This window comes from Prinia subflava, chromosome 1, assembly GCF_021018805.1.
Source record: "Prinia subflava isolate CZ2003 ecotype Zambia chromosome 1, Cam_Psub_1.2, whole genome shotgun sequence".
In the NCBI taxonomy this organism is placed as follows: Eukaryota; Metazoa; Chordata; class Aves; order Passeriformes; family Cisticolidae; genus Prinia; species Prinia subflava.
In genome coordinates this window covers 112,906,791-113,050,969 of record NC_086247.1, presented here as the reverse complement: position 1 = coordinate 113,050,969, position 144,179 = coordinate 112,906,791, and the positions used below count along the sequence as shown (strand labels likewise).

The window sequence follows — 144,179 nt, the reverse complement described above, 5'->3', positions numbered from 1 at the left end:
TGTATATTCAGTATGATTTGAAATCCTGTGGTATGCTCAGCATGGTAGGGGAGAAGTATGCTTCCAGCCTTGTGCTTCACCATGATTTTGAAGAGAGGAAAGTCAAAATTGTCAATGGCTCTGTTTTAATTTTGCAGTCACCTGGCTGCAACTGCTCAGCCCCAGTGTTTTTCTCATTTCCATGGGGTTTTAACTTGGAAAATGTTCTACAGTTCTGTTGTAGAATCCTGATTCTACGAGCACTGAAGTCCTCCTGCCTGAGCTGGCAATGGGAAGTGCTAAGGGGTAGTTTTCTTTTTTTTTCTCTGTGCACTTTTGGTCACTTGGGATTACACGGAAGGCATTGACCTAATCATCAAAGACCCAGTCTTCAAGCCGTTCCTTAATTTCTGCTCATTACTTACTCAGGCAAGGATCCAGTTGACTTCCTTGAGTTTAGCCACAGCAAAAAAACAAATTAAGGACTTGGCCTCAGGTCTGATGTCATACTCCATTTCCTTTCACTTTAACTCTTCCCTTTACCAGGTAGGGAAACTGAACTAGAGAAGGCAGAGAAGGATTGTTTTGATCACAGATTCTTCAAGTTGCCAAGCATTCCTGGTGGGGTTTTTTTTCCAAAACACAAAGTAGATTTCGGGTCTTGAGATGTCTCTGAGAAAATGCCAGTGGTGTTACTGGCATGTAAGAAACAAGTGGGGAAATTAGTACGAGTTTCTCTGAATACACAGAATATAAGCAGTTGTTTGAACAACTGCTTTCTCATAAAGGCTCTGATTACTCATAAAGACCCTGCAGCCCTCTTTAGAGCTCTTTATCTTATCTGCTGCAGGTCATGATGGCATTTCCTGGCTCAAAGAGGACCCCAAAATGTCACAGGATAAGATAAGTGCTGTTTCCTGCCCTGGCACACCCAATACTGCCTGCCATGCCCCCAAGGGCAAGCAGACTTTGTCTCTCCATTCCACAGAGATATGTATAGAGATAGATATATATACATATAAACACACACACATACACATATGTATATGTTTTTTGTAGTAGACAAGAGATCACTTCTTTACCACTCTTTGTTGATTCAGTTTATTCCCCATTTGAGAATGAAATTGTAATGCAAATAAATTAATAATGTGTAGTGCCAATTCCATTTCCCCCCCCTTTGTTGTCAGGGAGACTTAGCTGACTCCAGGTTTTCAATTTTGAGGTCAGGCTTAGGCATGAGCAAAGCCTCCCTCAGGGAGTTCTTGCACATTTAGGCTCCAAAGAACAAGACAGAATAAAACCAAGGTCTTCTAGCTCTCCTGCTCCCAACTGCTTCATGAGTGCTCTGAAATGGCCTTGCCCTTTCCAATTCAAGTTAGCATTTCAGATTCAAAAGGCCAGACAAATGCATTATTGTTCCATAGATATGTCTGCCTCAGTTGAATGTCATTACTGGAATTCTGTCAGAGTAGATATCCTGTAGTTTCTTTGAGACAGATGCATTCTGTCTGTGCCAAATATATTGGCAAACACACAGACACACACAAGTGCACACGCACGCCAATACATTTGTGGAGGGTTCCCAAGCAGCATAGCTGCATGCAAATATGAAAGATAGCTAGGGAAGCAGGGCACTCAGTAGTCCTGGGCAACCCCACCAGATGATGTTATGTAGATCCTGACAAAGAGTGAAATCCTCTGGGTCCCTCCACAGAAGTGGGGCTGGCCTCTGACAAAATAGCTTACAGTTGTGGAGCTCAGCGAGTGAGGTTTGGAGCAATGTGAAAATTGCACCTTCCCTTCTGCTAATGGGTTTCAGAGGGTTTTCAAGCTGAGTAAAATATTCACAGTCACAGACCTTTCAAGTTTCTTTTGTGCAAAAAAGCACTTTGGTAATTTCCAGTAGAAGTAAACCAAAATTTATGAAGAACAACCATGTGCTCTTAAATGAGTTGCTGCAGCTCTATTTTTGCATGCGTTTGAATTTTGATAGGAAGTGCTCTAAATGGCCTTGGTTGCCTCATTGGTATTTGCCACGTGTTGTTCTTTGCATCCTCTTTCATATCTTTCAACCTTTAATTAACTTTACTGAGGGCCCAAACATCATGGGCCTGCTCCCACCCCAACTGCCCCATATGTTACTTTATTATAACTCAATTTTTCACAGCTCTTTCTTCCTTCAGCAAAATCATCCATTTGGCTATTGGCTTCTCTTCTTTTCTCTTTTAGCACTTTCCCCTGAGTACCTGAATGTTCCCTGGGTACAAAGAAAAAGCAGCTCAAAGATTCTGAGCCTGCTCTGTGGTATATGGGCTCTTCCTGTCCCTCCAGTTTACAAGAAATGGCTCAGCAGAGGAGCTTCAGCTGCTCTGGACTGTTAAAACTCCTTCAGTGGAGCTGCAATGACGTATACCAGCAGAAGACCTGGTGGCCTTTAGTTTCTGCTTGTTTCTTCAGCTACTACATGATCAGGAGACACGCCCTAGGACACAGAGGAAACAAGGAGCACTGTCTGCTCAGCAAAAATTTCAGGATCCATTTTAGTGAAACAGACTGAAACATCACTGTGTTATTGTCATTAATCACACTGTCAATTTGGAGCTCGGTTCCACTCTTCCCCAGGTCAGTCAGAGAAGTCTCCTTTAAACCAGGATCAGACCTTTTCTGAGAATGGGAATAAATACCAGTCTAATTCTTTAGTCAGTCTTCAGTTCATGAATTCTTAGTTTCGGTGATGTCAGTAGTAATGATTGTACAGCCAAGAACTCCATCTGCAATGAGCACAGCTCCCACTAGGTATGGGGGATTCACTGAAAAGCAATTAATCTTCCTCATCAGAATTTTGCCTTTAAGTAGATGAGTCAGCTTTTTAACAGAATTTAAGAACCAGTTGTACTACTGTACAAATAATAACTTTCATTTGTATTCAAAGGAAAACTCATACCTACTTAATCCAGGGGGGGTTTATAACCTACCTTGTTCCTTAGGAAACCCTAACGAGGAAACAAATAGGCTACATAAATCATTTTTATGATACTTATGTCGCTAACTGGGGATAGGTCTATTTATAAATCTATATATATTTAGTTATATGTATCTATTTATGTTTATGCATTGTGCATATGCACCACCCCACAGGGAAAGGAAATGGATGGATCACAGAAAAGGAAGGCACAATTTCCATCAACAATATAATGTAGGTTTAAAATCTGTGGACTTCAGAGTGCTTCAGGAAAAGAAGTACAGGCCAGAACTTTTTGAATGCGTGTGTTTAGAGAAAGTTAAAATTGTTATTTATTGCAAATAATTCGCAGCCCATAAGGAATTACTGTATATTCCTTCTTTAGTTCCAACAAAGGCAAGAATGGTGTAACCTAATTCCAGAGAGAAGGAAAGGAACAGTTTATTGAAACAACTAAAGTGTCAGACCTCTGGGCATAACCTACTTTGAATGGTACATACAGACCGGATCCTTCTTGCTGTTACCTTTAATACTTCGTTGACTCTGACCATGCTTGGGCATAAAAATTAGGAGGACATGGTTGTAGAGAAGCTGGTTCTGTTCTGCATGCTGATCACCACTGTATGTGAACATCTATCTCTGCTCTTTAGCAAAGTGACTGACACAAGTGGCTGCAGCACCAACTTAGTCAAAAATCACAGGTTCTGTTGCCTTACCACAGGCAGTGACAGACAGGGACAAATGCATTTTAAAATAACATCAGGAATGCACAGTCTTGTTATTTTGTTTTATTTTCTGTGCAAAAGAATAACTTTTTTCTTAATTACTTGGCCACAATTGAAACTAAACTTCTCTGCTAAGCTTTTTGCAAAGTATGTCTCATGAATAGTGCAGCATAGAGGCAGGATCAAGTGCTTTATCTCTGGGAATACTTTTAGAAACAAAAAAAAACAAAACAAAAAAAAAAAAAAGGCACAAAAGTTTTGTGGGTTCTTCAACTTGCTAGCAGCATCCTGTAGAGCTATATTGCACTACCTTGTTTGCAGCAAACAATAGAACATGAGAAACACTCTGAGAAGGAAAGAGTTTTTACTTTCTCAAACATCAACGTTGCTTTGACTAAGTGGAGTCAGGGCTCCTTTCAGTGGTTCTGTGCTGGAGTTCGTATGTTATAGATTTACATTTAACATAAGCATTTTAGCCATGTTGCAAAGGGAATTTTATACCACACATAGGTGGCTTTGTTTCTTTAAGAAGTGTTTGCTTACCTAAAGAATACCATGTTCAGTGCTTACCTTCCACTCCACATTCCTGGCTCTTAGTTGTACAAACTTCACAGCTGAGCATCCCTGGCTTATCTTCAAGAGGTGTTTTTCAGTGGGAAGAGTATACCAGAGTGACTATGTTCTTGTCTGAGGGCAAATACTTAAGTCCTTCTTAACTTTCACTTGTTCTCTGCCTTACAGTCAACACTTGGAAAAGAACAAGTGTTTCAGAATGTTAACTTCGACATAATTCAGAAAAAAATATTTTGATATCTGAGGTTTGGAGATTGCAGAGAGCAGTAGCTAAGAGTTGCCAATAGCCCAGACCACTTAGTATGTATGTTTTAGACCAAAAAAAGGCAAAACTTCAATTAGGAAAACAAGGCTCGAATTTCCCAAGTTAGTCTAAATAACTGTAGAAACTAGAGTGCTCAACCTTAGTGAATATGGCAAATCAGTTTCCACAAACCTCTGCTTTTACAGACAGTCCTAGTTACTACATCCAAACCCACAAGATCGTTGTTATTTAAATCATAACTATCAAATTGTATTTCACTTTTTTTGATAAAACCACAACAAAATACATGATCCTAACAAAGGGAAAAGCAGGTGAAGAATGAAGATAGAGCTAATTTTTACCACCTGTAATCACAGAACTCTTTCCTTATGAGATTTTTATGAGTCAGGGCCACTGAAGAAATAACAGTCCATAAAACTGAATCAACACTCATTAAATCCAGAAGGTGAAGTTAGTTTACATGTAAAATAATCTACAAAATCAATGACCTACACAGTTTTCTATGGCTGTTTATGTTAACTGCATTCATGGTTCGAGGAAAAATTATCTCTGGGTAGGTCAATATAATTTCCTAGAAGTTAACTGAGCTACTCACATGCTGAAATTGGTCCTTTATGTTTTGAATGTTAGTGGTTCAAACTATAGTTTGGAAAGTAGTGCTAGCTAACCATTTGCATGTTGCTGCTGTATCTCCTGGCTTACACAATTGATAAGAATAGCATCTGATAAGGCCTGTCTGTGGCTCTGAGGTCGGAGCTTGGTGAGGAGTTGGAGTGCAGGAAAAGCCCCGGGGAGAGTTCTGGCTGACTCAGTCAGGAAACCAGCAGTGTGTGCTGCGGTGTTAGCTCTGCATCCAGCACGTACGCTGTGGACACCATCCTTCCCCCCTGCCAGCCAGGAGCTCCATCCACTGCACTGCAAGGCAGGGAAATCCCAAAGATGTCCTCAGCTCATAGAGAAAATCCTCACAAGCTGGCAGAGTCTATTCAGCAGCTCGACCTTGAACTTTCACAGAAATTATCTGTAAAATCAGAGGATGAAATGGACTGTTTTGTGATAGTATGGCAAACCAATATGTTTTAGAATATTATGCATTTATACTGGCATTTTTCAGATGTGGATTGCAGAAGAAAAAGATATTAAACTGATGATATGAAAGCTTCTTCAGTGACATATCTCTACATTTCCATTGTCACCACTGTGTAATTTGGTGAGCTTCTAAATGCTTTCTGTGCCCTCTTTTCTTTTATCACTCCTTAGGTGATCCAAAGAGTGTCTGGGAGATAGTCTGTAGTGACCTGTGGTGAGAGGGAAGTATGTATATCTGTAATTTCATGATCTCTTCTTAAAGCAGAAATTGCTACAAACCACTCCACACCAATGGTTTAGATGTCAGTATGGAACAAAAAGACGTGGGTTGAATTTTCCTTTACTTGTCAGTGTGAAGATTGTCTATAAAAAAGAAAGCCCTTTGAAGGAAATGAGCAAAATCATCAGCACTAGTGAATCTAGAGGACACAAGCACATTCTCTCATGAAAATTTATGTTTAAAGATGAAATGCCCAGCATTCATCAAAGCTGATGTCAATTAATCTAATCACAGCCTACAAAATACCTCAGTTGTTAACTGTATTGGCACATATGATTATGTGTGATTATTTTCTGCTGCTTCAGCACTGTGGCATAGGGGTTTTATGCATTCTTTCCCAAATTCCTTCTTTTTCCCTTGCTACTTACAAATTGTTTTAAACTAACTATTTCACCAGGTACCTCCCCTCCATAGGAATTAATGTGCAATTGGAGCAGCTGAGGCAATAGAACGGAAGTAGAGCTCAACAAAGAGAATACTTTGCAACCAACAAGAAACCTGTATTGACAGGTTGCTCAGGGCTTTGGCCTACCAAGTATGCTCCTTCTCTACTGCTTAGTTATCCTCATGAAAATTTACTCTTTTTATATTGAAGAAAAATCATTCTGATCTATGGTTGCTGTCTCTTGCTCTGCCACTACTCACCTCAGCAAAGAGCCTGAGCCTTTGTGGGTCCTGAGGGCAGCAGGTTCCTGAAGCAATCCCATCTCCAGGCTGAATCAGCCCCACTCCCTCAGCCTCTGCCCACAAGTGCCTTAGCCTCAGCCACTGCAGGGATTCTCTGCTGAGCTGCAGTTTATTGGCAACCTTCACCTACTGAGTGGCCCAGAGATGAACCCAGTATTCCAGAGACAACCAAACAAATACCAAGCAAAAAGGAATAACTGCTTCCCCCATTTTCTGGCTCTGTTCTTGCTGACACAGCCTGGGGCACTCAGCCTTCATCCCTGCCGGGATCCTGCTGGCTCAGGCTCAACCAGGTGTGCCCCAGGACCTCAGTCCCTGCTCCACAGAGCTGCTCTCCAGCCAGGCAATCCCAACCTGTTTCCTGTTGGATGTTAGTCTGTCCCAGAAACAGGGCAGGTGTCCTGAGTGAATTTCATGAAGTTTATTGTCAGTTTGTTTCTCCCATCGAGCTCCCCCTGAATGCAGCCCTGCCCTTGAGCATATCAGCTGCATCCCCCCATATGCCTTTCCCCTACAGGACGTTGCAAACTTGATGATAATTCTGTCTCCTTCTCCAGACCCAGGCCAGGGCCCCTGTGCAAGGCCTCCTGTAACCATTTACAAACACTTACATGCAACTTTTTTCCATCCATTCTTAATTACTTAAGCTAAAATTGTTGCAAGTATTGCACAAAAAAAACTTGGGCAGTAAATCTGTCCAACCATGATGTTTCCATCAAACTTGCTGCAAGATGGTCTAAAGAGAATAAAATTAGCCTGCCAAGATATTTTGTAAGGCAACAGGAATTGATGGAGTAATTTTACACATTATTTTGGCATTTTCCTATCTGACAAATTTATGGGGCTGGTGAGAAGTGACTTAGACTTCACTTATGGCTTTGCTCTAAAGTACCCCCAGAAACAAATATGGAGAGTGTAAGCATGCCCAAAACTGAACTGAAGACAATAAGGATAACATGTAAGTGGCAGGACACTGTTTGGGGAGAAAAAAATCACTCTGGTCTAATTGTATTTTTGTTTATCTTTGAGCCCACTCTCTGATGCTCATGTGGCCCTGACTTCAGAGATTGTTACCAGGGTATTTAATTGGAAAAAAGCAATATAAGAGGTTCTTTAAAGTTGGGATCTCTTTACACTACTTCAACACACACACACAAAGAGGCAAAATGCCAGAAATGTCATATTTAAAGCACAAAAGATGCAGAGCCAGAAATTCCCTGGCTTCGTTAGAGGTGTGAATATTGCTATGTAGTTTTTACTCAGAGTTTTGGCTTGGTTCTCCGTTGTCATCTTTGTTCATAAGCTCAGAAATTCCGCTGAGTGTGTCAACAGCCTCTTTGCTGTTGTGGCCAAATGTGTTTTCTTCTGGTTTTGAATATTTTTTGCACAACTTCTCTCTGACAATACTTTCTTGTTCATTTGTTGGCTTGATTTTGCTAAAAGGATGGGACAGGTAGGCTTGAGAAAGTAAAGAAACCTCCTTTTAACCCTTCCATAGTTTTGCATTTGCCATCTTGCATGTACGATGAACAGCCTAGCTAATACGAGAGTTTTCTTTTTTTTTTTAATAGATCCAGAGAGAATTTTGTGATTTTGTCCAACTATTCCCACTGGGGTGTCTGTTACCTTCAGTACAGCTCTCTGGGTTTGTATTCCATGAGATAAAATGCTGTGCTAGAGATACCTGGCTACTCTGAGTGGCTTGCTTTGTGCACATAACACAGCTCAAATTCCAGCAGACACCAGCTTCAGAAATGGAAGCAACAGAGCTGCATTGACCCAGCACAAAACCCAGGCTAATTAACCTCCCTGCAAAGCTCACCACACTACCTAAATCTTTACATAATCTTAGGTTACACCTTGTTTTTTCTTCCTCTTGAATACATGGTGTGGCTGCTTGATGTCCGAGCAGCATTCTTGAGCATCATTCCAGTGTGTTCCCACTAATTGTATGGACCTGGGAATTAATTTGTGTCTATTGTAATAAAGCTTCCCATTCCTAAGGCCCCTTTCCTTTTCTCTCAAATGAGCCAGTGCACTTATCCAGCAGGATAGAGACACACTGCAGCAGTTTGCAAAAGCAGAACAGCTCTGTTATCTGTAGACTTGAAAGGGCAAAGTACAACACCCCTTAGAGAGAGAGGTACTACACAGCATGGCAAAACTGCCTTTGGAGATGCAACCAGAACAAGTTCTTCAGCTTGTACACTCTGTCTACAAGCATAATAATGATGGTTGAGCCCAGAGAACTTTTAAAGCCCACCTGCAAAGATGGCTTATACTGCTGCCTTTGTTCTGCTGTTTTGAAGATTGTTGTTGAATTTTGATATCCACCAGGGCAGAGGAGCTCCAGGTCACAGCACCCAGACAGGGTCCAAGAGGCCTCCCTTGCTCTGGACACAACAGGTTTGTCTCCCAAACCACCCATGTGAGCCCATGGTATCCAAGCTGCTGTCAGTCCTGTTCCGGTGGTTCTTCCATGTCGAAAAAACCATGTGTATTTGGCTGTCATAAAATATTAAGTGATTAGGCTTAGCCAATGTCAATAAATTCTGGTTAATGTATATTTTTCCAGTTGTAGAGCAAAACGTAACCATATACAACTAAGCCATTTTTATTGTTTACCTAAAAAGGCTCAGCTTTGAGACAAAATCTTGGTCCCACATTCATCCATCTTTCTATATAAAGCACGTGAGGTCCCAAGAAGCCTTGAGATTTTTTTGAAGACAAAGACATGGCTGGTGTAGATTTATATTGTTCATTTAAATCAGTGGAGCTAGTGTAATATTTGCCAGCTCAGGATCAAGCCTCCAGACTCAGTGGAGAATTTTACTAGAATAAGAAACACCAGGTGTGTTGCTGATGTATATCCAAGTTGCTTGTAAATAGGTGGCAGAAGTTAAAACATTCATGATTTACAGTGTCTGAGCTTGGGGTCCAGATATCCACCATGATGTCAAAAGTAGGATGGGAGGAGAACAAAACTGGGGCATCAATTGTGCTTATTGAAAATGAAAATATTACCAAGGACTCAGGAAAAAATGCAAAAGTGAAACACAGAAACGGCATAGGAATTTTGTGACCTTTGATGTGAGAGAGACTTATCTTTGAAACAAGGCATTTAGCTCACTTAGCAAGTACAATGCTGCAGTGGCAGAAGCAGCCTCCAGTTTTAGCTCATTGTCACCTCTTTAAAATGTTTAGGGTGAGCAGACACAGTACTTCCTTAAATACTGCATAAGGTACCATTTATCAAAAAGAAATAGGTGCCATTTGGCACCTGCTGTAATTGCTGTGATGGAAATAGTAATACATAAGTACCAGAAGAACGGGTGCCACATTTTTTAACAGCTCACAGCTATTTTATGTATTTCTAATGGCCAATGAATAAGTGATGCAACATACATTTTACATATCTGTGAAGTAATGAATCTGTGATTAATTCTCACATAATGATTTTTAGGTGCTAGATGCATTTAATATACTGAAAGAAAAAATTATTTGATGTGAAGCGTGAATATAATTACAAGTATGTTGGAGGGTTTGTGAGAGTTCTTTCTATACCTGTAGAAAATTTTGTGGCTCTAGCAGTAGACCCACCATAATACATGAAGAGCAGACCCACAGACCTCACCCCAGCTGCTTAGGTCATCTTCTAAACCTCCAGCCTTTAAAATCAAGTGCTAAATATTCTTGTTTTAACTGATCCTGCCCCTGCTTGCTATTATAATTTTCAAAATGAGCCCCTAAAAGACATATGAACACTGCTGAGCATAAAATGAGTGGTGAGGAATTTAAAAATTAATAATAATGAAAAAATTACATGACCTTCTTCCTGCAAAAGAACTCCCCTCTCTTAATCAGTTAAAAGTGTTTTTCAAATAGTATGAAAAAAAATTATTTTTTCTTCCGAATAAAACGTCTGATTTTTTTTACTCACTAGAAGGAAATGAGATAATCTTTAAATAATGGAATTTTTTAGTCATTTTTTTGGCTCTTAAGGAAAAAATAAATTGTCTGCCAGGCAGACGAATCTTTCATCAAAGAATTTCAGATGTGATTTCTTTTTTTTCTTAATGTAATAAGACACTATGCATTTTGTCCTCAGTTCTCTGGAAGAGATCTCAAAGAAGCAATTAATATCAAACTGAATGACTGACCAACCATCTGCCAATTCCAGCACATTTAATACAACTGATGCTTTATTCAAATACAGAGTACAGACTCTGCCACCAGAAGAAATGATTTAGGTCAGATGGGAAGGGAAGAATAATATGTAATTATACATACAGTGAGACCTGCTCATATAAGACTTTGCTATAGTAAAAGTGTTTTTCTGCTACAGTAAAGGAGAAAAGATAACAGGAAAATTTCAGTATATTGCAACATGCAAGATTCAAGGCAAGTCATACTGAACCTTTACTTGTCCTGAAGATGTCTGGTGAAAGGGAGGAGTTGCCTCATTACAGAAAGTTTTGCTATTGAAACCCACATATTCAGAGATGTTAAAAGGATTAAATGCTCAAATCTGATTTATTTTGGTGGACTTGGGCAACATAATCCTCAGGCACCACTTAACTCTCATGTTTTGACATCACAGAAGGCAGCTGCAGGAACAGGAAGCCATCCAACAAAGGGAGAGGAAATCCTGGGTTGTTTGGTTCAATAGAATTTAAATGAAGAAGAGATTATACTGAATAAGGAGTCAAAGCTTGCAGAAGACATTTTGTGTCAGCTTCTGACCACTGATTTGGTGACAGCCTATAAATCAACTCCAAAGTCAGCTGCAAAGGCATGTGAGGTTTTCTACAACCTTGGGATCTCTGGGTCTGCACTATATTTTTCCTCAGTTGATTTGCCTGGCTGCGGAGGGATGTGTTAGAATCTTTTCTGGAAACAAGGAGACAAAACCCTCACATGTGTTAGCATTTCTGTATTTACTCAAAAAATATCCTCAAATCACTCCACAGGATGCGAGGGGAAGTTAGAGGAAACGTGATTTCTCAAAGCAGGATTTGAGATTGGCTGGTTGTACAGATCCTAGGTTTTCGTAGAGAAAAAAAATCATAACAGTGATCAAAATTAAAAAGGTAACAGTGATCAAAATTAAAAAGAATAGTTCAGAGAATACCTATCTTTTCCTTTCTTTTAAAAATTTTTTCTCTGTTGAAATAATGCTACTCTGCTACGTGACATGGACAGAAATCAGGAAGCGTCATATCAACCAGGCTTATCTATACAGCATGGAGTTCTGAAAACAGGCAAAAAGCACTCAGACTTTCACAGAAGTGAAAGTGCTAGTTTATTTATTCTTGAGACTCTTAGAACCTCTGCTTTGATGTTGCACAGGGTCAGTCATTCAGAAGAAGTGGATTGTGAGTCACCAACAGCTCCATGATATCAGTAAGTGGCAGCTCAGGACATTTATGAGAAATCTTTGAAAACAGAACTTGCTTCTTGACTCAAACACTTGGGTCTTAGGACTAGCTAAGTACTTTCCTTGTTCACCTATTGATTCCTATATATTCCTATATAAAACACACAATCTGCACAGTTCAGATATCATAGTGAGTGCTTTCTCCTGAAAACTGCTTCTGAACTCAGCTATTCACACAGTGAATTCTTTGCCTTTAATAAAAACTGGTACTAATTAGCAGCATGTGAAAACAATTGCTAACAGTTAAATCCCTGTTCATATAGCCAGGCCCATTGTAAAGACAGCATAGTAGGTTTCCTGTGGTTGCCTATAGAAAACTTCTGCATTTATTTTAAATTACCTAGTAGTACTTAAATCAGCCCTTCGCCTGTTATGCTTTGTATTTCACAGGTCAGTGGGGATTTACTTGTTTGTTTAAAATAAGGAAAATTAATTTACTTTAATTTTCAGTCTCATTGAGTTAATTTGGTGTGAAGGAAGGAAACTTTCTGCTTCTAAGGAAACATTAACTGCTTTTATGTAATCTGACACTCTTGCTCTCTATCTGCCATCTCTTAAAATACTGCTGCTGACATTTGTCACCCTAGTGAGTGCAAGGAAGTGAAATTTAGTGAACTTAAAATAATTCAGATTCTTTAGCAAAAATTATGCCTGCTGATATTTTCTGCCAAGGGTGGAAGACCTTTAGCCTGGAGTCAAGCTTGTCTGCAGGCAAACTCTTCTTGTTAGAGGTTCTCCCTCCGTGCATTCTGTCAAGCTGCACCTCCAAACTGGCCTGCAGATCAGGACACCGTGGGAAACCTGGCTGGAGTTCCTGACCTTAAACTTTGCTAACCCTTGTGTGCAGCTGCTAGAGAGGGGAGCTCTGCCTTGCCTTCCTCAGCACCTTCCAGGTGCCTGTGCCTGTGCTGTGCTGTGCTGGCAGAGCCATGGCTGCTTACAGGGGGTGAGGCAATCCTGCTCCCCTGCACTTCTAGATACCATTTCCTTCTTCCTGTTGTTGAGCATTTTATCTCAACAAAATAGAGCATAAAAACAAGACCAGGTTTTAGCCCAGTGTGCTGGTTCTGTAGGCCGCCTTGCTTGGTTCTGCTCTGATACTGAGACCTGTCTTGGCTGAGGGACGGCCCCTGTCCGCACCAATCCACAGCATTTTCATCCTGTCACCCCAGAAGGATTGGCTGTCTTGGAAGGAAACAAGAGCACAGGCATGTCTTCTGGCTATTTTCATTCATATTAAGAAGTGAGCTGAAATACAAACAGATTCCTCTGCAGCAGTTTCTTTCCAGCAGCAGAGAGTTCTATGCATCCTTACTCATTCTGGCTGACTGCTGAGAGCCTGCCACTGATATATGCCACTATCTCCCAAGACATTTCTGCCCTAAAAAGTATTTTTCCCATTTCCTTCTTTTCACTGTTATGCCACCTAACTTGAAAGTAGAAAGGACAGAAGTAATTCTTTTTAAAGACATTTCTTACTGCAGATGTGAAACTCTTAGTGGCCCTTTTAAGTGACTTCGCATTAAAATACATGATGGGACCATCAGACCCTGAGTATCCAGGAGCAGATGGTGTATTGACTGCCAAGGGCTAATCTTCATTTAAGGTACTCTGATTGCAACTGAATCTAATGAAAAGGTATAATTCTCCAACCTCCTGCTGCTTAAAATACTCTGTTTTATTCCTGCTACTATACTTCTTTTTCTTTTTTTCAATACTGGGAAAATTAAAAGATGAATGAGATCTCAAAATTGAAAGACAACGTGTAGCCTCATGAAAATTAGATTTTTTTATTTCTTCCTGGTAGCTCAAAAGTTAAAAATTATTAACCTTGTATTCCAATTCCCTTCTCTGGGTTTCCAAATCTGTGTTATTTCTTATGAATCTTTGTTTAATAAAATATGAAAATCCTGTAACTCCTTCATCTATAGTGATGCTTAGTATTTTCTCATAATAAAAAAATAGAAACATATTTTACAAGATGAATAACTAAATACCTCTGTATTAATACAAACCAAATTGCATTATATATTTCTTAGAGCTGTGAGATCAAAATTTTGACTTTAAAAATATACAATTTATTTTTAAAAACATGGTCATTAACAATGGTATTTATTTTATACTTAACAATTGTGTTTAAGTAACCTCCTGACTATTACTTCCTTTTATGGACTTTTTTCCTCAGGATGCATTCTTATGTATTTCTCATGCCCATGGGGTAGGTCTGTAAATGTTTTTAATGTTTTTTAATCCCCTTTTAGTCCTTAGCGTTACTTTTTTCTCTAATTTTCTCTAATTTTTAACTAAGTAATTTAAATGGAGTTTTATATTTTTGATGCTTCTGCAAGGATTTGACCAAATGTTTTTTGCCAAGCTTTGTGACTAGTAGACTAGTTTCAGTAATGCCTTTGCTAATTTTCTTTGATAAATTAATTTTTCAGAAGAAATAAAAATTATGTCATTCTTGGGGCTCTCCTGTGCAGGGCCAGAAGCTGGACTTTGGTGATTGTTGTAGGTCCCTTCCAACTCAAGATATTCTATGATTCTATGATAAAAAAGATGTTTCCTACTTCTTTACAGACTTCTTTGTATTTAATACAACAGAAATGCAGTAAATGACTTGGGTGAACTTGGTGATCTTGAATGTTCACTAACAAGGGAACATAAAACCCAGAATTGTTTCTATGGTTTATATGTAAAATGGATCTCTAGGTTACAGTGAGAAAATAATAGCAATATTTTTTCATCACAAGAGGAAATACCACTATAGGAAATGAGAAACCATGCAGAAAAATGATAAAGTCAGTGCAGTTCTGCTGTAATGGAATTGTGAAGTTGAATACGTTTTGAAACATTACTTTTTTTATTTAATTTAATATTGTCATTACTGTTTCACAGTCTATACCGCAGCAATGACTGTACAGGCTGTATATGATTTGAAAATGCAAATATTCACCACTTTTCAGGCTTGAAAAAAAATTCAGGTGTCTTCTAAAGAAATATGTAAACATAAAAAATGTAATGCAACCTCTTTTCTGGTTCAGACTAAATGTAAATTTAAAAAAAGTAATAATTATGGATGCACCTTCCTGTAAAGTATGTGTGTTTAGTCTCTTCTGTACTTAGATCAATAGCATCTGAGAAATGGGAGAGAGAATAAAAGGCAAGCCATTGCCCTTCAGTCTTACCTCAGAACCCCTAGTCCTTGTCTGAAACACAGTCTGCTGCTCTAGCAGTGCTTTCAGGACTTCATGCAGTACTGGGCACTGGAGCAGCCAGGTTTGGAGTGCAGTTTTCAGGAGTTTGCTGTAACAGTTGTGAACAGCAATGCTTGGACTCGTCTGTCTCAGAGGTCTTTTCCAGCCGTAATGGTTCTATGATTCTGCAAAAGATCCCTGTTGACAGCCCTGGACAGTGAACTCTCCTGTTAATTGCTCCACAGAAAATGTGCAGCAGCTGATTCGAGGTCTCTGCACTCCAGAACCACCAACCTGCAGAGCTGCCTGGGGGAGCAGGAGGAAGAACCTCATTTCTCTGCCTGTGCCACCACTGGGATTAAAGGTATTGACAACCACCCTTGTGAAAAAGCCTTCTGTGTGTATAAAAGGAGAGCAAAGTGCTGAAGCAAAGGCACCACAGATGATGCCTTGGCAAAGGTGCTTTTTAATAGAAAGCAATTTGGCATCAGTGTGAACAGTAGTAAATTACGGCACAACACCCTGCAGGAATGTTATAGTTAGCAGAAAGGTATTTATGTGTGGATTTTTTAAAGCCCAGGGAATTCAGAGTTAAGATCAAATTCACAAGCCATCAAACACCTGAAAGTTTTCAAATTCATAGTTAGGGTCCATAAATTTACATGGCTTTCTCCCACAGATGGTAGCTGTCTTCCCAAATTCTCTCTTATCTCTCTTGTGGTAAATAGCATTTTTTTGATTAAGAATTTTTAAAATACTTTAAAAAGTCGGCAAATTTGAAAACATTTTACTGTTATTACACAGAAAATTCAGGGAGGGATCAAAGTGTGTGTATGATTTTGGTTTTTGCTGTCCCTTCTCTGTCCCTGAGTTGCTGATGAGCTAATATTAGAACATCAGGATGGATTGCTGGGAAATCTTTCATAAACTCTGGATGTCTGAGCTTAACTCTCACTAATATATCCATTGAATCATGATATATCTTGCTCTTTTTTTGTCATGTTTTTGCCATGAGAGGGCAAAAAAAGAGGAAGTATTGTGGGGGGGTGGTTTTGTCTCAAAAATGATGAAAAATCTGCAAAAAAATTCTAGAATTCCTGGAAGGTTCAGAATATCGTAATGACTATTACATTCTCTTTTCTACAAAACAAAGCTGAGGGGAAATTGTATTTTAGTCCTCTCTAGGATAGTTTACTTGTGGATGTGAGGGCGGGGGGGGGGCAAATTTTAGAATCAGTATAAAATACTGATATTTGTGGAATCCATGGATGATGCATCATTAATCATGATGTTGAGGAGTATATAGGAATGAGGAATCTATTGAGTGTGTTGCAAACAAAACTGTTCCCCTTGCATAAATATTTCACGCAGTTTAGTGGCGAGATTTTCCGTTCCAATACCCGTGCATTGTAGGAGAGTTACTAAGCCTGTATCTTTTGTACAAATCCCAGAGTAACAGAGGCGCAGCAGAGTTCAGAGCAGAGCTTCCAGAGGCTTAACCAATGTCAGACTTCACTGATGCCCTTTCCAGTCATGTGTATCCTGCTAGCTGTGCTTCTGTATACAAGTCAAATATAGCTGTCTGGAGAAGTAATGCAGAAATACATTACCAGTGTTGGTTTTTAATTCTCCTTGTGACCTGGACAGCTTATGAACAAATTTGGAAGCCTAATTAGAACAATGCATTGAAAGCTGTCACTGGGTTTGAACAGAGTGAAGAAGTAGTGAACTCTTTTTAATTTAAAAACAAAGCAAGTTTGGAATCGGAGAGAAAACCAAAACCCTCTTTATTTGATGGCTCTCAGGGATTAAAATGAGCAAACAGTGGAGATGTTTGGAGAAGTCTCAGTTTTTCCATTCCTTGTCCTTGTGTATTGCAAATACTGTTACAAGAGAACCACAGGTAATATTGGCTCCATGAAACAAATGGCTGGCAGTTCTTCAGGCTAGCAGCAGAGAGTCACTTGCTCTGCTCTTGGCTGGCTAAGTGTTCTCAGTAGCTCACAGAGATAGCACTGTTTTGCTTTAGAATCAGCACAGAGTATGCCATTCCCTGCTTATCTACAACAAGCATCTGTTTAAAGATTGCAGTACGTTTTGTAGAGCTGCAAAAATGTGTTGACACGTTGTAAGTTAAAGGGAGATGGAGCTTGCGGTGTAATCGCACGGGATATGCTCCCACTGGAGCCAAAAGCAAAGCTTGCTGTGGCTTCATACAGGTCAAGGATTCAGTCCCAGCTTCTGAAACAAATATAGCGAAAAGAAAAGGCAGAGAATGAAAGGGCTGTGTACTGAGTCAAGTACTTAAAACAGGCTGTCAACCTCTGACTCTGGCCAGCCAGCAGTTCTTAAGTGGGTTAAGGCCAACAGGTTTCCACCCCTTCTAAGGAAAAGGAGACATGAATGTCAGAGTTTGGCTCTGTAGTCTCCATAGTGACATGAAAGCAGGTACATCGTGATGCAGTTTGTTTGGCTGTGAGAGGACCTCTGCAAACTATGACATCCCACACCACCAGCCTCTTGTCATTTTCTCACAGATGTGGCTATGTACTCAGACTTCATTTTTTCTGAAACAGGGATTTCTTATTTAACATCATCAAAATAATGGGCAGAAACATGCATACACACAAATATGCCGAGGAAGGAAATGTTCAGTGTGTGTTCTGTAACATCCAAGATTAACTATTGTCTTCTACTTGAGTCATAAACACCAATTAAGGTTTTCCATTGTCTGATACTAGGATCTCCCATGCTTATCTTTCTACTGACATATTGCAATGCAATTTGTGTTTCTCTTGTGATACTTTAATAGAATTAAGGTTTTGGATTGACTAAAAGTAATCTTGAAGAAAAATTTAATAGCCACTTTTTTTCTTAAAGCACCAAGTTAAAATCAATGATAATTAAGAGCTTAGTGTTCCATATGTGTTACTGTGTTAATGTAATCATGTGTTATTCCTTTATAAATATCTGTTGTCTTATACTTCCTTATTTCATCAGCTCAATATTCTACATTTCTTTTGTTTTTTGTAAACTTGCTTACCAAGAAGATAACTGGAGATGCAGGGAAAGTTTCTCAGAAAAACTGTATTCATGTCTTTTGGGGCATTGTGGGAAAGTTAGACAGGTTTAGTCATGCCTTTCAATCAATGCAGACATAATCTTCATAGCATGATCCAATTTGATTATGTGCATTTGTATTCTTGTGTGCTTTTAGAATACCTGTAGAGGTGCTTCTGTAGGAGGTAAAGGTGAGCAGCAATGAGCCCTTTGTGAAGAGCCCATGTAATTTACATGGATTAGTTTAAATAGGGAGCTCCTACCAGATGCTGCATCTCACTTGTAGTTTGTTTCATAAATATTCATAGGACAGAGATAATAGAAATGAAATCTCCCATATTTTTCTTTCTTTAGTCTTTATGACTAAAGACATTGAAAATAAAATCTATAAAAAATTGCACTGTACCCTTTTTCCAATTCACAACTAAATAATTTTTCTTCTTCCAGCCAGGCCTAGACAAGCTCCCTAGTCATGTGTTATCTCTTGAATTGAATTCCATGTGAGCAGTAAGACTTTCTTGTCATTTTCCTCTTGTGTCCGAGGGTCTGTGAAGGCTGATGCAACTTAAGGAGGAGAGCTAACAGAGTAGTACCTGCTGGTAGTTTTGTAGGGTGCTGCTGGGCACCTCCCTGCCTCAGACATCAGTGTCCCACCCAGGGATTCCCTTCCCTTGTAATTCCCCTCTTGCTGGAGGGACATTGGAGGTAATGGCTGCTCCTCAGGATTCAGTGCCTCCAGCGTGGCATATGTGGCCTGATGAGTGTGGAGAGAGCGAGCTGTGGTTGATGGCAGTCACGGGTGAAGTTGTTTCCCTGGTGATCCTGATCCCAGTCATGGGTTCTGAAAGGCCTGACACAAATTAAGTATCCTTGTTATTTTCCTCTACAGCAAAGCAAGACATTTTTCCACCGTGCTTGATAGAGAGGAACATAATTGAGACATTAGCATATTTATTGACTGAAGTAACAGAAATTTGGGGGGTGGGGGGGAAATGTTGTGAATAACAGTCAATTATTACTTTCTTGACTGAAAATCGATGTAAGAATATACCTTGACTTTGTTAAAGCTTGTAAAATAGCAGATGCTCTTACTGAGGTTGCCACAAATGTTTTTGAGACTTGCTTGTTCTGATCAAGCAGTACAGATGTGAGGAAAGCAGGCCCTGTCCATCAGAAAGACAAAAGAAAAAGAAAAGGGGCTTTCCCACTATTAAGTTCACCATATTTGGTTCCTTGAGGCTTGTTTCATATCTGTTTGGGGGTTCCACTCCTAATGTGTCTGTCATGACTAATCACGTAATTTAAGGTTTTAGGCCACTTAGGATGAGGAATGGCAAAGCTCTTACAAAAGGATGACCAGCAATATATTAAACCCATCTTAATTACATTGTTTGAATCAAAACCTCTTGCATGGATAACACAGCAAATTGCTGCTCTCTGCAAGTGTTAAACCAACCCTAGGAAATTTTGCACTGTTATGAAATTTCGTGATTTATATCAGCTATTAAGAAATCTTAAAAGTCTTCAGCTATGCAGAAGTGCACTATAGCTCGGGGGGATCTGGAGATGCTTGTATTGTGAAGTGATCCCTTGTGAGAAAAGCTCTTCTTTACTTGACAGCTGCATTGTTCACCCCATGATATGCTTCCAAAATATTTCAAGTTGTGGATTAGCTCTGCTGTTTTAATTACAAAATACAGGCTTTTTAAATCAACCAAGCTTCTAATGCCTGAAGAATTTGCCCGATCCTCTGGTAAATGTTAAGTCTTTGTTAGCAAGAGGCATTTGAAGAATAGCTCAGTAGTCTGAAGGCTAAAGAAAATCCATATAAAACAAAGATATATTTTCATTTTTCTGGTCCTGTATATGAAAAAAATGCTGATATGCTATAAAATATGTAGCCTTCTGCTATTTTCCTAACCCTTGGGGAATGCAGTGCAGAATGGACACTTGTTCACTAACTAAAATCTCTTTTCAGCCTCACAAAGACTTGTCCTCCCAGCTTGATGAAAACATTCTTAGGAGTTTATATATAGCACTGACTCTTTGAGCAGTATTGTTTAGTGACAATAATAACATTATTGTTTTAGTTTCTCAAAAGCTCCCTTCACAGCAGTAGTTGAATTGTAGCAGACTAAATGCCACAGTGTGCTCCTGTGTGTTATACCATTTTCTTCTGTACCCACAATCATAGAAGATGCAGGTGTTTTCTTCTCTTACCAAATATTTGATATTGTTTCATAATGTCTATGGGCATAAAATATTACTGCATGAACCACACCTTAATGAAATGTGAATACAGCTCCATGATTTGTAAAATAGAATGAAAACAGTGGTTTTTGGAGCAAGTCCCAGCTGGTATCAGTTTAATCAGTTTTGCTGAAATACGTTCTTTTGGTTTTTTTAATGCCCCTGTATAGTTTAAGGGAAATATTTTGGTGCAGTCATTTTATCCTGGCTTGGGATTTGTCTGCCTAGAGAATTTGACAGCCTTTCCAGTGATATGAAGTCAATACAGAGGTTGAGGACTCTTTTTGCCCATCCTGTCAGGATGCTTTCATTTAGAAGTAGACCTTTTTTCACTGCAGTTTGCACAATAGAATATTTGAAGTGCTTTTAAGGATTTTTTTTTCAACTTCAAACGTTAAACCTAAGCTTCCAGAGCACCTCTAGACAGATAAGAGAAAAAAGTCCTTGACTTGCTCAAGCAGTTTAACTGCATATTGGCTTGGTATATCATTTGTGGTAACGTAACTCATTTGTGTAAAAGTAATTTATAAATCAGGGGATCTCTAGGTTTCTAATTTACTGTTCAGCACCCATTCTTGTAAAGCTGCCGTTTTGCTTAGCCAGAGCTGTGAGCAAACACCATTGTCCCAACCCCAGTTTTACATTATGGTCACAGATGCAGCATAACCTCATGTAATTGAGACAATCTCTTGTGACATGCTAGAATATCGTATAATAGGCCAGCTGGTAAAAGTGGAATAATGAAGAAATGTAAGTAACTGTTGATGTCAAGATAGGGCTGATGGGAATGTTGTGCTCTAGCCAAATCCCAAATTAGAGCAGAAAACAGTCAGCTGAGATAGGTATGGTTTGAAGCAGCATTCAAAATGTTAGAGTGCTGTTGCAGTGTTCAAAAAGCTCACTAACTCACTTTCAGGGGAACAGAGGATCATCAGCACCTCTGAAAGAGGCCCCTTCCTAAAGAATATTTCAGGGTGAAGTCAGAATGCATGACAAAAAGTACTTTGCAGAAATCCCTCAGCAAGAACAGTGGTGCAATTTACATCAGTCATAGCCATACTTTTACTATATATTTGGTAAAACTCAGGCTGCTGAGGGTGCAGGCACATTCTTACAGAACTTCTCCAGAAACATTCAGGCAAATCATATAGATAAAAAATGAGCTGTACTTGTTTGTGCTCAAAGATACAGGATGTGTATTGGCTAAAAAAATCACTGTGAGATGCTTATCACACTTGACTTCTTGGGAACAGAGGTATACTTGTATGTACAGACAGTCAAAATTCCATTTTTTATAAATGTTGACTTGAGCACAAAAATATTGAAGTTTCTTGTCCAGAATATTCCGGAAAGAAGAAAGGGAGAGTTCATTATCTAGAAAAACAAATGTTTTAACAAAACTTTTAAAGAAAGAACCATGTTCCACGAAATGCAGGGGTTCTTTTCCCATTCCTCCCCTCCAGCCCCTATTTGAAAATATTTTTGGTTAATTAAAAATGTACTTTTTATTTTTCTTTTGCGGTTTTTTTTTGATATTCAGGCTTGAAACACACCAAGTTCTTTGTCTGCTGTATTGATAATATTACCAACACTGGAAGTTAGAGCAGCCCCCTGCGGACAGTAATTTCTGCTGGTTTTTCACTCAGTGTTTAGTAACAACCCTGAAACTCAAAATGTTTGGTGTTTTGCAGCTGCTTTGGGCTCACTGCTGTGCTAGTCTTCTAAGGGAGTGGCTTGAGGTTTGACATTCAAGTTTAGCACCAATCTTGCAATATGAAAAATTCTCTAAGAGGCTAGTAAGCTTCTCTCACATTGTTGAATAAGTCCAAAATCCAACCCATGATGTCTGATGGTATTTTGAGTATGAATGAGGTCAGGAATGTTCCTCAGGGTTTAGAATTCTTTTGCTTTGAGTTCAACAAATACAAGCTTTACCTCTTCAACACTGATTTTGTTGAAACTACTGAAGGTTAGATGGTTTCTAATTTGGTACCAAATTGTTCTTGTAAGTGGAAATAACCAAGTGCTTGACATGTTCAAATAGGATCTAGCTGCAAGAGATAAGGCTTTGTAAGCATTGAAAAATTGAAACTCTTATTCAGCTATAATGTATCCAAAGCACAACTTACTGAGATAAATTTGCCAAGTTCCTCTGTTGTGTGGAATGAGATGGCCAGCAAAGGACAGAAATATCTTTAAAGGGGATGTTGGAACACGTAAGTTTTTCAGATGGAAGAGAAGTTATTGGTCAGGCACCCAAAGCTGTGTTTTTGTCTTGGGAAGGGAGAAGACAAAGACACCTTAGAGGAAAGAGCAGTCTCCAATTATTATACTGCTGAACATGAGTCCAGCCTCTGTTCATGTCAGTCATAACCAAGCAAGTTGTTCTTGGTCAGTTCTGTAGAGCAGATAAGGAGAAAGTGGAAGGAGATGTTGCCAATGTATAAAAGTATGAGGATGACTGTGTGTTCTTTTCCCTACCTGCCACATAAAATCAAAAATTTCTGGAAGTCCAGGAGGAGACTGAGATGGGAAGAGGAAAGAAGAATGCAACAGCACATGTATTTTAAAGGAAATCAAGACTTTGAAGACCAGGAAATTTGAGAAAATTCAATTGCAATTGATGTCAAAATCTTGATTTGCATTTTTTTATGGCCATCAAGCAAATGCTTGGTCTTCCTTAGTTGAGAGCTATAAAAGCCATTCAAGTTTATGAGCTGGGACAGAAAAGAATCAAGAAAGAAAATAAAAAACTTCTCCCTCAAATTTTCATATTGTCCACATGCGACCTAGAGTAAATCCTGTGAATACTGGTTTGAAGTACAATGTGGTAGAGAAATGAACAAAACTAAATACTAGAATTCTCTAGCTCCAAACACATGCCTTTATGGGAAAATCACTTAACTTAAACAACTCATTACTTTTTCTGTGTAATTGAAGAAATATTTACCTACCTCAAAGGAATTTATGGATTGGATCCTGACTCTGGTTTTATAATCACATAAATGGAAAATTTAGCAATGAACATTTTGTCTGGTAAAAAGACAGATTTTAAAAGAGTCTTCTTTCAAAAGAGCCTTTTGCAGGTGCAAAGCAATAAACATTAGCATTTTCTTAATAAAATTTGCCACCACATAAAATTGTAAATAGTTGCCCATCTCTTCAGATTCCAAAGCCACTGTTAACAATGATGATACAAATAAAAACTGGTTTATTTTGTGTCATGCTTAGACTGTTAGCTCCATATGGAAATTTTAAGAAAGTATAACCTTAGCGTAGCTGTATTTTCTCTACCTTGACAAGTGTCAGGATTTGAAAAGAAACGCAAAGTAAAGATATCAAAACAAAAGTTTACATTCAAATCAGAATTAATGTGATGAGGTTCTGAAGTTCTTCTGAAATTTGTTGTCAGAAGTACTGCTGACTTGAAGGTGCTTCAAACACCTGTCCGTGCCTGGTAAATTAGAAAAAAATCATAATTTGTCACACCCTCAAGCTTCAGTAGTCCAAACTATCACATCTTTGTCCATTTGCTTCTTCCTCTCTTTCCTGCAAGCCTTTACTCTTCTGGTTCTTTGTCACAGGCCGTCCTTGCTTTGCTGTACTTTTAGACATTTAGGACAGGATAAACAGAGACAGCCGCTTGGAGCAGATAGTTGTGTGCCTTGAAATTGTTGTCTTCAGGTATATGGAATCACAGAATCAAGAATGGTTTGGGTTGGAAAGGACTTTAAAGATCATCTAGCTCTAAGCTCTCTGCCATAGGCAGGGACACCTCCCCCTAGATCAGACTGCTCAAATCTCCATCCAGCCTGACCTTGAACAATAGTCACTGCCCTGCCTCAAAGATTACTTTTTGCTGTTTTATTAGTTGCTTTTTCCCTGGTGTCTTGGTGTATTCCCTTTGCATGAAAAAGTTAAAATTTGAAATTTAAAGTGCTTCCTTGCCCCAGACTTCTGCTACTGGCAAAGGAGGGAAGACTGTGTCAGTAACCTTAATGATGTTCTCAGTCAGACTTTTTGAGCAAATCCAAACAAAATCACATAGGTCTCAACATAAAAAGTTTTACGATATTGCAAATTCCCTCACAGGCCTGGTGCTGAATTAAATTGCTTGATTGCTTTGCACATGATAAATTATTGGGAAGGATATTTACAAGAGTTCCTAATTTCTGATGTATTTAGTAGCACCAATCATGACCATAGCTCCCTTCCCTACATTTATCCCCTAAAATGTAATCTAGTTCTACTAGACTGTTCTGTGCCAGCTTGTGGTACAACCAGATCTGCTGTGACTTCAAGGAGGCCCAGAAGCAGCTCTAAAAATTTTCTTAATTGAGAAATCCAAAATGCAGATGAACATAGCAGAATCCCTAGCTCATATAAGTACTGCAAATGCAGCTGAGGGATGCTTCACTTTCTGAGTTTTTAATCTTTTACACCAATGCACTTGATTGGAGATGTGAAAGCTTCAGCACCTTTGAAACAGCTGCAGTTGGTCCTTACGTCAACAGATAAAAATATTCTGCTCTAAATGTCTAATTCTGTTCAGTTACAGTAAAACTGGTGCCAAATATAGGAATTCTGGCTTTCAGGTTACTTAAAATAAAAAAATCTGATAAAGTTACATCAGCTATAACTTTTCTAGAGTCAAAGTAAACATACTTGAATGGCAGAAAGTGACACATTTTCCTTTAAAAGGTTTTTCTGGAATTCACCTTCTGTTCACACAGTCTGCCACACAGCATATACATTTCTTCCTGTTCGTGATTTCTGTGGTTTGCATGTGCATTGGTAAAAGAAGTATCTTAAATAGCTTTTTATTTGTGTACTGAACTCCATGTGGGACCATATGTAGCAAATCGTAAATGAAGTAATGGCAAAATTTGTATACATTTTCCTCTCTGCCTTTCTGTCTCTGTTATAAAACAGCTCATTTTTGCTCAGGTTTACACAGCTACCATTAAAATCATCATGTAAAAATCAATTTTCTAATAATTTACAAAATTCTAACCATTTGTAAAATCAGACACTAAGGATTCACTAATTATACTTCTAATTAAAAAGAAATCTCTCTCATGGAGCTGTAAATAATTCATTTTATGTTACATGCCTGGGAAGAGTAGACTCTCCTTTTTAGGGGAAAGGAGTCAGAGTTTTCTTTAAATGTTACTGAGTCAAGGATAGAAAATACAATTAAAAATGACATTTTGATCATAATCCTTCTTTCTGATATGGTATGTAAAAGATATATTTAGTAATGTATCATTTCACACAAAGGCTTAAAATGTCAGTGCTGGTCATATTTTCTACCTTTGCTCTGTGTGTGTCAATAAGCACTTGTTCCTTTTGCCACCTACACACTGATAAAGATTTAAGCCCCCTTTGCAGCGTGAAAGGATAATCCAGTGGTTAGACTGAAATTTGAATTTGATGAGGAGCTTTGCCATGAACCTATATCTGGTCACCTGCCACAAATACCTTATTGCCATATGCAAACAAAAGGCAGGAAATGCTGCAAGTTTAGCTGTTTTCTGGAATTTTCTGGCTTGGCTTAGGCCTAGTTGTGTTGGTGAGACACCTCATCTGGAGAGAGCCACCTTGAAAGGTGGGAACACTCAGTCTGGGGAACCAGGATAATTCAAGTGTGAAGTAAAACACATAAAATTACTTGCACAGGATCCTTTGTGCCACCTTCTTGATCTATCATTCCACTGTGTTCATTAGTGGGACTGACTCCTGACTGTTTCAGCATCTCATCTTCCTGACTGTACAGGACACAGTCTGATTACCAGACCAACCCTGAGAATGGAATAGCTGGAATGGGATAACTAGGTCTCTGTCTGGATAAAATTAGCAGCTAGGTAGGGTCTGAACAAATATCATTCCACTGAGCAGAAGGGCCTTCTGGTACTGGTCCTCCAACCAGTCTGGTCAGTCACCGACTGCCATTCCAGAGTGCAAGAGATGGGCACGTGAGCTCCTGCAGCAGCACACAGACTCACACTTAGAGAAACTTTGAAATGCATTTAGGATGTCTCAGCCCAAAAGATGGACCACAGGTGACCTGGAGGAGAGATGGGATATTTACACCAGTATTCCTAAAGCTATGTCCCACGTCAGGAGAGTTCACGACTATGGTATTGGTCACCTACAGGGATGTGGAGTGCCTTCATCTGGAGGGCTCTTAAAACAGCACTGGAACTGTGGTCTGTACCAAGGTTCAAGGCAGAAAGTGACATACTGAGCACAGGATAGGCAAATGCTCTGCACACAATGAGCCACAGGCTGGAAATGCCTTTGCCAGAGGAAAAATGGAGGGGTGTGGGACTGCTGTGGAGCCAGGATTTGCAGCAAGGGCTGTGTAGTGTGGAATTGACTGGGTGATGCTGGGTATGGATAGGCAAAGCAGTGACAATATGGGCTACTCTGGACACCTGGGCTAAGGCAAAGCTCCCACCCATGGATGGAAACCACACTTGGGTTTCCCCAGTGTCAGAATGAATATTTCACTAACATGTGTTGCAAAATGAATATTTCAGGGACACTTGGACGTTATTAATGAGATTTGTGTAAGCAAGAACTAGATATGCAGTGAATAACTATTGGCCCTTGAGTTAATAAGGTTTATACATTCTGCTAAACCAGGAAGGATTTAAACAACAGCACAAGGTCAGAGTCCCCATTCTGTTACTTTTTCTCTTTGCTTGAGACCTAACAGCATCTACTGCACTGCATCATCCTGCTAAACACATCAAAATAGTCAAGACACTTCTGAAAAAGCTGGTTGTCATTTCACACTAATTTCCTGTCAGGAATGAAGCTAAATTGGTTAGAACTTTTTTTTAAGGACCATCAGCAATTGGCAAATAAGGGTGCATAAAACTGATTGAATACTCTATACATTTCAGTAGAACAGGCTTGAATAGTTCCTGCACTAAATTACATTTGTGGATCCTACTGTTTCATTTGAGATCATCTCAGCGGGGGTGACTATGGAAATGCAAATTTACACTGCTGCGGAGTTCTTGCAGATTTTACACTGTGTATCAATGATTCACTTAAGGATCTTGGCATGGTTTGTATTCTTTCTTAACGTTTAGCAACCCAAACATTCTGCTCTCCAAATTAGATAAAATTATTTCAATAATAATAGTATTTTCAATATATAATCTGGGCCTCTTTTTACTTGATGGAAGAAGTTCTACATTTCCCTATCTTGCCTTTGTACAAGCTATGAGTATATTCACCATTTTATCTAAAATATGGAGGGGACTTTATGATCTTTCATGAAATGACAAAATGTTCATTTTTCTTATAATTTTCTAGTTTCCCAGAACCAGAACATGGTTGACAATTTTGCTGTTCATAAAAAAATCCCACAGTTATTCTGCCATCTATTGTGTTTACAAAGCTTCCTTTAAACTCACTGAAAGCTATGCCAAGGCATGGACTGATGAAGCATTCCCTGTATGGAGGTGTTAGGTATCTTGTTAGACTGACTGATAGAATTTTTAAAAGATAGCCAAGTTCTTGCCTGCACAAGCTGTTTTCACATAGTCTCACACAGAATATCACAGCCAGTCTGACTCCAAGTCTGTAACTATCCAAAACTGGCAAACTCCTAATTGCATTAACCCTTGTACTAAAGAAGAAGCAGTAAATGACCAAGACTGGCTTGCTAAAGTTAGGAAAGAAACTACCCCTTCTAATAACACTATCTTGCTTTTTTTCCATTAGAGAAAATTAGCTGTACTGTAAGCATCAAAAGGAAGAAAACTTACTTTCCTTTGAATGTCTTTGGTCTTTGGCTTCACGGCCTAAGTTGGGAGGTTTTGCTTAAGCCTTACTAACAGTGGAGTCATTAAGAGGGGTTTTTCGATGTTGCAGACTTCCTGGTATCCTGTAAGCACTGCACTTTTTTTCCCTCGTGGGAGGAACTGGTAGCCTGACTCTACCCAGCCCTCATGGAACTGGAAGGAACTTAATGTCTCTGGAACTGCCACGGCTCTGCCACACTCGCTGGAGCATATTGTTGGGAACTGAATGGACAGATAAGCACAACACTTAACAAGTCACAGGAGGGTAGGAACCTCACTAACAAGTGTAGAAAACTTGTAGCTAAGCTAGTCAAACTCGCACTTTGGGATGTACCCGATTGCCAGGGGATTGTTAACCTTCTTCCAGTTTACAGGAAGACTCTGAGACGTGCTCCTCTAAATCTGCTAGAATTCAGTTGTGGGACAAATTTAGAGATGTTCAAAACAAAGGAAACCCCAGTCATTTTGAAAAGAAAACTGCATTTGGAAGAATTCTCCGTATAAACTGGTCTTTCTGTTACCTGTTCTCTTTTGTGCTGTTTCTGAGAGCAAAGACTTTGGCAGACAAAGTGACACATTGTGTGGCAGTGCTGAAGGTGCTTTTAGCATGAAACTACTGATATTCCTTGAAATAAGAGATTTGTGGGAAATGTACTCGGAGGCCTGGAGCATGCTGCTGTGGTCTCCCTAGCTCAAGGGCTGTGTTTTCTTGTAGGTCAAAGAACAGAAGGAAGTCTAGTATGAGGGAGGGAATTTCTAGCCATCCCAAGAACAGAGTGGGTTGAATATTCTCCAGTCAAACCATGCTTTTTCCATTTTTTTTGGTCAGAACATGGAGACCCATCACATCTGGCATTGTGGCAATCTGTCAGTTTAGCAAACTGACAGAGAACTGTAAGAAGGTTTTCATCACTGCATGCTGTTTCCTAGCAGGAGGTTGTAGAGCCCAGCAACAGTCATTCCTTCAGCACCACAGGGCTTCTCTGGGTTTTTATGGCTGTCAGGATCGCTCACAGGCATTTGGGGGCCAGAAGCCCAAGGAGCCTGTGGTCCACTTGGAATTTGGCCCACTGTTGTGCAGCAGCTGAGAGATCATGCTGGGAACCGCTCTCAGGGCTTTCATGCAGACAGTGTTGAAATTTTCTAGAAATAAACCCCTTTTTTTTAATGAAAAAATAGCTTTTTATGTCCATACAAGAAACTTACAGATAATTTCGGTGAAAAAGAAAGTCAACACATTTCTTTCTCAAAATGACCTAAAATTGCATTTTAAAAAGACCAAAACCCACCAGAAATCCTTAAAATACAGTATTTTGTTCTGCCCAGAACAATCTTGCTTTTGTGTTTGGAAGAAAGAAGGGCTGAGACATTGTTTTCTAGTTTTTGATTGTGGTTCATGTAGAAAGCAGGACTAAAATAAGCCGACTTAAAATCCCACTCTGTGTGAGAACCTTGCTCTGGGCATCTTAGCCGATGAGCTGGAATGCTGATTCCCATATCCCTCATCTGCTGCCTCACTTGTGGAGTCTCAGGGCCTTGACTCCCTGTTGCTACACTAGGGGCTGGGCATTAAACAAGAGTCTGTCACAGTCTCCAGTTTCAGCGTCATTTTAGCTATTTGGAAACAAAATATTTGGGAGTTTCTCACTTCCATAGGAAACTCTTGAAATGACTGTATTTTTTGTTCCAAAGGGGAAAAAAAAGAAGTCTAGAATTTCCTACAGAGAAGAAATGCCAGGTCTTAATGTGTTCTCCTCAGGAATATCTTCGCTAGAAGCTACAGTACTGCAGTTTTAGGAGCAATAGAAGCTGGGTAAAATAGCTGGAGGCAGTCTGAAGTGTCCATTTTCTGTGATGTCATTTTATTTATATTCAGGAACAGCAGAGTGCTAATGCTTTGACAGCCAAAATCACAATAAACTCTAGCTCTAATGAGTGCAGCTTGCCTGCAAGTCATAGGAGGTGTGAGTTTTGGATGCAGTCATCTGCACTGCCAAACCTTACCCACATGTTGTTCTGTTCTCTCATTGGGATTTTTCTACTGTTACTTCTATTAAGAAATAGCATTGCTCTCAGAAACTGCAGAAAGTGACGCCTGCCGCCCCCTCCCCAACATCCCATTGTCACCTTTTCCTTCCATAAATGGCTTGGAATAATTAGACCTTTTTAACAAATCTATTTATCAGTGAGTGACACTAGAGCCCTTCAACAGCAATTATTAGCAGGGGGACATTGATTAGCCATTCACCCACAGATTCTTTCCTTTCTTGAGCTTGGAAGATAATCATGGTGAGATTAAAATTACATTGAATATGCTGTTTCCTAAAGAACAGCCTTTCAGCTCCATGGAATGTGAGTTGCCTCTCTCACTGTGCTGTCAAAGCTTGTCCTCTACACTCCCAAATTAGTATCAGTCATTTCTGAGAGCACTGAACATTTATCTGCTGGTGAGGCTGCAGGTGTTGGGTGTCATTCCCAAGGTCCTCTTCACATTCCATGCTTGCTGTTGTGTTCACCAGCACTGCCCTTCACTCTTGGTTTGTTTGACTGAAAGAGGCATTCGTCCCTTGCTTGGCCTTTGTTGCAGGGAAGCATTGATCATGTCTTTTACAGGAACTTCTGACGATAGAGGTGTCTGCATGCTCTTTTTGAAAGCAACCACAAACTTGGTTTGGGAGAGGCTGTTGTGTGCATTAGACCAGCTGAAACACTCGGAGAACAGAGGCAAGTCCTCACGCAGGCAAACCTTTCCTCTGGCCTGAAGGAAAAGCATCAGGCAGACTCAAACTAAATAGTATTGCTCATGGCTAAAAAACCACCACTATTATCATATTGTAGTGTTGTTTGTAAAGATGCCAAAGAAAGAGAAAATTGAAAGCTGGGGAGTGGTACTTTAATTTTTTTAGTGTTCTGCATGAGAAACAATTCCCCAAACTGAAATAATTTTGTTTGGCATTTTTCCTAGATTTGTACTTGCACAAATCTGACTCTAGAGTGAATATGATTGCTTACAAGAGTCACAAAAATATTTATCATCTTTAGGATGGCATCTTTAAGATTGTCTTCCTCTCTTTTGCTTTCTTTCAGTCATAAGGACACTCCCTCAGCCCTGCAGTGCTTCATTTTCCTTCCAGTCTGAAGGATGGTTCTCAGATGTTTATTCACATGCATTATAATGTCTTATGTCTCAAAATATCAGCACCAACCATGAGACTTTTCAGTCTGTAAATAAGAGCAAAATCTCTATAGGAACACAAGGAAGCAAGAATTCAACACTTAAACAATGGATTAGAAACAGTGGGTACAAAAAGATGCTTGAAACTGTATCCTGCATTAAAAGGAAAATAGACCCTGTCATTTACTCACCAGAATTTACTCTTTTTTTTTTGTCTCTCATGCAAGCAGTGGGCTTCAGCACAAGGATCATATTAATTACATCTTAAACTCATCTATCTTAATCTACATGAATTATCCTAGTTCTCTCTGGAGATGGAGGAACAGAGACAGGCAGCTCCTGAGACTCATTCAACCCAGCTCCCTTAAGAGAGAATGAGTGACTGGCTTGGATTGCCTGTCTTCAACGTAGCTAAAGTTAGCTGAGAAGAGCCCTATTTCCCAAAATGAAACCCTAGATATATCCCCATCCCCTCATTTTAGTAATTGATATGTTTTTCTCAGAAGAGCTAAAGCAAAAAAGAGTAGAGATCAAGTCAGTTGGCAGGACCCCCACAGGATGATGCTTCTCTTCTAATCATATATATATATTTAAAAAAAAAAAAGCTCCAGTTAATATCGTAAAATCTATAAAGGGTTCTCTTCATCTGGTAGAAATAAAATGTAAAAAAATTATCCCCATATTGAAAAGGCCCCTGGAGCTGCAGCAATCAACACTTATAACAGCTAAAGTGATGTTGTAGGAGATGTGCTGTAAAGCAGAGCCAGACTGTGGCTATGAATTCCCATGTCTGTGGTGACTGCGATAAAGAAGGAGAAGCGGAGATCATTGTTTCACAAGGGTTTTGGATAGCTTAATCCTGGGAATCCTAGTAGCAAATGCAATGTGGTTGGAGACATTTATAGTTGTATTAAAGCCTGGAGAGCATTATCCGTGCTGATAGAACTAGTGGGACACAAGGAGGCTTGCATTTTGCAGAACCAATCCCTTATTTATTGTTCTTCTTTGTAAAGAAAATGTTATGGGAGAAAAATCATTTTCAATACCAGTGAAAATGACCAGAACAGCCCACTTTGAGGGGAGTTTTTACGTTCCCAAAAGCATTTACCACAGTGTGGCCTGACTGCAAAGTGACCTGGGGAACAGTGGCCCCTCAAACTCTGTGGAGATCCTCCATGCAGAGGTCCCGTGTGATGTCTCCCAGTGGAGCTCATTGCCACGCATCCATGGGACTCTGTGAAAGTGTTTCCGCTCAATACACAGTAACATTTATTGGAGAGAGGTGCGGTTTTCCAGATTCCATCAGAAGACTCTTTTCTTCAGCCTTTATCAAAACTGGGGATTGACTCATTTCAGTACTCGAGTGGAGCCTACTCTGCCATCTCACAGGTATTTAACCACTTTCCAGGAGCCTCAAAACCCACAAAAGTGATTTCTGGGTAAACCTTAATCTAGATGTTTTGAAGCAGATGAGCTTTTTCCAAAAAAATGAAAGAACTGGTTATTCTACTCTACCTTTACATTTCTCTTTTCCTTATGTGATAAACGCCAATCACTCGTTTTTTGAAATTTATGAATATTTAATAAAGAATAAAAATTGGTTACAATAATATTAATACAATAATAAAAGTTTAAAAAAAGTTTTCAGAGACAGGACAAATAATGAGACAACAAGAGCAAAGAAGGTAGCCCGGGCTTTTGTCCCCCCTCCCTCCCAGACAAAGGCTAGGAAGGAGAAGGGCCCAGAACAAAGAGAAGTCTTCTTTTTTAAGCCTTCAGTTTATGACTATTCATATCTTACGTAAAACAAGTAATTTTCAGCTGTTTCTTGTCACAAAAGCTTTCTGTTAATTAAAAGAACACATGAGAGCATACGTCCTTGAGAAAGTTAGGTTCTGTGGATAAGAGGCCATAAATTCTTCTTCACTAGAAGGTTTAGAGGCCTCTGTAAGGTTTAGGGGCCTCTGTGAATGTTATCTCTCTGCTGAGGAATTTTTCTTCTTGAGCAAAAAAATATAACACACATACACAGCTTCTATTGTACTATAACTTATTGTTAATTACAAAACTACATTCACTACATTATTCTAATGTTAATATAGTATAACTTTTCTATCTATCAGATTACATATAGTAAATATCTGCGTAGAGCCACATATACAATATGCCTTTTTCACACTTAGAAAAGTCTCTAACTTCAACAACTAAACTTTTAAGGCTGAGGCTTTTAAGAATAAATTTACCTAAGGCCACTTCTACAAATAGGAAGTAATTAGACAATGGCCTTTGTTTCAGACTTTCAGGAAGACACTTCTTAGAGTCATCTCCATGCAGGCAATCCCAAAACTGTCGTACAGACATGTTCTGCAGCTGGATGGAGTGTGTGAACCATTTATGTGGTTTGGGCCAAATCTCATGTTCAGTGGTTACCCCATGTCCCTCTTTTCACTCTAATGAATGTGATGAGGAAAGAAATGGAATTGATAGAAGCTCAAACCATGCTTTCAAGCCAAGACTGCAGGCAACTAATCCAAAGCACATTGATTTAATGTACACTGATAAAGCAAATGTCTTGGTCCCAAAAAATAAATAGTGCTCTTAAATGAACAAGACTAATAGGCTAATGAGTCTGTGTGGCTCATTACAAACAATTGCACCTTATGGTGACAAAGCATGACTTGGAGGAATAAGAAATCCAATTCTGATAAGTAGACACTAATTTTATACTCATGCAGCAACAGAAAAGAAAGAAAAATGCTATCCCCTGAGATGTTCAGCACTAATCCTGCTAAATTTAAAGCACTCTTGAAAGATCTCACAGAATGGACAAACTTATTTGCAAGTCTGTGAGTAGTCACATGGAATTAATTACCTCCATTACATTTCTTTCAAATGGATAATCAAATCTAAACTTTTCTGGCTGACACATTGCACCTCCATAAGGGTCTGTCTGTGTAAGTGCTTAAGGTCTTCCAGAAGGCAAATCACCTAATACAGGTAGTGAATATGCTTCTAATTCTGTGTCTTCACTTAGATGCCTGGATTTGGGTGGAAATAAAGCCAACTATAGCCTTTTCAGGAGGATATCAAAAGCCAACTGCATATGTATATATTCAAGAGGTAAATCTCATGGTGTCCAGAGTAGGTGTAGAAAGCAGTGACAGATCATGAGTGTGTGTGACATGCCCTTGAAATTTCTCATCCAGAAACACGATCTGTTTCTGGAGACTGGGCAGCAAGGCTGCAAAACTGCATGGTCAAAAGAAGCAGTTAAGCTGCTGTGCTGACTGAAAGGCATTTGGGAAAGAATGAAATGGGGGTGCCTGAGTGTTAAGTGTGAAGTTTTCAATTGCAAGAGGAAGGAAGATAGACTCTGTAAATCTCTCCACTATGATGGAAGCACATGTAAGAAGGGGTCAGTTTTCTGGAAGATGGTAATTTGAAACTCATTCTCTTCTCATCTGAACTTTACTTCCCCTTTGCTCCCTGAAATGAGTGGTTAGTTTCCAAAACAGAACATGGGAAAAAAAGCTCTGAAAATCTCAAGTCACTTGAGTCTTTTCACTGGTAGACCTATTGTTATATAATCAGTATACGAATAGAGAAAAAAATCAAAAGGGAAAGAGACCCTTGGAAGTATGCTGATTAAACTATTGCTCATAAAAGGGCAGTGAAAAATTTCAGAAATTCTAACTTCAAAATCTTTGTTGGCAGTACCATAAACTGTTTCTTTGATTTTGGTCACTGTGGTTAGTGTAGAAACTGAAGAAAAAAGATATTTAAAAAAAAACATTTTCCTTTATTTTTTGTGCTCTTAGGTCCGACTGGCTCCCACTGTAAATTGAGACCTCTCTAAAGTGTGTTTTGTTAATAGGCCATGAGAAAGAAAATACAGATTTAGCACTCCCTCCTCTTCCTATGTCTTTTGTTCCCATTTTAGAGGACTGCCATTTCAGAGGGCACTGAGAGAAGAGCTGTAACAGGGTCATTCCCACAACTTGTGCTGATGGGAGAGGCTCCTTCTCCTGGTCCCGCAGTACCTTTCATGCTGAAAGATAAAATATAAGCCTTTTTTACATCTTTTGCTGTACTCCGTGAGACAGTACAAAGGATCAATACATTCAGGTTTCAAACAACTGTGTTTGCTAATGCACGGGGCCCAGCTGCATACAAACCTCTGATGTTTGGGGAGAGCTGGAATACACCCACTTCTGCTGAATTTCAAACTGGCACTTCATGTATCTCTCAGAAAAGCAATAAGAGGAACATAAAGAAATGAGATGTATGTTCCAGATCAGAATTTCCCTGTAATTAGGAATATTTCAAGTCCTCTTTTTCTATAGTAGTTATATAAAGTGGAAAAACTCATCATAAGCAAAAGGCAAGAGATTTTCTACCTGCATGTGAGACCTCATTTATCATTAGGAGCTATGAGAGCATGACCATTAATTTTTTTCTCGAGTCTTTCATACCTTGTGATTTCTAACTCAGTTTTGTATTATGTTTTTGAGTGATAGGATTCAACTCACTACTTAGGGATTGTTCTCAAACTTTTTAATATAATACACATCCATACAATATTGAAGGATCTGACTTAAATCTATAGAAGAAGGGAGATTCAAAATTTTCTATTTTTGAATGTATCATTTATCTTCATCTGTCACATCAGTGTTGCTCTCTGCTGTAAGACTGCACTAGTCTTGTCCATTCTAAATTACTTACATATCCTTGAAAAGCCAGAAGAAAAGATTAGAAACAGTGTTTTCTCATCAACTTCATAGAACCCAGAATTCATCTTTTTCATTTCATTTTTAAAAAAACGAGTCCTACTTTAGGGAAGTCTCTGCTCAGTCACCAAAGAAAATAAGTATCACTTGTGAGAAGCTATGGAACTGATGCCTTCATTAGTTACACAAATGTTGATTAAAACTATTTTGATTTAACGGATGACTTAACTCCATGGAGTTAAATGGAGGTGCAGCAAGGTCGACCAGATGCCAGACAAGAACCAGGTTCATTAACTCTTAAAGGTGTCACTTCCACCAGCTTTCCAGACACTGCATTCTCCCGTATCATGGCAGAGTGAATGAAGAGCTATAAGCAGCAATAAATAATAGAAGAGAATACGGTAAAGTAGAGGGAAGGTTAAAGGTAACCTTCCTGTGAGTTGTTTTCCTGATATGCATTGCTTTACCCTGCAGTTGGTTTGCCAGCTCACAGAACGTCAAGGTGTGGCAAGGCTGTTTCAGGCACTTCTGTCAATTCTGCACCCAGTGTTAGCTCGATGCACTGTGCATGTGCAACCTGGCTCACACGTACTGCCTAAGAAGGCACCACTGCATGTGAACCTGAAATGTTGTTCCTAGGGACCTTCAGTGGTCTGGCACCCTTGGGAACACAGTAAATAATCTGATATCCTTGCACCACATGTAGGAATTTGCTTCTGAGAACTCTTTTGGTACTGGAGTTTCAGTTTTAAAATTTATCCCTGATCAGAAGTAGGTTGTACAGTGTCTGCTACTTAGAGCAATTGTGCACTGTATATGCTTCAGAGAACATTTTTATGGGTTTGGTGTTGTTTAAAAGCAGATTTACAGAAAAAAAATACAACTGCTACCCAGCAGTAGCAACCTGGTTAATCTTTAGAGCTCAAACACTTATTCCATTTCTTAAAGTGAAAAGGCTTGACTCGCTTCACTACGCCTGCTCTAGTGGAGAAATGCTACCATACATAGGTGATGATGTCTCTTAAGAGCTCTTTTAAACTAATTTATTACTATTTATTGTAGGCACTGTAATTATTAGAGCATTTTATTGAGCATTTTTGGCTCTTTATTAATTTAAATAAGAAGACAGGTTTTTTCTTGCTTGTGCTGCTGTAGCTCCATTGTTTTTAGTGTTTCAAGAGTTACTACAATTTTGAGAGTAATTGGACTTTTTAAAATATATCAGTTCATCATGAAATAAATATAAAATTTTTTTTCCATTTCCCTTACTCCCAAAAAAGCTGACATAAGAAAATGCACTTCAGAGGAGTACCATTTGGTCATGGCATATCTTAGTCATTCAAAATCTTGGATTTAAAGTGAAAAATAGTGACTGGAGGTGAGGTTTTTTACTCTTCCCCAGTATGTCTCTGTTTTGCACTGTACACGTGGGTTTTTAACATTCTAGCCTGGACACTTGCAGCTGTTTTCTCAGTTAACAACTTTCAAGGCTCCAAACCCTCAGCAAGCAGAAATACCTGACTGCAGAGCTGTGTCCTTGCTGCCCAGCTGGGAAAAGCCCTGCTTGGCTTTACCATCTGCCTCCCTCCAGCCCTTGTGAGAACACCGTGCAGTGGGGTGGAGCACTCTTCTGGGAAGAGTTAGCACAAAGTACAAGGAACCTGAAAAGAATGAACTCACTGTGTGGCTGGGGGGAGCGTGTGTGCATGAAATTCAAACCAAATGTCTTACAGAATTAAGACTGGTTTGCAGAGAGGCCTCCTGTGTTAAGATTGTAAGCTGAACGTGTTTTCCCAAAAGAAAGAGATGAAAAATGAATGTCATGGACTCTGCAGATTTGCAGTCACCTGGGAACTTGGGCATGTGTGAAGCTTCTGACACATAAGCAGCCAAGTTGAAGTGCCCACAATTAAACTTCTTCCTGATCTGAGACCTGGTTATGAATTATTGGGTTACTTCTAATCTTGCCACACAGGACTGCTTTTAATTCTAAATTCATTCACTAATGTTAATACTGTGCACTGAGATCTTCCAGTGTGTATTGCACTATTGAAATGTTAAGGCATTGTTACCACTCATGCTTGCAAAAGCAGCTGAAGATGAATTTACTTTACATGGCAGTCGGTAATGGCTCACTTGGAACAGTTACACATTCTATTGGGTAAATAACAGGACTGTTATAAATTGTAGCAGTGTTATGTTTACATAATGGACAGTAACCACTCCAGAGGTACCATAACAGTCAGCTTGACAATAGGCATTTTGAAAATTATGTAAATATATCTGTATGTGAGGCAGTGAAATGGCTGTAGGAGATAGGAAGCTGACAGTTACTTGTAAATATTGCGTGCTTTCAACGTTTTCAGCATTTTAACCTTTCTCTGCAAACACGTCCATCCATTAACCTAACATGATGGCAGAGCAGAAAAGGGGTTGAGGTTCCCAAGCTGCCATTAATGTATACACCAGTGCTGTTAGATGCACTGTAGATGGACTAAAGAGTGCACTGCTGAGTTTGCAAGTCAGGCAGCACGGCTAAAAGTTTTCAGGCACATTTGTTCCCCGGGACACTTCATCTTCTCATCCCCCTTCTGGCTTTGTACCTTCACGTAAACTTCCTCCCACACTTTAAAAAATGCAGCCACTTCATTTCTGCCAAGCACGTTGCCTGTCCTCCAACTGCTCTGTGCACCAGGGCGAAAAGTCCTCCCAGCTTTGTTCTCTGTCTCTACAGCAGCTACCTGGTTTGTTCTCCCTTGTCTTGCCTTAGTCTCCAATATTCTGGGTAGTAAAGTGTGAAACCGTGTCTGCCATACCTCATAACCATGCTGTTAAAATGGTTGTACTCACCATGTGTGAGGGGAAACAACACCCAAGTATCAACTGTGAAAATGAAACCCTGTTCTTGACCAGAATTGTTCTGTGGGTGTTTGCAAAACCCATTTTCAACAAACGCATTGGAAAAGAATATTTTGATAAAAATCATTCATTTTAGAAAAGGAAAAGAAAGACCATATCAAAAAGGCATAATTTCAATTTTAAAAAAATATTGGGACAAGTATTATATAACTTTTTTTTTTCCCAAAATATACTCTTCAAAATGGTCGTATATATCTGTGTTATTCTATAGCCTTAATGATAAACCTACCATCACATATTTCACAGCAGATATTTCCCCATAATTCTCCCACCATTTTAAGAAAAATCACCCTGTATCACTCTCTTTGGTTTCCCTGTCTGTTAAAAAAAATAATTCACTAACAAATTTTTAAGGATTAAGTATTAAGGATAAGCTAAATACATTTAAAAACTTTTTTTGGCATCCAAAAATAGCAAGGCTAAAGGCAGGAAAATTTGTCAGCAAGGAGTTCTGTTAATCCTGTGCTGCAATGGCTGTATGACAGTCCAGGAGAACCGTGTTCTTCGTAAGAATCATTCTGGTCTTTCCCTATTTATATGGCTTCTGTTTCTTTGTAAGTCTGTGCAATTTGGACCCTCATGACAAGTTTCCAGTGGGGCAAGCCACACGAGGTGCAGAAATCAAGCTGCCTTTTCAAATCTAAGTAGAACTCTGCAGGGGCACAGCCTGCTTTTGCAGCTGCTGAGCTGCACAGGTCGCTTGGTGTGTGCCAACCCTTCAGCCAAGCTCATGCTGTGGGGCACAGCAGAAAACCCTGTCACCGGTGAAGGAGTCCTCTGGTCCTGCCTGCCCTGACTGACACAGACAACGTGATTCCTCCCACTAGGCCATCTGGGGTGACTCTTGAGGAGAAAGAAGTCTGGTGCAGATGGACTAAGGCACTTTGGAGGTGTAGCCCAGCCCATTGACAAACTGGGATAAGTGTATCAATTTTTATTTTTTTTAGCAGTAAAAAATGAAACGTTTTCTTAGGGCGATTGAGCTGGGGAAATGCTTCACTCCACCAGAGCTCTTACGTATCCAGTTTATTCATTAGGTGTCTCCCTTAATCAGAGGATGAACCTGGACTGCAATTTTAATACTCTCTTGCAACTCAGTCTCAGGGTGTGCTCCTTGTTCCCTCCCTGTGCTGCAAAGCTCTCAAGACTCTTCTACTGCATCTAGCAGCCAGAAAAGCTCTGGAACAAGACGGTGTGGGAGTTAGCCCAGTGTCAAAGCTGAGCAAGTGGAGCAACTTTGAAGATGATATGGCTTTCCATGTTCCTAATAAGGATTATTAAGATTTAGACTAAAACTTACTGTAGGGATTTGTTTTTTAACTTATTGTCCTTCAATAGTTTCTATGAGCTAAAAAATTTCTACTATTACCTAACTCATTTGACTGTTTTAAAATCTGAGATAATACTTTGACCCAGATTTATCCGTGGTTTTGTAAATATTTTACTTCCTTGAGAATTCTGTTACAAATTTACAAGTAATATCTCAGCGTTGGAGTACATGGCAGATCCAGAGGTTTACAGTCAATAAGATGAAGCCCAGGGGAGGTGGGGAGTCTGGATTTCATTCTTATCTGTGTGTGCAGAAACTGGGTTAAGATGAGGACATGCTCATAAGATTGATTTTCTTTTCCTGTAAATACAATGGAGGGATGAGTCTTTACAACTACAGAGAAACACACCCTGCCATAACAGGATCCCCACCCTGTCTCTGCTCAGTCCTTTTGATAAAAGCCCCATGCTGTGGGCAGTACAGAATAGTTTTAGATGAAGCAAATTGGAAGGGTTAAGGGGGGTGGGAATGTGTGTGTCCCCTGACTTACAATGCTGTCTATTCTGGTTTTCTAGGAAAATGCCTAGGACCCACATCTCATCTTCCCCTAGCAATTGCTAAAATCTGTCTTATCAATATTCAGTCCAGCTGTGGGACTGGGGCAGTTTCACTTTTCATTTGGAATGGTCCTATCTCTTCTCAGAAACATGATTTTCACTAAAATGTGGTCTTTACGGTATATCCTTTTCTCATTTATTTTGCAACATCAACTGTCATTTAAAAAAGACATTTACAGGAAATATTAGGGGAAAAGGCAAAAGTACAAGAATTTCCCTCAGCAAGACACTCAGTGGGAAAGTGAGAGACACACAGGCCAAAAAGGAAAAGAGATATTACCAAGCAAACCTAGGGGCTGACATTATTCTTTCTAAAGTCAAAATGTCATGACAGTAGAAAGGAATGATACGTATAGCATGATATTTTAACTGGGCTGATTTACAGTTGACTCACAAGAGTTGCACAGAAACAACCCTAGTGACAAATAAATTTTAATCAAGATATAGGTCTTTCTCTTTCACTCTTTATCCTTAAGACGTACCATTAGCCTAAAGAGTCACTTTTGCTTTCTTTTTCTTGTTCAAGCAGTAAGAGAAGCTGGATAGGAGAAAAAAAATTCCAATCTGTAGAACAGGCTAAATTCTTAAAGTTTAGGTTTTGGACAACATATTTGTGAGTGCTAATTGGGGGACAAAGTGTTGAGTTTTTTCTTGCAAGTCCTTTAAGGTCAAGTCCAGCAGCTCTAATCAGGTTGTTCCGAAGAACAGTGTCTCATAACCAGAGAGTCTCAGTATCCAGTGAGGAGTGGGATTGGCTCATGCAGATTGCTTCAATCCTTCATCTGAATAACAAAAAAAAAAAAAAAAAAAAAAAAAAAATCTCTTTGCTCTTTTTCTAGTATCCTTTGTGTGATGATGACCTGATTGTAACCTAAATTTTACTTGTAGCATTTTTAGTTGGGAGTTTCAAACTGCCTAGCCAAGTCTGATATTTCTTGCTACTGCAGTGCTGGGTTAACTGGGAATCATAACTATTTTTATTAGCTTCAAAAATCTGGTCCTTTATTTTTCCATCTGTTATTAATTTCTTTTAAGAGATTTCATTTTCTGAGGTGTGAAAAAGGCAAACAGATTTTTTTGGCTTTTTTTTTCCCTGCAAAACCTGATTAAAAAACATCTTTCTGCACAGAGTACACCCAGCCTTTGACACTGTGGGTGTGGAACTCGTCTGAATCATGGTGTGGCAGGAGATAGATTTAGTACATAATTCACATTTTACTAGGGAATACATTTTTCTTTCCAATCTGTAGCTTCTTCTTATCATTTTGGTGACAGCATTTGTCATCAAAAGAAGTGTATGCATATATGCATGTAATTCTGCTGTGCTAGAGAACGTGGTGCTTTGCACTGTCTAAAGGTACTGATGTCTGCATTGTAAAATCTAAAAAGAAAGTAAGTTGGCCATTGTGACATGGAGGGGGCAGCTGAATAGCTTAGTATTTTCTTGCCTGCCAACCTGTACAAAGGCAGCAGGGCTGGTGTGCTGTGAGACTGGATAGGATCCTGTGGTGGTGCTGCTCAGTTCTTCAGGTATCACCATCTCTCATTGCTTCTTTCTGTGTCAAGTACATTAGTTTCAAGTTTGGATATTTTGTCAGCTTCCCTTCAATTTTTAGAGGCACTTAAATAAGTGCCTTTTGAAGAAGCTCTTTGGCCTGGCTGCAGGAATTGTTCCTTAGAGGAAGACAGCCAGTAAAATACTCTAGAAACAAAAGAAGAAAATGAGAAAACCATCGCTGATGGAAATGATTTACAGGCAAGCTTGGTGAGATTAGCAAAAGGAGTAAAAGCCAAGTCCACAAAAGGAGAAATGAGATACTGATCTCTCTGCAAGAGACATTGTCCCAGAATTTAGGTCAGTTCAACTGAGCAGCAATAAACAAACAAAATCCAACAGAGCTTACAATATTTGGGATCACAAAAAGCATAAAACCATTCTGAAAATCATATTAATACTAAGCCAACAGGAGAAACAGCAAAACTTTTGAGTGAGCTTACAGGACACCTCTTAAAAAATTGAGTTGCATCCCCCTGAAGATCCAGCATGGATATATGTTATGAGATTTCCTTAGCACTAGCTGACCACATCTTGGTATCTTGCAAAGTACTTTCCATGCTTTGCCTTGCTTCTGTTGGATTATTTCTAGTAGTCAAAGCCTGTATCTGCTCACCATCCTCATCCCTTCCTGAGAAACTCATCCTCCAAATCCACACACTCAGGTTTGTTCTTGCGTGGCTGTTTGGAATCTTCCACCAATTTTTTTTTTAATTTTCTTTTTGGTAAAATTAAAATTTCTACAGATAATGTGTCATTCATGACAAAACTTTAATTGGAAAATGTTTTTCAGTTCCAAGAACTTGTGGTCCATTGTTTCAGACTAGGTTTCTGTATCTCCTGCTAGAAAGAGATCCCTGGTTTTCCATTTTAAAGGCATGGCACCAGTTTTGGTGTCCTGATCTGTTAAAAGACTCTGACAGTGGCATAGGAATAACAGGGAACACACTTTAGGCCTCTTTGTGTAAACTGGGAACAGGAATGAATTATATATTAACAAAATGCAGTCATCTAAAGCAGTATTTGGTGCAGCACCCTGATGGACATTTCTGAACTACCTTGTTCTGTCCCAGATCAGGGCCCTCTTTGCTGCACTCCACTCTGTTATACAGACACAGGACAAGTTCAGGCTTTGCAGATTTTGCTGAGGTCCACGTCTATTATGATTCAGATCAGATTTCTGTCCACACTAATAGTCACTGCCCACTGCTTACTACTGCAGGCAACTCTTGAAGAGTTCTAGGAGTTTGCCCAGTGCCTGTTCACAATCATGCAGGCAAGCGCTCCTTATTTCTGTAAAAATAAAACAGATCCCCACTTTACAATCAGCACATCCATTTTATGTTTTAAGAACAGATTATTCAATGCAGCAAAGTGCTATTCATCATGGAGGCATTTCCCACACTACAAGCCAGGATCTTTTAATTAGACTCCAGGGAGTCTTGCTCTCTGGCCTACATTTCTAGCTCAAGGGTATGGTGGAGAGAAGTTCAGCCTGAGAAACCTGTGTGGCACCACGTTCACTGGCAGATCTGAAAGCCTCACCTTCAGGGCCAAAACCTGCACTGTCTTTGAGTCAGTTCTTACTTGCTTGGGTTACCTCAAAGAGAGTTACAACATAAGGCATAAAGGGACTCAGAATCCAGCTTTTTCTCATTGAGTTGGAAAGAACTTTAGGGAACATCTGGTTCCAACCCGCCAGCCATGGATAGGGAAAGCTCTTCCACATAGTGGAGGAGAAAAAAACCATAAATGCATAAAGGTTAATAAAAATTATCTGCTGTATGAAGCAGATATATAATGTCCTAAAATATAACTTGGATATGAAATCAAAACATGGATTTCTTTTACCTTCAGGATGAAACTCCTACTGCTATCCAGTAGCTGGAATTGCTATGAATCCAAGTTGCAAGTGGGTTGAGATTATTTTAAAACAATGAGAAAAGGATAAAAATCACTGAAATGCAAAGCTTTGGAAAGACTTTTCCCAAAGGATAGATGTACCTTTAAGGGTATTCATGACCCAGTGTTAATCCTACTGCTCTGATAAATGACCTTTTTTCTGCTGCTTTGGAGTCAAAGAGAGAGCCACTTTGCAGAGTGAATGGAACTGGGTGAATCACATGGTCTATGGCAAGCTCTGGAGTGCTTAGCAAATGAAGTCATCCAGACAGGATTAAACACAGTTATGTCTCTGTAGCAGAGCCTTGTTTATGGAAAAGGAGTTTGGGCGATTGGCTTAGCCTAAGCACATTCTGTTCTTTTTTACCTAGGCATATAAGACCTTCTTCTGTCCCAGGCAGAAAATGTTTCTGAGTTTAGTTCAAAGAGATGGAGCTTGGAGAAAGGAGGCTGGCCAATCTGTTCCTCTGATTTCCCATAGGCTTGGCAAGCTCCTCAATATATACAGCAGCCTGTGCTGCTTTTTCTTTTCCTAAGGAAATCGTAGACTTTTTGAGGTCCCTGTGTCATTTCCAAATGAAGCCGCCAAGAAACACATGAAGTATATATCAGCTGCAACTAGAAAATGGTGGTTTAAAATTATGTTGGTATAAATATTCCTATTCATATGCATCTAAAATGCAAAAATGCAACAGCTGTGAGGTTTTTCCTTTACTTCAGCTTATGAAAAACTCCAGGGGATCAGGAAATTTAGAGCACAAGAATGGTTTATTTTTATACCTATTTCCCTTGTCATTTCCTTTTCCCATTCCAGCCCCTCTGAGAGGAACCAATTAACTTGAGACATTTTCCACATTCATTAGTATCTTCATTTAAAAAAAAAAAAAAAAGGGCAGAATTGTTTCAAGGCTGGTATTTTGTGCCAGTGAACTGTAATAACATTGCCTGTCAGGGTATAGTGAACAGCAAAACTGTTGGAAAGATAAAACCTGTGAATTAATGAAACTGTTACATTTTGCATCTGCACCTGTAACAAAATAGAACAGACACCACTACAAAATGCCAGGTTAGTAAATAAAATGTACTTTAGGAAAGCAGGGTAGTGGCCATAAATTAAAAGGTGCTTGTCAATGCTGTTGGAGTTAGCTGCTGGGAAACAAGCTGGTTAGCACTTCTCAACAGAAGAACAAGGTGGTGTGACTCCAGCAAAAGGCTTTCTGGCAAATATCAGGCAAACAAAGAGCCACCAAACTGTCACCTGTGCTGCATGCCACAATCAGAAAGAAGGGGCCGCGCCATCTGGATGCCTCCTGAGGAGTCCTGGACTCACAGACCCCTGCTGCTGGTACTGATGGATGTTTGCTCTTCTCCTTGTCTCTCCTCTCTTTTCTCCTGCCATTTAGTGATGCCACAGCCACCCTGCCATGATCACAAACAGAAACATAGGCAGGTGATGGGGACAAGCACAATACCTGGAGGGGCAAGGAGAGCTGGTCCCTTAATACGTGTGGTCTTCTCACCTGATGTGGCTGGCTGGGGATACTGCTCTTATCCCAGGAGGTTTCTTACAAGTCTGCTTTGATTTGGGACTGATGCTTTGTTCCCTTGCTTCTTGGCCTCAATAGCAAAACAAGCGGTCAGTAATAGTGTAGGAGAGAATTACTTTTGCTGGTACATATCTTTCCCTGCTGCTTATCACTCTATTTCTGTGGCCATACCATTCCTTTTTTCATACCACCACATCATTGCATACCACTTTTTTATTATTGTTATTTCTAGGGGATACATTAGCAGGTTCTTTTCCGCTGCTCTTTTTCATTTTTTACTACTGAGGGAGCTGGAATTGGCTCAAGCTGTCCAGCCAAAATTACATATAATGTTCAGAGGTCCTCAGATTTCATAAGGCCAAGGTAGATAGTTCTTACAACCACTTTACTTCTTTGCTGTGGAGACAGGAAGTCCAGTGCAGACTTTTCCCATCCTTCAAAACTCAGATGTTGTAGGGTCAACATTAGGCATTGAACAATAGTATACCTTGGAGCAACTCCAACAAATTTTCATTTTAGGATCAGGAATTCCTGTGTATCAGCAACCCTTCATGCTACGCTCCATAGTCTTTGCTTTTTGCCATGCTGAGCAAGTTGTCATGAAGTTATCAGTTCTCACTAGCAGCCCTTTTCTGACCCATTTACCACAAAAACCTCTACAGTCTCTTGCAGTGACAGTTGCCCAGCACAGACACATCTGGCACTATTTTTGGTGAAGTTCCAGCAACTTGCTCTGTAATTCCTACCTGAATCTTTTTTCCTGTTATTAGGGTTTTAAGGTTGCCAACAACAGCCAGCATTTAAGACCTAGGTTTTGTGGCTAAAGTCAAGTACAGTCAACTCTGAAAGCAACAAGGGTCTAGTTGCTGCTTGAATGAAATGACTGGCTCTTTGTACCTCCATTTTAACTATTAAAATTAGAGAGAGAAAGAAGACAAAAGGAAAATAAAAGCATTTCTGATGAAGCAGAACTGTCAATGCCAAAGTAAAATGAAGGAACTTTTCACAATTCTTAAACTGATCTCCCCAAACCTGTGGTAAAATTAGAGAGGCTTTTTGGTTAGACGTTCCCACCCTCCTGTGTCTTCAAGATTTCACTCCAAAAATTCATTGTGTTGCTATGTGAAGGATTAAAGTTTTCCTGACTAAATTATTAAGATTACAGCTGCATTCAGCAGCTGCTTGCAAATTATTGTTTCTCTGGGGAAAAAAATAACAACAAACCACCACTTAGTTTTAGGGAAAGGGCTTGCATATGTATGATAGTCTGTAGGTTCAGACATAGAAAAGAAATTTCTAGATGCAAAATTTAATATGGGAAATATAATAACTGAGTTCTTGATAAACACACTATGACATCACAAACAGCCCTGAATGTAACCTCAACCTCTTACTCATATTTGCTGCTGTAATTTAGTATCTGTTATCGTGTTGCTTTAAAGACTTCATTACACATGGAAGATAAACCTGAGCCAAGTATCTCAAGCATCTTTCAGAGTATGCAAGCACAATACCTTATAATAGAAAGTATTTCGGTTTCAGAAAAGCTGCTGAAAAGTTCTCATGTTTAAGAATTCTATGTATAGGACAGTTCACCTCAGAAATTATGTTTAGCTTTTTAAAATAACATTTTTCTGATTTTAATCAGCTTTATTCTTCTGTCTCCTGTACTTAAAATACAGGAAACAAGAATTAGACAATGGATAAAAGAGCTCATAATAACTAAAACAGAATTTCCTCCCATGAAGTCAGAGATCTGAACCTTGCAGGCATATCAAAGTGTTGCATATATATTCTGTGTACTAAATATTTTTAAATACCATAAAGGCTTTTAAAAATAAATGCCTTAGAGCACAATTCTTCCTAAAAATATTTTTAACAGACACAATTTTGGTTTTGCTTTCTATATTGTTGAAAAGAAGAAAGGAAATTCTGATGTAGTGGAAACCAGAAAACAAAGCAAATGCTGCAGCATTCCTGTGGAAAAGTAATCAAACAAACAAACAAAACCCACTGTAGGCAAAGATGTACTGAGCTATCAGATTGTAATGGCAGTGAAGGGACTCACAGACACCACACTAGAAAAGGGAAACCACATGTAAAGCCAAGTAAATCTCACTACAGAAAATAAAAAAGATAATTAAAGCATGTGCATGCATTCTGTGGGCTTTACTTGTCCATGCCAGACTTCTATGGATTTCAGTTGTTGATTAAGGATGTGGGAGATTTTTACATTTTCATGTGTCTGCTACTGGCTTGAGGATATAAACTCCCTTCTTGACAGCATACTGCACAGGAGAGATGGAAGCTTGCAAAAATGAATGCTAAGTGTGCTCCAGCCAAGGTTAGAGCTGTGCCCTTCAGTGTTTTCTGTGGAGCTGGCTGTGCAGTGCTCAACCTGCTCTTGTCATTAGGGATGCATCTGCCTTTTCCACAGGTTAAGACGGAGTGATACAGCCAGAGCACTTTATATGATGAAATCTTGGATAATAATATTTGTGAATGTTTTCTAAACTGTTGAATAACAGCTGGGACTGTTCTGATGGCACAGGTGTCTTTGCAGTGGAAAGGTCAGCAAAAAATGTTATCTACTGATTAGTGACAGAGTAGCTGCAGCTAAAGTTTGTGAGCCTTTTGTCTAATGAATTATAACTTTGGTGATATGATCATTGATCCAGCTCCTACTGAAGTCAATAAGCATCTTTCCATTGATATTCAAGAGAAGCTGGATATAAATCGACCTACAAAGTCAATAGTCTTTGGGAAAGTTCTTTGGCTTCAGATGGAGAAAAATGCAGCCCAATAAGGCTGTAAATATTTCAGAATGGAGTTATATACTTCTGCTGGCACAGCAGACAGTTTCTTTTTATCCGGACATAAAGAGCACTTCAGACAGCTTCTTGATTTTAGCTGGTTGGAATAGTTTTAAAGTTCACAAAATACTGAATTACAAGTGGCAGATGTATTCCTCACTGCTGTGGGTCAACAGTGGGAAAGTTTTGAAAGAGCTTGAAAGAACTCCCTGTTTGCCACGTTGGTGGACATTCATTGATTTGCTGCATATTCTCAGAGGTTAATTGCAACTTTAGATGTAAGCATTTTGACACATCCACGGATCATTAAAAACTCTGATGCAGCCTTTCTTGGAGTTATTGCAGGACTGTATTTACATTGTGTGGATTATTGAGTCAGAGAGGCTGAGCCTTCTCCCTGTGCCTAAGACAATCCTTTAGAGAGCCATTTTTCATGTTTACTGAAGTTCCCTGAAGAGATTAAATTTATGGACTAAGGCTATTACTAGAACTAGTGAAAAGGGGGTGGAAGAACCTCACAGACCTTCATATACAGAAAATTGCTATGGGATTCAAGTTCTCCTGCACAAGAACGTGTTAGGAGGGGCCAAGAACAAAGACACGAACAGGTCTCTGAAATCCTCAAAGGACCAGAGGGAATTTAACTAAATGGACACTGAGCTACCTACATCTGAAAATAAACACTCTGTATGGGGAAATAGAAGTATGCTTATGGTAGGGATGGGAGTTCAGTTTCCCCATTAGAAGATCTGGCAGTATGTCTTGCACTGACCAATGTTAATGACGCAGACTGTGTTTTCATCACTACCTGATAAATCTGGCCATGCCAGTGTGTATGTGTGCATGCTAAGTCTGTGTGTGTGTGAAAAAGGACATTTTTCTGTCTGTCTGCACCTTCTCTTCCCTTCAGTGGACAAATCTGGCAAGAGGCTATGGTCTTTACCTCTGCTTATGCATGACCTCTCCTGAGAACAAACACTGTACATGAAAGCTTTGCCCTGAAAATTTTTATAGCTCCACTAAAAATACTGTACACACACTTAAAAAGACATTTTATCAGAAAACAATTACGTGGAAGCCCTTTTAGAGTAAATTACTGTAGGAAAAACATATCCTTCCTCTCCTCACACAACATCAACACATACCATTATTACGTATGTATTCCTGTCAGGAGTCCAACCATGTATACTGCTACATATTGAAATGCCTGTACATTAGACAGTTACATACTTTGAGCAGCTTCAGAAACTGCAAGCAGATTTTGAGTACATTCTGTGCTTCATCCTTATGGCCCAGTTCCTGTTATCCATCAAGCCTGTTTTAAAATAGGACGCGTTTTTGGTACTGCAAAGTCAACAGTGCTGGAAAGTTGGCAGGTAGGCTTGTTTAAACAACATTCCCAAGTAGTCTCCTGGCAGGTGTTTCCAGAGTACTTTGAGCACAATTCTTTGGGTGGGAGATCTGCCAAAGTACATAGCAACATAGCAACAAGGGAAAGAAGTGTTTTCCTTTTACCGCCGTTGGGACAGTGCAGTGTTTTAGATGCTGCGCTGTGCATCCATTTCAGGAGCTTATTTTGGCACCCTGTCAGGACCTATACAATGGCAAAATGCACAGCATCCTCCTGCCTGTTTAATCCAAGTGAGTTCCAGAATACGGACTGGGAGGTTATCTTACTGGCAGTGGGCCAGCCTCTGACGTGCCTTGTGCACCAATCTAGTCTGCCAGCTACATAGAAACCTTTCACCTTGGAACTGCTTTCCATAGACCCTCATGCTGCAAGGATTTGTGCAAGTTCAGAGCAAATATTCATCTCATAGCTGGCCAAGAGTACAAAATGGGAAGGGCGTATGGGGCAGGAGGAGGATCAGAGAAGCCTTGTCTACCTGGCACTGATTTCTGTTACAGCCAAACCTAGCTTTGCTTAATTGGAACCTGTCCTTTGGGTTTGAAAAACACACGACTGGTCTTATAATCCTTCTGGCAGCCTGTTCACTTCTCAGTATGTGTCCTGGACCTAAAATTACCCTCTATAATATCCCTGCAGAAATAGTCTCTTAGATATGTATACTCTTACCTACAGACAAATGCCCTCTGACCTAAAATAGAAACAGGTATGTGGAACAGTAAACAGACATCAAAGGCTAAAGGAAACATTAACTGAGGGATATGCTGGTTTGAAATTTAACCTTCAGTGCTATACTGAAATAAGCCCTGTTCAAAGACATGGTCACAGCATGTTTGGTTGTTAAGCAAGTTCTTAGTAGCCTAATACCAGAGCTGCAGCTACAGGTGACCTGCACTCATGCAGCCTTGGCATAGGCTATGGAATGTCTCTACAGCACAAAACTGCTTTCCAAAGGCTTTAATCTAAAATACAATTCTAATTCTTCCTTCTAGAGAAAAAAAAAAAAAAGGGTCAAACCAAAACACATGTACTTTCCTGGATATGAAAAAGTTTCAGATGTGACCAATTCCAACCACTTGATAACTTTCCACGACTGAGGCAACTGTGTTAGTATCCACAGTGCCAGTCACTTCACTTGAGCTGTTACTGAGCATGTGACACCTCTCTGTATTGCCTCTGTCCCCACACTCTCACTCTTCTCCATACTCACCACCCCACTGGCTGTATAGTAAGCTAATAACACCTTCACCCCTCTCATTCCTAGCTCTGCAAGCTGGCACAGGGACAGAAACCTGTAGTACTCTGTAAGCTGCAAATGACAACACTGTGTGGTAAATTCTGCAGGAGGACAAGCAGAGTGGGCAGTAACTTTTTTTCTGTTTCATTTTGTAAAAATCTTCATATCCCTATTGAAATTGTCTGGCACAAAATTTTCAAGTTGTTGGAGCAGTCTGCCATCAAATCCAGCTGGCCTGGCTACAAAATATGTGGCCTGGCAAGGACCCTCCTTTGTCCTCTGTGACTGCCAACCTTCCTGTTTCATTGACCCTGTCCTGTTTCCCACCCAAAATTCACCTTGGCCTGAGGTAGAGGCAGGACCTTCTCTAGGGGCTTGGCTTCTCCAGTGAGTTGTGACTCCTCCTATCTTCAAAATTAACTCCAAAGCTCTCCTCTGATTAATATTTTATATGTGACTATTTCCATTACTTTTCTTTGTCTTTTATGTGTGAGTAAAAGGGGGGGATCTTGTTTTTTATATTGTATATTTTATATTGCATATATTTATATTGAATATTTATATTGTATATGTGAGAGAGCTAAGGTATGTGCTGACAGACAGGGACTGGGCAGGATCAGGCCCTGTGCCAACACAGGCAGCCTGGCATCAGACACCTCCTTCTCCAGGTGTAGAGGATGGATGAGCAGGAGAGCACGAGGACACAACATGGTCACATGGTAGGTCTGAGCAGCCCTGCTCTTATTGCACTGTGACATCATGAGAGCATTGCAGCAAATGGAAGTTTTCAGCAGACTTTATCATAAAAAATGTCCAAAACAAAGCATAAGGGATTACTTCAAGGAAGCCCAGCCCAGCAAGATAAAATACTATATTGTAGGGGAGTATTGCAGTATCTTCTTTCTATTAAGAACTTTCTAATATGTCGCCTTTTATCTTCTTTTTTTGCCAGGGTTGGGATTAAACGCGTTAAACGGTATTTCTTGTTCAGATGTTTATTAATTCTTATCTATACTACAATCTTACAAACTGTGAGTTCCACAGAACTTCAACCTAAAAAACTAAAAATGGACCCCATATCTCTCTTTCTACGAGGCCTTTTAAGGATAAACTGTCCAATTAAGAAATGACACCTCAATCATTTTTACTTTTAACCCAATAACCAATCACCCATGGCCCACAGTGCGGACTTTTCTATCCAGTTACAAAATACCATCTAGACCCATGAAGAAGAAGGTGAAAAAGGAGTAGCCTCCGCGCTAAAACCTCCATCTTGCTTTATATACATATAACTATATTCTAAAACCTTAAGCTCTAAGTTTTCCACCATGTGATATTACATACTTCTATTCAAACTACGCTCCCATAATCCTAGTTCTATCATGCAATTCTGGAAGCCTTCTCCACAGCCTCAGGTCAAATTTTCTTGGGGGTCAGTGCCTGTCAGCACAGGAAGTCTAAAACCCTCAGTACCCAGGGTTCCAACACTAATAAGTTCTTAATAAATTATTTTCCATTACTTTGTGTAATAGCTGTTTCAATTAACAAAACAAAGAAACACGAAACAAAGAAAATGTGCAGTGGATCCAGGGGATTCAGCTATTCTATAGTTTGGTGTCTGACTTACAAAACTACTTCTCAGTAGTACACATTGATGCTAGAGTAATACTGAGGCATTACAGTGAGAGACACTGTGTCCCTTCCTCTTGTTTTTTAGAATAACCTAGTTATCAACCATTTAATATTTTCAGAGGGTAACATTTATTCTGATGTTGGTTTTGTCCCTGGGGAAGAGAGTAATCCAAGAAAATAAATACCAATGCTTTAATTCTGGGTAAAACAAAATTTGAGTGACTATTTCCAGAAATGTTTGTAGTACTTGCCAGTCTACATTGCTCAGATAAAAAATAGAGTGGATAATACTAGTATGGTTTGTAAAACAAACAAAAAAAAAGCTATATTCTGAGATGTTATTGGAATCTTAAGTATTTCCAGGTGTTGTGCATGGCTTACAATAGTAAGGATAGAAATTTTCCCATCCTCTTTTTCCTCTTTGTTTTGACTTTTTCTAATGTTGTGTAGGGTACTAGACTCACAAGAGTAGAGAACATTCGTTTATCCTGATTGCGTATGCTTCTGATGATTGGGCTTTTGCACCCTGATCCATGATCATATTTCTTTTTTGACTTCATTCCTTTATGTTGGAGCTGTCTACCTTCTCCAGATAATGGAGCAAGACCATCTCTGTTTTCTAACAAAAAACAAACTTAGTCCATTCAAGTTGCAGAAACTACCACAGACATCAATGTGAACACGAACACTTGCATCGATGATAGCGTTTTTTAGTTATTACCGAAGTAGGCCAGATGTAGTCTAGTGACTTAAAAACCTCAGATTTACTTTATAAATCCTATAAATCTCTGGATTCCTCTACCAGAAGCTGGATCTGTTGCATCTATCTGATTGTCAGGCTGATAGACATGCCTGTTCAAGGGAATAAGGAAATTTTAGTTGCCTAACATATGTGATATATATTTTCAAACAACTTGCCTTTAATTTCTGGGTTTTGCTGATAATTATTACTTTTAGCTAGGAAATGCTCCTCTTGGGGAAGGTGCAGTATGGCTGTTATTTTTTAAAGGAAAATATTTAAACCTATGTGATCTCAGAGATCTGCATCAATAAAACAGGCTCTTGGAAATGGAGCTTTGGAAACAGAAACAGAAATTTTTAGAGCTTTTCTAAAACTCAGGGGACATTGCCTGTTGTTCTCACCAGTTACTTTTGAAAGAGAATGTTCCTGGATGTTTTACTTCCCTTACAGTTGTAGATGTAATTTTGCTCCAATGCTGGCATGGCTTTCTCTAGGGTGGGCAAATGTCTTGCAATCAAATGGAATTTCTGTGAGTGTTGTTGCAAAATGCTTCTTCTAGAGAATCTGACATAGAAAATACAGAAGAATGTGCTGAGTTATCAGTGTGGGGTTGGCTCGTTGTTGTTTTGGGGTTTTTTTGCAAAGCATACTAATGCCTGTCACCCTCTTTGAATGATCTCTTCTGAAATTTGTGGGAGTTTATCTGTAAGAATGCCAAATTACCAACTAGGATTCAGTATTAAATCAACTTTTCAGAATGCAAAGAAATCACATATTTTCCTCTGTTGGGTGAAAGGTGCGTAACAGTAATTCAGTGGAGATTTTCCTGCAGAAAATAGAAAGCACTTAAAGCCTTGGAAGGAAATGTTTTCTAAGACTAGCTGAATGGCTACCAGGCTGTTGATTTGGAGCCAGCTTTCAGATCCTTGTTTGTTTGGACCTGTATCTAGGCACAGCTGCTAAATCAGCTTATAAGCACACCTCTGTGGAACAGATCCTCCCTCTAGTAGCTCTCAGCAGCATGTGCTGCTATAGCATTTAGCTGCCAGACACCAGAGTATCAGTCCTGACACATCCCATTTCCTTTACTCACCTCAGTAACTGAAATATGCCTAATGCTCTACACTTTGGATTCTGTGACCAATTGATAAAGGGGATGGAGAATGTTAGCTGGCTGATTATTTGTTCCATTGCACAGAAGACAGTTTGGGAAATCCCAGCCCATGCAGGAGAGGAATATGGAATAACAAAATTTAAATATAGGAAGAACAAGAAAGAACTAGCACATTAGAATTGCCTGTTGGAAGGCAACTCACTTTCTAGCAAGATATGAGGACAAGGCAAGGAAGGCAAAAGAGGTTCCAGATTCTTTGGAAGGGTGCTGTTGCCAGGACTTCTAGGAAAGGATTCTCAGTGGATACACTCAGAGAAGACCATGGATGTAACATGGGCTGTTTTCCTACAGGCTGTTGTCTCCTGAGCTTTGTCAATGACATCGCATTTTAACAGCCACATTGTGTGTATTCTGTTCTGTGAGACCACCTAGTTCTAACTATTCCAGGCCTGCTTTTAAAATAACTGGCAAAACTCAGGGATTTGTTTCCTGAATAAAATTCTGAGATTATCTTCAGACTTCAATATGCAAGTAGGAACAGCTATACTTGAAATGACCATTCCCTCATAACATCTTATATACCGGAGACAACCAAATAATTTTCAACATTTTGTTTAAGAAATATAAAGAGAGTAGCGATTCAACCTTTCCCTTTTTTTTTTTTTTTTTAACCTGCTGTTAGTTCTGTGTTAATGCTCAACTTCTAACTCACCAAACAAAAGTAGTGATTGTATTTCCAATACATCATTCTGCTCTACATATTTATTTTTTTTTCAGGAATATTGCAGCAAATAAATTCACTCATAGCATTCTTAGAAAGTATGAATTTTAAATGCTCATTAAGCTTCATCTGCAGAAAATAAATTTTCAACTCATAAAACTTAATTTTTAGACAAGATAATCTCCATCATATTTCAGCATCTTAAATAATTCCATCTCAGCTCAAAATTAATGCCATGCAACTGAGTCATGGTAACAGACCACTGCTATGCTTATAAACTCAAGCAGAGGCAAATTAGTTACTGCAGATAACCTGTAGTTGTTATTCTGCACAGAACAGGACAAATACTCTGTGGTGAATGAATCCAAACCAGACTAACCCTCAGCCTTAGAATTTTAATTATTGAATATTCTTGCCTATAAAAGATGCAGTCACTGAACTTTGACAAGCATGTGCATTGAAAGAAAATTGGGAGGTGCTCACTATTTCCAAATTTTTCATTTCATTGAAGTACATGATTTGTTGAAAAATATTTATCAGTTCCATTAAAGAGAGAAAAAGAGAGAAAAGAAAGTCATACAACAGCTTCAAAATAGAAAATGGAGGTAGTGTTGACTGTCTTAGACTGAAGGATAAAGAAGACATTTCTCCTTCGGAGCAGGCTTCAACTGGTGCAGGAAACCATGTAAAATGGAATTCATGTCATCACACTTCAGCCATCTGGAAAGTAGATGTTTAATTTAGTAGCTGCTTTAGTATGCTCTGCAGCCAGCAGCAAGTAGGCACCTCCTGCACATCCTCATCCACCTCAGATGTGTTGAGTACTCCTCCCCACTGATTAGGGAGGAAGCATCAGTAACCAGCCTGATAGCTCAGACAGCTGCCTTTCAGCAGGTTCATGTCAAGTGAGATGAACCCTCCTTAGGGAAGGGCAAAAATAACAGGTCAAAATTCACTGCGTGCACATTTGTATTTTGTCATAAGGGCCTCTGGCTGGTGAGGGACAAATGTATCCATGATGTGGTTGTCCTGCTCCTGGAGTGGTTCTCGCTCTGAGAAACACAACAGCCCTGGGGCTGGCAGCACTGGGAAAGAGCAGCTCAAGGAACAATGGGCTCGCAGCTGAGCTGTGCACAAACGAGGAGGGGAAGCCATTTGTCATCTCTAGGCTTTAATGGAGAGCCACTTCCCATTAATTAGAGAAACATAGAAATTGAAAAAAAAAAAAAAAGAAAACAAGAAACTTACGTAATATGATCTCAGAGCTGGCTGATTTGCTAATGTAAAACACAGGGTGGAAAAAAAAGTGGCTGATAATGTGGAACAGTAGGGCATGACTGCTGATCTCACAGAAAAAACATGCGGAAAATACTATTCAGAACACTGGCAAAATGACTTCATGTGAAAGGCAGATTTCTTCTCCTCCAGTGGGCAGAGTGTTCCAAAGGAACCTGCATGTGTCTGCACGTGTGCTTTTCCCATCAACAGGCATGCAGAGGCTCGGGTACAGCAGAGTCAAACGGGCAGCGTTGGGTTCGCACGGTGTGCGCGTCTTTGTCCTAGACTAGGGCGCTGTCAGATGGTATCTGAGACTTTTCCTGCTTCAGCCCCACGTGTAAGGCCAGGAGAATATTCTGAGGTTTTGATAGTTTGGGGAGCAAAGTTCCTTACCAGATGCAATCATTCACTTCTAGCTCTCCAGACTCCGACAAATGGTTGGCAAAGCAGAATTAGCACCAGGACATGCCCAGTCCCTGCCTTTTAAAGCAGGAGTCTGGACCATGGGCAAATGACCCAAGACACTCCCTACTACTCTTCTTTAAGCATGTAACATGTACACTTTTTATTATTTTGTCAGTTGTGAATGACTGAAGAAATAGGCATTTGTTCACATAGAACAAAAAAACCACCTCCATTCATGACACTACAAAAAAATAAAATTCACCAGGAAAAACTTCCCTTCTCTTCACATACTGCAAAAAGGGTTTAATAGTGACTGCTTTAAAAAGAGATAGTTTGCTGTGCTAAAAATAGATGTCCAGTACTTTGCATGAGATGTGGTGTTCAAAATTGTTACTATTTACTAAAACTTTAGGAGGGATTTCTCTAAGTGTTTACGAATTCCAACTCCCACTATTACACATTCAAGCACTATACTCTTTAGCTTTTACTGGCAGGAAAAGGAGTTTGACAGGGGCTGATCAGAGGCTTGAGAAACAGAATTGTTGGCCTGTGTTTCTCATGCTGTTTTTCCTTCCGTCACTAATCTATAATAAGCCTGGACACTGAATGAGATTCCACACAGGCTGAAAAATTAACTCCAATGTCTCTTTGGAGATGAGCGTGGTCCTCTCCTGAACGGGAATCTCTCCATAACTTTCCTGGAGGTAAATGTGTCATATCAGCACTACTTGTGTGAGCACAGTCTCTGTCACCCCCTTCCTTCCTAGCAAATCTATTTTTCATCCATATATTTTTGGAAACATCTGAGTAAATACAAAACTGAAGTTTTAACCCGTGCCCAATAATAATAATAAAAGCCTGTCAGGTCCTTTACCCTGGGAACTAGGTGTTTGTTTGTGCATTGATGTATTATTTTGTCTTTAGTTACCAGCTTCTCTGACACCTGGTGTTATGTCACCTTCTAATCCTTTGACAAATGCAGCAGCAAAATGAATTATTTTATTGCTCATAACTGTTGCATGCACTGTCTTGCCTTAGTAGTGTTATTGTCTGCACTGTAAACCAGCCTGCTTCAGGTAAAATCTACTTGGAATGCCCAGTTTCAGGCAACGGTATTTTAGTTAGGTCAGGCACTGAGCTGACTCAGATGTAGCTTACACTGGCTTTGGGTTCTCTTTGACGAGCTGTGCAGATGCCATGGCAACTGACCCGGGCTGAGAGAGGCAGGCAGGGCATTACTAAATGAGGCTTTGAGATTTTCAGTGAAGTTCACCGGAGAATAACCCAACATCCATATATATATATGGGACTCAATTGGGATTTTGAAGGTTTTTTTCATTAAGAAAATGTTTTTGCATAATTTGTGACCTTAGGCAAAACAGCCTTGGCATTTGCAAAGGCTCTAAAGATTGTTAATATTTGACTAGTCCCTATAACTTCAGCAAATCATGCATCAAATGCCATAAGGGATATGGAGTGTAACAAGAGTTTGACTTTTTGTTATTCATGTAGGAAACATACATTATTCTGAGTCATTCCATTTACCAGGAATAGATCTAAGAGCTGCAATAGTCCACAACAGAGATCAGCAAGAAAGGTAGGAAAACCAAAGCTGGCACACAGGTATTCTGTCATGCCTTGTGGTCTAGAGGTAGGAGCAACATCATAGAAGAGAGATCTGTAAAAGACAACACTTACCTGCTTCTGTTCAAATTTAAACTGCACTGGAAACCATCGTCTCATAAAGAATTGAAATAACCATCAGTAAAACATTCTGTCTTGGAAGTGCAACACATCCTGGGTTTCTGGTGATCTTTTACTAGGCAGATTTTAATCTCTATTTTAGGGGAAGAAAATTACATCCTGATGCAACCCTTTCAGATAGGCTGCTGCCACCTACATAGAGCACTGGGCAAAAGACTACATTACCTAGATAAGGGGAGTTTTGTAATGTAAATTGTGCCTCACATTTTCTTCTAATACATTTTTTTTCACTCTCTCTTTCTCTCCGTCTTTTATTTCTATAACAGCTGAAAATTTGTCATGTGCCTTAATGTAGGGCTGAGAACTTAATCCCAGTTTTATGAGGTTTATTAATCGATACGTATTGTGCTGTGTGGGAATTAATCCCAGGTGGCCTCCAGGAAAGCTGGTGTCTCTGGTTCTCAAGTGATTGTCTCCTGTGTATGTGATCTGTGTGTTTTCCAGTGTGTACAGTCTATTGTGTATTACAATTTAATGAGATAAAGACAAGTGGAACGTGCACACTTAATCAGTTCAAATGATAGTATTTCCTAACCAGTATCACCAAGAAAGGCTCACAGCTGTTCAGGCTCATTCCAGTGAGTAATAGCTTTCAAAGAAAAATGAACCATAAAAAATAGTAGAAATCAAAATGTAATTAGAGTTAACTAGTAATCTTTCTGTCTTAATTACAGCACTGCAATTGTCCTTTACTTCAGAGAGAGAACTCCTGAGAAAATTTTTCCCACTGGATTGTTTAGAGGAAAAAAATCAAAACCCTGTAATTTTTTTCTCTCTTGTGGGATTTCTTCCTGTATCCTATAAGCTGTCAAGTTCACGTACTTTTAATTTCATTGTCTGGGAACACGTTAGCTGTGGTATGGAAGGGACAAAGAGAAACTGACTATTTCTGAAAGCTTATGGAAGAACTGGACAAAGTTTTAAGGGATCATCCTCCACATTGCTGCAGAAAATAGTGATTTATCTTTTTCAAGGAAAACTGCTTAAAAATAACTGCAAACTACTCCCCTGAAGAAGGGTGTATTACTTAATGTATTTTGAACTTGATGATGGTACATATTTCTCCAAATTATATCTACCTCCCTCTTTGCTCTGCACCCTTCATATCCCCTTTCCAGGACATGTTTCTCTAGTGCCTGTTTTTGCCCCTTGTTAGACTGTCCATATTCTGAATAAAGTCCTTTTTTTTCCCTTTTTCATTTTCTCCCCTCTTATCTTGTCTTTCCTATAATGAGCTGTTCAGTCCCAGAGGTTTTCCAGAAGAGAATGTTGTGGGTATACTCTGACTGTCTTCTCAAGGCCTTGTCCTTCCACCTCAGATATCTCTCTGCTCACCAGAACCCTTCTGCTGCTTCATTAGGTTGTCAGGGTGTGATTCACTCATGTGAACATAGGTGCCCAGAGACCTTCCAATGCCTAGGGCATTTCCTAAGGCTTTCAGTTGTCTTTCTTGAAATCTTTTATAGATCCCGCATCATTCGAGGCTGTCACAACAATGTTTAGGTAAGGGGATTGCTCTTCTCAAAACCCTTTTGCTCTTCTCAAAACCCTTTTGCTCTTCTCTGGCATAGCCACTTGTTCTCTGTGACAAATACACAGTCTGTAGGCACAAGACAGTTTGTCAAATGTCTCCTCTCTGGCATATCTATCTCCTGGGAAGCTACAGCTGTTGTTCCCATTGAAACCTTTTTTCACAGTATCAACTTCCAATACTGAAAGGGTTCTAGAAAAATGAGTAAGTCACTCAGTCAAATCAAGGTTTATCCCTTGATAAACCACATTTACCAGCAGGATATTGAAGAAAGACTGACAAATTATCACCCATACTTCAATCTCCATCCTGATTTATCTCACTATGTATTATCATAGGAGGCATGACAGAAGGAAATGCATTCAGGATTTTATCCCACTTGTGGCACTAAATCTTTATTTCTCAGATTGTGATTTTCCCTTGCTAGTCTCTGATAACCCTTCTTTTTATGTTTCCACATGAGTTCCTGTGAAAATGCAGCTCAGTCAGGTGTTTTGGGTGCAAATCTGAAAGACAGAAAAAGCGAAACATGGGCTCAGAGTCTGATACCCTTTTATTTTCCCAAACACTGCTCCATACAGAGCCTGAAGAGTAACTGTGGAGCTCAGCAGGACTTCACACAAATAAAGCTTTGAAAATCGTGGCAATAGCTTCATTTTTCACCCACTAATATCTTGCAAAACCCCACTTAACATAATTCTTCCACAAATTTGGCTAAATAGTTGACCTTGTGTGTCAGATTATGAAATGAATTACAGAAAATGCAATATTTTTCTAAGAAATTAATCCAGTATAACCATAGAATGTGTCTGGTCAGTCTAGAATCTGTCATCCTGGGATTTTCTTACATGTACAAGTATTACTGGAAGGGGTCAAAAGAACTGACTCTTGGGAACCCTTTTTTATGGGAAGAAAAAAAAAAGCCAGAAAGCATGAGTTTGCTGACAGGGTTGACTGATTTTTCTTAAAAACATTAAAACATTCTTCAGTGAGGTGGGAAAGTATCTATTTGAAAATCAGTTCTTTTGCCGAATTTTGAATCTCCTCCTCAATATCTTTGTAATGGGAAATTTGTGGGCAGTTGTTACCAGCATTAGTTTGGAAAAGAAATTAATAACAATAATAATACCTCAAACCTGTCAATTTTAGCCTACTGTCCTGCTTTCAGACCCAGTCAACAATCTGATGTAAGTTAAGATAATGAACACTGTGAGGTATTTAATGTTGTTACCCAGGTATGTTCACTTAGCAGGGTGTGTAACGTTGTTCTTATACTGGCGTGTGTGACAGGATTCCCTCTTGATCTCCCCTGAGGACTGACTGAAGCAACATTTAGAGGTCGTGGTCTGATCATATGGGGCAGTATCACAAGATGCTAGAAAACACTTGGCTGTGGACAGCCCCCGATATGAGCACAGGCTGGGGAAGGACAGATGGAGAGCAGCCCTGGAGAGAAGGACTTGGGGGTGCTGGTGGGTGTTGTGGTGTGGGTTTTTGCTTTGAGTTTTCAGGCTAGCTTTCTATTTCATTTGTGTGTTATGATTTAAATTATACATGCCGTTATGTGTCAATTCTCTGTATCCCTGCCTCTGTTGCTAGAACCTTCCTTGCCAATCTTCCCTCTCTCGATATATCATTTGCTGTTTTGTGTCACTACACTGCTTTTGCTATTCCCATTGGATTTAGTTCTGTATCTCTGCCTTGGACTCCTCCCTGAGTGCATTCTAATTGGTTGTTTGCTTTGTATTGCCTGTGTATAAAATCCACGACGGAACACATGCTCCCAGTCCTTGGGGTTCAGCTTTGAGTTTTTATTCTTCAGTTGTACCTTTAATAATAAATCTCCTCAGTTTACCCCAAGACCCGTCTCGCCTCTGCTTCATCTCTGCTCCCCAAAAGCAACCGCTGAGATCATGGGAGTTCCTGAGCGGGGAGAAAGAGTCTCCCCGGGGGAAATGTGTCACACCCCAATGCTGCCTTGTGCGTCCTGGGAAACGCACACAGCAACAGGTGGGTGAGAGGCTGGATGTGACCCAGCCATTGCACTCACAGCCCAGAAAGCCAAACGTGTCCTGGCTGCATCCAAAGCAGCGTGGGCAGCAGGGGAGGGAGGGGATCCTGCCCCTCTGTGTCTTTCTGGTGAGACCCCACCTGGAACCCTGCATCCAGTTCTGGGGTCTCAACACAGGTCATGGACCTGTTGGAGTGAGTCCAGAAGAGGCCACCAAGGTAATTAGAGGGATGGAGCACCTCTCCAGTGAGGAAAGGCTGTGAGAATAGTGTTTGTTCAGCCTGGAGAAGAGAAAGTTTCAGGGGGACCTGACTGAGATCTTTTAGTACCTAAAGGGAGCTTACAAGAAAGGCTGGAGAGAGAGTATCTAAAAGGGCATGTAGTGGTAGTAAAAGGAGGAATGGCTTCAAACAGTAGGCTTAGATTAGATATTAGGAAGAAATTTTTTACAGTGAGGTTAGTGAGCCTCCCTCTATCCCTCACCCTCCTGCAGATCCCTGGCTTTACTTGGCAGCTCAGTGACCACCTACCATTGGAGAGCATCTCCCCACTTTGTCAGGTGGCCAGCAGTCAGTCGACCCTGGCTGAGAAATGGCAGAATTGTGTCTCTGTGGGGTTTGGTAACCGAGACATTTTGCAAAAGTACCCAGAACCATCAGGGGAAGTATTTATAAAGCAATTGGAACAACTTCCCTGTAGTGCTTTCCCAGACTTTTCCAGTCTCACAGCTCTCTTAGATAACTTTTCCCTCTCATCCATTTTCATTTTCTTGGGTACTTGAGTAGCCACTTCTAAAGTCTATTGCTCAAAAAAAATTCTTTCTGATTTGCAGGGGGTTTATCCCTGCACATAGTTCAGAGTCAGAAATCAGTCTCTAGTGACTGATAAAGTCTCCCCCTTAATTGCCTTTTAACCCTTTACTTAACTTGGGTTTAAGTGCATAGAGGAGATACTAAGAACCAAGTTATAAACTCTTTTAAGAGTAAGGAATTTTCTGGGAAAATGCATTCCAAATACCTCAGGTCTAGATACAACGATTAAGAACCAACAATATTTTTTTATCCACTCTAACACCAAGTTAGATAATACCATTTAGTAGGAACTTCTATGTTATTGATTGTTGAGTCAAAATATTTTCTGTGACAGGTCACAAAATGGTTTTGCAGCATTTCCACACAGCTGGAGAAATAATCATACAAGCAAAAGGGCAGCAGCTGTGACATTTCAAAGTCTTACTAGGAATGGAATTCTGGAAATGTAACAGATGTTTAAAAGTCCCCATCATCTGTCCAGTCCCCTCTACCTCTTTCTCTTTCTTGCCTACATAGATATTAAATAACAAGTAAAAGAAATTACTGATAGAGTATAGTTCTGGTTTCCAATTTATATTATCTGATATTTGAAAGAAAATCTATCCATATTTTAAAAAATGTAGAGGTATTTGTCTGAGGGGCTGGATGTCTCATCTTTAAGTATTAGTTTGTGCTTTAAGAATGAATACACTGTAGACATCCATTTGAATCCAGTAATTTAAGGCTGTGCTGTGAAAAAAAGATTGAAAGGAAACTCCAAAACTGTAAGTTCACAGCAGCCATTGACTAACTTTCAGATTACCAGACAACTAAAATGGATTGTTTGCTTTTTTCAGCATTTACCTGAGTCTCACAGACCATACTGCTTGCATGCACTGTGAAAATTATTATCTTGAGAGTGGAAGTTTGGAGACTATGGTTGAATTGTAGGAAGAGAAAATGACATAGTAGGCAAGTGCAATCAGTGTAGTGATTTTTAAAGCAAATGTTTTAGTGACTTGCTCTTTGTCTTTGGGAATAGTTTGAGTTTGCACAGATTTTTCTTGAACAATTCTACTTTAAAGCATTTTTTCTCATGCAAAAGTGACATTATTTTCAGTTTACAGTTCTTCAGCTGAAGAAAAAGATCAATTTGTTTAGCATGTTATAAATATTTGTTATAAATATTTCACATAACAGCATTCATATTTCACCTGTATTTCATCCTCTCAGTATAATGCAGAGGAATACTGACCAGCACATGTTTTGCTGGTTTTAAAGCTTGATTTTCTTCTTTGATTCATTATGAAGCATCTTTGCACTATGGGTACTCAATTTAGCAGCTTCTGCAGGTAGTTTCTCCATGGCCACCTTTAGCAATAAATTCTTGTTGACTTCAGTGGCATCACGAATGTGTGTTAGGCAGAATCAAAAAAGACCACACAAGCACTCAGAAAGCAGGAACACTGAGATATGCAGATTTGCAATCTGAGAATCCACTGGGTTCATTAATATCATCTAAAGGTATCTACTGGTGATTTTTCTGTACCAAAGTATGAGGCTGCAGCAATGACAGATGCATTCTGAAGGACTTAGCAGCCCCGTGCAGAGCTCCTGTTCTTGTAGCTCAGTTCCTCTGGGCCATCTCAGTCACAGACTGTCCCAGGTTCCCATTGCTCTCATTGGCAACTCTCACTAGCACGGGTTTTGGTTCATTCCATTTGGAAAACTTTCTTCTTCCTGTGTGAGTGCTGGGGCTTTTGAAAATCTGGTCATTTAATTGAAATGTTCAAACCTTCAGATGGCAAGTTTGTACTTGTACAGTGATTTGCATGCAGGTTTATAAGGGGATAGAAGTGTGTGTGGGGAATCTCTCTTGGCCAGCACAGCCTGTTTATAACCTACTGACAACACAGGGTAGGCACAGCTATGCTGAAGTAAAGGGTGATGATGAATCTTTTGTCATAAGGCCTTATCCAGCAGGTCTGCAGCAGGAGGCTCTGCCAGTTGATCCCCATTAGCACAGCTCAGGTCAGCCTGGACAAGTGAGCTCCTCCCAGGAGACACGGGTTGTCACCTTTTCCTAAGTGCTCAGAGTGCATGGTGAGGCTGTTGGTGTTGCTGAGGTGTTAGTGAAATATCTAGAAGAGAATTCTGCCTTAATATAAGTTATCTCACAGTTACTGTGTCCACACAAACTTAAATTGTCTTCTCTGTCCTCCTGTACACCTCCTGTTGAGCAATGCAACCACCACCAGTGGTACCATGCCAAAATACCCACAGGGAAGTGTGTAGATGAAGCACAGTCAGCTCAGGCCGAACCCAGGCAAGACTGAAGTGTGTCTGGCTGAAAGGAAAAACACTTTGAAGAGCTGGCCAAAACACTGTCACCACCTTTCCTGAAAGATATATAGCCTTTATTCATCAAAGTTATGGCTGACTCCTCATTAGACATGATCAAATTTGCGGCAATTTCCAGAAATACGCTCTCTCGCTTTCAGCTCACTAGGAAACTCCATCATTTCCTTGTGGATGGACATGTCGTCCCAGTGATTCATGCAGTTGTCACCTCCATCCTGAACTCTTGTAACAGAAGTAGAATCCAAAACCTGTGAATAGATCCAGAAAGTAACTGCTGACTTTTTCCATAATGTACGGTGCTTTTAGCACCGAATGTCTGAACTCAAGTCCCTCAGCAGGCTTCCGCTTTCTCTCAGTACCTCCTTACAGCCTTGGCCATAATTTTCAAAGGAATTGAAGAAATGTCAGAGTAAACTGGGTACTTCTGATGTGCTTTAGATCACAGAGTTCAGGAAAAAACGTGGGAGGACTATTTGCAAAATCAATCTAGTTTTGCTTTGTGATGCCTGTACCTCTTGCCAAGGTGATGCTGCTGTGGAATGCTCTTCTGGATTCTGATAATCTTGATGAAAAGATTGGTGTTTTCCCTGTGTGATTGGGTGGGTGAGGAAAGGAGCTTATAACCACATATGACACAATTCAACAGCTGTTTTTATTCTATAATCTCCTCTTCTGTTTACCCCCTCAAAACAAAACAAAACCAAACCAACATCCCAAAAGCATCCCATAGCTTAGTAAATCTTGATCCCTCAGACCATATGCAGAGGCAACCAAGGACTTTACTATTGCTTTTGATGTTGTGAGGAAGAAATTCAGGTAGTGCCTTGTTCTGTTTAGGATTTAAGGCTTAGTAGCTTTTTTTTTTTTTTTAACCTTCAGGATCTTTCCAGCTTCAGTTACATTTATTTGAAGGGAGGTCTTTTCAAATACTCTGGGGTTTAAAAAAATTTGAATTCTAGAATTCCATGAGCAAGACCTTCTGAGTGCAAAAGTCAGTCTGTGCAATTCATTCGCATGGAACAGAATTTGTTTCTGCTTAAATCCTGACAAGTTCTCTGCTGCTTCATACTCAATTTGAGGTTGTTAAGACAGTGTATTTCTTATGTAACAACAAAAATGTTGGAATTAGTCAAGTAAATCAGTTTCATTCAGAATGAAAACACAGGAAGGTGGAAGGAGGTTGTATTTAGAAACTGCTTTTAAAACAGTGAAACAGTTTAATATTTATTTTGACAAGTGACTAAATACAAGGGTATACAGGTTAAACCACTGTAAAAAAGGTGGTTTTCATGATAGTAAAGAATGTGAATAGAAGTAAATTAAACTGAAAGGAATACTCCATCAAAATGCATGGGGTTTTTTTGGAAAAGTGGTATAGTAAAGGTTGACACAGACAGCTTAAGTGAAAGTGAGGATAACACAGACCATTACTGCATTGAGGCCAAAAGGCTTGAAAAAGTAAATTCCATAGGAAAAATGTTTTTGGTCTTGAAAATATAAATCACCCTTGAGTCAGTATACCTGTCACAAGGAGAACTCATGGGCAAACTGGCTTGCCTACAACCTTTTTCATTTTAGAATACCTTACAGAGCTAAGAGGTCAATGGCCATATGTTTTACCTAGTTGTACGGACCATACTCAGGCCTCAGAGATGTGCTTGATCCTAAGTTGTGAAGCACCAGCTGGGAAACGGGCTGCTGCTTTGAATTAAACAGAGCAGCAGACCCGACTGGAATTCATGACACAAAGCCGGATATAAATCTGTGGCTAACGTGTATTTTTAAGGAGAAGAAGATTAAAAGTTCATTTGAACAAATTTTGCACGGGTTGTTGTCTTGGTTTTTCATATGGCTAGAGAGCAGTTGTGTGTCTACAAAGTTCTTTCCTGATTTCCTTTTCCACCACCATTCTGGCTGCATTCATTGCTGTTTAAGAGACATACACTGGCCAAACAAATCCTTGCTGGGCTTTGGGACAACTTCACAGCCTAAACTGCACATCTGATGAATGCAACTAGTTCACAGAGGAGAAGAAAAAAGGCTGCAGAGAAAATACGTATTTATGCATGATTGTCGATATTTTGGGAACAGAGCCTGCCTCTTGGCTGTGTGCATTCAGCAAGTTGGGCTAGATGATCTTTGGAGGCCCCTTCCATCCTAGGATGTTCTGTGATTCTATAATGAAATGAATGATTTACTCTATCTGCTGTATATAATAACTGCAGGAAAAGGGAGGAATAATCATTTGAAACTGCCATTCTCACAGCAATACTGGGTAGGCAGGCAGAAACATCCAACACAGATGTTACTGGTGGAAGCCACTCATGGGAAGAGCCATTTTCCCATTCACAGTGACTATTGCTAGGGAAAATGGGCACCCCAGAGTGTATAGACAAGGCATTTGATGTACAGTTAATAAAATTCACACAAATTATTCAGCATCAATTTCCACGTTCCTGTCAGACTGAAGGCAGGGATGTTTGCCCCAAGCAGACCCCATGAATCTGAAACCACAGCTCTTCATTTCTACCATGCATGGAGGAACTTCTACAAGAAATCCAAATTTATCCATGTAAAAAGATCTTGGTAGAAACGGCAAAGAAGCTCAGAGAGAAGGACAGATTAGTTCAAAACAAAAAAGCTTAAGGATCTCACTTTTCTAGTTGCCATGGATTAGAGAAGTGTTCTGTCCTGAGCCCGTAGCCAGTGAGAAGAAGCAGCTGGAGCTAAAAGCCCACATTTTTCCTATGATTTTCATACTTTTTTGGAGATACCTTTAATTTACATCAGAATATACTATCGGTTAACTTAGTCTGACCCATGTTTTCTTTAATTCTGACTTAGTCCAATAACTTTAGTTGCAAAACATTTTCTCAGCCTGAAGACATAAAGAAATGCAGACTCTACCACCATCTGGACCAGGCTTTTTTTTTTTTTTTTTTTTCCAATGATAAGTCATCTCTCCAATTTTCAAAAGAATGTGTGTCATTTCACAAGCATCCCTCTTAAGCTTCTGGTCATTTGTTACATATGATTTTTTTCCTGGTATTTTCTCTAGATGAGCATAATTAATGGAGACATCTCAGTCTTATTCTTCCCAGCTGAATTAATCTCTGGCAACATAAACCAGGAGTAAAGCTGTCTAACAGTGTCCATGGAGAAACAACATTGGTTTAATTCAAATAATTCATTTTAGCCTTGCATTTAACTTAACACACGACTCTCTACCACTACCACCTTTCTTTAGGGACCTAAGGCAATCACCATAATTATTGCAAGTGCTCTTAAGACCCAAAAAGGTAATAAAAAAATAGATTGGATATTTCCTTTAATAATAATTTTTCATTATTGAAGATTACATTTTTATTGTTATTGTTCAAATTGTTATTATTATTCATCAGAGTAGTCTAAAATTAAAATTGAGTGTTTTTCTAATTATTCCTTCATTTGATCATTTTAGTGGCAAACTGGGAAATAGGAATGGGAGTAAATCCAGCAAGACAAACACTTGTGAAAATTCTAAATATTTTTGAAACATTTTAACAGAACAGGCTCAGGGAATGAAATGCCATTCTCTTTCAAAGCTTAGAAAGCATGTATTTCTTTAGATTTTCTGAGAAGACTTCTCCAAATCTTAGTCCTTTCTAATGTCATGAATGAGAACTCCTGGGGAATATGGAACTTAGCTGGTTTACCCAGCAGATCCTCTTAGGAATATCATAAAGAATGTTCCTTGTGCAACTTCCTCACTTCAGGGAATGCTGCTATATTGGCTGCTTCCCTCTTTTCCTTCCTTTGTGGAGCAGTAACACAGTGGAGTCATTTCTCAGGGGTGTCACAAAAAATGAATACATGGATCTAGTGGCTACAGCTCACACTGAAGAAAAACAACATTCCTGATCAGCTGAGCAATATGAATTGTTTAAGCTTCCAGCATAAAAAGAGTTCTTATTACCCAGTAAGACTTGTAGTTTAGGAACAGTCACATTAGAAATTAGAAAAGCTCTCCGAGTAAATAGCAGTAAAATAATTATAGCCCCTGGGGAAGTGTTTACAATTTTGCTTTAATATTAAAAGCAGGACCTTGTTAGGTGAGCAAAAGAAACACTAATGCCTTCATCCTTTCCAGATGATTCACACTGAGTCCTGATTGTCCAATGTTGCTTGACATTAACAAAGGTAAATAAATCCACAGATCTCTCTGTCACTGATTTCATCTAATTGGTTCTGATTACAAATCAAGAACTTCTGAGAATATCACCGTTTGTTCAAGGAAAAGGTTGGACTCCTTTGAATTTGACTGCCTATATTTTATTTTTGGCCACAGCTAAGTGGTAGATCCAGTCACCTGTGCTAACTATTTTGCAAAAGTGTTTGAACTTGAACATTAACTCCATTACAAATATGAGTCAGCTTTAGACAAGGCCTTTGTGTTGTGCTCCACCTGAACAAGGGGAATGTGTGCTGCACTGTCCTCCTCCAAGGGAAGGCCAGGTGGCACTGTTGCAAAAATGCCTGTGTGTACACTGGTAGGCCTTGAGGAGCTGCTTCTTGTCACTTGTGATGCATTGTTTTATAAGTCTCCCCAGTAAAAATTGCTTTCTGTGAAACCATTGTAGGTAGGTTTGCTGTCACAGCAATCACACAAAATACTATACAATACCACGAGACTATGCTACGCATGAATTCTTACCCCACTGCTCTCCAGGAACTTCTTTCCACCCAGTTAGAAAGGGGTGGCACTTTTTCTCTCATTTCCCTTGGCAGTCTCTTCAACAACTATTTAAAATAATTCCATTGAGGAATGATTTTGCCCTAAATTACTTTACGGGAAATCTGAAATCTCTTTGCCTGTGCTCATATGGTAAGGGCAGTAACAGAGCTGAGATGGGACCGTAAACAACCACAGGAATTTATTCCTCTTTCCTTCCTTACACGGTCTAACCTACATGAATAGTAGCTTGACATGACAGGTGCTGCTGTAACTGTACATTTTCCCAGGGCTCTGTTCTGACCTTTAACATCTGATAGAGTCTTTTTGCTCTTGCTGGTTTTCCAAGCACTTAAAAAACAGCTGTCATTATCAGCTGAAATGAAATTCAGATACACGAAGATTTCCTTCATCCAGCACAATGAAGTTTCACACAGAGATTGCACTGAACCTGCTGGTGTGTTTGAGAGGCTGACAGGAGCCCAGGAGTAATGCAGTGCTAGGTTAGTAATGTAAGGTCACTGAGACTGCTTAGCTGTGACCACAGCCACCCCCTGCTACTGACAGGGTTTCTTTGTGCACTGCTGGAGAGGCAACTGTTTATACAAATAAACTTTATCACACTTTTACAAGGAAATTGCCAGTGTATCAGAAGATGAGAGTTTTCAACTCGAGCTCATTTCATTTCCAGCCAACTGCTGTTTCTGTGCTGCTCAGTGAGCACAACCCATTCAATTTTAATTTTGTTACAAACAAACAAACAAAGATAACTAATAACATACGCTTTAGAAAGACTCTTTTTCCTGGAGCGAAATGTTTGCCAAAACCCTTTGCAACAAAGAGCTAAGAGCAAAAGCTGTTCCAGAGACTCAAGTATGACCCTGGGGCATGCTGTGCTGTGCTGTGCTTACAGCGCTGTCCTTTCCTCTGGCCAATGGGTGTTCTGAGCCACCAGTGCACCATCATCTCCCACCTACCCAGCCCCAACCTGGGCTTTTATACAATGGCAGGAATGTAACAATCATTTCCTTGGAATGGCTTGGTAGTCCACTCTGTCCTGTTATCCTATCTCTGCACTAATCTCTTAGAGGAAACAACCCACCCCTGCAGCAGCAACGATTGGGAGGAATAAGACTAAACAAGGACTGTCTTTTGGACACGTTTCTTGAGATAATACTAAAAAGAGATGTTTATGCATGTAATATAATAAAATGAGGTCACAAAATGGAGAATTTTGCAGACCTAGGGTGGCTGATTTGCAACCAAATGTTAGGCCTGTAGGAAAAATTTCTGAATATTCTAGTTAGTATAAATCATACCTAGATGACCTAAGTGTCCTTTGTTAATCGGTGTCAAGAAAGCAAGACTCTACTGACTTCAATGAAACAAATTTCTGCCCCTAAATTTTCTACATACAGAGTTTTCTAAATTAGCCAGAAATGGAGCTAAAACAGAGCTGCAACCCCAGACCCCAAAACTTGGAGGCAGTTTTGGTTGGAATAGAAGTTTTGCATCTGGTCTTTGATCTGAAAGGAGCAAGCCCAAACCTAGGATAAGATCTCCTGTGAATTCTGAAGAAAAATGTGTTTGGGTCTAGATTCAGACTTTACAACGTGGGGCCCATCTCCTGATGGTGCAGGTGAAGGCCAGAAATGGCTGGCTGCTGCAGAAGGAGGCAGAAGGAGGCAGAAAGCCCCCAGCAGCAGCAGCATGCTCTGAACAGCATAGCTCCCTGCCAACAAGAGCCCCAGCACAGCAGGGGTGAGCCCACAAAGAAGCACCTACAGCAAACTGCTTTGCAAAAGCTGAGAGCTCTACCCTTTGTAGAGCAATAGCAGAAGGTTATTCTGTGGGTGCTGCAAAACAACCTCTAATTCCTGTCAAGGGCTGTAAATGCTGCCTTTGCAGAATGTGTGTTAGTCTTTGAAACCAAAGTTCACACTGGTTCCCGCTTATCACATATTGGCTTGCACGCTCTGTCAACACCTGCAGTTCTCGCTTGTCACCACTTCTTTCACACCTGGAAGCTCACGTTGCTAGTCTAGGATTGGTATTCAGCTACAAGTAGTAAGTGGTGAGATTAGCAAGCCTTGGACAGATCCCTTTTGATGCTACAGATGTCTTATTAAGAGTCATCAACACGAACACTGGAGAGGAGTGTTTGCACCTGAAAGGCCGTGTAGAGAAAACGTTAGAATTATGAAGTACTTATATCATATATGGTGTTTTACGCTTGTGAAGTGAATTCTGCCTTATAAATCCTAACAGATAAATCCTATCCACACTGTGGGGCAGTAGTTATTACCTGCATATTGCACAGAAAAAAACATGTCCACAGAGTTATGAGTTATCCTCACTTTGTCCGTTCATGTCCCGTACACAAAAGTTAACAGAAATAAGAATAAATGTACTTCCTTGTTTAAAAACCCATTCAATGCTGTAGGCAAAGCAATTATTTTTTTAGGTCATAGTGTTCACTCATGAGAAAAGAAATTTACCCATGCTTCCCAGGAGCCTCTTTCTTCATGCATGCCAGCTGAGAACCTTTGAGCACTTCATCAGAAGCAGTGTATCTCTCCATGTATAAGAATTATCAGGTTTCCTCTGTTTCTTAGAAAACTTTTATGGCACCCTGAAGAGAGGAAGAGGCTGTGGTCATGAATGGTGCAACTGTGATAATTTGCACCTTGAGTGGTTTATTCCAATGCAAAAAAACCCCCAAAAAACAAAAAACACCAACAAAAGAAACCCAAAAAACCCAAGCAAAAAAACAAAAAAAACCACCAACCCTGAAAAAATCCTTGTACAAAAATTAGCAGTGAAGAAAGTGACTCGTCTTCCTCTTCCTCTAGTGATTACCTCCAGTGGAAGGTTAAGTTACATATATGTTTGCTTCACTAGGAGTTTGAGGAAAATTGCTCCCTTCATCACCTCCATGACCAGCCTGCCTTCTAGTTGCCAGTGAAACTCCTTCAAAGGTGTGGCTTCCTTTGCCTTGACATGGGTGTACAATGAGCAGAAAAAAGGAAGGCAATGGAGCTTGGCTCCATGCTCCAAGCATCATGCCATATAACTGCAGTTGGCACCATTTGTCATGGCACATGGAAGGAATTGTGACTTCCAGGGCATGTTCTGTAGGACTGGAGAATTTTGGAGCCTGTGTTCTAAATGATAGGGCTGACAACCATGTCTGGCTTAGAGTGGGCAAAGGAAGGAACAATACTTGAACCATCTGTGTAAATTTGTTCCCTGACAGGCTCTTATTGTTATCACCAACACTCAAAAGGATGAACAAGATCAAAACTAATCAATAAGCAAGTTCTAAGTTTAAGAATAGCTAGTTCTTAAAGAGTCCAAGACAGCACTTACTCTTACTTTTTATGGGTAGAAATTCAGAGATGAGAACTGCCTTGCCAATCATTATTGACTATATGACTGTGACACCAGCAAACTTCAATCACACCATTGAAGTGCTAAAAATCCTTGTTGCCTTTTAAATTCTCTTGCCCACGCAGCTAAGTAAAGAAATAAATTAACAGTGACCTATTAGGTATTTCAGATTGCATTTTTCCTTGAATCTTTGTTGGGTTTAAGAAACTTCACAGGAAATGCCATGTAAAATCTTTCACAAGAGCCCTGGAGTGTGACCCACACAGGATAAACAAAGGCATGTAGCCCAGCATTTCTTTGAAGGGCACAACAACTATGTCAAACCATGCCAGCCCTGGGGGCTGCTGCCTAGCAAGCCATGCAGTGTGCTGGGTGGGCTGAGCAGGCAGTGGTAGCTGTCAGGAGCTCAGAGGAAATAGAAATATCTGCAGGGAGGCTGTGAGAGAGGACTCAGGAACGGGAAGGAGCAAGTGAGAGAATGCATTCATGGCAGAGGGGAAGGGAGAACAGAGAGGAGATACTCTGAGACTGAAGAATCCTGCTACAGCTCTGGGTTATGGTACAAGTCTGCTGGTGTTTTAGCTTCCCATTTAGTTACACAGAAGATAGATCTTCACTGCAGTCAACATAGGCTCTGGTAACGTGCATCTGGGTGCGTAAGTTAGCCTACTCTACTCCCCTCTGCATCTTTCAGGAGTGAGTGTCAAACAAGTGTGGGAGTGGATCACAGCACAGCACCCACTGCGCAAATTATCGGGTCCCTGGAAAAGGTGGAAGAGCTCACAGACAGGCAAACTGTGGGGCAGCACCAGCAGACAGCCAGCACTCTCGTGGCTCTGTTCCTGTTATCACTGCAAATTAGACACCTTCTACAGTGAAAATAGAACTGTACTCCCCAACATGCCACTTGGATCCATAAGCAGATCAGACAGGAGGGGAAACAGGTTCTGTACCGGAGGCCAAGCTCATTCTGCTACACCAAGCCCAGTTCAGCCGCCAGCACCACACGCACATATTCAATTGCACTGCTGGTAAAGGTGGGACCTCCTGCCATGGTGTTTTTACAGGACTTTGCATATCAGCTTATCAGCACATCTGAAAATACCTAGAAATTTTTAAGGGTGGTAATGAAATGGAGACCAGCCTGGGCTGGGACTCTTTATTGTGGTTAAGAGGGCAAATAAGTGAGCTGTGAAGCAAGTTATGCCACTCTCATATCCCTGTGCCCTTTATTCAGGGCTTTAACTAAAAAAACACTATATGAGGCCCAGAGGTGTTACCACTGTTTAATTAACTGAGTGTGGTAGTTGCTAATTGCAAAACTAATAGTCATGATTTTTTTTTTTGATTAAATGTTAATGTGCACACACAAGCAAAGACACTTTTGAAAAAGCAGTTTGTAAGTCTAACATTACCATAGTTTGATATAGCAGTAACAGCAAAGATGTTAAAAAATTAAAATTTTTAAATAGTAGTCTGTATTTGACACCCAGAGGAAATGTCAGTGGGGACGGATTATAACACTCAGAACAAATTCACTGAAAGTAACAAAGGAAAAGTTTAATAGAGAATAGGAGAAATGGGAGAAAGGAACCCAAAGAATGGAGGCAAAAACCGGCAACAAAATTAAGAAAGACATGCCAATTCAGAACAGAATTCAGAATTCCCTTTAAAGGAAAAACATTGAAATCATACAAGAGCAATTTCATGCAGACAGCTGTAAATTATTTTTCATTTGTGGTGGAGATTATTTAAGTTGATTTTTTAATCTTTTCTTATTTCTGAATCACACTAAAAAGTTATCAAAGAAAGGTAGAGATGAAAACCAGGCTGATATTTATGGCAAGCAAATGCATACATCAAATAGCAAGGACTATAAAAGTTCTTCAGAAAATTCAGTCTGATTTCAACAGGATATTCACACTCACTAAGGAGCATCTCTACAATTGTCTGCACAACATCCCACTCTGCTGCCTGGCTGTCTTATTTTACTCACCATAAAGCCTACAAATTCCTCAATATCTGAGCTTTTTTTTTTTGTATATAAGATTGGCAGAGGTCCCTCAGGACAGGAAGGCTCCAACTGCTGCATGATTTAAGAGATCAAACTATGGTAGCACTGGACAAGATGCCTCCTTATCTATACTTCAAAGCATGTGAAGAGGCATCAAATATTCACTCACACTCTGGTCCTTCGTTGTTGTCAATTGTATCTCCATTTGTAGTTGGCAGGAGAACTACCAAACGCTTTCTCCAAAGACAGAAATGTTCTTACAGACAGGGCAAAGCTGAGCAAGAAATGTACACATTTTTGCGGAGGGGAAAACTGACTTTGAACCAGCAATGTGCATTTGTTCTTTCACTGAGGTCAATATCTGGGCATAGAACTTGGGAAATTGACACTCCAGAATTGCCAAATTGACAGAAAATACAGTGTTATTTCTACATAGACAGTGGAGTCAGTCATGAATCTTTTATTAACTTCAAAGCATTTAATTCTCAGTTAAGGACTATCTAGAAGACTTTAATATTGGAAAAGGTAACAAAACAGATGCAAGTTGCATTAAAGCTTTCTCTGATAGCCCCTGTGTTGTTCTAGTGATGCAGGGAATGTTGAGTATCACTGAAGCTGTGGTTTAACAATCTTTGCCTCATCCTTGCAGAGGTCCTTAATGCCCCAAAGTTTGTTCCAGCTTACCAGACAGAGTAGGTGATCTTCACATCTGAGAGTCTGAGGTGAGCACAGTGCCATTTTCACTGGATTTCAGTCACAGTATTAGACTGCTGCAGCCAGGAATTGAAACCACTGGTGGTAGCCTGGCCACTCTGGCCTGAGATGTGACTGGTAATGCTTGCCCACATTCAAGGCTGGTAGGACTGCATAGAGAGCATCTTCCAGCTGGAGAGACATCACACCAGTTGAAAGATGTGTGTTCACAGCCTGAAAATGGGGCTTGGAGGCTAGTTTGATGAAGATCTTAGTTACAGAAGAGGGAAATAGCAAAAGTGAATTTTATTAGCTAAGTTACTTGCAAGCCACAGTTAGCTCATTTGTTATGGGGTCAGCTCTGTTGGAACAATATCCAACTCCCAAGGCATTCTGGATCCTTCTGAACTGCTTGCTTTTGACCTCTAAAGCACAGTAGCCACCTCCTGTGACCGCAGATCATAAAATTGCCTTGCAGATAAAAATTATGGAACCGTGCATTTCCTTCCTGAGAGGAACAGCTGTGCTATCGCAAATAAATTTGTTTAAAGATCACGGTCAAATGAGCTAGTTTAACATCATCAGCGTGCTGCATTCCTGAGCAGCACAGACATGATCTTCTGTTCGGTGGGGTGGGAGGATGCCTTCCTCAGTTCTGGGGCTTTGTGGTTGAAGTATTGAGATTCCTTCAGATTAGATTTAGGGATATATTTTATGATAGATTCACAACTCCCTTTTGTTCCTGTGGGAAAAAATGAAACAGAAGGGCCTCTGTATTATACTACTGATGCTCTTTGATAGTTTCAGATATTTTCTGAGGCTTGGCATCCAATGTTCAAATTCTTTCTAATGAAGAGCCTATAAAAAAAAGGTTTGATGATAGTAAATACTACAAATTATATGGTTAGGAAGACAGGTTCCATGGGTAACCATATTTTTGAGCAATCTAAATTATACAGAGAACATATGTGTAATAATTTGTTTCTATGCCTTTTAAAAATGCCACATCATCTAGACTTAGTTTTACAAGTTCTTTGTACATGTAAAAGATTCCACACAAAAATACAACACACTCATGGAAGAGTGCAAGTTTCCCGCCAGCTCAGATTGTCATCGTAGAAGCTGCAGAAAACAGTATAAAGTCTCCAAATGTCCTTTGCTTTTGGAAAAAAAGGATGGAAGTTTTAATTTTAAAGGTTGTGTGGTGAGATTAATGGTGTTTCCTGCCAGAAGCACTGCAGAAAGATATCTCTTCTGACGCCAATGTAGTTCTGCTTTCACTGTTGCAGGGTATTTACACATCCACAGTAAACACAGAGCAAGCCAACTCAGTGAGGCTTAGAAATGCTTGATTTGCATTATAGCTAAAAGTGAGAGATCATGTGAACAGCAGTGCCCTGAGAATCTAGTGCTAATTCAAATAGTATTTCAAAACCTTATTTTGATAAGTGTCATTCAGGAGATTTGTGCAGAAAGCTTTACTAAGATAAATCTTGAAGGTAACATTATTCTTGTTGCCTGTGATGTATGCAGGAGTTGATAACAAGCTGATTTCCTTTTTCTGACGGATGATTACACACAACAGATGTTTTAATTTGATTATATCTATGAGATAAGCATAATGCTGTGTTAAGTCCAAACATATTTTATAAGTTTTTCAAAACATTTTACAATGAATGTAACCTTTTCTAAATGTCCTTGCTTGAGGCTGCGTGCGTTCTCATAATGGTGCAAATTATCAATAACAAGTGGAAACCAGTGATTATACAAAAGAAAAAAACTGCATTTAACAGTAGCTGTAATTCTGTGCTCTCTGATAACCTAAATTAAGAGAGAAATCTGATTCAAATGGTGATACAGGGAACAACAGTTTCACACTGCTCCGAAGAGGACAATGTGTTTTTCAGCCAATGATACACAAGACAGGCAGAGCTTTTATCAAGGATGCTGAAAGGCTGATACTCCATGCCAAGCACCCTCAATTTGAAAATTACCAGGCAAATGTCAGTTTTGTGAACAGAGTGCTGCAGCCAACAGAGGTTTGAAGTTTCAAATAATACAGGCTTACAAAATTTGACTTTGATTTGAACTGAAATGCCAAAATTTCTCAGAAAAACAAACCTCTTGCCTAACTGTAGTAAAATCAAAGTGTCATAGGTTGTTCCCATGCCCTTTTTTTTTAAATATGTAACATGGTGAGGACAAAAAAAATTCAAAACTAATAGTCTGCTTCAACAGAAAACCCAATCTGTATCACAACAAAAACATCAAAATGGGCTATGTCAGTTTTTAAAGCAGATTTCCTATTTTTATTTTGAAAGTAGTCATGAGAAAACTTGTTCAGAGTTATCAGTGTTTTTATTTGGGTCAAGCTACTTATTCCAATTACTACATTAATAGTTTCAGTAAGGCAATATCAGCATACTATGTACCTGGCTGCCTTGTATCATTCCAAACAAAAATCACAGGCATTAACTCCAATGACTGCCAGTGGGTAAAGCATCTTGTAGCTTACTTTAAGTAATGTACACAGTTCAAAGAGCATTTCCTTTAGGATTCATGTCATCTAACATCAGATTCCTAACAAGCAGATGTCTGGGCTAATTATGCTCCCTATCATCAGCTCATTGTGTTTAGAACATATTAAAAATATCTAGACTCCTTTCCCTCCTTGGATGACCAAGGAAATGTGGGTGACCTAATAACCTGCTGCCACCATAATGGCAGTTCTGTTCATCCAGCATTTATCCTCCATCCTTTGGTTCTTGACTCTGATCTGGGACTATCCCATCACAGCCAAACAAACAGGACTGCTCCGTTAGATGGTGAGAAAGGTGACAGGTTTTCTCAGCCATCCTCTGGAACTTTTAGGTTAACTTTTAGGCAGCTAAAGTAAGTTGAGATGTCTCACCCTACACCACATGTCAGCTCTACACAGCCATGAATATTACATTGTGCTAGAGGAACTGTATAGGCCTTTACTTAATTCTGCATCTGGGAACTATCTTGTTCTGGGATTCTTAAATAAAGCAACACTGGAGTTAGTAAACTAATCAAAATAACTACTTTATTGTGCACATCAGCAGTTTGTGACTGTGAGCAGAATGGTTTTAAGTTGAGCATATGTTAAGTACAGTGAAACAACAGTTTTCAGTAACAATGCATGTTTTGTAGAAGCTTGAAAGTGTTTTCTATGAGGATAATTCTGTAGTTCACATGGGATTTTGACAGAAATATGATACTGAAAGATAGAAAATAGAATGACGAAGAGAGAGCATTTATATTTGGTAGTTTTATGGCCTGTTTTAAAAGCTGTACTTAAAACCTGCAGCAAGGAGCAGTTAGCGTGTTTTCACTAATAGGCCCTGAGATACAAGAGGCACTAAATTGTTTGTGTTCTGGGTATATATTTCAAAGGCTCAGAAAGAAAACATAATATTCAGTGCTTTGATATTTTGCCTTTCTAAGTGAGGAACTGAAAGTAGCTGTCTTCCCTTACCCTGTCAGGCTGGAGATTATTATTTACATCTTTAATCTCCCGCTCTTTGAAGAGCACTCCTTCTCTGCCTCAGTCAGGCTGAGGTTAAATACTCAGTTTCAATCTAGAAGAAATTGCTATCTGAAAACAGGGAACTGGGAGCTATGAACAAGGAAATGGAAAGAAATTACCAGCTTAGTCTTGTTTCATATATTTTGGTTGTTCAGGGAGTCCTGATTAAGCTGCATTTGGGCCCTTAACAGGGAGGTTTATAGTACTCAAAGAGGCAAAATATGAGTTTTCACTAATAAGGCTGTCTGGGATAAATCTGTGAACCAAAGCTAGCTTTGCTTAAACTTCCACACAGGCTATTGGTGACAAAGAGATTACTTTTCCCCTGTGGACATCCAGGTAAGATTTTCCTTCCACACAAAAGCTTTCTAGTAACACCTCTCACCCTCATAGTTCTCTGAACATCCAAAGCTCAGCTGTAGCACAGTCCTCACTGCATGCTGTATCTGTGAAAATAATGGCAGTGCTTACAGGGAAATGTCAAATTCCTGAGGTCCTCACTTGCTGGGTAAGGGGTGCTGTATCACCTCATGTGAGGGAAGGGGCTGTGATGCCTGGCTGCACTCAAGGATTTGAGGCTATTGGAAACCTGAGTACAGACCTTCCCAAAGCCTTCATGTCCTGCAAGCCCCTCACCTACTGCCAGAACCACAATGAGAGACTGGGCAGAATATGCCCACACTGGAGAGGAGCCATAGCACTCATGTGAGGGAGAGAGATGCAATTGAGACAACGTCAGGCGTGCCAAGTCATGCCTGGATCGTGACAGGTTTGAATAGGAATATTAAATCTGTACTTATTTGCTTTTAAGCTTATTTTTCAAGATGGAAGGTAGTCACCAAAAACTAACAGGAGAGTTCAGCACACACAGCCAACTTTCTAAGCAAACAGCAACTCTTTGTCACCTGCAACTTGACAGCTCCAAGGAGAGAGCAGTGCACAGCACACAGTATATACTTGTGGGGGTTGAGAAATGCTTTTGTTGAAGTGGATACTGGAAACTTCAGTCACCTTCTAGCACAGAGCTGTGCACAGGAACTGATAAGAATACTCCAGTCTGTGCTCAAACAGGAGTCTGCAACTTTTCTTACCTCTGGAAAATGGTGACTGACACCTGTTTGAGTGAATCTTGACTATATTAAAAAGGGGGTGAGGGAGAGGAAAATGTTCTTGGAGAGGTTTATGAGACTTTGTACCATAAACTTAGACTTCAAGGCAAAAAGATGCATTTTGGGAGTGCTTAAAACCAAATTTATATAAAATCACAATGATTTTTAAAAAATGTTACAGGCCAATTAAATTCTTTATGCAAACATTTCCAAATTCAGAGGTGATCTGGAACATTCAGAGCACAATTACATATATTCCCCCTGAGGGCTTAGCCCTTTTTCTGAAATACCCAGATCTGTATCTCTAACTAGTGTTGTAATGGAGACAAAAGCAAATCAACAAGGTTGGAACAATTGCCCTCAAATTATCCCCATGTGCATCAGTTTACCCTTCAATCAATGCCCAGCCATTCAACTCAGAGAGAAAGGAAGACTGTGAGCTGAAAACGGGTCTCAATACAACTGCTGGCTATGCAGTGGTTGGATTTATACTGGCAGAGAGCTCAAGCCTTATTCTGGTTCAAAACTGAGTGGTTCTTACAATCTCTGACTGGGCCATGAAAGAATCACTCGTGTGGTCCTGCTCTTGGAATCCTAGGTGCAACTTCCCCCTTGCAGAGAAGGCAAAATCTCTAGTAGAAGTTCCTTTGGAGAGGGATGTAGACAAACTTCATTTGTGTCACATACACAACATTTGAGGCAAAGTAGTGCACAACCAGCCTATTTGGGAGCAAAATAAGCAGCAGGTGACAAGTTGTCCCAGTCAGCTTCAGCATCTGCAAGCTGAGCGCACAGCTGGTCCGTGCGAATATTTCCTGCTATTACCCTGACTTCAACCTCCCCTGCTCCCTGCTTTAGTTCATCTGGGGTTGAGTCCTTCTTTCCGACACAAGTTCTGCAGAGGAGGAAACGGGCTGCTGCAGCAGCATCGCTAAGGTCAGGGGTACGGATGCGAGGAGGAGCTCTGCAAAGTCCCCATGTCCCAAATGACAAGACCGGGTCCTTTTTAACTCCCAGGGAGAGGGAGTCCTCCGAGCTGGCGGTTTCCTGCCGACCTAGAGCCTCCTCGCAAGCCACGGTGCAGCTCCGGGCGGGTGCCTGTGCCCGGTCCCCGCCTCGGAGGGAGGCAGGCGGAGGGATCCGGGCTGCACGTCGGGGCTGGCCCCGACGCGCTTGTGGTGGGAGAGCCAGACCTGAGAGGGGCTGGCCTCTGGCAGATGATTGACACCGAGCTGGGTGAGGTTTCATGTTAAAAGGAAAAAAAAAAAAAAAAAGAAGAAAAAGGAAAGAAAAAGGGCGAGAGCAGGGGAGGGGGTGACTGTGGGAAGGGGGAGAAGGAACTACTGTAAGAGTAAGAAAGTCCTGCCCAGCTGTTTGCGAAGTTTAAGATTTCCTGTTTCCCCTGCAGCGCCGAAGTGAAGTTTCAGTGAGTCACCCGCGGTCCCGAGCAGCGGAGCGGCGCAGCCCCGCTCCCCGCCAGCCCCGCCGCCGCCGCCGCGGCCTCCCCGCCGCCCCCGCGCCCCGCCCGCGCCCCGCCGGCCGCGCCGATCCGGCTCCGCGATGAGTGCCCGGCTGCCGAGGAGCCTGCGGCGGCTGCTGCTGCGCCTTTCCCTCTGCGTGCTCATGGGCAGCTCGGTGCCCGCTCTGCTGCGGGGTAAGTGCGCGCCGGCCCGCGCTGCCGCTTGACAGCTCCGCGGCCGGAGGGCAGGCGAGGGGGGCGGGCGGCGAGGGACAGCCGGGCGGGGGACACGGTTGCTAAGAAAGTTTTGAGGCTGGAAGCATTTCAGGAGGGGTGAGCGTGTTTGTTGATGGCCCTGCGCGAGAGTAAGCGGAGAAGAAAGGACTGAGAATCTCGAGGTTTCGCGGCCAAAGCTGAGTTCCCTTCCTGGAGGGAACAGGGGCAAGGAAGGAGAGGATTTGGCAGGCAATCAGCAGGATCTGCTCGGGCCGGAGGAGCCCGCAGAGGGCATCTGGGGAGCTGGCTCGGTGGCCGGGGGAGGGCTGCAGGCCCTGTCCGCAGCTGATGCTCCCGCACCTGGAGCCGGCCCTGCGCGGGCCGGGCCGGAGCAGCCGCGGCCCTCGGCGCCCCCGCAGCGCCCTGCGGCCGGACCGGCTGTCCCGCACGGCCGCGGCGCGGGGGCTGGAAGGTGCCTCGGGAGGCTCCCCGGGAGAGGGCCCGTGCGTGGCCACAGAGCCCGCTGCTGCCGGGAGCTGCGCTTGGATACCGAGACGTGGGCTTCGCGTGAGTTTCTGCTAGGAGCGGAGTTTAGCCCGTGGCTGGGAGCAGTTGGACTGAAAAGCACTCGTTCCTCCAGCACTGACTGCCCACGTTGTTTGACTCACTTTAAAAATGACACTTTATAAATCTTACCCTGCTTCTACCAAGATAGCCTTAGATAGGTTTTGGGGGTCTGTGGCTTGCAGTATTCTTCATATCTTAATTTATAATATACTATGAGCTTAAAGTTCTGCTGTGAAACCCAAGATTCCTGCCCTGAGGAGCTTTCCATCTCTGTCCTATCTGTAGTTACCCACATCTGTGAATTAAATCTGTAATATCAAGGTTAGGCCCTAAATCATGTTGCAGTACAAGTGGTGAACCTAAAAAGAGAACAGCAGATTGCAGTAAACTGCATCTGGAACACTTGTGAAGAATTAAGCAGATTTCTAAGATGTCTTGTGATAGCACATCTAGTTTTAGTCTTCAGGTGAGGTGTGCTTGACCTGGGCTTCTACAAACTTTGCTCTGGGCCCTCTGATTCCCCTGTCTGGTCCATTCATGGTCAGTAGTGACCCAAAATTTTGGCTGAAACATAATAGCATAAAGTAGATAACTCTTGAATAGCTACTGCCTTTAGCTATGTACAGTTTTGAATAACTTCATGCTTCATTAACAGCCCTGTCAAAGTCAACAGGTTTTGCATACCTGCGAACTTCCTCATGAAAGTTTGGGGCAGACGAGAAGGACAGTGTAAGAATAAGACACTATGGTGTCCCCACAACTCAAAATTATGTTAAATTTGAGGTGCACGGCTTCTTGTTAATTTTTTATATATTGTTTTATAATTTTTCATTAATATAAATCATACTCAACTAGTGATGGCTTTTATTTTGATCCCAGTGCCAAACTTTTGCAGATTCCCATCGCAAAAAAAAAATAAATGGAGAAGCTCAGCTTTTGTTAATGTTGTGTTATTTATTATTATACTTTTTTTCCCCCATTCAATCAGTTATAGACAATCTCAAACTATGGGTAGATTTTTAAAAGTGGGCATGGCTCAGGAGTTTGTTCTTCTTTCTTGTCATAGATCCAGTGAGGAGAAAGAACATAAACTGGTTACAATTCCAGCATTTTTCATACTCATCTTCCTCTACACCCTACAATAACCAAAACTGAGTAAACCTGTTGTCAGATAATCTATCCCATAGCTCCAAAAGCTGTTTTGATAATCACCGTAGGATTCTATTGTGCCATAGAATTCTATTATGACAGGAAGAGTTGATCAGAAAGCACCAGTTCTGTGGAGCAGAAAGTGTGAGGTTTGGATGTTGGTAGTTGTTTGGCACCAGAATGAAGACAAGAGTTGCCAAATGCTTGGAGGAAAACAAAACAGAAAAAAAGAAGAAAAAAAAAAAAAAGCTACTTATTTTGTAATAACTCAGCAGTGTAGTGAGGCTGAAAAAAGGAGACATATGAGTCTTGGAAGAGTTCCGTTCCCAGGTATGCCTACTGACTAACTGGTTAACAAAGCACCAGCTAAAATTTCGTTTTAACGTTCTTCACAGCAAAATATTAGATAAGAATGACACATTCCCATAAAGATTTTAGACAAGCCCACAAGTTCATGAACAGGTTCAATAGGAATTATCTCCTTTGAAAAAGATACTCTCATGTCATGTCCTACACACAAGCAATTGACATTATTTTGCATAGAGTAAAGGGGCAAGGTGTGATTTTCTGGAATTATTTTGAATGATATATGGAGCATTTAATCAATTAATGTCAGTGCAAAACAGCAGTTACCCACATAAGGAATTTGTGTTAGTGTGTTCAAGTGAATATGAATTTGTAGTTTAGCTTTGGGTTATCAAAACCAGAAATTTCTTGCTTGGGATCATCCATGTAATAATTGTTCATCCCTGAACATCAGGAACTTAATTTCTCCATTCAGCCAAACTCTATTTGCATTATTATCTATTTATTGAAAGCCATATCAGACATAGTTAATTTTATAATATAAAAATCAAATTTAGAACTTCAGATATTTGCAAAAGGGAAGTAGGAGAGCAAACATCTTGTAATGGGATGGAACATGTTTGTAACAGGACTGGGTCTAAAATGCATTCCTGCCCCTCATTAAAAGTGGCATTTTTCCAGGTATTTCAGGAGGGTAGTAGGGATATATCAGAGATGTTATTGCATTTTCTTCTATTTATGGGGTATCCTTGAATTGTGAGGCTTTTATACCTAAGACTTTGAAAAACACTTTTGTTTACTTGTTATTTTTAGTTTCTTGGCATTAACACACTTCTCTGAAACTCAGGTGGTGAATTCCATATCGGAATGGTTTCTATTAAAAAATTAGGAGCCAGATCTTAAGCTGCTGCACATGAATATAGTTCCATTAGCACTAGTAGAGTTACACAGAGTTATAGCAGGTTTCCTGAAACAGTTTCAAAAGTAATTTCAAAGAAAAGGCCAATGGAGTAATTCAGAGATTGTCATATTCATAGTATTTTTTCACTCATATTTTATAAACGTTTACTATTACATGACCTATATTTAGGCAAACAGCATTGCTTCAAAATGAAATACTTCTTTCTGGGATGAATCGTTACAGTTTCAAAGCTGCAGCATCCTATAATGGTGCCTGATAAAAGTTATCTTTGTGACAAGGTTAACTCTGAACATAGGAGGAAATATGGTGTCAGGCTCTTACCAGAAGGAAAATTCCTCGTGGTCTGGTTTGTGGGGGTTTTTGAAGTTTGTTTTTTACAAAGGCTTTTAGAAAGCATTTGCTCTTTTGAGGGGAGGAAAAAAAAGAGCACAGTATCACTGTAGCACCAGTTATTGGAGTTTCCGATGCTTATATTTCCTCTGCAAGATATTTTGAAAGTGATATTTTAATTTTTTTTTTTGCATTTGTGGCATAGGAACTCTTTTCTCAATAGTGTATATATGTGCTGTATGCACTTTGCTAGCATTCACTGCCGCTTCTGTGACCTCAGAGGAGCTGTGCCTTACTTTCAGTACTGCCAAAATGAGCAAAACCAACTGGCTGGCCCCAGCCTGTTACTCTTGGATCTTGCATAGCAGGGTGCATTTGTATCATCTAGGTATGAAACAGGCTCACTAGTGCAGTGACAGATTCTGATGGGAAGTGTCCGTGCCATCTCCACAGTGGCTGGCATGGCTGCAGTCCAGCACTGGGGGCGCGGTGAAAGGCAGGGCTTCCAGCCACCTCTGTGCTCCTGGGATTGGCAGGAGGGACTGCTGCAGTCCTGATTTGCCCATGGTTCCCATAGCCCTTCTGGCACCTGGCAAGTAGAGGAATGAAGGGGTGCCCTGTGAGAGATAGGGGACAACAGCATCATTCCTTTGCCACAGAGGAGCCTTTTGACTCAGAGGAAATACCCAGGTGGGCACATCCCAGGGACATTAGATAGTTTGTATTCCCAGAGCATTGCAAACTCCATAAAACTGACTGAGGTATCAACCAGTCTGTAAAGATATTGGAGAGTACAAGGGGTTCCCAGCATGAAGTAGTGGAGAGCCAGTCCTGATACAAAAAAAGAAAGTTGGCTGAATCCTAGTCTAAGAGAGTTAGTGCTGAGATTTGTGTTGCTTAAAAGGTCTTTAGTCTTAAATTTTGTTGGTGTTAGAGGGTTTTTTGTTTCTTTTTTTTCTTACAGGATAATGGGAAGTGTTTTTTAAACTCTTATAAAATGGTTTCAAGAATAAAATAAATGGTGATGGAAAAATACTTGCGCTTTTCTATGAACTCTTATTCTGGAAGGTTAAAATAGACTAAAATAAATCAGAAAGAGCATGTCTTGGCTTTGACAGCCAAAGTCCTTTTGAAGTTTAATTTCACTGGCAGGTGTATTAAGAAGCAGCAATTACTACAATGGATAGATTGCTTTTACAGCAAGGAGTGGGCGTGCACACTGGGGCAGGGCAAATGCTGCCGTAAGCAATGGGTTGACACTAACCATTTGCAGAATTGGGTTCTCAGTGACCCAGCTAAGTCTTCAACAGTTGTTTTTTGTATTATGTCTGCTCTCTGGCATAGCAACAGAGCAGCAGCACTGGCATTTGTTGAGTACAACATTTTATATCCTGCTGCCTGAGAGAACACTGTTTTAGTTGTGTACAGATATTTAGGGCAAGATATGTAAAGACATCAAATTGCTTCAAACACCATACACTGATGGAATCTCATCCAGGGGAGTAGTTAGAACTAACAAATCTCTCCAGGAATTGCTTAATTCTCCTTTTTCCCGGCAACAGCATGCTCATCATTTGTATGTGTCCATTAGGTTCTAGGGATTTAAGCAGAATTGAAATTGAAGCATGTATTAAGGGCTCTGCCCAGCAGTTCGTATAGACTAATGTCAGCTTGTTTGCATTGCTGCAAAGCTTTAGCAACTGTTCTAGATTTTAAGAAATGATAACATTAGCAATGTCAGGGGAAATACTAGTTGCTGATTTGTCCATGTTCATGCATATTTTTTTAAATATGCCATTTCCTTGCTCTTTCTCTTGCTGTGAATGCCATTGTAGTTGTTACAGCTGGAACTACCTGTTCTTCTTTTTCATATGGGTTTTAAAGCCTTTTCACCTCTGGGAAGATCATCTTGGGAAGAAGTGGTTTTCCTTTGCTCAAACAAGTGGTATTTAGCAAGAACTTCCTGCTGGCATTCATCCCTGAGTTAATCTGGTTAGAATTGAGCTGGTTGAGAGTTTTTGACACTGTTTTTCATGGGAAAATGCTGATTTGTCAAAACTGAAACAATTTGTGGAAATGTACCAGTTTCCATTAAACTTTCGTCAGGAAATACTTCCTTTTTTTTTTTTTTTTTTTTTACTTCTTCCACAGTCAACAGTGGAATTTTGGTTTCATTCTGTTGTGAATATGAAAATGTATGAAATGTTGAAGCATTTTGTGGGGCAGGAAGAACATTCCCCTGAGAGTGTTTTTAAGATTAACCTGAAGCTATGTGTTGGTTTGCTCCTTGTTGGGTGGGAATGGCAGTGCTCTGAATGGCTCGTGTCTTCTACTCTTTGTTTCATATGATGATAACAAGCTGTATTCAGAAATTTCTGTCATACAAAGGAACCACAATTTTGATTGTTAGCAGCCCTGTCAGTCTGATTCCAGGATTCTAGTTCTCTGCTCACCCAGAGTAGTGTTTTGGCAAAAATTGGATTGAAATTAATAGATTTCAGGAACAGATAGAGGAGTCTGCTTCCTTACATTTAAAGCATCCTTCAGCTAATGACCCAGCAGTTAAATCCCTGCAGTGACACCTGGGATTAACACTGTGCCTTTCCAATGGCAATCTGAAACCAGAGGTATTAGAAAGCTGTCTTCTGTTCCCTACTATCTTCTGTTTGTACCCAAGCACTTCAACCCACACCCTCAAATGAGCTGTTTCCCTGTTCTGTAAGTAGACACCTGAGGTTTTAAGGTAAAAAAGAAAGATTTATCAAGCAGCCAAAGCTGTACGTTCAAAGCCAGTGATTTAAAAGTCACATCACATTCTTTGTACTGTGTTTATAGTTACCAGTAACACAGGTTCTGAAAGATCAATTCTGCCCTCTGTGCAGCTGATCAGTTCCTCTAAAACATTGCATTGGTATTCCTGTGGGCTTCATTTAATGCAGCATTAAAGCTCCATTAAAAAAAACCTGGTCTACACAGAGGACATTAGAAAATGCGTATTTGTTCGCAAGGTCGTGGTGGCTCTGTCAGGGTTTAGAGACTGCCTTCTGTCAGAAAAGCAAGTGGATTTGTACAGTACACCCAGAGAGCAGCGGGAAGGTCTCACAGTTCTATTCCTCGGAGCAACATTTTCCGAGTACAGACCCGAGCGCGGTTCTTACGTGCCTGGGGCGCTTTAACAGGTCTCTTTAAAAACTGGCATTGTGCAAGGGGAACGCGTGCAGCCAGACTGTCAGCTGGCATAAATCAGCTTCCTCTGTCGAAGGCAAGGAACCTGCCCTGATTTATACCAGCTGGCAGAATCTGGCCACAGAATAAATAATAGGCAACTGTATGTTATGAGGCTGTAATTCCCTCGAGGGGACTTTTGTGGTATCAGTCTTGCAGGAGCCAGAGTGATCTGGTTCTCTTTCTTGGAGCTAAAGAGTAATTTGACTGCATTTTTTTGAAGTCCTCAGAACATTAAGAATGGGAGATTTCAGGCAGTCAGGGGAAAGAGAATACTTCCAAACTTTTTGTAAGGTATCATTAGGGATTTTTGCCCAGGAAGAGTCATGGTAGGGGAATTTGGGAGGATACAGATGAATTGATGTGGGATAGGTAGTCCCCTCCCCCAGAAAAAAATCTAAGAAGGGTGACTTCTCATCAACATCAGACCTTTCCTTTGAAAACACTTGCATGCATTTCCTAAGATACATGAAAACTGAAGCTCCCTCATCACTGATAAGCTTCTAGTGCTGATGTAGTTAATTAAGGAGGAAAAGTGGAGAATGGGAAATGAGGACTAAAGGACAAATGCCTCCTCAGAATTGGATGTGGCTTTTAATTTTGTTTAACATTTTACCCGGAAGGATCATAAGTGAGCTGGTACTCAGTTTATTGACATAGAAAGAAAAAGGGGTTCAGTTAGATTTATCAAGTGTTGACCTGTAATTTTCCTGGATCTAAATATTTTAGATGTGAGATGCAGGTGAGCCATCTCCCTCCAGTTTTAATGCTCCTGTGGATTCTGCAGCCCAGAATGGGATTGAGTTCATCATGCCTATACATCACCTGTTGGCATGGTTTGATGGTGCCTGGGGCTTTTGGATGATAATGTGGCAATTTTGTAGATTCCATCTCACTAACTAATATAAGTACATCTTTAATGTTGCTGTACAAGGGGCCGAACTTTGAAGCAGACCACAGGTGATTAGTAATGGGTTATCTCTTCTGGTTATTTTCAGAGAAGAAAGCAGAAGCAGCTATCCAGGATTGTTGTGTATCTTGAGATACTGATCTAGTCTGATCCCTGAGCCTAATTAGCAACTTAGATACTGCTGAAAACTTGTTATAAAGTTGCAGTACATCAATGGTTTGGATAGCACAGCTTCGGCAACAATTTAAGAAAGGTCTTACTGCTCAAAGAAAGATTAAATTTCTTACATTTTGGCTGCACTCCTGATTGGAGGACAGCATTACCAGGCTGTCCTGACCAACTTCCATATGCTTTGGGAGCTCTGTGGCTGGAGCAAATGTGAAGTCATAGTTACATCAGGATTCAGCATACCTTCAACTACTGCAGCCGACAGTGTACATGAATAACTTCTGGCCACTGAAGAGTATGCTTGGGAAATAGGATAGATGTAACTACATTTTTTTCCTTTTCCAGCTCTTTTCCTCCCCCTATCTAGTCTCTTAAAATATTCCTTCTTTATGCAATCAATATCCGCTGTGCAAATTCAGGCTCCACTTGGGATGCACCGCTCTCAGCTCTGTAGCTATCTTAAGCTTTCCTTTAACGTGACTGGGTAGTGATTTCAGTGTTCCATTCTTCTTGAGAAACTTACAGAAAGGATGCAGGAAGTAAGGAGTAAATCTTTGTGTGTTTCACTAATGGGAAGCATTTAGTGAGATTTTGAAAAATTTTGAGCACATTTGTCGATGTGCAGTCAGGAGCCGATGGAGAAGAGCTGTCATTTGCAGGTGGTGGTTGATCTTTTATTCCCTTTGACCTGTTCTGCCCACCAGCATGCAGCAATTACCCTTCTCATTTGTCTCTGGCATACAAGGAGATCTGTGATTCTGCAGTGACTGTGCTGTGGCAGCAGGCCAGCTGCCCTGCTGTGTACCTTCTACCTCGCCACAGCTCCTATTACCAATTTTCACGGTTGCCTTGCCTCCTTTTCCTACAGTGGTTAGAGCTTTTGCCCTGAAAGTGGGAGACCCATGGTCATGTCACTCCTCAGCCTGAGAGCATCTAAACTCCATCAATGAAAGGCTCTAGGATGAAGGATCCTTGCTGGCTGAGACAAGGGAAGGCTTTAGAGGCAGCACTTTGCAGAAAAAGGGTTGACATGTGTGTGGGTGGTCCTCCAAAGCATGTCACAGGAGAAGAAAGCCTGTTCCCTGATGGATTCATTCATTATTCCAGCCCCTGCAGGGTGACTGATAATCTCTCCAGGGAGTTCACAGTACAACAAAGACACACTTCACATACAGAATCTTTTTTCCTTTCTAAACTGAAAACAACCATTTCTCATCCTCATGAAAAGATCAGAGGGGACCATGTAATAGTCATGACTCTGTAAGCTTCTTTATTTAAGCCTTCACAAAGTAACTAGGTCAGCAATACATGCTTCTGGGCCATTGAATTTCCCTTCTTCCACACAGTCTGTTCTTCCATTTCCTCACCCAACTTTACCACAAGAGAATGCCTTAAGTCAAAAATCTGGGAAGCTGATCCTTTTATTGCATTTGTAGTATTCTCATCTGGTAAGTACAGTGCAAGACCATGAGGCTTTCAGAGCCATCATAACCCGAGTTTGCATGTAAACAGGAATACCACACTGTCTGGTTGTAACTAAAGCTATATCTGCTGTCTCTTTGCTCTGGATAGTAGATACAGGAAGACATTCAGCAGGAAGAGACTGGTAAACTATTCTGGAAAAGAAAATACAACCAAAATGTGTTTCCTTTTTTTTTTTTTTTTTTTTTTTTTTCTTTCTCCATCAGCTTCTTGCTCATGCACTCCTTACTTCTCACATTTTATACCTTTGCCTTAAGGTTTCTGGCTGGCTGGGGGCTTTGCTGTTCTCGCTTTTCCCTGAGGCCACACTGGTATGAATATTTATTAGTGCAGGAGCAGCCTAGGGATTCTTGTACATATATGTCCCCTGATTTTAATGTTTATGAAGGAAAATAAAAATGTGATTCCAGCTAAATCGCCAATATTCAGAAACTAGGGTTTAGAATGAAGAATCAGGCATATCCTGTTGAGTTATTTAAAAAAATATGCACTTGACCCTAAAATGATTTCTAAGTATCTGTATTAGGCATAAAAGTTCTTCTTATACAGACTGGAAGGGATTAGAGGCTCCTTATTTTACTTGAGAGAAGGAGGCAAAATTTATTGGTGACTTACAACCAAGAACAACTTTTGCATCTTGGCCTATGGTTAAAGCACTGAACGAGGAAATGAGAAGCCTCTTAGTCTTTGGAGACTCACACACAGATTTCCAACTTCCCATGATTTCATGCATTGTATTTTTGATGCCACTATTGAACTTCAGTACGAGTACAATATATTAGTATTTCCACAGTTTCAACTTGTGTTCCTTAACATGTAGCAAAAAATAATGTAATGATGTGTTATTTACAGCTTCTGGAGACAATTCTAGAAGTTATGGGAAATGAACAGAGGTTGCTTTAACACTTGTCTATTGTGATTGGGAAGCTGAGGTTCAAACAGAGTTATAACTTCTGTTCTTTCTTTAGAAAAATTCTGGATTAAAGTCTTTAGAGCATCCCGAAATTCTCAACAGTCTCAAACACCCTGTCAAGTTCAATAATAAATTAGCACTTTTTTCTCCCCTATTTTTCTCAGGTTAAGAGTCTGTGTGCGAGGAGCCTGGTGAGGCATATGGAAGCATTGGTAACTTGTTTCTGTTTGACAAATGAAGGCCTAACTTCTCCCTCAGTTGTCCATATATATATCATTCATGGTTCAGCCAATTTGCACATTCCCAAATGAGGCTTTTTCTTTTCTGGTGGCTTATAGTATGATTGTCAGGCATGTACTGGCTGGTGACTTGAAGGCAGAAACTCACTGGCCTTCTCATGGGGGAAGGTGGGTAGCAAATGCTAGAAGCAAACCACTAATTATTTGAAGTACCTTACCCTTGAAAGCTAATGACAAGGTGCATTTACCACTATCACAACCACATACCTAGAAATAGAAAGCACTGACACCTGCTTTTCCAAGCTGTTGCTTAGCATGAGTACTTAGACTACCCATACAATCATCACTTTTCCCTTTAAAAGGCAGGCTTTGATTTGAGTTTCCACTGTGCTTTTGAAAATGAGATATGGTTTGCTTTTACCAGGGCATCAGTTTCTCCTCTATTGTCCTGAGCCTGCAGTGGGTAAGGAAGGAGGAGGTACTGTTTGTTTAGGGAACCATGCTGTCTTTTTTGCATCTTCAGGTGAGAGTTTAATGTTAGTAATTTCCTGCTTTTTCAGCATAATGGACTGCTGTGGTTTTGGGCATAGGAAGAGCTAAATAATTAGGAATGGTACCTACAGCTGCTGCTCTCTGGCTGGATATGAGCTATGGTTGGTCAGATTGGTCAGATATGCAGGCACTTTGCCATGCCTTGTTAAGATACCGTACATAACATAAACACCACTAACTGGGATAATGTGCCTGAAGGCACAGTTAAGGTAGTGCAGCCTAGCTAAATCTGCTCTGCCAGAATGCTTAGCTGTAGATAGCAGAGTGCATGTAGAAGTTTGCCTCAGTTAGTTGGTGGAAAATAAGGTTTTAAGCTGTGCTAACTTGCTATTTTAGATTCCGTGGGGGAGGATATTCTGAAAGGTGAAAAAGCATCCATTCTGACAAATGGAAGCTGTAGGTGAATGAGACCACCCCAGATACAAGATGTGCATTTTTAGCAAACAGGATACCTTCATTATTAGAGTACAGCCAAGGGATGGACTTTCCAATGTGAATCTCTGAATTAAGACAAAGTTTGGCTTGTTAAACACGTACCCAGGTAAGTTAGGGCTTTGCAAAACTAGCTGAGTGGAATGGCTTCACTTTCAGAAGGCCAGACTGGGAATACCAACCACAAAGTCATAGAGCCCTGGCAATCTTTGAATCTGTAATGCAGCAGGTTTCCAACACCAGGCTGGTATCATTCACATCCCTCTCAGAATTAAGATTAGCATCTCCACAAGTAACAAAACAGTTAAACTACTCTGGTAACTAATGTTGTGCAGAGATATTTCAAATATGTATGAGTTATAAAATTTTACATCCAAGGAATTCAAAAAATGTCTCTATTGCTATGGAACACTTTCCTCTGGTATAGTCTAAGCTATTACTATGTTGGGAAAGCTTGGAATTGTTTTGCCTTATGAGAACACTTTTAAAAACAAACTGTGTTCTACATGAGTGCAGTATTTGTGAGAAATGCCAAAGTGACAGCTTTAGAGAATGAGCTGCCCATGTCACTGAACAATTTTGCCAGAAACCATAACAAAGCATGCAACTGGCTCGTGGTGTTTAAAGGGATGCTGAGTGGCTGGGCTGCTATGACCGTGTTATGCACAGCCCCCTCAATGACAGTTGTTGAAATAGTTATTTTCATGATGTAATTTTTAATCCACTTGGCATTTGATTAAAAAGATCAAGGCATTTCATAGAAGCCCTTAGACATCCTGCAGACTCTTACTGATTTCTACAGTTGAGCAAGTGCCTTCCAGATGAGGGATGACGATGACCAATATCCAGAAACATTTGATGACTAAAATATTAAACATCAATGAGTATAATCTAACATAGCAACACTCAGAAATCACAGCGTCTGCTGAAGGTCTTATCCTATTAAATTTAACTCTTATATTTGACAATAAACATCTGTCCTGGAGTGGCAGGAACATTATGTAGTAGCAGAGGAACATAATGTTGTGTCAGAAATGAACTGCACCATTTAAATATTTACCAAGTGTCATCATATTTTGCTTTTCACAATTCTCAGTTGTTAGAAAAAGAAATGGTTGCAGTAATTGGATGACGTTTGAGGTATTCAGATGAAAATAGAGAGGCAGTGGTAGGTTCTGAGCTGCTGCTTGTGATACACTTGCTCTTGTGATTCCTTCTTACCTCTTCCCTGCTTTCTCTTCAATAGAAAGAATTGTTTTGTAGAGGCTTAAGTCTTTTCTTTGCAATATTTCTTTTAAACAAGCTTGCAAATGTATATGCTGTCTTGGAGTCCTGGTGAAAGGTTATGGTCTTAAGAATGACTGAAGAGATAGCTGGAGGATTGGAATGGATTTAGAGTAACAACTATTACATAAAGCTACTAGGAGGGGAAAACCCCGGAAATCCAACTTGATGTGTACATTTCAAATTTAAAATCATATTCTGCCTCATCGTAGATGAAGTGTAAAAGCCTGCAGTCCGTCACACATCTTCAGGCAGGTAGACTAAACATTTTAGACTGGCAAGTCCCTTCCTGCTGAGCAACATCTAATGCGGGAGTGTCGTCCCCTTACATTGTAATGCAAGCCCGGCTGGGGGCTGCAAGCAGTGAGTAATGTGTTGTTGTATGGAATGAGAAGTGTTGCATTCCTACATGCAGGTCTTGTAGTGTCCACGGTTAATTTTTTTTAATGTGGGTGGACCATGCTGTCATGCATGCAGGTGTCCTTAAAATACTCAGTTTTATGATTCTCTTTGCATGTGATTTAGAAATAATGGCAAAGATAAGGACCTTTCAGTGAAGTATTCAAGAGAGGTATTTAGGGTGAAACACCTATTTATTTCAGAATGGGCAGGTTTTACTCACAGCTTTTATTTTCCTTTAAGCCCAGTAAAATTCAACCTCATGTAGAAATGAAGGAGCTGATCATTCGTGCCCTTATTTCAGCAGGGTGGTATTGCCAGCTAGTGATTCACAGTCTCAAAGGTAACCGGAGGGAGTAATTTGCAAATGCATGAAAAGGAACAGCTAATACCCGGGGGATATGTTAGCAAATTTACCTTTGGCAGACAAAGGAGATGCTGCTTTGTTGAGAGAGATACTTCTTTACCAAGAAATCTGATAACTCACTAATAGTGTGCCACAGCAGTAGGATCTTTGCAACAGAAGTCTGAAAAAAAAGAAAGTATTCCTGAGGTTGAATATCATTAGAAGTGTGTAGTTTTATGCATATGCCCTTTTCTCAATACTCAGGGTATAATTCCCATTAATAGTTGTGGCAGTTAGATGCATCTATCAAGATAGCATATCCCCAGGGTATTGAATTCTGTCATTCTGCTTCTTTGCATGTAACTTGACAGAGACAAATATAACCATCCAAGCTACTGAATTTGAGAAGGATGTGTATTTTTCTTCAACTCTATTCAAAGTGATTCTACTCCTAGGGGATTACATTTGTGTCTAACTTTCCTCTGATTTACTATTTTAGCTGAGCTGATGGATTATGAAAGAGAGTAATTTCTTTTTAATACTGTTTTCCTGAAGCTGTCATTCAAAACTTGCTGTGTGGGGACAGAATGGTTCATAAACACCATTTTCCTGAAGGAAAATGGCTTCTCACAGTAAAAAGGAGCTCTGAACAGAGCTTCCGCATAAACATGTTTGCCCATCAGTAGCTGACAGAGGAGCCTCTGTGTGTGTGTTAAGAATGTGGACTTGTTAAATGAGTCTTCTCACTTGGAAACAGTTTTTCAAATAGACTAGGAAGGATGGATTATATTTAGGTCTATAGAAAGAAATTGCATAGAATTCTGTCCTACCGTAATCAGTAGATTATATTGTAAACTAGTACCATAATAGCATCCTCTAGTCATGGGATGTGCCTTAACTTAAATTCCAGACCTCTCAAATATTCCTTGAGTTCAGAGGCCTTCAAAAACCTAAATAAATTCAGGCCTTTCATGCTGCTTACATTAGTATGTTGTCTTTTTATATCACATTTAAACCAAAATCCCCAAGTCTAAAATTGTTACTCCGATTTTTGCACACATAACATCCTTGTTTTTGTTTTGTTTCCTTGTTTGTTAATGGCTGGGAGGAACAGATAGTGTCAGTGAACGCACTTTAAAAAATCCCACTAATATCCTCCTTTTATCTGGAAAAACAAATATTTATAAATCCCTCTGATTTATGTAGCTGTGTAACGAAGGCAGGTTTGAAAGAACAGTTGTCTGGTTAATCCGTTTAAATGCTTATTTTGATTGGGCAGCCGTGAGTCTGTGTGTGCATGCAGCTTCTCCCCACACTTACTGGAGTGTTACAAAATAGCACGGAAATTCTGGTTTGGTTCAGCAGCGAGCGGTGGGCACACACACACATTTTCCTTCTGTACAGATAGAGACTCTTGCCGTGCAGACCTCATCCTTGTTTGGGATGGCCTTAGGAGCTGTGGCCGAAGCCAGTTTGCTCTGCCAGCCCCGATCCTGGCTGTATGGGTTGCTGGGATCATGCCTAAAGAGTGTAGGTTCTGGCTGGGGGCTCAAAGCACCCACTAACCCACGGCTCCAACACACTGACACAAAAGGTGCACTTGTGAAGGGCCAGTGCCGGGGCTCACTAGGGAGCTGTGCGTGGAAAAAGAGAGAGAAACTTCTGATCAAATATCTCTGCCTAATGAAAATAAAACAATGAATGGCAGGCCTGCGATTTATGTGCTCCAAACCATGCCGTTGGACATAAAATCTTTTTATGCCTTACTCATGCTATTTCTGCCCCTTGTGCTTCATAATTCTGAAGTATTTCCTACTTGTAAATGTGATGCTTAAACTGATATTTGAACAGATGCAGCCCATTCCAATTACTGTGCTATATTTTAAGATTGCTTTTGATTTACTTTTTTTTTCAAATCCCAAATCTATTATTTGGGTTTGGCTTTGTTTGACTAAAGTTTTGTTCATTGGTCCACAGGAACTTGATTGCAGTTTAGAGAAAGGAATTGTAGTCAGAATCAGGATCTTTGAAATCAGAGACACAAGTTGCAGTTCAGCAGAAGCTTCAGAACAAAAGGTAAAACTTTTCTCTGGGTTTACAGAATGTTTTCCCAGACTACTGGCAGTTTCAGGTAAATATTCATCACAGTTTTCCCCTGAAACAAAGCAAATTGGGTTCAAACTGGTTTGAATTTTATTTTTTGTGTTCAGATTGCAGAACTGCAGCAAAATCAAATGTTTCATGTCAGACAGAGGCTATGTGTGTTTCACACATATTCACATACTCTCTGCCCCTTTAATGTCCTTCCTCTTGAAAAAGTTGTATTCTAAAAACAAGACTATTCTGACTCTTCCAGCATCCTGTTAAGAGGAGGCATCTGATAGGTCTCTGTACTGCTGAAGAAAGTCACAGAGAGTAATACCTGTCTTCTCAGATGTCTGAGAAATGTTATGTAATGTCTGTAAATGTTAACTTGAGACACCAAAAGTCCTTTTTCAATACTTCAAAAACAAAATAACCTCCAATATACTTTTGCAGTGGATTTAAACAACTATGAGACCTGAGGTGCTTCTGTAGATATGACTGGAAAGAAACATCAATCCTTGGAGACCTCCCCGAAGCATCATAACCCATGCTGATGAGTCCTAAGCAAATCCCATCTGCCCTTGCAGTGCTGATTCCTGGCAGAAAAGACTAACTGCAGAGCCCCTTTTTCCTCCTGGAAGAGCTGTCACACCTCCTGTCTCAGGGCAAGTAGCGTTTGAAAGCAGACTGGATTGGAGGCAGCAGCAGAGGGCAGGTCCCCTTGTCCCTGGCCTGTTGGGCAGCCTGACCTTTCCCCAGAAGTAGCTCCAGCCATGGGTCCACAGAGACTTTCCTCTGCCCTCAGCAGCATGGCTGCAGCTGAAACATGCAGTTTAACCTTACCCCAGCTGCGGGTTGCCGCTCCTCATACCACATTCTTCATTGTGTTTGTGTTGTCAGATAGAAGTCTAGACTGGAGAGCTCTTCTGGCTCAGGCTGGCCCTGGGAGGGGCGGGAGGTGTGGTAAGGTGTGGTCTGATTCCTCTGGGAGGGAGGAGAAAGCACAGCGAGGGATGTGAACTCAGAACGAGCAGGGGAGCATGACTGAGGTTTTCTGCAAAGTTCTTTGCGTGGATATTCCTCTATGGCCTCACTAGAGGGAAAGGGAAAAAAGGGGAAAGGGGGGATCTGTTGTGTTCACAATGCATTAGAAACAAATATGACGTTTTTCTGACAATGGTCTGAGGATTTCTCCATGAGGCAGACAATTTTTCTCAAAATGTGTTGTTTCTTTGCATCAGGAAACAACATTAAAAATAAGATGTCAGAAGAGATGTGTGTGTGAGCGAACCTTTGCAGGGGCATCCCCAAAGGAGGGATCTGGTGAGGGGTCCGTAAAGCTTTGTGTGGCAGGAGCCTTTCAAAGGGGAAGGTGGGGTATGGCTTTCTGACTTCTAAACCTGTCGGGAAAGTGCGTCAATAGTTTTGTGGGCATACTAGTAAAGCAAATAAAAATGAGAATTAAAGGCATAAAATGGCAAATACAGGAGTGACACTTTTTCTGATTCACCAAGTGACCTGGCTGCATCAAAGGGAACCTGTGGGAGTCAGACATAACTTTGAATTTCCTGTTTTGTGTGATTTGTCACAGTCTTTGTCTGTGCTTCATTTTCACTACTTTAAAAAGTAAGCAAAATTTTTCCCCCAAAGTAACATAGTCTCATAACCTTTCTTGGAGGTAGGTCTCTGAGATTAGAGAGGGTTTGAAAGTGCCTGCCAGTCTCCTGAGTGAATAAACAGTTTTAATAAACATCTGCCCACCTGTATTAACTCATGGCAAGCCATGGCAACTTCTAGTTATTATTTACACAGTTTCCTCTGCATTTTAGTCCTAGTGTGCTCTTTTGAATATAGTCAAGGATATACATTTGGCAATAGTTTAGCTGTAGCAAGGGTTAACTAGTGAGAGTTAACTGTAGTTTCAGCAGAAAGATTTGGCTTTTTGCCACCTGAGTTTCTGTATGCTGCCAGTGTAGAGAAACGTCTTTAAATAATTTCCATTTTGCATTTGGAAGAGATTATTTTCTGCTGTCTATCCAGCCTTCCTTATTACTGCTGAAAATGCTGCAGGTAGATAATCAAGTAACACAAAAGCTTTTTTCACATACGGAATTCAGACCTCTTGAGCTTACAGCTGATTTTAAAGTAATTGAATAAGCCACAACAACTTTATTTGTGGTAAGTCTCAATTTTGAGTCTGAGTATGCTTGTTTCTAATACAACCTGTACTGAGGTAACTTAACAGGATCCAGATTTAACAGGACTTGATGATCCTCATGAAAACTTTAAAACCTCCACCAATGTAATTAAGAGCACTCATGTGATGGTGTGTGTGTGCCAGGCCAGCACTTTGTTACTTGTAGCCATTCAGAAAGTTAGGCAGGATGAGGCCTTATACTAAATAAGAGTGAAGTCCTGTAGGAGTGTCATGTGTGAGTGTTTGGCAAAGCAGTATGTTACTACTTTTGATTTCTGTGTGTCTTTGGTGTGCAGTGGTCTGTGGGAGTTCAGGGCAGGGCTCCATCTGCGCAGGGTGCTCTGCTTTCACCGTGAAGAGCCAGCATGACTGTTGTCATCGTAAGGGAAAAATAGGAACTGCACCAATGTGCCCACCAACTCTGTCCATCACAGCTGCAATTCCCCATGGGAAGGATGGCAGGGTTTGGCAATACAGTACAGTAGGAAGCTCCTAAAACTTTTGAAATTTGCCTCTTTGCCTGTACCATGGATCCTAATGTGTTCTACTGCTCAGAAGTTTTGCAGAAGATGCAGTCCCTTGTCCTGAAACATAGACTTCAAAACTTCTCTGCTTTCCTCCCACCTGTAGCCTATCCAGTGAGGATGCACCTAAAAGGGCAGACAAGATTGCCTTTGCATTAAGCAGATATCCCAAGACAGGCATTTAGGACTGCTTGTAAATAAGAAAGGGATGCTTGCCAATAAGCAGAACTGTTATCTTAAGAGCATGATCAATATCTTTTACGATCTCAGGGGCTTTTCAGTTTGCATGTGACACTGAGCACATTCAGTAGCCTTGCAGATAAACTGAAGTGCCAGGATGTGTCTCTGTGGAATAATTCATGGCTAGTAGAAATAGCTTAGCCATAACATTTTCAGCAAATAAGTTCTGTTCCACCAACACTGGATGGACTTCTGAATGTTGCTGTTGGAAAGTGGGAGTTTAATGGCTCTTTAAGATGGATGTTACTCATTACTTCTATTGTAAGAAACATAAGGGGAAGAAATATAAATTAAGCTTTTGGAGGGAATATGTGCCTCCATCAGGACAAATGATTCACCTTCCCCATTGCTATTATGAAGAATTAAGAGCTCTATCACATTTTGAAGCAGGCAGGTGATGTGACTACTGAGGTAACAGGAGTGGAGAGAAGCAGGTTACTATAAGCAAGCTTTCTTATCTGGCTGAAGGAAGAGATGCAATGGGTTCAGAAACTCCATTCAAGCTACACAGAAGGTACAACTGCATGGGTTTGTACTGGCAACGTCTGTAGCAGAGAGTAGAGGCATATTCGTGTTTTTCTGAGTCAGAACTGCTCCTAAATATGTATGTTCTAAATGTTAGGGGGTCTTCCACAGAGACTCATCTGTCATGAAAAAATATCACTGGAAATAACTGTATTATGCTTGAATGACTGATGTCTATTTTCAGACCATATAAGTTGGAAAAAAAATATTTGCACAAAGCTGAAGTGTTTATACTCCTTCAGCTCTGTTTCAAGTGAAGTAATGGCAGCTTTCACTAAGCAGAGGAGAATACAAAAGGAGGTTCGGATGCAGGATATGCTTCTTAGTGCACAGGTCAGAGTTAGTCATGCAAATGTCAGTTCTGAACCACGAATCATGCTTATTCCAACAAAGCAGGAAAGCTGTTTTTGCTAATCTTGAGAACTAGATGAGCATTGCTGTGTTCAATGTCCAGTGTATATCTGAAGTCCCAGGAGGGGTTAACCACTAAAGACAACTTCCAGTAAATTCTAAACTCGATGCATTATGCAGGAAAAAACCTAGATCCTGTAGTCATAACTGAATAAATTGAACTTGTTTTTACATCACATACGGTTCTCCAGTGCTGTGTGCTTTTCACCAGCTTTGTTGGGGAGGCTGTGTGTTAAAGTCATGAGACTGTGAGATGTCCATTTAAGTGCTCTACGAGAAGCCATCATTTAGATTTTTTTCAGCCTCTTTGCTTAGAGACTGTATTCTTTTGTTCCACCAGCCATGGAGTGCTAAATAGTGGCCAGAAAATGTGCTGCAAGTTAAAGATCTGCAGGTAAAAAATCCTCATTATCTGAGGCATCACAATAATGTTTTCAGAATGCTTTCACACTTCTCTTGTAAGTGCTGAACTGGAGTCTCCTCGCAGCTGCACTGCTGTCAGTCAGGAGTCACAACAGCGAGCTCTGTTCTTAGGCATGTTTGAGGCACTGCCGAGTCCTGTACCAGAAAAAGAACCTAGCCCATGATTAAAACTGCTAATGATCTCTCATTTTGGAAATAGTGGGTAAAAATAGTGATATTTTAATGCTTTAAATACAAAAATTATTTTCATCTTCAGGATCTCCAGCTTAGTGTGCTGTTCCCTTTCCTATTTTCTCTGGTTGCGTCCCTTCCCCCAGCTCCTGCCAGATTTGATTCTGTGTCTGTGTCAGTGCCTGCAGCAATCCCTAAAGCAAAGTTTTGCCAGTTCCACCTGCTGTTAAAAGCCAGGCACTTCTACTGCAGAGGCAAGTTTAATGAAGTTTTCCAACTCCTGCTCCATTTCCTTTTGTTTCTCCCTCTGCATGTACCTTCCCCTATACCTTGCCTGCTGGTAGTGAGAAAAGGTGTTTTCCCAAATTCAGTGCAGTTCATCAGTGGCTTTTTGGCTTTCTTTTCTTCTGCGTTGACCTTCCTTCATCTGGGAGTGGCCAAATTACCCCTGGCTAGGTCCAGCTGGTCAACATGGCTTAGCTAGTGTGCTCTCTTCTTTCCTAGTAGGCTTCTCAGTCTTGGCTGAAGAGCAGGTCACACAAATCTGAAAAAAGCCTACAGGCCCCACCAAATGTGATAGGTGTGACTTGCATTTCTTTCATACGACGGGCAAAAGCCTTGACATGTCAGGGAGAAGCCATGACATGCACCTCCTCCAAGTAGTTCACAAAGTACTGTGTAGAAACAGGAAGTTATTTTGGCTTTTAACCATTGCTGAGCCCCTGAAATTCGCAAAAGTGCAACCAGTACATTTAAAGGCACAACTTCTAAGTACTGACTAAGGCAGCTGTTGTGCTCTGTGGTAGTCAGTGATCTGTGACTATGTATGATAAAGATCGAGACTGAGAGATTTTGCAAAACAATCCATAGGAATGTGGTTTCCTGGAGTCCTGCCACAGGGATAGTTAAACATTCATGGAACCTGTTTCCCTCTGACATATTTTAGTTGTACATAAAAGATAGCACATGCTTGGCTTTACAGAGGCCGTCTCAGCACTCTTGATAATCATTGTTGTTAATCTTAATAGAAACAGTCACAAAATCATAAGAGTCCTGTACCCATGGTAATCCTGCTGGGGTAATTTATAGTTGAGATAAAAGACTGCACCCAAAGCAGTGTCCAAGATGGTGTGACATTGTGAGCTCATACTCACATGGCAAAAATAGGAGTATGCACCAGAGTGACACTCCATTTCAGCTCAGGTGACATTCAGCTTAGAAATGGCAGCTGCAACTGAAAAGCTGAAAACACATATTTCGTAGGGTTACCCTGAAGGTGTTATGATGGGAGGTTTTAGGTGATCTCCAGTGTTGCCAGCTCCTGTGATTTTATGATGAGTAATACAATATAGCTATTTTTCTTGAAGATCCACCTCCTGGATTCCAATGATTTATTTTCATTTTTCTTTTTTTTTTTCTTTTTTTTTTTTTTCTTTTTTTTTTTATTAGACAATAATTCCAACCCTCCTGCTCATGGCCAAAGCTTCAAAACATATCTCAAAAAGTACTGTTAAAAGCACAGCCAGCAATGGCAAGTAAGGGAGAACCCAGCAGTTGGGGTTTTCTTGATTTTGTTTTGTTTTTGTTTTTTGGGGGGTTTTGTTTGTTTGGTTTTGTTTTGGTAATGTTTTTTCCCTTTTTTTATTCTTGTGATCTGTCTGGCTAGTCTTGTGATTTTGTAACTCTGTGTTTTTGGTTTTTTTTTCCTTTAGGATTGATTATGTTTCCATCTTCACTTCCTTGTATTACCACACTAGACATAATCAGTATAATTAAGAATAGCCATCAGGATATACATTCAGATCTTGAAAACAAAGTTCAGATCATACACATTTTCCTTGACTCTCTCACTCCTGCAATTAATTCATCAGTATGTGTAATGCAAATTTAATGAAGCTGGCAGGGTCTCCATAACTGTCAAAGTTCCACTGGGGTTGTAGGTCATGTGCTGGGGATAGGAGTCAAAACAAAGTCATGCTGTGTTTAGTACAGCTCCCGGTGAAACTTGATGTCTCTGTGTTGGATGAGAAGGTAATACAGTTTGGATGCTCTTTGTATCTGCTACTGTGCTTTCCAGACACGGATATATGATGCCATGGAGCTATGCACTTTGGGAGAACAAGGGCAATCTGCTTCAAGGCTCTCTGATAAAGGCATTGTCCTCCTGGCAGATTTCCATGATGTAGTAGAGTGAAAGCTTAAAATCTCTCCTGTCAGGTGGAATTATCTCACAGCAGCTGAGTTGAGTTCCTATCCCAACACCTCTCACAGCATTTTTTGGGGAGGGATGGGATCTGCCTGGTATTTTATAAGTATGCATGTGCCAGAGACACTGGATGAATAGAAGTGCTGTGACAGGATTTTACAAGATAGGAGTAAGAGAAATTGGCTGCTGTTTCTGAAATGCATCCTCAGACAGAAAAAGTTTTCCAGTGTAGATATTTCCAAAAAGACAGCATGTTGCTTTGGACTTTATTTAGTGTTGTTAGCTTGTGAGAATTCTGTAACGATATGAAAAATAAGAGAAAAGTAAACTACAACATTTGGCCTCAATAGAAGTTACATATCTACAGACAACAGATGCAAACAACTTCAAGCAAGTCAATAGGTTTTGGGTGAGGTGTCCTGTTTATGATGTCCCAAGAAATCATAAATAAAGATGTGAACCATAGAAGAGAAGTGATGTTCTGCAAGCCTGGCTCCACCAGGTCCATGCAATGGACATTTCTAATGTGACTGCTCTAGTGTCTCTTCCATAATGTCCAGCTCACATGTTGACTTGCATGTTCCATGCATTTTAACCACAGCAGCTGATCTCTGCTGAACTGGTTGGCTGAAAGTTCCATAGGCAAGAAACCACAGACTTTTATTTAGAGCCCTCTCCATGGACAAAGAAACAAGAAAAGTTAGAATTAGGCTTCTTGAAGAAGTCAAAATAAGAAAACTAACATTAGACAGTGGATGGCAAATTCAAATTTTAGGAGACAGAATGCATTTTAATATGGCTTCATTTGCCTGTGCAAAACTGTGATTTCTCTGTTGAATTTTTCATTATATCCACTTTTTTGTTTTCATGCAAAATTAAAGGTTGCTTTTGTCCACAGTGTTCGAGTGACTTTGGTTGTCTTAACAGGAGAAAATCTTGAGGGCTTGGCTCATGTGGTATGAAATGTGCAGCAGGATAGTCAAATATTTTTAGAGATGAACATCCAAGTGACTACAAGAAGAGGAGCAGTCTTCTGGTCCTGAACCACTCCTTACTTACGACTCCCTCAGGGAATGAGGGAATACACTTTCCTAGGGAAGAATCCCACCAATTTGTCATTCTCCGGGCAGGACTTTGTTGATTAGAGATAGGTGTGAGTTCATATGACTTGGAAAAAGACCCGTCTTTTCAGGATTTCTAAGTCCTCAGAGCCTAGTAGCAGGCTGTGATCAAAGAGTGATGTCAGAGTTCCTATCTAACTCCAGATTTCCTCTCAGGCCATCTGCAGGATGTGGTTTCAGCATCAGATAGAAAAAGTCAAACTTGGCTTTAGTTTGGAACTAGATGGGTTATCACAGTGGACCAGGCCAAGAAGTAATAACAAACAACACACCAACACCTGCTAGAGTATTATGACAGTCTCAGGGAAAGTAAACTGCAGTCTCACTTCAAACCAAATGTTGAAGCATGGAATAAAATTTGTTCACCTGGGCAGTTTAGGCAGTTCTTTGAGCTGCCAGAGGCATGAATAAAGAGTCGTTGATCTGTCAGCCTCTGTTAGAAGAATTTCAGGGAGAAAATACAAGTGTAGTCCATTCTGTAAGTCCCCAAACCCCATTAGCTTTTGACAGTAATTAAACCTGATCAGAAATTACCTGGTCCTAACTGCCCAACCTTTTGCTATTGTTGCTAGTGATTAAACTAATGCCTACCCTAGAAACTTAAGGTTTGTGACCTTACAGGGGATTCCTGCTTTCCAGATGGCTTTTTTATTTTTATTATTTTATATTTTTTTTCTTTTAATCAGCTTTGTTTGGTTTGGATATCCCTCCTTGGAAGAGGGCCAAACACATTTATCTTCATCCATTTGTTCCAGTGGGTGAGCCTTGGCAGAACCTGGCACAGCCAGGGATAGCATAGGAACCAAACCCTTTCTCTCAATAAATACAATGTGCTTGAAACGCTAAGTACCTAAGGACACACCTTCATGGGGCTCTTGGCTCCAGTGCTGTGGGCACTGGAGGGAACAGAGTCATGTGTATGGCAGAGGCACCAATCATGCCACAGCTGCCATGTGAGCTCAGAGCTGAAAGCAGCATGGATTCAGCTGAAGCCTTTGCACTTTGAGCAGCAGATGGCTTTCCCCCATGCTCAGTTGTGAGATGCTTGGCACCCTGCTGCAGGTTTCCTGTGTACATTTGGGTGAGTCACTTCACCTCTCCCTCAGTATGTGTCACTATTTTCGTTCCAGGCTTTTAGAACCATGGATTGTTTTTTTCTGGGTAGAGGGACAGTCCCTCACTATCAGGTTGTTTCGATCATTACTGCAACCTAGATAGGTTGTGACAGCAATTAGTTTCTCTTCAGCGTGTGGTAAGAGGCACCATCCAGAAGAGATGTACAATTTGCTGTAATGAGGATTATGTTAACATGTATTTTACAGAACACTACATCCAGGACCTTCTGAGTTCCTACCACACCCGCTTCAATGAGGCTTTATTCCTCTACGTGGCTGTTGCAACACACAATTAAGAACAAGCAATGTTTACCTGGGGCTTAAAATTCTGCCACCCCATAATATACTGCCAGCATTCTCCACCCATGTGAGTGCTCCCAGTGTTGCAAGTGGGGTGACACACTTCCCTTGGAAGAGAAAAGTAGCAATGTTTGTTTTAACAAAGTTTGATAGTAAATGTGACAGTGCTGTAACAAGCTTTGATGTCAACCTGCACTTGGTTATTTACTGAATAGAGAACAAGGTGGGACAAAACAGTCAGAGACACCTTCATGTTGAGTCATGGGGTTCAGAAAGGACCCCCTCACATTCTAAACCCCTTTCTCGGGGGTTTCCAAGTGTGGCTGGATTCAGATCTAGTTCCAGGCTAGGAACTTAAGTCTAAAGGATTATATGTGCACAAGCAATCCTTTATCTCAGTTAGCTAAGATTTCAAATCTTCAGCATGCTTATTACCCTTGCACTTACTGAGTGTTTGATGCCATAAGGATTCTCTCAGCCTCAAGGAGCAACCTCAAGAGGTATCCCTGTTCAAGGGAAGATCCTGGCATGCAGCCCACTGCTGTGCAGGAGAGCTCAGTAGACCCTGGGCTGTTCCCTGTTCATGGAGTACAGTGATTAACTTATAGTAGTATTTGCATGCCAGCTGTATTTTGGTTGGCCTGTGCTCAACTAGCCCTCAGCTGCTGAGTAAGTTTTATGGCCCCCAGCTATTGTGTTGCTATCTGTCTTCCCAGAATCCAGCTTTAGGCCAGGTGCAGCCCTCCCAACCACCACTGTTGGCTCTTGCTTGAGCCAAAAGCAGGGGGGAGCACGCTGCCACACCCAGTGAGCTCATCCTAACCATCCCCTCTGCGTAGCATCTTCTTCTGTACCATAAAACCATTGGAACTTTTGCCACTGATTATAGTGGCTGTTAGATCAAAAACCTTCTGGTCAGTACCAGAGCATGCTAGTGATGAGAAAGATGTGTAATTTGGATGGAGAGAGAAGACTTTTCTCTCAGTCCCTCACAATGGTTCAGAAATCCATTGAAAATATTAGCAAGAGGCCCTTTTATTTCCTCCTGGAAAAAAATCATGTATATTTATTTCCTGTAATAAAATAGTCTAATGGTAGTAAAAAGTGAAGTTTTAGGAGGAAAAAATTGATTTCTCAGCTAATTGAGTAGAGAGGGGGAAATTATAAATCCCTGGTTGCCTATTACAGGTTGACTAGCAACATTTGGCCACAGAAAGCAATATGAACACAGTTTTAACATGCAGGTGGTTACAAGAGTAGGGCTGTGCTGCATGGAAGCCCAGTATCTCCTCAGAGTGGTTCACCCTGCTTTTCCAATTACATTGCAAAGTGAGTCAGACTGAAACCGTTGTTGATTGTCTGCTCCGTTTCAGATAGTCGCATGTTCGTTTTAGCTTTAGAAAGAAGTTTGTTGTCAGCATTTTCTGTTCCTTGTAGTTACACTGCCTTTTCAAAATAGATTTTGAGCTAAAAGTACATTTCCTGAAGTTCAAACACTGGCATAAAAAAAAAAAAAATCTCTTTCCTTACTGGTGCCACACTGAAGCAGACGGTGAGTACTAAGAGTTGGAACCAGTAAGCATGTAATGATTCAGCCTCTGGGTGCAGAAAAGTAGCTGTTGGGGCAAAGCAGGCATCTACAAGGCAGGCTGTCATTGCAAGTTAGTTTGAGTTCAGGTCCCCTGCAGTTAGCCCAGTTAGACTCCTGCAGTATATCATATGAGCTGCACAGATAACCCCATTGCATTTCTAGCTCAGGTGGAACCCACAACCCCTGGCAGACCTTCATCTGTCTTAAGCTCAGAGTCTGTTCCAGCTCTGTGGTTTTTGTGTGTGAGCAGGAATCAGCTTAGGGATGACACCTAGGTTATGTCTTAGGTTAGTAAAGACAAAACTGCAAAGCTCATCCTGATCCATGTTATAACGATGTCACACAGCTAATGTGCATTCTCGCTATAGAACCCCCAGTTGCTGTGGCACACAGACCACGATGCAGTGTGACACAGGGGGACAGATACACTGCCTGGGAGTAATGCAAATGGGTGAGTGCACAGGAGCTGTTCCAGTGCAAGCTGGTCTTGGGAAATGCATGATTCTGCAAATTACTGAGCAACTTTCGCTCCCTCCAAAGTCAATAGAAGTTCATTTCACTTTTCAAATTCACTTTTATTAACCTGGTCTTGACATCGTGGCACTTTCCTTGTTGTAAAGAAATTGGTGTCTGTGAAAGATCAAAGATTTTCTAATTTAAGGTAAGAGGAAATGTTTGCTGCTGATAAAAACCTTATCTTCATAATAAGCAATAATGCAATCTGATCATCTACTATTATTGAGTTTCCTTTTTTTTTTTCCCTTAAGCTGAATTTACATCACCTGTAGACAGAAATAAGGAAAGTGGACTGAAAATGTCAAACCTATGCAAATTTTGTGATATTAAAGTAACAACCTGCTCAAACCAACATCAGTGCAAGAGCAACTGCAACATCACTTCTATCTGTGAGAAGAGTAGTGAAGTCTGTGTTGCTATATGGTAAGTTATTTCTTCATACAGGTGAGGACAGGAGCATACCCTCATTCATCATTGCTTAGTGCTTCCCTCGATTGCTCTGACATTCAGAATGTCCCTGCTACCTCACCAGGCTTTGCTGTCACGCTTCCAGCTCATATCTCTGCACAGCACACGGAGAGTTGCTTGAGGTTAACAATTCCAATATGAAATGTTCTGGAGACTTTTTTATTCTTCTAAAACAGTTCTGTTCCAGCTTAGCTGTTATTGGAAAAGAGGCATGGTTTTGTTCAAGCTATTAAGCTGTATCCACCCACAGCACTCAAGAGTAGAAACAGATTTGAGGCTCAGGAGAGGATTGGAGTGACAGTTGCTGAGCAAAGACAATTCTCTCTCAGGTTTCAAGCCAACTAGATTATGTAGATATATCACAAAAGGTTTATTGCCATGTACAGTTAAAAATACTTCCTCTTAATGGGAAAAAACCTCTGTGTGGGTAGAGACTTTGATGTAGGCATGATACTTTTTATATAGCCTATGTCTAAGTTCAAAGAAATCAAGAGTTTATGATAATGAGTTGTAATACTTTTCTAGGATTTATTTGCTTTAAGTTTGTGTTCCAGTCTGAAAATTGAGGCTTCCCTTGACCTTCCATAAATGGGAATCTAGTCCTACCAGAGAAAGCCAGAAATGCTCTTAATGAGTTAATAACTGGACTAAAGGAATAGAACTGAGTGTTTGCAGCATTGCTTTTGATTTAGTAAAATAATTAGGACCACTTACAAGGGGCATAACTGAGGGATTAGTTGTGTCCATTGACTTGAAATGTCCAGCATAATTGGAAGTAGGTGTTTCAGTTCAGGATCATTCCATTGTGCTTTTCCATATTTGTTCTGTGCTGCTTCAGTAAGCCATCAGTGTCTAAAGTTGCCATAAAAAGGAACTGTTGTTCAGTTTAAGATACATTTTCGATTTTTCATGACCGTTTATCCAAAAGGCAAGTAAGTTGACAACTGTAAAGTGCTTTTTGCCTTTGAGTCTTTTGTCAATGAAATTAAACCTGTGGACCAGGACAAAACACAGGAATATGGTCCAGATTATCTGCTGTAAATATTTCACTGACTGTGAGGCAGCTCGAACTTGCATCGGTTTTTATGATTGCTATTTTGGTGGGGTTTTTTTGATTGGTTTGGGGTTTTTTATATATAAATCCTTGAGTTCACAAACTGTGCTGATTGTAGGCTTCAAAAGCAAAATGAAAAGACTCACTCACTAGAAATTCCTCAGATTTTGGGGAAATAATTCAGTTTTTATCGTAATTTCCCACAGATTTTTACTGTCTGCTCAGTGACCACAAAAACCAAAAGTATGTTCTGAAGTTCACAGCAGTTCATTGAGCACTAGCTTGAATAACTCTAAGTGAGATTTTCAGAGACACCCTTGTGAGCTTAGCGGTAATATGATACAGGAATAGCTGTGCCATTGTACAAATGTGAGGAGCCCAGATGGTGCCAAATTTACCCCATTCAGGAAAGACAGAGAAAAACATACAATGCTCTTTAAATGCCATTTATATTCTCAAAAGAGGCAAATTTTGGGCAGGCGCAATCCTGTCTGCTCCCTTTATAAAATATTCCTTTTTTGATTTCAATTTTCTCCTTTTCATTTTTAGGAGACAGAACGATGAAAATGTGACATTAGAAACAATATGCCACGACCCCCAGGAAACACTGTATGGTCACTTTTTGGATGACTATAAATCAGAGCAGTGTTTGATGAGAGAAAAGAAGGACGATGGGGGATTGATGTTCATGTGTTCCTGCACGGGTGAAGAATGCAATGATATGCTCATTTTTACATCAGGTAGGTTTAATAATTTACCTTGCATTCCCACATTTCTTGCAAGTAATATTAACTGTGTTAATATTAACAGTGTTATACTGATGTCCTCTGGAATTGCATTTTGTCCCGGAGAAATTGTAATGGCAGATGTTATTTTGGTCTTTTTTGAATCTTGCAAAATCACAACCTTTATTTTCTGTGTTCTGAGGGTACTTCTTCCTGCCAGGCTGTCCTCATTTTGAGGTAAGTCTGATACTCAGCTGAAGATACTGCACTTAAAAGCTGATGGAAGATGAAAGCAAGATGTTTACAGTTGTTCTGTTGACACACCAAAATGCAACATGTGTTAATTACATTATAAAATCTAAACTAAAGGCAAATGCCATTTTTACGGTCCTACCTCTTCTAAAAGGCTGTATTGCCATAGTGTGTTACCAGCATACGGAGATGGTACTGGTAACCTGATAGGATGTGAATTTTAAGCCAGCTTCTCTGGTGTAACTGACCGTCTGCACCTCTCCTGTGGTGGGTGTGAAGAAGCTAGGTTCCTTCTCTGGGGAACCTACTACAGCACAAGGAATGTATGTGAGTTCAGTTAAACCAGGGGAATGTGAGTACAGACCAAACTACAAGTGCATAACCCACCCCCATTCTGCTTCACAAGCTCTAATAGAGGCCACTGCAGACACACTGAAGGGAGTGCAGGTGTGGGCAGTGCTGGTGGATTTCGTGCTGCGCACACAGTGTGTGCACACACCCTTGTGCTTTATTTTGTCCAACCTGCTGTGATTCTTTTACTGAGACAAAGTCAGGTTTCTCACAGGCAAGAGTGAGGTCTGCTATGGAGAAACTTGTGTACACACACTCCTAAAGGGGTTTGGCACACCGCACCCATCCTCATCACCCAGAAGTTCCTCAGAAAAGGATATAATTAGGTCCTTGATACCTGAGATAACGAAAGTTTGGGATGCTGTTTAAGCTCATGGGAAACGTGTGACTGCACTGAGGTGAACAAGTATGTGAGCGATTGTAGCTCTTACTTCCTAGCCTCCAAGAAGGCCAACTAGTTTAGGTCACAAAACCACACCAAATTAGCCAAGAGGAAGCTAGCAAGTCTTTGTTTCCCTTGGCCCAGGCTATCCATATCTGGTGCCACCCTCATCCCCTCCCCAAGCTTGATTTGAAGCCAGAAAACCTGACTGCTGATCCATGGTCGTGTGACCAACCCTTACCTGGGTGATCTTTAAAGGATTTGGAGTATATACTGGTATTTATATGAGCACAGGTGGTAGACCCAGGACCTAATTCTAACAGATTTCCTTGGTTTTATTGAAGAGAGTGTGTTCCTAGAGAAGAGCTCTTACTCTGTCAGCTGTCAGTGTTTTTGTACAACATGAACCGCACCCTTGTGGATTTTGGCTAAATTGTTATGAGTTAGCCACGTTATAGCTGTTTTTCCTGGAGCTATGTAGATGAATGCAATCACTGATAAATGTGTGTTTTCAGTGTGTACAATTATGATAAATGTGTGGGTTTGGTGTGTACGGTCATTCTAGAAATTCAGCACCAAGTGCCTTAATTCTTATCAACTCTGCAGCTCACTCACACTTCCAGATCAACCTGAAAGCAGTAGTAGAAATTTAAACCCAGTCTTTTAACCCAAATTCCTTTCACTCTTCTGAGTGGAGCCTTTCCTTCTAGGTCACATCCTTTAGCATTTCAGGTGACTCATGAAAACCATGTGCTGCATTCATGTAAGTGAGTAACTACAGATAAAAGTTAAAGTAATGTAAAACTTCACTTTGTAACATTTCCAGTTCATTCACAAACACGAGCATTAACTCCAGTAAGGAGGGGGGAGAATTGAGGCTTTGTCATTCCTTTTTTATTGTTGTGGATTAGTGTTTCTTTTAAATGAAAACAGCCCCTTTGGGTTGCTTGCCTGGTTAGCCATGGCAGGAAGACAAACGATTTTTACAGTATCAGACATGCGGTTTCCTGTCTGTGTTTAACTTTGAGCAGAACATCACAGCCAGCTGGTCCATGGCTCCTCCAGACAACTAGATAATAGCCTGTAATAATTTTGCCTTTGGAATGACTGTCATCCAGATCCATTCTGTACATTGTTATTGCAGGGTTTTTTCTCTACATTTCTTGTACACCAGAAGAAGGAAATTTTTTGCAGTGGTTTTGCACATTCTGTAGTTTTAGAGAGCAAGACAAGAGCTACTCTAAAAAACCCTGTTCAAACAGGATGATTTTAATAATTTATTAGCAGAAACTGAGATAAGAAAGATTGGATTTTTTCACCTGTTAATCACAGTGTTTCCTTTCAAGCTATTGCTAGAAATAACTAGTATTTTACCTCTTCTTCCTGTATGCAGACAGACCAGATTTTGTTTGTTTCTGAGGTAAGAAAGAAAATCCTGGGTAGGGCAACAAGTTCTAATTTCCACCAAATGTTAGTCACTAAATTCCAGTGATTCACAGCTGAGCTGTTATTGCGTATGGAAGAATTGGTGTATAGCACTACTGGCTTGCATGAGTCTTGGCTGTGAAGGGCAAACCTCCTGACTCCGCTTTTAGACACAAGCATCCAAAGGGTTTGGGTATTGGAGGTGTTGTGACTCGCTTGAGAGTGACTTTAGGAATGTTTGAAGTTACATCAAAATCAAATGCCTGTTTATTATATAGATTTTCATTTAAATTACCAATCTGCAAGATAAGCAAGACACAGTCAAACATGTGCCTAAACATGCCTGTAGTTCTGCTGTGTCAGGGGGCTGACCCTGATTCAGATCCCTGGCATTCCAGGCCACAGGCAGCTGGTGGAAAATACTGAGTGCAGAATCACTCCAAATAATGTTCTGTAGTTCTGGGAGAAGTTACATGCAGGAGACAGGTAACCATTGTAAATCTGACTGTCCTGCGTTTATTTTTTAATCCCTCTCTTTTTTTGCCAAACAAAATTGTGGGTGACTGGCAAGCAGCTTACACCCCTGTGGTGGAAAAATGCATCTCACATCAAATCTCAATGCCAGTGTGTCATAATTATTATTTATTCAAAAGTCTAATGTTAGTGTTACCAGAAGGCAAAGCCAGGGAGCAAAACCACTGGGAAAGATGAGCCAGAATCAGGGGCAAAAAGAAAGGCCTTGAGTGGCTAGAAGTTGATTAGGTAGCAGCCAGAGGCCTGGGCCTTCTGTCATGGAAAAAATGAGCACAGTATTAGACTGTGAGGGTTTCTTGCTCTCTGATGTCTGGTTGTGTCTGGAGGATCTTCTGCACCTTGCTCTACCTCCTTTTACTTTGATCTGCTGTGATGAATCAGGTCTGTCTGTAGCTGTTTGCACAGCCCCAGTCCTGTCTGGACAGCTTTGTTCCTCAGCTTTCCCTTTGCCACATCTCCCAGCTGTTAACCAGTGTGAGCATGACGACTGGCTAACAAAGCTGGGTTTTGTTAACAATACCAAGTTCTTTGACCGAAGTCAAGCCTTGTTTACCCCAAGGGACCAAGCAGGACTGTGCCCTTTGCAGCCCCACCTCTGACCCGTTCTCCATGGACAGATGACCAGGTACTCACTGTAGACAAGAAAATGGGATTCCTGCATGTTAGTGCATGACCTACCTACCTGCTGTGCCATGCAACTCCTTCCTCTTGTGCTGCTCATTTAGACACGGTCATTCAGCAATATGCAAACCAGCAGTAGAGACTGCAAACAAGAAAACCAATCCTTTAAATACTGTTGTCAATATACATGCAGTTGTTATCCTGGGCATCAAATTCAAATCCAAGCAACAGTGCACAGAACTCAAAAGCTGGAACCAGGATTTCAACACAGCTCTGTTTTGTTTATAGTGGTTTCATTCTGATAACCTACATGATGTTAATTTTTTTATCCTCACCTGTCTCTTGCTATGCTATGCAGATCTCCATGTAGCTTGCACCCAATGTGTCTGCGGGATTGTTTAGGTAGACTGCGTTTAGTGCTTACCTACTACAAGATGAAGTCATTATTTTGGGCATTCACACCACACCCAAATATGGGAGAAACCTTTAGCGGCAACTCTGAACCATCAGAATTTGCCTTGAAATACTGAAACCTCGGTGACAGAGATGACTGACGGGTCAACAAGAGTTTAGGAGAGTAATGAAGCTAGTTGGGGACGTGTGGAGGGAGGGAGGGAGAGTGTTGTGCTGCTAAAAATCTTCCCATTGATCATGGTTTTACGGGGTTGGCTAATTGAGAGTGTTTGATTAATCAGTTGTGGCTGAGTCATTTGCCTGAGCGAACTACAGCCTGTGGATTTGCAGTGTGTCAAGTGCTGTGATTGCTCACTGTGTACACTGGTTTCCTGGGAGAGCTGGTGCTGCTCTGCTGCCTGAAACACCACAAGCATGCCTGTGTGATGCCTTGTCCTGTGCCCAGACTGCAGGAGATGTGGATGATGTTTCAAAGTGTCCTTAACTTCGTATCTCTCATTTGTCTCTAACATGTTGTCCCTTGTCTTTTCCTTTCTTTCTCTTCTCTTCCTCTCCTTACTAGAGTCAAAGTGTTAGTGATTTTACTTGACTACGTAGGAGGATCTCAGACTTAAGAACAGATTTAAGATCTGTGCACAAACAGTCACCAGTCCATAAATACTTGTGTGATGAGTTGTCTGGTGCTCAAGGAACATCAGAAGGGAGATGATCACAGCTGGACTGCATCCAAGTGACTTTTAACAAAGGCTTTCATTAATCTCTTTTTCTGTTATCCAACTAACATGTTCAGAAGGTAACTGTCTTCCAGCTGCCCCATAAAAAAGGTCAGTAACATTACATAACATTGCACAGAGCCTCTCACTGCTTGTATATTGGCTTTGTTCTCCATGTTTCCTCTTAGGTATTTGCAGGCACTGGAGTCCCACCCAGTGCCTGCAGCTGTGTGTAACCAAAGGAGAGGCTGCCTAATGCTGAACATCTGATTCACTTAATGGGATGGAAAGGAAATAGAATGAAAAGAGGCTAAAGAAGCCAAAATTTTGTTTTGTTCTGTAGTATTTATATTGTTTGCTTCTTAGGAAAATAACCATGCTCAGTTACAGATTTGTGTAAAAACAAACTAGGCAGTGCTCTTCCAGTCTGGTTGGCATATTTGTTACAATTTGCATCACTTGAGAGCTTAATAAGTATGGGAATGTTGCCAACCTTTTATCAGGTTGTCACGGAAGAGACTTTAATAATTACAGACAGAAACAAACTGTAACTAACACTGGCAACATAATATTTTGGGAAAGGTTGGAGGGGTGAAACTCAGGCTGAGAATAAAAATAGTGGTTAATGTGTGGCATCTGTTGAAACATATTGAAACTGGAGAGATTGATTTGTTCCAGAAATCCACCAGCAAACAGCAGCAGACACCCAAGCTCTATAACTGAGCCATGTATCACAGAAACTCAGTCACATCATATAAAGTTAAAATATGTTGGCTTTTATATTGCTGAGTAGGAAAGCTCATCTACAAAAGTCAAAGTGTGTGAGAGATGCCATGTACACACAGTGAAGGGACCTATTAGAATGGGAGAGATAAGAAGGGAATGTGTTAGAGGGGTGGAAGATTTTAAGCAAATGGGTGCTGTGCCAGCAAACCTCGGAATTACACTTTCTAGCCAGCAGTGAGAGAATAAAAACAGCAACAAGCTATTTGTTCTGTCTTAGAGCTTAAGAGTTTCTTAAACCTCCTGGGTGCTGAATAGCTTACTTGGCAATCAGTTGAAAAATGAAATTCTGCTTACAATAGATGAAATATCCATTAGGTCATTGTTGCCCGGCCTTTTTGCTGAAGTAAGCCACCCAGAGGCAATCAATTTGCCTGCCTCCCACCCCTGTGACTAAGATACAGCCATTCCCATCAGGTGACAGATGCATATGCGTGACTCTTCCAACATGTAACACATGTAACTGGGTCATGTAACTGGGGATTTTCCCTGGGCGTTACAGAGAAGTCTTGGGTCCTGATCCCCTAGGTGGTTGTGTGCCAAGGCTGAAGCTGCAGGTCTGCAGGGGAAAGCAGCAGTGGGTGTGCCACTGATCTTCAAAACAGGTCATACTTACTGCCTTTCAGGAAAAGAGACAAGTGGTGGCACTGGGCAGTGACATGCGTTAAATGCTGAGAGCTGCGTCTGGTTTGCCAGCCGTTTGTTGACTGCAGAGCAACAATTAGGCAGCCAAATACCCAAAAGAACAGGTGAATGAATACCTTTAAGTAAACCCTTAGGGCACAAAGTGCTGGAACCTGCACTTGGGTCACTGCAACCCCACACAATGCTGCAGCCTGAAGGAAGAGTTGTGGCAGGAAAGCTGCCTGGAGGAAAAGGACCTGGGGGTGTTGGTCAGCACTGGCTGAGCATGAGCCAGCAATGAGAGCGTATGGCCAAGAGGGCCCCTGGCATCCTGGCCTGTTTTAGAAAGAGTGGAGCCAGCACAACCAGTGCAGTGATTATCCCCAAACTCAGCGCTGGTGAGGGCACATCAGATCCTCTGGGCCCCTCACTACAAGAATGGGGACTTGGAGGTGCTGGAGTGTGTCCAGAGAAGGGCAGTGGAGCTGGGGAAGGATCTGGAGCACAAGTTGTGTGTGAAGTGTCTAAGGGAGCTGGGGTTGTCAAGCCAAGAGAAAAGGAGGTTAAGGAGGAACCTTTTTTTTACTTTCTACTTCTATCCGAAAGGAGGTTGTAGGAAGATGGGAGTCAACCTCTTCCCTCAAGTAAGAAGCAATGGAACAAAAGGAAATGGCATCAAGTTGTACAAGCGAGGTTTAGATTGCATAGCTGGGAAAATTTCTTCACCAAAAGGGTTGTTAAGCACTGGAAAAGGTTCCCCAAGGAAGTGGTTGAATGACCATCCCTGGGGGCATTTAAAAGACCTGTAGAATTGGCACTTGGCAGTGCTAGGTTTACAGCTGGACTTGATCTTAGAGATCTTTTCCAACCTAAACAATTCCATGATTCTATAGCTGGCCAGGCAGACCTGCCAACTACCAGAGGAGGTAGTGCCTCTCCAGGAGAGAGATACTCTTTTGGATACCCTGGTAATATCCTTTTCAGACTAAAAGATTAAGACATTTAGCTCAAGCACAACTTATTGGCCTTGACAGACTTGGTTTACCTAGTCCAAAGAAAGCTTCTGTCAAATACAGGAACTTGTTGAAGGAATTCAACCTTCAGGAAAGTCTTCAAGGAATGCCAGGGATTATTTTCCACTGGGTAGTAAGAGAGAGCCTACTCTGGTTTTAAAATCTAGTAATCTCTCTCTTCTGCCTGGAGTTGGTTCAGCATAGAGCTGAGGGAGGGGTAGAACTGATTTTCTGCACAACAAAACTATTAAACTGAAAAAAATTAATCTCCAGCAAGTATAAAAAATTAAAATGTTTCCAAGAAGCTATCATGATTTAAAAAATGCAGGTTAATTTGAGGTGTGGCACTGAATTTGATTATTACCAAGCGTTTTGTGTCAGGATCAACCATTTTCCTAAGGAAACACCCTCCACCCTGAGTAAAAAAGCTCACCACCTCCCATCTGCAACCACCCCCCCCCCCCCCGAAAAAATGTCTGCAAAATTCTCAGTTTTAAAAAATTGTATCAACTTTCAGACCACTTTTGTCATCAAGATAGGGGTTTCAGGGGAAAGTATAGGAGTGTCAGAAGCAGAGTTTCTGTTTTGAAGATCAATATTTCCCGCCGAAAATGTTTTGATGAAGACTTCCAAGCCATTTTAATTCTAAAAAGGCCAAAATCAGGAAAGTGCATGAGACACTGAGCTACAGAATTTCATTTCCACTTTAGAATTCTTCAACAGAGATACACTGAATTACTTCAAACAGCTGCTCAGAGAAAATTTCATTTCACTGAAAGTGAAGCATTTTATGGAGCTAGTTTTCATCCAGAAAGTACTAAAGAGATGGGCAGGCTTTTCCATATTTTGTTGCCTAGTGCCTTGCTCAGAAATCACTACACATGCAAAGTTCAAACTCCCATTTTGTGAAAAGCTCTCCCTTGATTCAAACAGAGCAGATCTTGAACTTGAAGCTTCTATACCCCACCCATACCAGTCCACTCACTGCTGGGGATTCAGCACTCACATACATCCCTTGCCAAATTGCAACATTTGAACAGAAATTCTGTTCAAACAAAAGCATTCAAAAAGTGTTGGTTTTCATTCCAGTGAGGAATTCAAATCAAACTTTGAAACCTCAGAATTTCTACAAAATGGAGTTTTCCTCCAGTCAGCTCAAAGGGCTGCTTTGTGTCTTGGGATCTTGCAAAATAACCAGATCACAGTTCTGTGTCTGGGACCATGTTTTGTGACTTGGTGTTTCTGGGAATTTTTGAGACACTGCACAAGCTTGCAATACATCAGTGTTGATACATTTAACTTGAGTTCTGCTAATATCAAACATATTCTTTCTGTGCTGTGTGGCTTTGACTAGCAGTTGAATAGGCAGCAGCTTTAGAGCTCACAGGAGCAGCAGACAGCAAGGAAGTAGTTCTGTCGGTGTTGGCTGGGCATTCTGCTGCCCTGCCATTCAAGCATGTGTCCTCATTTCATTGCCATTGTTTGACTTATTCCTTCCAAAGTTCAGTGACACTAAAGTTGAATCAAAGGCATGAAAACCAACCTAAAGAATTTGCAGGCTCTTGTGCTTTTAAGCTCCCTGGCTGAGCAGGGGCTGTACAGTGTTTCCATTTTGCTTGGCACCTGAGCCCTATTCCCTCAAGGCTTAGGTAGTGTTAAGGGTTATGCAGATGGTTTGTGCTTAGTTTAAACTGCACACAGGAAGCTTTCTTTTAGCTCAGCTTCTCTATTGTTATGCTATATTAATAGGCTCTTTTGAAGCTTAAGAAAGGACTGATCCACCCAAATAATAGTTCTGGGTGGGGAAAGTTATTTAGGAGTACATTTGCAAAACATGAAAGGCTGTTTCATTTAACCATTTCCTTGCCTGCCTTTGCAGCCAGGTTTTGCTCATTCCAGTGCTCAGAAAGAGGAAGCTGCACTCCCATTTTTTAAATTATGAGGTTTCAGTCATAGGTATTTATTTATAAGTGAACATATTTATTCTTAGATTCCTGCCTTCAAGCCACAAAATGTTGGCTAGCCACTATACAAACATACAGCTATGCTCTGAATTTTGATCCTGTCCTGATTTTGTACACAGATTTTGCAGGGAAGTACCCCATCCCTAGTTTGTGCTGGAATGGCTGATTTGATTCTGCTCATACCATCAGGCAAAATCAAAGGCAGTTCCAGAAGTGTCTTGCTGGGGACACACCTCAGTGCCACCAGCTCTTTGCTCTTGCTATCCCCTTTAATTCTCCTGTCAGGCAACTTGGTCCCCTCCTAAGCTTAGAGTTCAGCCTTGTTAGTCCTGACACACAGTTCTCACTGATGTGTGCTCATTCTTGCACTTCCCAAACGTTCAGTGGGATTTGCCAAGTGTCTTAAATACTGAACATTAGCTCAGCCTTTGTCCCTGCTGCTATAGGTGGGGTTGTGCAGCTGTATGCTTTTCACCTCCTGCTTTTCTGCTTCCTCCAAACCACTGTGCCAAAGCAGATGTGTCACTTTGCAGCAGGGCTGCAGGATGATACAGGGCTCAGGGGGAAGTGGCCAAACTGCTCAGCTTCTGCTTTGATTAGAATTTTTTTTGCATTCTTTTTCAAGTAACATTTGCAACATCAACAGTTTTTCCCTTCTGCCCAGAAATCCCCCTGCACCACAAGCAGAGCTTTCTCTGGTGCAAAAAGAGGAAGAGCTGAAGGAGCTGTTCTGCTGGAGAGTTCTCAGCTGTAGAGCAAAATAAGCCTGCCCTAGGACATTGTAGAAATGATTGGAGATCCTCACACAGGCAGCCATAGCAGTAAAGGTACAGGGAGTTTGGGTAAGATTCTCCTCAGTTAGAGCTGAACGTTCACCCGGCTACCTCCAACTGCTTGGACTTGGGGAGGAATTTCAAAGACAACTAATATATCTTAGGGCTTTTGTCACTCACTTTGAAAGATATTTGTATTTCAAATATCTGGTCTACATACTGCAGCTCTGTGGCAAAGAGAAAGGACTTAAAAGGCCCTAAAGAAACATTTTCATCTTTTTGAAAGAGTGTACCCTATGATATAGATGACATGTTACTCATTTCCAAGAGCAGAGTCCAGAGTAAAGCATGCTTTTCTGTGGTCAAGAGAAAACAAAAAGCAAACAAACAAACACCCCCAAACCCCAACACCAGTAAAACAGAACCCCACATGTTCAATAAAATCACTTTCTCTGATTGTTACAGGTCATAGTTGCATCACGTAATTGTGACCTGCTTGCAGCCAAAACTCCAAAGCAGCCATCCCACAATGCAGTCAGTTCTCCTCCACCAGGGTGTTTCCCAAGTTCTTAATAAAGCAGAGTTTCTAGAAACAAAGAATGCACAAGGGAATAAGCAATGCAAATCTATTTACTGACAGTGACGTTTGACTTTCTAAATATATTCCTCCCATAAGGGCCATACAAACACAGTGGGTTTTTTTCTCCTCTTCAACATGGTGAAAAGCAGAAGAGTTGCCTTTAATCTGTGATGAAATTTTAGGTACTGTTTTTATTTAAAATTCAATATTTTTAAAATTTACTAACATTTTGTTGTCAAGAGAAAGGATTTGTCGTTTCACAGGTCTGGAAGGATGGATTGCCTTAAAAATTCTTTTGCATAAATGAAGGAAATACATTCTTTGTAGGTATTGCTAGTGCATGTCATTGACCTGTGCTAGGTTGGGAATGACAGTGCTAGAAAGGCACTTCCTCTTCCTTGAAACCCTGTAAGAGAGTCTAAGATTTAATTACTCGCTTACATCTGGTTAATGAACCTTTCAAACAGAGGAAGCACATCCTGGTTCAGGATTCAAGCCTTTTTGTAAATAAAAAGACTGTACTTTTCAGATTTCCTATCACCTGCCTTCGAATAGCTGCTGGCTCCTGGTGCTTGCCAGCTGGGTTTACAATGGAAAAGTGATTACAAGTGAAATTGGAGGGTCAGAGGTACTGCTTGTTCTAACTGTAAACTTTTTACCCTTATCCTGTTTAGCATTGCTCACCTTTGTTTTGAAAGGCACAGAGTGGGGGAAGCAGAGGCTTGTGGCTAATGTAGATGGTGACAGCTTCCCTTCAGAACTTATTAAACCTCTCCTATTCATATTGACTTATTTGGCCTGATGCACAGAGCCTGAGTCAATGGAATGGCTTTAAGCATCTGCCAGAGCATCGTGCTGCCACCACAAGCCACTTGCTTAGCCATAGTTGATGCTTCATTTGTTTCAGTCCATTCAGGTTAGGTTCTGAGGACTTCTTCCAAACAATCCCCTCCCTCATCCCTCCCTCATGTAAAGATAGTACAGTACATTTTATCTGACTCAAAGGAAGAAAAAGACAGAGAGAGTAAAATCCCATGTGTTCAATCAAATCAGATATAAACTCTGGCCCTCCTTTAATCTCTTCTTGGAACAAAACTCTTCCCTTTTAAATTGGTTATCTTCACTAAGAAATACTGAGCTAGATGGTAGTTTTTAGAGGTGACAGGGCAGCTCTCACTTTAGGATAATAATCTGTACTCTTCCCAGAACACATCCCTATTCTAGAATAGTTCCCTGTTGCTCTTCTATTCCCTATATGTTCCACCTAGGAATATGCTGGTGTGTGCACTGCCCCAGGTATGGAGTTTGGAGTGGACATCTTTACAGCAGAAAAGCAGTGTGCAGACAGCAAGGAACTCACAGAGGAAGTTTCCTGATTCATAAATCCGTGCAGAAGTCCCTGGAGTGTGGTGGTGGTGACTGTTCTGAGCCTGTTTACATGCAGGTGTTTGAATTTGTTCTAACAGCATTCACATACTTCAAAGCAAGAGAATGGGTTCTGCTTTTCCAGTCTGTATGCAAGCATGCATATTGTGCCTAAATATTTTCATACAGTGTGTGAACAGACTTCCTGAAGATGACTTTGCAGGAACCCTACTAAAATATACTGGATCTGGAGTAGTAACTGAGGAGTTGGGAGTTCACAGACTTCATTGTCTGTTTATTTATAGAAAAATTAATGTGTTCTAGTAATTAGTGGTTAAAGGAGCAGTTCTGTCAAGAATACATTGGCAGAGTAAGTACAGGAGACTTTGGCTATTGTATTCAGGAAAGTGAAGGTTTCATCCATTATGTATTAAAAGCCTAAGAGAAGAACAAAACTACTAAATTACATTAGGTTCTTACTCGTTCAGTTCTGGCTTTTTATAAAATAAGCAGACAGGTGAAGCAAGAAAACAGTGACAATTTTAGTTATTTGCTGTTAGTAGAGAAGATAATGTATTGCATTCTGGATAAAAATTATAATTATTGGCAGCCTTCTGTACATATCAAACTATGATATAACTTCATGCATGCCCTCCTTCTGTCCTTTACAGATGACCCTCATAAGCCAGAGGAAAAAGATGAAATTTCCAAAGTCACAATCATAAGTCTAGTCCCATTACTGGTGATTTCTGTTGCTGTGATTGTTATCTTTTATGCCTACCGCACTCACAAGAAGAGGAAACTGAATAAGGCATGGGAGAAGAATGTTAAGCCCAAGAAGCACAAGGACTGCAGTGATGTCTGTGCCATTATGTTAGACGATGACCGCTCAGACATCAGCTCCACCTGTGCCAACAACATCAACCACAACACAGAGCTGCTGCCCATTGAGCTGGACGTTGTTGTTGGCAAAGGAAGGTTTGCTGAAGTGTATAAAGCCAAATTGAAGCAAAACACATCAGAACAGTATGAAACTGTGGCAGTCAAGATTTTCTCCTATGAAGAATATGCTTCCTGGAAAACTGAGAAAGACATTTTTTCGGATGTAAACCTCAAGCACGAGAACATACTCCAGTTCTTGACGGCAGAGGAGCGTAAGACAGATCTTGGCAAACAGTATTGGTTGATCACTGCCTTCCATGCTAAGGGAAACTTGCAGGAATATCTCACAAGGCACATTATCAGCTGGGAGGACCTCTGGAAACTTGGCGGGTCCTTGGCCCGTGGGATTGCCCATCTGCACAGTGATCACACACCCTGTGGTCGTCCCAAAACACCTATCGTGCACAGAGACCTCAAGAGTTCCAACATCCTGGTGAAAAATGATTTAACCTGCTGTCTCTGTGACTTTGGGTTGTCCCTGAGGCTGGACCCTTCCCTGTCTGTGGATGACTTGGCTAACAGTGGGCAGGTAAGTGAGAAGATTGAAGTGAGGGGGCAGGTGATGTACTAGTTGGTCTGTCAGTTCCTGGGCTGAAAAGATGAAAAAAACCTTAAACATCTGGCAGCTTTGACTTAAAATCATTAAAAATTAATGTGAATGTGTTTATAAACAAAGAGGCTCTAAACATTAAATCAACAATGAGAGAAGCGCAATCTAGGTTTTGCTATGATTGGAGATCTGCACGTGTGTGATGCAACCATCCTCTCACTTACACTAAGCATGTATGAACTTGTTAGCAGCGCTTCATGGTGCTGTTGCAATGCACACACACACAAATACAATAAGGATCTGCTTCATGTTGTGAGGTCTTGACTCAGTTTTCATGCCTGATGGCATTACCCTTCTGTGTGACTCAACCCAATCCTGGTCTACCCCAGCGTATTTTGTGTCCTCAAAAAAGAGACCTCTTTAATGAATGGTACATTCTCCATACACAAGAAAATACAAGGATGTAAAATAAAAATAATTGCCCTGTTGAGTTTTTTCAACTAAGGAGCATGGATAATACTCATCTACTTGACAGGGATGCCAGGGGGGTGTTTATGAATGCTTTGAAAACTACATACCTCTCTAAATATTGTCTCTTCATGAAAACTCGCATAGTATAAATTCAGACCATTTGTTAACTTAATTCCTAATAGTTTAATTATACATATATTTATATGTGTATTTTTATATTTATATTTTTATACATAGGTCACTCAAAGCCTGTCCATTTAAACTGACTTTTACCTTACACTGAAGTAATATTTTAGCTTAGAACATTTTCAGGGACACATCTTCAGTCTGTAGTGCTCTGTGGAGTTCACAGGAACTTTACTGTTGTTTATGGAATGAAGATATGCCTTTGAAAGTCTCCTTATTGAAAAGCAACTGTCCTGATCTCATTTTCAGAAGATCTATTAACCAGAGCCAGGACTGAGTGTTAATCAGTGGAGCCATATTTACAATACTACAAACACCACTCCGTTACATATAATTTCTCTCCAGCATGCCAGATCTTTTTAGAGTTCAATGAACTCATACCAGATTGTCAGTCATAAAACTGGTCCCATTTGAAGCAAGACAAGGACCCTGAAATATATCACCCACAGACACTTTGCTTAAAGCAGACCATTATTGCAAGCTGATTTCTCTGGCATTGCTCAGAGTAACTTGGAAGTAGGAGGGTACTGTTGATACTGCCACTTCCACAGTGCACACCAACACTGATGGCAAAGTACAGGCCTGCCCAGATGAGGTTATGGCTTTGGAGTTGGTGTCCTTCGGCACTGGTGTTGGGGCCAACTGGTTTATTTTGTTTAACTTCAGTGAATCTGTTTGGGGGTGACCCAGCTGGTGTCATTCTTCTCTGTGACAAGGAGTATGAGTCAATAGATTTGACTCCACTTCAGCCTCTGCCCTGTGCTTTTTGGGCACAGAGCAACCCTCTTAAAATCCCCAACATGCCAGCTTCAGTGTTGTAGCTTTTTTTAAAGAAGGCTTGCACCAAGATTTGCCTTGCGCATAATTTCTAAAATTTACCCTTTGACTCAAACTCTTGCCACCAGGAGATTCAATTTTATAACATATATAATGGAGCTGACCCAATTTTTAATTCAAGAAAACCTCAAGCTTTTGATGAAATAAATAGTGTAAGTAGTTAACTGTTTTTCTGGTCATCCTTGGACACTAATATTGAAGGCAATCTGTTGGGGTTTCAAAGCCATCTTCTTTCCAATCTACCCAACTACCTTCAATATCATGCAGATATAGCCATTATTGACTACAATAACAGGCTGGGAATCACCTTTTTCCCCACTAGAACCTTTGCAGTCTTTTGAGTTTGGCCATCCATGATGGTTAATATTTGCAGACAGTACTTAATGTGACCATGTAAATGTGGGCCTTCTTCCCACTGTGTTCAAAGGACTGGTAGGTGCCTTGAAGGCCAACAGTTCTGCACCTCAGCAACATCAGCACCCTTGTAATAGATGGTTTCCCATATCAGATATGGGAAATATCTACTGCCTCTCTGACTGATACAGCTCAGGGCACAAAACATCTCTCAACAGCTTGAAAGAAATGTAAGATTTCCAGTAAAAAAAAGATTCAAATGTCACAAAAAATGATAATGCAGTGCAGGAAGAGAAATGGTCCCTCACTAGAAGTGTTGGAAAATCAAGAACTGAAAGCAGACTGGTGTATGCAAAGAAGAAGCATATCCAGACCCTAGAGGGGCAACCAGCTCCGAATTGCCAGAGTTTAGGTTCCTAAAGATGCCTTTGAGACTCGGGAGTCACTTGTTTTCAAGATACGGAAAAAGTGTCTTTGACTGAAAGACCTAATAATCTAAATGCAGGTAAAAGGACATAAGCAGAACGGAATACATGATAAGTTCTAAGCAGGATGGATATAAGATTGGCTTGATAGTGTTCGAGTCAATTTTTCCTTGCACTTTGTTCTGTGCATTTTAATTATGGGGCTTCATCCTCCATTGTCCTGCAAAAGTGCAGAAACATTTTCATTGCTGAGAAGAGTGTGTGAAATGCCAGACCAGAACAGAACTTTGTGGCAATGTGAGGGATCTATGCTTGGGCATCATTAACTCTTGTTAAAATCAGCAAGGTTGGAGGGGTTGGGCCATGTGCAAAGGTAATCTTGAGCTTTGGATGGGATCTGCTTGGGGAAGTAATCACATGCTAGGGAGTTTATAGTGGGTAACAACAACCTCTGCTTCAGTGTTTCCATCTGTACATTTTATGTAGGGAAGGGAGTTGGTGCTCACCTCAGTGGTGCTGAGATGTGACTGTCCCAAGTACCTCTTCAATATATAGCTGCTATTCACATGCTTGGCCTTAAATTCATCAGTGTCAGTGTGGCACAAAACTTAACTTTGAGACTGCTCACACTGAATTTTTCTCCTGTCTTCTGTTTATAAAGGTTTTGATCCTACAGCCATTCAGATATTTTTGACACAGAGATTTTCTGCTGTTGCAAGGTCCTATGACAAAGCTGTTTTCTTGATCTTTCCTTCTTCTTACAATACTTTCCACTTTTTGTGGAACCTCTTCCCATTTGCCCTGAGCCTGAGGTGAAAAGACATGTTTACAGAAGGTTATAAAATGGGTGTCACAGGGCTCCCTCAAGACTGTACATTTGCAGTTGCAGACCCAGTAACTGAAATGATCTTTCGCAGCCCTGCTTGCCTCTGGGCTCTGGAGTGATTGCTGCAGTGTAAACAGCTTGTTTAAATCATATGTCCTGCTGCATCACCCACTTGTGTTTGTTCATCTCTGCCATTAACTAGTCTCCAACTTGAAGCTGTCTTTGCCTGATGAAAGACTCTATTTGCAGTTTTTCAAGGGGGATACGTCATTTATACCCTGTGAAGGGTTTTTCATTTGAGAACAACTGTTGAGAGATCCAAGAATTCTTCCTTAAATCCTTTCTTGTGATAAAAGCAGACTTTTAAACTTCATCTTCTGTAATGCAAAATCATAATCTAGATCTTAGCAAAGCTGCTAAAGTCATTGCTGAAAATTGCTCAGTATGAATAAAGTTTATGAGAATTTTTTTTCAAAGGGGCAGATTTTTGGTTTGGATTCAAATGTGTGCTTCTGCATTCAGTATTTGTGTGTTTGCTTTTTTCTCCCAGGCCTGCATTTACTCTCCTTTTAAGCCTACCATGAAAAGAAACAGCTAACACTGTAATATGCTGTGCAATATAATAAAATGTGATTCTTGCTCATCTGAAAGGCACTTGGTCAGCAGCAATTGCTTCAGGTGCAAAGGTCAGAGTTTATCTGTGAATAGCCAAAGAGTGAGAAAACTTGTCAGCATCAAAATTATTTGCTTAAGGAACTAAAAAGAGCTATATTTTTTTTCCTCACCCAGAGGGGTGCAAGTAAGTTGGTAGTCAGGACAATGCCAGATTCCCCTGGCAGCAGAAAATATGGCCTATGCCAAGTATAGCCTGAATTTTTGGATACATGTCAAATGGCACTGTTTCTGTGAAAGCTGAAGTTAAATCACAGTGGAATCCAAAACATGAATTGCAGTTTCAGCTCGTGAGCTCTCCCCCATCTCTTCTCCTTCAGGTTGGCACAGCAAGATATATGGCCCCTGAGGTTTTGGAGTCCAGGATGAACCTGGAGAACATGGAGTCCTTCAAACAGACAGATGTGTACTCCATGGCTTTGGTCCTCTGGGAAATGACATCTCGCTGTAACGCTGTCGGAGGTAAGTGCCATCTGTTTTCTTCTCTCTAAAAGTATGTTGAGACAGACATACTCTCATGGTTGTCTGGAGAGAGGGTGATTTCTTTTAACTATCACCAGGTTTTCTAATCTGCATGATGCAAATTAACAATCCTTCAGTAGTGTGAGATGCACACATGCATGAGCAGACTTGAACACCAAGCAACTGAGAGCACGAGTAAATTGATCCTCAGTTGGTGTAAGGGTAAATTTGCTGTTAGGTAGATCACTTCTAAAGATTATTAAAATCTGGTTTCCCTATGACATCTTGAGTAGCCATGGATTGACTCAGCCTGGTTGATCTCACTCAAAATAATTGGAAACATAAGTCAATCTGAAATATGAAACTGAAGAAGTGATAACTGCTTCCCATTTACTTTCATGAAATGTTAATTCTCAAACCTAATAAGGGCCACATTTACTAATTGATAATTTACTAATTGATAATTCTCAAACCTAGTAAGTGTCACATTTACTAATTGATAATTTCTGTAAGAGGCATCATAGTGGTATGGAAAGTTTCCCTTTTTCCAAAATCACCAGCTGCTGCACATCATGCTTTGTCATTTTGCAAGAGATCATCCATATGAGAAATCAAGAGATGTTTGCTGTATGAAGTATAGTAACAAAACAATAATGATTGGAACTAACTATCAGAACAGCTCCAGGCTGCTATGCTTGCTCAGATTCGTAGTTTCTTCTGAAACAAAAATCTCCATTTCTGCTTTGCCTAAAGTTGACCAGAATTCCCAGTGTGCAATGCTGGTATGTGCTAGACATCAAAAAATTTGCTGTTGGGATATCTACAATACACATCTAGGAGTCATATTAAAAATTATTGCTGCAGAGTTCAGGTCTCACACAGGCAGTCTAAGGAGTGGGGCTGTAAAAGGTAACTAATGTGGATATTACAGTAGATATGCAACTGTGATTTGATTTGTTATCCTTCTTCCAAAACCACAGAGGCTCCCTTTTCATTTGACTTGGCACAGTTCCACCTTGAAGGGCTGCCACAGACACAGAGACAGGACAGTCTTGCAGGCTAGAGCACTGTGCTGTGAGGAACACAGTGTTCAGGAGGGAAACCAATGTCCCAGGGGAAGATGTGCATAGCTGCTCCTTGTTTCTCTACCAGCATCTGTGGGATACCACAAGGGAGGTCTCTGAAGCCACTCTGCACAGTGACTGTGGGGCTGCACCACGACGTCCATGTGCAGGAAGGAGGAATTGCCTCCATCTCAGTCTCCTGCTCTGTCTGACCAGTATTTGGTCTTTCTGGGTGGGCTGTATTGTGGGCAACAGATTTGCCCCTGTTTGCACCCTGCCAGGAAAGCTACAAAGCAAGTATGTGTGCTGAACGTGCTAGCATAAAAGCATGAAAAGAACACCAAGTTCTTTTCTAGTCAAACATTTAAGGGTAAAACATTTGGTGCTCCAGGAACTGAACCTCTGACATATTCCAAGGCAAACTTATCCATATTTAATGGATCATGGTCATGCCTGTTTCCAAGTGCATTGGCACAACCTCAGCATTTCATTTGCGCTTTTGTAAATGTGGTAGAGGAGATTTAAAACCTGAAAAAAAGGAACTGTGCCCTGTCTCATGATCTGTCTCTGTTTCTTGCATTTAGGAACTCACCTGATTAATATAATTATATGCTGTTCACTGTGGAGTCCTTTATCTTTGATGATGCCTGAGTCCCTTCCTGCTCAGATTTGCTGAGTAGGGCAAAATGGAGATTGTAGCAAAAGCAAACCTTTTTGCTGCTGTTCTCAGAAGGCAGCTGCTAAAAGAGGATATAAACGGAGTTTCATAAGGAAGGAAAATCACCAGCATGTTTATCTAGAAGAGATTGACCCAATATAACCTTGAGAAGAAGAGGTGAAGTCATTTCAATAAAGGGAAATATTTCTCTGGCCCAGCATCCCCTTTCAAGTGATGTTTAACCCCCACCCATATCCTGATTTTCCCTACTTATTTCATCCCTCAGTCATCCTCATCTCCAGAAACACATTTCTGGAATTTTATTTCCCTATTTCACTCACCTTTCCTGAGGTGAGGTCCCCAGCAAAACCCCAGGAGGGCTAGGGCAGATCTGTAGCGGTTGGAACGTGCACTTAGGATCTCTGGTTAAGCAGTTAAACACAACTCCCAGGATGTAGATCCCTTAACTTGTCACCAGTACTGAGCTGCAACGGCATTGCAGCATTACTCTCATTTCCTTCTCAGATTTTCCCCTGGTTTGTGCAGTCTGGTTATCTTTGCAGCCAGCTGGTGAAATACCCTCACAGTGATTCATGACTACAGCTCCCCCTCCACCTTCTTTCTCCATCTGTCACTTGTGAGACTCCCTCCTCTCCTCGCAGCCTTCCCAAGGAGCTGCCTCTGCTCACGCAAAGCCCTCTTCTGCTCCTAGGCTGTTTGGCAATGAGAGAAATGTCTTTGCATGTAAGGCAGAGTAGGCTGACCTGATTGCAGACGGCCTTTTCAAAGGAGCTAAAAGATCTAGGCTCTGCCTTTGCAGGGCAGGCTTGGCTGTGCTGCCAGCTCAGGGCAGTTTTGAGGACAAGTGGGGAGTCTTAGCCGAGGCAACAGCATTAACAACTTTATTTAGGGAGGAAAGCATGTGAGGAGGGGGGCTAATTGCCATTCAGCCACGCAGAGGTACAGGGACGTATTTCTTTTTCAAAGGGAGCTCTCGGGATTTATTTGTCAGCATGCAGGTGTTCAGTGAGTGTGGGAGGTGAGGCAGGCAGCCTTTCACTACAGCGGCTTTGTCGAACACAGCCTCCACGCTATGCCAGGCCTCTTCAGTCAGCAGACATTTAAACAAAAATACCCAGCAGCACAACCCGTACTGTGAAGCTGCTGTAGTAAATAAGCAGGTGGGGACCAGCTTTTGAGAAAAGCCACGCTGTTCATTGTAACTTTGTTGTGCTAAATGTGGAGAAGCAGAAATGGGGCACGAGGGAAAGGGAGACAGAGGCAAAGATCGAGGCTGACTGATTTTTCACCAGAGTATAATTTAAGAGGCATATTTAGGAACTCAGCAATACTACTTTGGGGAGAACTTCAACAGTTCCACGCTGCTGTTAACGTGGTATTTCATTCAGCACAACAGCTGTGCACCAGATGCTGCACGTTGCAAGAAATACAATTTTCATCTCAACCACTTGCTTTCAGAGTGACACAGCTTTGGTGGCTAAGACAAGTGTAATTTCTCTGACAGCCTCCTAGAAAGAAAAGAAAACCATCTGGTTTGTATCGCAACTGCTATGGGTGAGGGACTATTGGGGGTGGTAGGGGAGAAGGAAAGGAAAGGCAACTTCTGGATACACCAGTTTGGTGAAGAGGGAGAAGAGAAACCCCTCAGAAAATGGGGATGTTGCTCGAGCGGTATTGTACTGCCTGAAGTGGTGGCTGGCTGTGGTATAGTTGCAGGGCTTTTTTTTTAAATGGCAGCCTTGCTTTACCGGAGCTGTGTTTCATGTGAATAAAATCAGGATTAATCTTCTGTTTACTTGGAAAGAGTCAGCCAAGAGCCACAGTTTGGCAACTAAACATATGTGCATCCTGTACCTCATGAAATCCTCAGCTTTCATCACACTGACGTGGAGTGGTGACACTTCTGGCAGCAGGGAGCAATCAGATGACCTGTACAGCAGGGCTGTGCCTGTGCAGTGGGCCCTGAGGTGGCTGCAGCTGGGGGCTGATTTAGATTTCTCCTCCTGTGAAGTGGAGCCCAATTAGGGCATGTCTGCAGTGCACTGGCTTGTGGTGGCATACAGCCCTGGCTGGTAGATCCACACAGTGCAGGGTCACCCCACGACAGGCACCCATGTCCTGGAAATTCTCCAAGTGTCACCACAGTGCTACATGTGCTGTCCTTCAACAAACCTATGTGGCAGTGCATAAGGTCACTGCACCACAGGCCATGTTGAGAGCTGATGTGCTCTGTGTTTGCTCCTTTCCCCCTCAGGCTTCACTGTGCACTGACCGAGCAGCCCCTAAGCCTGCCTTGATGGCAGGGCTCGTGCATTCCCAAACCTTTAGAAAAGGGACTTTGATCATCAGATGTGAAGTCATTTAAGAGATATGTGTGCACAATGAGTTCACTCATCCCAATGCATCCTTCCCTTAACAGGGAAACCTAGGGAAAGTTGTGAAGTAAGCATTTGACAGCATCTTAAACTTGGCCATGAAACAGCTTTCGGGCCTCTCCTTTGGGCATTTTTTCCCCTTTGTGCAAGTTAGCAGATTCACTACCCAAATTCCTCTATCATGAAGAAAGACACTCTCTGAAGGACCTGTGTTTGCATGAGCTGTCACAGTAGCTCCACCATCAGCTGATTTATCTCTTCTTCCGCCTCGTAAGCTCTAAGTAAAGGGGCATTTCAAAGGGACCTAGAAGTTCCCAAACACAAGCTCACTGCTGTAGACTGTGCCTCACATCTCACTTCTGCTGGCCTTCCACCTCACTCCTGCTTTGATTCTGCAAATAAAACTCCATCATCCAGCATGAGAGGTTGTTCCACAGAAATCAGTAAGCCAGATCACATAAAGAAGTGTCATCACGGTTTGTGGGTATGCTCTTCTGACCCAAAGAAAATCTCACTGCAAAAAGATTAGAGTAGAAAAAGACCACAAGTGATCCAAATTTTCCAAGCTTTCATCACGCACAACAAATATATTTTCAGTAATGTCTCTGTTCAGAGCTAAAAATCCAATCTCAGCCTTTCTGAAAATTATAGCTAGGCCAATGTCAAAACAAACTAGAGGTATAGCAGTTAGTGGTGCAAGTCAGCTCTCAACCATAAAGACTGAGTGCTGGAGGTTAAAGTTGGAGGAAGTCTGCCATTTTTGAATGCTGAAGGTTCTGTAGTTCATGATTCCTGATGTATTTATGGTACTTCATCCAGCTGTCATTTTTAGTGCCCAACCAGTCTAAAACCAATGGAAAGAAACATATAAGGCATGAGAGAGAGAATCAGCATCTGTGTACAGCCACACACAGGCATCTAGGCACAAACACCTTAACCTACCTCAAATTGACACCTGTTACATCCACTGTAGCACATAAACTTGATCCATGAATAACACCAGCTATTACTGCAAAATGTGTCTGACTCTTGGGATTCCACAGCATTAGGATTACTTACTGTATGAGGATTTAGTGGGCTTTTTTTTTGCTTTCCAAGGGAAAGAGAAGCATGATAATAAATAGCAAGAAAATGCTGCATGCTTTTCAAACTGAGGGAAGGCATGACTGTATTGGTAAGAAGTCATCACAGTGAATTGGCATCTGGCCTCAGTTTCTCTCTTTTTTTTACCATAAACAAAAACAAAGCAACGACAAAAAATCCAAACCTGAAAAACCTATTCAATCTTTATATTGGGAAGAGGAATGCTCATAACTTACAAACAATTTCTCAAAGACAAAAAATGTATTATGAAGCTATCAATTCCCAGGAAAGGCTTTCCCTTCTCCTGCTTGAACCATCTCATTAATCTGAGCAACACTGAGATTAAATCAGTGAGAGGAAACAACAAGTCAGCACCACAGCACCAGCTTCCCTCTGTTGGACATTGAGACTCCTCTGACTCCTCACCCTGCAAGATCTCAGAACCTTGGCTGGTGTTCACGACCACTGCCACAACTAAACCATGACTGATGGAGATGGTGCAGGAAATCTAGGGCATGTGATTTAAATTCTCCCAGTGAACTTTAATATTTTTTTAGCTTTGTACGTGCAGGTAGGTGCAATGTAATCATTGTGCATCTGCTGCATGCTAACCCAAGACTGACTAGCAAGATGGCAACTGCCCAATTTCTAGGGCTAAAATCTTGTTAATTTACTTTGGCTGAGTAATCTCAGGCTCAGATTAATGTGGATGAGACTGGTTTGCCTTCTTGTATAGGAAAGAAAGCAAAGCAGACTTTGGCCCTTGGGTCTTAGAAGATGGGAGCTTTGTTTCTGGGCTATAGCCATTCTCCAGAGCATTTTTTTGGAAAGTGGCCAGCAGCAGATGGCTAGGGAGAAGGAAGGAGAGCTGTGCAGGAGGCTTCTATGGAGTGATCTGCTGCACTGCACACAGTTGTTTGCAGCTGAATCTCTAAATGCTGAGCATTTGAAGCACAAGGTTTAATATCCCTTCCAAAATGTTTGTTATTGTTACTTGGCTATTCTTTTTAAGCATTAGCCTGATAAAGTCCTCATCTCATGGCCACCACATACAAGTGAGATCTACAGCCTGACTTCAAGGCTTTGGAGGAAAGTCCAAATTGAGTTGTCTTCAATATTACCTTGTTTTTATAATGAGAAATGACTGAGGGATCTGACCTGTGTTATCCTGATCATTAGTTATTTTCAGTAGTGTATCATATGGCCACATCCTCACCTTTCTCTCCCAAAGTAAACAAACCCAAGTGTTAGAGGTTCTTCCCATTTCTTATGGGCCTTTAATTCTTATTCACATATCTCAGCACTTTTTACCCCTTTAGAGGAGTGACCAACACTGAGCACTGCAGTTGAACTTGGTTGTAACATCAGGCAACTGTGGTGTGTCTCTCCACTCGTTCGTCTCTGTTCATACATCATCTGGCCATTCTCATGCGTTCTCCAGACTGCTGTGTAGATTAAACTTGCCCTCAATTAATTCCTAGAAAGAAATGAGAGGCAGCAGACCAGGCCAACTTCATAAATCTTTATCTGATAGCAGCAAGTCATTAGGCCTGTGAGTAAAGTCTCCATCTGTTCCCAAAGAAACCACAGCATTTTCTACACCGTGTCAGCATCTACTATAATATTTCCGCTCTCAGAGATTTCTTGAGTTCTCTCCAAAGGTCCCATATGTCTGCCTCTTCCTTTCTCTCTCCAAAGAAAAGCAAAGAAAATATGCAACACGCAAACAAAAAATAGAGTGGCAACAACAGCGCCTTCAGAAAGCTGTGCCCCTGTATCACAGGCCAAAACTGATCCATTTTGGGAAGGACGTCTAAAATAAGAGCAGACTACTACTTTCTACAAAAGAATGCAGCTTTTAGGAGTAAACAAGGGCAGTGTGGCAGCTTCCAGCATTGCTCCTTAACTGTATCTTTGTCCTTTCCAAGCAACTGTTTCAACCTAGCAATCTGCACATTCACATCTACCATGACCTAGGGATAGATTTCAATTTATATTTCACCTGGTAAGTGTGTGTGGACTCCAGGAGAGCTAAGGATGACCAACTTTTCAAAAGCTTGGCTCATGCAAAACTCACCTAAAAGCTCGTGTGCATATTACCTCAGCAGAGACTGAAAGGCTCACAAACCATTATAGATTACTCTGCTTCTTGGGCTGTTGCTAATATTATTATGTACTAAAGGGTTTAAATGAGAATTGTTTTGCTGGCTAGGAAACAAAAGGGGAGGGAGGGAGTATGTGAGAGAAACAAATTTGAAACATTTTTGAAAATGCCAACTGGCTTTGCTTTGTTTGGAGCTGGTCAAGCAGAACAGTGGCAGTGAGCAGCTAATCAGTAGCTCCTGTTCCTCAGAGAGCAGCCAGCTCCCTTCACTCTCAGCACAAACACAGCCCAGCTAAATACTCTGTGTTTGCTTCTTCTCTTGTCAGAAGTAAAAGAGTACGAGCCCCCATTCGGCTCCAAAGTGCGAGAACACCCTTGTGTGGAAAGCATGAAGGACAATGTCCTGAGAGACAGAGGGCGACCCGAGATCCCCAGCTCCTGGCTTAACCATCAGGTAAGAGCACCACATGTGAGCACAGGGAGCTGCACTGTGCATTTGGCTGCTGCCTCAAGCTCCAGCCTTGCCTCAGTGCCCTGCCCAACAGGCTGGACCTCTCTTTGCATGGATAGGTCTGTCACACGTGGAGAAACTCCATCCCAGAGTGGCACTGGTGCTGATGTGGTTCAGACACCACAGTTCTCTGCACCAAGCCTGTCCCAATGCCCTGGTATTCCTGCTGCGCACCAATGTAATCAAAAAGCAATCAAAACAGAAACATTGGAAGCCTCAGATCCAACAATCGTCTGGAGAGCCACAGAATAATTAGACCCTTAAAGCACACTGTAGGCTCCAGAAGGGCAAAGAAAACAACTTCACACATGGGCCTCTGTTGCAGGCAGAATGGGAGCTCCAGACAAAATTTATTAGAGAAGCCCTCCTGTTGAGTCATGAGGTACAGAAAAGATCCCCTTGCTTTCTAAGCTCCTTCTCAGAGAGGTGTCTAGGTGTGGCTGGATTTGGTCTTAGCCCCAGAATTTGTCAACAGTTTACGTTTTAAGGATTATATGGGTGCAGCTGAACCATTATACAACTTTGTCCCACATGATTAAGGATGGCAAACCAGATATAAAAATATATATTATTTATTATGATAATGAATAGACAAAAAGGTCTTAATCAGAGTTATGTACTACACAGTATAGGAGCTGTAACTACTCGTATAGTGGGCACTGTGAAGCAATATTGAGGCAATCATATTAAAGCAACCATACTAAAGGTGGCAAAACCAATTGTTAACTAAAGATTGATGTCAGCCACCCATGCCAACAACTGTAGGGAAATCTTTTCCACTCATCCTCAGGGAGTAACTTTGAAGGCATGGGACTAACCTTGAGGCATTGGACTCCTCAAGGGGAGGAATCTCTACACTCAATCCAAGAAGGGTTATGTTAGAAGATGCTGTTGTTAAAAAGTGGAACTGGGCTTTCACAGTATAAAGTGATTGACTGACTGTCAGTCAGATGTCTCTAGGCCAGCTCAGTCAGCTCAGCAGCTTTAGATAAGTTATTAATACTTATTAATACTAAGTTGTTAGGTAAGTTATTAAAGTTATTAATGCTTGTTTGTTCCTTCATTGGGCAGTTTGCCAGGTCTACCGCATCTTCACCTCACTGTCAAGATGCTGAAGTTTGAGTCAGGCTGGTTTCAGTATTATTCAACACCAAAAGCAGCATGACCCCCTTCTCCACTCACCACTGGTAGCTTTGTAAACAGGGCACTGTTGAATTTGTTTTACCCCATTTCCACAGAGACCATCCTACTACAGAGGATCTTCAGCACAGAGAGCAAATCTCAGTACTTTACCATGGAAACCAGTCATAGTTTTATACCAGCTGTTGACAGGTTTAAGGAAACACAAAGTTAGTCTTCAGCAAGCCAGTCTGGGTTTATTCATTAGCAGTCCACTTCCCTTGCATATCACAAAGCACTTTGTCAGCTTCCTCCATGCACGAGCACCACAGTTGCACTTCCTAGGCAATGGTAGGTTTTTAGTAGATGAAACTAGATGGAGAGAAGCCAAACACATGAATTTCTTCACCTTTGCTCTCAGCAGTTTTATCAGTAGAGTTAAAATGTGAATCATATCAAAGAAGTGAGGCTTGGTCATTCCACTTCTCAATGAAATATTCTGAGTGGTCTTTAGCAACAAGAGGAAAATATCACAAATGTTCATAAAAGCCCAGGCAATCAAGAATATCTACTATTTCCATCAGGAGCAATGTAACATTCCCTTTTTAATTGCATTTGGGAAGTTAAAATCAGTCTGACAGCTACTTAAAAAAGACCAAATGAGTGGCTAAAATCAATCATCTTTCCAAGCAAGAACACTTGCCACCTGATGACTATGGCAGAGTGCAGCCCCTTCCTGGACTGCAGGGACTTGCTCCTTATGTACTCAGCTGTGAAGAGTAGGGTAATTGAGGAGGGGCTTTTAACAAGGGAAGTTGAATTTTGAGGGACACCTGGATACCTGATTCTACCAGCACTAGAAACCCTTGACAGTGAGGCTGAGTGTGCAGAGAGTTGCATCTTGAGGTATTGGGGTAGAGTTCTAGGATACACTGTGGATGTCATCACCTCTGGCTTTATAAAGCAAGTAAAATGATCATGGATTTGGACCTAGGTGCCCTGCATTTGACATCAGAGATTTCTTCCCTATATAAAACGTACACCTCAATCTGCCCCCAGCACAGAGCACCCCACCAACGGGGAGGGCCATGCACTTCTGCTTGTGTCGCCAGAATGGGCACAGCTGGCTCCAACAGGGTTCAGCTAAGAGCCCGAGGAAGGAAATGGATGCCTGATAACATGCTCAGAGGACATTTAATGAAGGTGGATTTAATTCCCTTCGCCTGAATCCCTTCAGTGTTTCACACTGTGCTAAGATGCAGTGGTGCATCAGTTTCCGCAGGGCTGTGACAATTTGCAGCAGCTGAGGATCTGCTTTGAACTCCATAGAAGTTGTTCTTACTGTAATGGCTCTTCCATATTCATTTCCTTCCTCTACAGTCGTGTTTTTGTAATGAACTCATTATTCATCATGATAAAATTCTGGAATGGATTTACATATTACAATTACCTCCACACCCCCCCCTAATGAGATTCGTTGCACTATTGATTTCAAGTTAATGTTTAATATTTAATTTAATTTACTGCTTGTAATTTCAATGCCAGCAGAAAACTAATGTTATTTGTATACAGACAGTAACATTCTGCTATTAGCATTGACATCAGTCAACATCACCAATTAGGTAAATTATACAATTAATGCAATGTTGTGAAATGTTATTTTTTTTAAATAAGTTTAAGATAAATCCTACTTAATGGGCTTTTAGTGTCATAAAGCAAAACACAGTTTCCTGGCAAATACCTCATGTTTATAAAATTCATTACAGAGATGCAACTGGTTTTTCGCTCCTGTAAACATTTGCATCGGAATTGAAATGAAGGTTAAACAGTTGCAACTGTGAGTGATGTGCTAAAGTGTTTGTGGGACTGTGGCCCATATTTGCACATATATTTAGGTGGTCTACAAGGAATTAATAAAGAGCTGATGCGCGGCTCAGTATTGCTGGCAATCAGAATTTTGTTTGAAGAATTCAGGCATGCAAAGGCATGGGTTAAGTAGGAGGTCATATTATCCAAGAATTTTGATCATATTTATCAAACAAAACCCCCCGCTTGATTCTAAAGCACTAGTCCGAAGCATCGCTGTTCTTGTTGTAACATATCAGACCGCAAGCCCAAAAATGACAGTGCCAGCTAAAGTGCTGAAATACTGTAGTGGGTTTTCTTTAAAAAAACAAAAAGAATGTCTCCCATGATAGAAGCAGCAGATCCCATAAAGAACCCCCAGGACACACGTGAATAACCCCCAAACTTCTGAGGGCGTGGGAGCAGCTCCCAGAGAGAGGCTTTGTTGGTGGCTGTCCCCTCACGGCTCTCTGTGCTCCCCGCAGGGCATCCAGATGGTGTGTGAAACCCTGATCGAGTGCTGGGACCACGACCCCGAGGCGCGGCTGACGGCGCAGTGCGTGGCCGAGCGCTTCGGCGAGCTCAGGCACCACGACAGGCTGTCGGGAAGGAGCTGCTCCGAGGAGAAGATTCCCGAAGACGGCTCCGTCACCACCGCCAAGTAGCGCGTGCCGGAGGGCTCCGGAACGGAGGGAAGCCGCTCCTAGACGTGTTCACCTTGGCTAAGGAGGAAGGCTTGATCAGTGCCTTGACTTGCTTCCTGGAGGACTGAGGCTGTCGCTACTCCCTTTAGGCTCCGGCTCTGGACAGGGAGATTATTCTGGGAATTAAAAGCTGGGGGAGTGGCGGTCATGCCCTAGCACTGGCGGCCAGCATCATGTTGTAGGAGGAGCTATATATGGTAGCACTTCCTCAGGAAAAGGATTTGAAAATAGCCAATAACATTATGCACTTTATTAATGCCTGTATATAACTATGAAATTGCTATTTTTATATATATATATACATATATATATATAAAATGTGTGTGTATGTGTATATATATATATCTATATATCTATAAACAACCATGTCCTGGGAAAAGAAAAGTTATTAAAGAAGTGCTTCCAGGAAATTACCAGTGCATTAGAAATCCCACCTCTTAGGGAAGGAGCCTAGGGAGACTGGTATAGCACCACACCAACAATTGTGCACTAAGCGTTCTGCCAAAAAATAGGAATAATATGCAATAAGAAGATGGCTTTTAAAGCTTCTGCTGTGACCACCTGGCTGTGGTCCTGCTGTTCACAGTTGCAGGAGCAGTCTCACAGCAGACAGGCCAAATTGACTTTGCAGTTGTACCTGCATAGTCCTGTCTGCAGTACATTGTGGAAGGTTCAGGAATGCCCTTTTCCCTCTCATTTTAACCCCAGAGTCCTCAAAGTGTGCCAGAACAGTCATGTGAGGAGGTTTGGTCCTACCCACATGTGTGTTGGGTTATCGAGTTCATTAATGTTGTATGTTTATTGCTTTGAATTCGTGCTGCGTGCAAACAGGTTGCAAAATATCAGCAGGATGAGTTTTCCCTGCCTCCCATCCCCAAACCCTACAGAATGGGACAGGGCCAGCAGCAATCCAAGCAGATGTTTTATATTTGCCGTGCATTCTGGCTCTGGGCAGTAATATTTTTTTTTTCTGTCTTATACGCTGATTGTGTTGCTGTAAGAACAAACTTTTTTTTTTCCTTGTGCAGTGTGTCTAATTGCTAGACAAACCACAACCTGACTCTGTTCCATGCTTTCTAAAGTAAGAGGCAACAGCTGGTGCCTTTACTTTTGCAAAAAGACCTTGGAGGTGAGGGAAAGCTCCACAGCAATAGGTTAGTGGCATATCCTGCCCTCAGCATTGCTTGCATTTAGGGCTGCCTCAGCAAGTCAGCAATTCACAGAACAAAAACCAAAAACCAAAAACAGAGTTTTTCAACAGGATCCTTCAGATGTTGCTTACATTCTTTCAGTTCCCCAAAATGATTAGACAGTTGACATCACATTGGGCCTATATATATGACAGCACTGTGTTTAATAAGTGCTAAAAATACTGTCTTTAGGTGTTTTACAGTGATTTATCCACCATTATCTTCCTCATGGCATGTCAGCAGGCCTTGCAAGTCAGAAATTCAACCACCACAAACCAATCCTGGACAGATGTGTCTGGTGTGATTTATTAAACACCTTTGACACATAAACATTGATATTCCTCTCAAAAATGTTGCCATGCAAGTCAATAGGAATCATGCTTATTCAAGTAGGAGTTAAGATTTATGATGGCAAATACTTTATTTGAAATCGTTTTGTAACTGCTTTTTCTCTTTTTTTTCTTTTTTTTTTTCATTTTAACCAAACTGCTCAGAAATGTTAAAACAGAGCGGGACAAAACCTCCACACCTACAGTGGAACTTAGAGGATGCTGTGGCATTTTAGGGATGGAATGTTGTAAATTCACAGGATCGTAGGCAGAGATTGGAGATGTGGGGAGTGCATCCAGGCAGGTAGAAGGTCTCAGCACATTTCTCTTATTCCATCCACACAAAAGGTCAAGGAATGGCCACCAGTAGTTCCTGACAGTACTGACATTCTTATGGGGTTTTTTAACACTACATGTAAAGGAAAATTTTTATTCTTTTAAGGAATATTTCACCTGTACATCATGTATGAAATAGGAATGTGAGCAATATATATCTTGTATATCAAAAGTTTCAAACACTTAACTTGCTTTGTAAACTGTTTTGAGGGGGTTTTCGTCTTGTTTTGTATAAATCAAATGTTTATTGGAGCAAATAAAATAACACCAGCTCAAGTTCATCTCTGGAGCATCCAAGATAGGCAGAGGCCTCTTCCTAAAATGAGCCCTATCCTAAAATGGTGCAAGTCCCATTCCTTCCCACCAGGGTTCTGAATGTCAGTCAGTGGGTCCACCCTGCCCTTCAGCAGAACAGCACTAGTAGATGGCCAAACTTGCTGGCCCCGTAACTCCTGCACTAGTGTCAAAGGAAGGGAGGGAGAAAGGGCTTACAGCTGATGCTTTCCTGCTTCAGGACTGCTCAGGTCTCAGTGTGGATGTGACTCTTAAGACATGGTTTAGGCATGGACTTGGCAGTTTTGGGTTAGCAGTTGGACTCCGTGATCTTAAAGGTCTTTCCAGCCTAATGGATTCTATGGTTCTATGTTAAGGCTATAGTTAGACCTCAGTCATTTTGGTGCTGATACTCAAGTGAGCCAGAAGACAACCCTCTAAATCTGTGTCACTGAGGAGTGCATGATTAATGTGCTTGTGCCTTACAGCTACTGCTCTCCACAAAGAGCTTTCACCTTTTTAAGCTGACACTCCTCCTGTGGAAGACATATGGAACACAGGCACTTAAAAAAAGAGCAAGATGCCTTCCTCTGCCCTCTTCAAATTGCCTTGGATGTTACTTGGGTTGAATCTAAGCCTTTGCACAGGGTGCAGTCCACCAGCACCTGATACTGGCATTTGGCATTTTCATGGGCCTCCACTGGCCCTCATACTTGGCTGCACTGATTATCTCCTTTTGAACCTTCAAGTGTGGATACCTCAAAGAGGCACCCACATGTCTTTGTTCATGAGTCAAGCAAACTCACAGAATAGCTGAGGCTGGCAGGGGCATCCAAGTCTGTTCTGTGCTCATTTGTCATCTGGTCCAGGGTCATGTTGAAAACAGGCACCTTAAATCAGGTTGCTCGAGGCCTTGTGGAATTTTGAGCATGTCAGTGATTTCACAGCATGTCAGTGATTTCACAGTCTCTCTGGGCACCCATGCTCTGAACAGAGCAGCACGCACAGGCGGTGTCAGGCGTGCAAAGGACAGTGGCCACATCTAGTCCAAAACTGGCAAAATGAGGGCTTTGTGAAGGAGGCCTTGCCTAGGTGCCCCTCAAGCAGGCACCCACAGGAGAGCAGCTCTTCCTTCAAGCCTCCCTCTGCCAAGTCCAGGAACAGCT

At 40.9% G+C, this 144,179-nt stretch overlaps 1 protein-coding gene and 1 long non-coding RNA gene across 3 annotated transcripts; one reads left to right on the top strand and one right to left on the bottom strand.

Moving 5' to 3' along the window:
• Window positions 1–65,894: 65,894 nt before the first annotated feature.
• Window positions 65,895–100,003, bottom strand: LOC134556320 (uncharacterized). Of its 2 annotated transcripts, none has more exons than XR_010081648.1 (3): window positions 99,139–100,003; window positions 96,282–96,391; window positions 65,895–66,092 (listed from the first exon to the last, which is right to left on the bottom strand). It is a non-coding gene; the product is annotated as an uncharacterized LOC134556320 (long non-coding RNA). The 2 variants fall into 2 exon arrangements; XR_010081646.1 differs by lacking the exon at window positions 65,895–66,092 and adding an exon at window positions 72,084–73,187.
• TGFBR2 (transforming growth factor beta receptor 2) lies at window positions 82,321–143,021 on the top strand. Its single transcript, XM_063408712.1, has 8 exons — window positions 82,321–82,547; window positions 82,720–82,965; window positions 109,887–110,058; window positions 111,707–111,897; window positions 124,348–125,147; window positions 129,260–129,401; window positions 137,033–137,160; window positions 140,667–143,021. Exons 2-8 carry the CDS (start codon window positions 82,872–82,874, stop codon window positions 140,844–140,846), a joined length of 1,707 nt encoding a protein of 568 aa, XP_063264782.1. The 5' UTR covers window positions 82,321–82,547; window positions 82,720–82,871; the 3' UTR covers window positions 140,847–143,021.
• Window positions 143,022–144,179: the final 1,158 nt, after the last annotated feature.

Coding starts and splice junctions, on each gene's coding strand:
- TGFBR2 (XM_063408712.1), top strand. CDS start 82,872: ATGAGTGCCCGGCTGCCGAGGAGCCTGCGGCGGCTGCTGCTGCGCCTT. Junction 125,148..129,259: donor ACTTGGCTAACAGTGGGCAG/GTAAGTGAGAAG, acceptor CTTCTCCTTCAG/GTTGGCACAGCAAGATATAT. Junction 129,402..137,032: donor TCGCTGTAACGCTGTCGGAG/GTAAGTGCCATC, acceptor TTCTCTTGTCAG/AAGTAAAAGAGTACGAGCCC.